Source organism: Acipenser ruthenus, chromosome 1 (assembly GCF_902713425.1).
Source record: "Acipenser ruthenus chromosome 1, fAciRut3.2 maternal haplotype, whole genome shotgun sequence".
NCBI classification, from domain to species: Eukaryota; Metazoa; Chordata; class Actinopteri; order Acipenseriformes; family Acipenseridae; genus Acipenser; species Acipenser ruthenus.
The window spans coordinates 21341680-21454813 of NC_081189.1; the positions used below are offsets into that span (position 1 = coordinate 21341680).

A 113134-nucleotide genomic window follows, 5' to 3' on the forward strand; every position below is an offset into this window, starting at 1 on the left:
ATAATAATCCTAACTTTTGACAAAAGTTAAAGACAAACACCTGCCCAGCTTCCAGGTGTCTGGCAAAATCCCTTTAATTTGTAAGGCTGCTGCTTTCCAGGCACACAGACCCCACAGTTCCACAACACATTTGAATAGGCGCCACAGAAAACATCAGGCCAAGGTAGGCTTTACAGATTCAAGTTTAACAACTTTTGAATTGCTAGCCTACAGGTGGATGCGATAGGACTTGTATTGAGCTGTACGGCGCCACTATTTCATTTGAGAGAAACACTCTGCTATACTGAATAAAAAAAAGATTTTACAAAAGAGTTGATCAAATAAAATAGCACCGCAAATGGAATTAAGCTTTTATTACTGATTGCTTGACTGTTTCCTTATTTTTTTATTTTCTAGCACGTATTAAATTAGGTAGCAAATTAAACGGATAAAACTGAAACAAACTAGCACTAAAATATACTTTGTCTGCCTACTTCTGTATAGTGTACTGTAGTAAGAAGTGTTTATGTTTTTACATTTCATGATGAAGTATTTAATCATTTAAAACACATACATCTTAGGTCTATTACTAACACATGCATGAACTGTATTTTATCCACCCGCAGCTCACTTACATACCCAAAGTCATGGTGTGCCAAGTCTTTTGGGATGAGACCAAGAAACTAACAAGAGCTGATGGTTCACATAAGGTGAACTCTGCAAAAATGTTGGGGAAAAATACACTCTTTATCCTGCTCACATACAGACCCACAATCCAGATATCTGTGCCATATGGCAATCCAATTGATTTCTTTTGGTAGAGCAAGACAGACAAACTTTACAATGTATCATCTTTCAGTAATGATACTGGTGTAAAATCAAAGGGTTATCTAATATTTTCGTTTCAAAAAAATAAATAAATACCAAAGTCTTACCAAAATACTTTCCTGTTAAACCATTTCTTGAATACTTCTAGTCATCCCTTTTTTGGCAAACGCATCACTTACCCAAGCCAAAACTATCCAAATACTGTATGGGGTTGCCAGTAGCTAGTGAAGATAGAAACTCTATACCTGTTCTGGCTTCACTTCCCCAAGTATCTGCTGACAGAGAATAAAACGGTCTTTATGCCCAACTAAATTAGGAATCTGCATTAGCTGAATCTCCAATTAAAAAAGGCACACACATTAATAGAACTATTTATAACATTGATCCGGTGTTCTCCAGTATAAATTAACTTCCTAACACACTGCAGTTTCCTATACAGTTTTAAATTAGGGACATGAGGGTACAATGACAGATGACACCATTTGGCCAGTGTTTGAGAAAAAGAACACTTTAATTTAACACCAAAAGGATCAAATAAATCAAACAAAAACAGTGAGCTTGGTACAATACAACAATTAAGGCAAGGGTGCCCATATTGAGAGAATCTCAAGTAATCATATTCATGTCGTACGAGTGGAAGTCTGAAAGCCACTGAAGATTATTTATTTATTTATTCATTTTGTATTTTATTTTTTTTTACAAAATGTAAAACTTGCAGGAAATCTGACTGACCTTTTTCAGCATAAAGAATTGTTACATTCCAAAAAACACAAATATACATAATTTATACACATGCTGGATTTTCCAGGATTTGTCTTTGTTCAGGGAGCAAAAGTATTTCTTCGTTACCATAATTTTTAGCTCTTACCATTATTTGATTTTTCTGCAGCGGTGCTGGAACTGCAGTCCCTCCAGCCACCGAAAGCAGCACACTACAAGACAAATGGAGGCACAAAATATTTTCAGACACGTATTAAAACCACAAGGTATTATATTTAATAAACTACAGAGACATGTTAACACGTATGAGTTAATCGCAGTCATAACTTCCAGTCCGTGAATTCAGAATAAAGCGAAAAAGGGAACATAAAAAATAAATGCTTCGGTACTGAAAGGGTCTGCATGACTCCATTCGTCTCGTCTAAATTTAGGACAAAGGAATCCCTTGAACCACGGTTCCTGTCTGTGATGTTCTGGATTTAGCAGTTTCTAATACCCGTGAAATAGATTTTTATTTGCCACTCTGGCATAAAAAAACTGCGTACAATAAAATATACTTTGCAGCAGCAACATTATTTTTAAGCGTCAAGTCCATACACTAGACTAATTTGTTTAAAGAGTGAACCCGATTTAAGGACACCGTGCAAAACAAAGACGAAAGGTTAATTATCTACTGTATCTTTTTTTTTTTTTATGGACGAATGCAAACAAATATATTCAAAGTAAATCAACAGACAAAGGAACTGTAACAAGCTGTGCGAAACACTTATTTTTTAAACTTTTTTTATATAGAACACTAAACAAAGTAATATGCAAACTTAAATAATTTAAGGCTACATAAAACGCCTGTATATTTTGTGTAATATATATATATATATATATATATATATATATATATATATATATATATATATATATATATATATAAATAGTTTCAGTGCCTAGGCAATGTAGTGCAAAATAAATAAATAAATAAATAAATAAATAAATAAATAAAAATCGAAATATAAAAAGCAAAGTGCACGTATTTTAAGCATAGTACATTTGTAGTCAGTTCAGTTTCCAAAAAGCTGCAGCCAAAAGGGCATACACCAAAATCCTGTTCTACTCCATTTTATTCATAACCCGTGCAGTTCCTTTTGCAAAGCATTCTGTTCATTTGAAATTATATCTAATACACACACATTCTATGTGAACTGCAGAGACTACAAAAAAACTATGCGCCTATATATTGCAAACCGTTTTCAGACTGCAGCAGAGTACCCAGACAGAAAACTAACCAAACAAACTCTTGTTGAATTTTAATGTTATACTTACACTTGCAGACAAAAAGGCTCTGCTCCCTTCCAATTGCTTGCCTCTCTACACGTGCAATACAATACGGTTGGTGTAAAAAGGAACAAGTAGAAGTCATTTAAAAAATCACTGCTCTCCTAGAAAAGGAGCCCAGCCTTGGAAAGTGCATTCCTTTCCAAGGCTGGGATTCTAATAGACTGTATGCTGTATATTCTTAACAATGAGCTAATTCTGATGCGTGTTGGCTTCATGCCAAGAACTCCTGCGGCAGAGCCAGACTGCTAACTCTGCAGTAGTCAGCAACTCAAGGTCCCTCCAATGTCTGAAGGAGCAGCCAGCCTGCACCAATCAGGACACAAGCACGCACATCAACCTCGCTTGCTAACACAGCTCTGCCCACTTTATAATCCGATTGGACAGTCCTTTACTTTACCGGTCCAATAAAGAACGGCACTGGGAGCTCCTTTCACCGTTGATTGGTCAAATCTACTGCCAGTCAATCGTTTTTATCCTGGTTATCTGAGACAGACGTGAACTCGAGCCGAAGTGGTGCAGAATTTTGAGCGCTTGCCAGTAGTTTGTCAGAGCAGTCACATTCTGTACGCGCTGTGTAGAAGGCGTTTGAGGACAAAATGTACAATACATGTATATCAACTTCGAATTTCATTGATTTGAGGCACATTTACACACTAGCACACGCAAATAGACCAGAAACAACACCCCCCCTCTTTTCTGCGGAAAATATTACAAGAATCCAAGAACAGCGCCAGCGTCATCAGTAGGAAAACTACTCAGATAATGTAATTGGCAAGCAATTTATAGATAATGTTCAATTAATTGACTCTCTCTCTCTCTCTCTCTCTCTCTCTCTCTCTCTCTCTCTCTCTCTCTCTCTCTCTCTCTCTCTCTCTCTCTCTGTCTCTCTCTATTAATTACAGTACATGACCCTTAAATTACATACCAAAAAACAATAGTATGTACCTATAACAATACATATATATATATATATATATATATATATATATAGTTATATATATATATATATATATATATATATATATATATATATATATATATATATATATATAACTATATATATATATAGTTATATATATATATATATATATATAACTATATATATTGTTAAAGGTACATAATATATTGTTTTCAGTATGTAATTTAAGGGTCATGTACTGTAATTAAGAGAATAGTGGGATGATGTGTGTACTAGATTCATGTGTGTACTAGATTCAGTTTAGACAAAGAAGGAGACGTGATACATTTTATTGGACTAATAAACAATAATTAAGCTTTCAAGACATCAGATGTCTCTTCTTCAGGTGAAAGTAGGAAATAGATTGTGTTTAATTATTGTTTAGCTAGTCCAATAAAAGGTATGACATCTTCTTCTCTTTGTCTATCATCTCTGGACTGATACAGCCACCATTTCATCCATCATAGATTCAGTTTCCAACCTTCATTTGGATTTGGATTGAAATTGCCCTTTAATGGCATTCCCAGAATTGCTCCCTTGGAATGATGTGGCAAAGCAACAGCCTGTAAAGTACTGAATACACCTTCTGTCCTTTCATTGAATGTGTTGAACCTCTTGTTTCTTTTTTAAAAAAACGTTGTTTACACTAAAGAATCTACATGGTTTGTGTAAAAATGTGCTTTAAATATATGTAATTGACTGTATAAAGTTGTATTTCTAGTAGCAGTAGCATGCCTGATTGACTGGCATTGTGGCAGCTTTCAAGGAGGAGGCAGCTATTTCTGTCCAGTCTCTACAGAAAAAAAACACGTTTATTGAGCTGGGCTAGAAACAGGTCTGTTTTATGTTGACTACATAAGACAACCAGGCAAAATGTACTGTAATAAACAAGCGCCATTATATTTTAGTGTAAAATTGAACAACATTTTAATCGCCAGTTCAGATGAAACAGATGGGTGTGTGCTGCAGGTGATTGATACTTGCTTTTAGTTTGGGTAGTTTTGTATTTAAAAATATAAGAAAATTTTGTTTAATGCTTCTTCAGTGTTATGGTATGTTTCTTCCTGGGTATCACCAAGCTCTCAATGCCATGGTTCTTCATCCATGACTTTAAACATCCCATCATATACTCGGAGAGAAAACTATAAGAGAAAGTCAAGTCTGACAGGTTTCAGCATTGTTCCCTGGTACGACTGTGGAGGGAAGGTAAAAGCACTGAATTCTTTAGTTTGTATAACACTTATTCAAAACAGCAGTTCTGAAGGTACAGAAAATAATGAGGTTTGTAATGACATCCTTGCTCCATACAAATATGTTGTTACACTTTCTCTTTAGTAGTTGTGGCACTTTCCAGCCCCTCTTATGTGGAGACAAATATTCCCCTTTTTGGCTTTTAAAGAAATCATTGTCAGTCATCCAGATTTGGGACTCTGATTGATGACATTCACTGAAGGTAAAAACAAGTTTCTGAAGCTGTACTTCCTTTGTAAGCTGCAAATGCATTTTTACATTGTTAAAATATAACTTCAGTTTCCCATTTCCATATTTTTTTCCTCCCAAATTGGTGGATATATGGTAAGGCTGTTGGGTCCTACACTAAACATGTTTGATGCTAAGCCAATTACATCTGTGTCATCTTCCAGTTAGTGTTTTAAAGGGCTATCTGAAAAATAAAACTACAAACTCTTTGCTAATTAGTTGAAATCAGAATGACTTAATTGAATTAGTTATATTTTTGATTTTTTTTTTTAAATTCCAGGGACACATTCAATATAAACATAGATTTAATAAAGACCTTACCATTTGCTGAGATGAGCACGGAGGAATTTGTTTTCTACTAAACTGTATGATTAGGTGCAGTACATGATTTAGGCATGTGGAATATTTCAGTGAAGTGCCCAGAACGTTTGTATAACGAAATTACTTAGCAAGCAGATTTTCTTACAATTTGTCTTTTACTGTCACCAAAAAAAGGTCACACATCTATGCATACCAGACTATCTTGGTTGCAAGAATGCATATGTGCTGTCTGGAAAGGTCCTTTGCTTCTGCATGAAAGGGACAGTGTGTGTCAAATACCTCACAAGCCACAGAAGCCATGCTTTAATCTTTTCGATACCATGTCTGATTGATTATATGGTACTATACAAATTCAATCAAGCTGCAAATGATTGAAATATCTACAACTGATTATTACTCAAAAGACTCCGAAACACTGCTTAAATGAATCCAAGCATTAATATTTAGCTGTACATTACCAACAAGTCTAAACTGTTGACTTTATAATTTCTTGTGCATAGTATTTGCTTAATTTCATAGACTTTTAACATATGCTGCAAACATTCAGGCCTTGTGGAATATGTACAGATTTTAAAATAAATAATAATCGTGTTGCTGATTGTGACAGGGTAGCATCAGGAATGAGACTCAGAGGCTGGAAAGCTGCAGTGACTGCACTGGTTGCACACATTTATTGACAAAACAAGCAGGAACAAACAAAACACAGGAAGAAATGAAAGGTTTAACCACAACCACTCCAGACTCACACCCCCACTGTTCAAGCTGCGCATTCACCTCTCCAGCAGGTCACCTCCAACAAACAAGCTTCTGGCTCCCTTTATATAGCATGTGGCTAGGGCTTGATTGACCATCAATTATTCAATCAAGGCCCGAGCCACATTCCACACATGTATCTGGCAGAGATGGTATTAACTCCATCCCTGCCAAAGTTAAATTCAAAATTATCAATCTTTATTTAATGAGACAACAAGCACACACTATTTACATGTGCAGGGCTTCTGATTTATGTTTTTTTTCTTCTTCTTCTCCTGCACTGGAGAGCTACTGTGGCTGCTGGTTTTCATTTCAACCAATTCCTCTGTTACTTAATTGTACCAATTATTTGGCTTAATTAATCAAGATTAACAGGTGTTCCAGATCTTTAGCCACTGATGATGTAAAGACACCTATAAAACCTGCTGGATAGGGGCTCTCCAGGACCAGAGTTGGAGACCCCTGCAATAAAGGATAAAAGTACCAATTACACATTTTGCTGTACTTAAATGTCTTGAAAATGGAATAAAGGGTTGGATTTTTTTCATGTTATTCATGTATGTATTAACCAGTCTAACTCTCTGATATAAATGACTGAACAATTATCGATTGTAGTTTTTTCAGTTGAGTCAATGTTTGCAGGTTCCACTTGTAAGAGCAGTATAGGCCTGTATTACCCCTTCTCCACTGGCACATCTGACCAGTGAGGGCTCGGTACGGTACAGGTACGGGTGGTTCTCCTTGGGCTATTTGTCAAGCCGAACGAGAACGAAACAGTGAAACTTCGGCCTCACAAGACATCTGAATCTGGCTCGGAGCCAAGCTGAGCGAGGGGCAGGGTTAAAGGTTTTCTTACGTTGCATGAGTACACTCCAGAAAGAAAAACAGCAAACATGGCGGGCAGCGAGTGTGATGAGAGAAAAGTACAGCCATGGGACGCTGAGGAAGTGCAGGCTCTAGTTTCTCTGCGGGCAGATAGAAGTGTTCATGAAGACCTGGAGTGATGCATCAGAAATGAGAAAGTTTATGCCCAAATTTCTGACGATTTCAAACAAATGGACATAAACCACAGGTATGGAACTCGCACACTCAAAAACAAAAAATTCTACCAAATTTCTCATCCTTGACCTTTACTATATTAATAAACTAGAAAAAACAACAACTATCCTTCCCCTTCAACAGAACAAATTGAACTTTAGTAAGTCGATATAATGAGTAAAATTTGTGGATTATAAAGGAATTTCTAAATATATTTACAAAATATAGAGATGATTTTTATTGATTTTGGTCTATTGATTTTTGAACAGCAACGGTGTTAATTAATAACAATAATTAATAACAACTGTCTTGTTGCGTCAGTAGCACGGCTCAGCTCTGCAGTGGAAAAACAACCCAGGTTCCCCTTACCCGCACCTTGAGGGCTCGGTACAGCCCTGGCGTGACTCGGTTGTGGAAAAGAGTCATATGTTTAGTATGTCATTGAATATCCCGTGGTGAAAAGATTCATGGATGAGAATGAAAGCCCCCCCCACACACACACACTCTCTCTGCTGCACTATAAACAGTATCTGCTACTGAATTCAGAGTTTACCAGTTCAGAGAAATGTGGCTTTATCTCATTGTAGTTCTCTGTAACTGGGTAAACAATATCTGTGAAACTAATCAGGCCAGTTTCCATGAATTAAACAATAATTAAACACAAATTACTTCATATGTTTTTCAGTTTGTCAAGGTCTTTATAACTAATGAAGTATTTGGCTTTGTTCCAATCAATTCTACCTGAAATGGGCAAAATAGTCCTTCATATGCAATTGTATACCATGCATAATCTGATACTTGTGCTGCTTTAACTGTACAATAATATAATAATCTGCTTTATTTTTTTCACAGAGTGCTAAAAAGATAAATACTGTACATACCCCTCTGCAATATTTCTCAACAGGCAGGGTTGTTGTAGTAAATATATTGCTGTGGGTACTGATGTTATTGTACGGCAGTGTAAAAGAATAGCACTATAGGCTTATAAGAAAGCAATACAAATATGAGAGCATGTTCAAATATGGTCCAATATCAAATGTAGATTGTGGACCATATTTGAACACCCTGAAATGTGTTATTGCGCATACAAAATTGCACCCCCCCCCCCCCCCCCATACCCTACCAATGTTGGTTGCTTGCCAAGTGAATCAGACAGACAGGTTCTGCAAGTTCCAAGCCGTGCTGGAATGGGGACATATTTGGACAGGTTGAAACACTTGTTGAGCTTGCCTCCTCTATTCTTGCCATCTTATAAATGTTTTTTTTTTAAGGCATTCTTATTTTGATACAAGCAGATAATTCACTGGTTGCTCATTATGGTTGTTATTCCTGACCACACGCTGTTTCTTTGCTTAATGCACCATGCTTTAACATTTTGGAGACTGAGTAATCAGGCACGGTTTAGATAACTCCAGACACAGCAATGCAATGCCAATGAGCGTCTATGTTATTATCAGTTGAATTTTTCCCAGTTTTCAGTGTTCAGGGACTGAGCAATGACCATTCATAATGTATTAACATCATTTTTGCACTGGATCAGGAATTTCTGAACATCAATATGTTACAGGATGTAAACGTTTTGTAAAAGTTTTAAAAAATCCATCTACACATACCAATCAATGTTAAAGCTGGAATTTTGTGCTTTGCCAATATGTAATATTTTAATGTTTAGGGTTAGGGTTAGAATTAGGGTTAGGGTATTATGCAGTTTCTTTTATATACTGTAAAACTATAAATACATACCAGACCAGTTTAGGGGCATGTTTGTTACATTACATCGATTACATGTGTTTAAACAGCTGCTGAAAAAAACATTTATTTAAATCAACAACACCATCAGCATTTTGAAACTCATAAGCAACAAGTCCCTTATCTTGCTGTTTAGAAAAAGGGGATCAAAAAAGCGGAGATCTGATGATATATGCCCCCTTTGTTTCTAGCTCACACGAGGCTGCTGATATAGATTATTATCTTTTTTATATAAAAAAAAATGAAATTAAATTACAAATATGCAATTATTCAATAAGGGCTATACTCAGAAAGGTGCATTCCAATGGGAGCTGAGTGAGGAAGCTGATTTAAGAACATAAGAACATAAGAACATAAGAAAGTTTACAAACGAGAGGAGGCCATTCAGCCCATCTTGCTCGTTTGGTTGTTAGTAGCTTATTGATCCCAGAATCTCATCAAGCAGCTTCTTGAAGGATCCCAGGGTGTCAGCTTCAACAACATTACTGGGGAGTTGGTTCCAGACCCTCGCAATTCTCTGTGTAAAAAAGTGCCTCCTATTTTCTGTTCTAAATGCCCCTTTATCTAATCTCCATTTGTGACCCCTGGTCCTTGTTTCTTTTTTCAGGTCAAAGTAGTCCCCTGGGTTGACATTGTCTATACCTTTTAGGATTTTGAATGTTTGAATCAGATCGCTGCGTAGTCTTCTTTGTTCAAGACTGAATAGATTCAATTCTTTTAGCCTGTCTGCATACGACATGCCTTTTAAACCAGGGATAATTCTGGTTGCTCTTCTTTGCACTCTTTCTAGAGCAGCAATATCCTTTTTGTAACGAGGTGACCAGAACTGAACACAATATTCTAGGTGAGGTCTTACTAATGCATTGTAGAGTTTTAACATTACTTCCCTTGATTTAAATTCTACACTTCTCACAATATATCCGAGCATCTTGTTAGCCTTTTTTATAGCTTCCCCACATTGTCTAGATGAAGACATTTCTGAGTCAACATAAACTCCTAGGTCTTTTTCATAGTTCCCTTCTTCAATTTCACTGTCTCCCATATGATATTTATAATGCACATTTTTATTGCCCACATACAATACTTTACACTTTTCTCTATTAAATTTCATTTGCCATGTGTCTGCCCAATTCTGAATGCTGTCTAGATCATTTTGAATGACCTTTGCTGCTTCAACAGTGTTTGCCACTCCTCCTATTTTTGTGTCATCTGCAAATTTAACAAGTTTACTTACTATACCAGAATCTAAATCATTAATGTAGATTAGGAATAGCAGAGGACCTAATACTGATCCCGGTGGTACTCCACTGGTTACCTCGCTCCATTTTGAGGTTTCTCCTCTAATCAGTACTTTCTGTTTTCTACCTGTTAACCACTCCCTAATCCATGTGCATGCATTTCCTTGAACCCCTACTGCGTTCAGTTTGAGAATTAATCTTTTATGCGGGACTTTGTCAAAAGCTTTCTGGAAATCTAAATAGACCATGTCGTATGCTTTGCAGTTATCCATTTTCAATGTTGCATCCTCAAAAAAGTCAAGTAGGTTAGTTAGACACGACCTCCCTTTCATAAAAACATGCTGGCTGTCTCCCAGGATATTGTTACCATATAGGTAATTTTCCATTTTGGGTCTTATTATAGTTTCCATAAGTTTACATATAATAGAAGTCAGGCTTATTGGTCTGTAGTTACCTGGTTCGGTTTTGTCTCCCTTTTTGTGGATCGGTATTACGTGGTTTAAAGAGATACAAACCAAAAAGTCAAATTATCACAATAAAACCGTTCTGTGCAAAATAAATCAGTGAAAGATAAAAGGCATTTTTGACCCTGTTACACGAACACAGATGGTACTTTGATTTTCAGAAAACTTTTCACAACACAGTTGGAACACAGATGATTTGTATTTTCCTTTGTGGTTTATCGGGATCGTGGGAGAAATATTTATTATTGAAAAATATCTTTAGTTCTTAAGCCAGCTAAATAATGAAATGGTCTTGTGGTTAGCCCAGGCCCCTTAAGATTCAGATGTGGTGGGTTCAGCCTGTGGTAAAGTTGACTCAGCAGAGATACAAGGCTAGTGCAGACTAGCCATCTGTTTGTGAGGTGACCAGCCCCTCCCTTACACTGTTGCAGTGAATGTACATTGCACCAAATATAAGGTGTGATATATATTGTACAGTGCAACTATGCCTCTAAGCCTACAATTAGATGATATTACATGAAGAAAGCCACAGGTTTGATCTTCATCTTATGGCTTTTATCTCAGATGTAAATCAGTTTGTTTCTGTATAGAAGTAAAAGGTGAGTGAGTCACACAACATTGTTTAAACATATTCAGTTGGAGCCCAGTCTTTAATTGTTTAGCTCTAGTCTAGTCTAGGTTTCTACTTCCAGATTTCCTTCTCTAATTATGGCAATATGTTAGTGTCTTAACAAGTCTGATTCACAGCCTTGGCCTTTTCTGACATCAGAATTTCCCCAACTTTCTGGCTGTAGGACAGTTATCCCTCCTGCCCCTCATTCATAGGCACAGACTGTATCAAACAATAAAATAATTAAAAAAAGATATGTAATATGATCAGAGTATCTGATTGCACATTCTTTAATTGGAAAAATCATGATCCATATTATTCTAAAATAAATAAGGTGGACAGTAAATGTGTTCCATTTCTACCATGTGCTGCCTGATTTCATGCAGATCAGATAGTCTTTTAAAATCTCCAACAGGAGAACATTTGTATTGATAAACCGTATTGTGTCTCCTATACCATTCTTAATGATTACCTCAATCTGACAAACATGATATTTAGCATCAGAGGATTGTTTAGTCAGTGTCAAGAATTTCCTTTATGTACTGATCGCTGAAATGGTAGCCGTTTCAGTCCAGAGATACATGACAAAGAGAAGGAGATGTGATGCCTTTTATTGGACTCAATAAACAATTATTAAATGCATCCATCTTCCCATCTTTTATCTGAATGTTTTATTGAAGCATACTGTATATTGTTCATACACATGATTTTGCATACTTTGCAGATTAAAGGACTTTCACATTTTCACTCCAGTCACTGTATTACAGTGATACCACTGGCATGTTAAAATGAATAAACTCACCGTGGTTCAATCTTACATTGCCCATATTATAGTAGCTGTCATTGTGCCCCAATTATATCATTACACATCATTTGGTATGAGTTAAAGCAGTTCAGCACAAAGAAAGGTTATACTGGACGTGTAATGCAAAGGAAACCCACTCAGGAACTGTGGACACATTCAATTGGCAAAAGAACATAAATAGCCTTTATTTAAAAGTTGATATATATTACTGCCAAACTTTTCAATCTGGCGATTATTCATCTTCAGAGATCAGCATACATTAATATTCACCCATGACCCAGTGGCTGTTTGTGAGTTCTCCAGATTTAGCATTGTTCGAGGTTGGTGAACCTCATAAAATTGTTATTTTACAGCTTGTTCCTCAACATAAGCAGATGTTAAGATGCATCATATTGGCAGCAACTGAATAAATGGAAAAGACTGGAGCCGGAATCTTTCGCTATACACATTTGAACAATGATGTAGTCTGACTATCACAGTACTGCATCTGCTTGTTCAATTTACCATTGAGTTGCCCAGTCCAGCCTCTCTGTCTGTCCAGTTACACTGTAATAACGGGTCCCTTACATTTAAATTCTTAAATCTATGAGTGCACCATTGTATTTTATTTGTCATGGAACAAAAAAAAACAGTTTTGCAAAATCCAAACCACAAATGTGGATGTTACTAAGGTAATTAAGGTAATTAAGGTAATTAAGGTAATTAAATTCAAATACAAACCCAGGTCCGGGCTCCGTCCTAATTTCCAGTTTTGCTGCATTCATATTTTAAATGCCTGTAATAGGGGGATGGGAATCGACTGTGAGAGGGTCAGAGGGATTGTGGTTGACACACCAACACAGACATCCGTGTTTATTATTCCCAGTGTGGGCTTTAATAAACAAAACATGATTAAAAAAACAACTAGAAAATACTAGTTGACCAAACAGTGGTTGAGCGCGACTCCACTAGAAAGGAGGTCCCGCTCCAGGAACAGTCTCCCTGACACTTCCTCTCTATACGATTGCGGGATCAAAGTCCCCTATGCTATTTCCATATTCTTTCCTGTACTAGCAATCTTGTTAATACATATAGTGAACCTAGTTCTAACAATCCTGGTATACACACGGTTGTGAGGCTCCTACAGCTAAACTCACCTTGCCCAGACAGTTTGTAACCCTGCTTGTAGAACAAATGAACTGGCTTTCCAGCTCCTTTTTATAGAATATATATATATATATATATATATATATATATATATATATATATATATATATATATATATATATATATATATATATGTACTGTAGATAGATAGATAGATAGATAGATAGATAGATAGATAGATAGATAGATAGAGTGAGCGAGAGTGAATTTTGGAACATGAATGATGTTTTCTCCTTTCAGAAAACAAATGTAGAATAAAAAATATATAATATTTTGTGGGATCTTAGAGCATGATATAAAATGTTACTGTACCACTGCCAGTTGTGAAGATTGAAGGTTTTATGGTTTGTAATCCTTATTTTATGGTAGCAGTTATAATCGTGGGAGTCCGGAACCAACTCCCCAGTAATGTTGTTGAAGCTGACACCCTGGGATCCTTCAAGAAGCTGCTTGATGAGATTCTGGGATCAATAAGCTACTAACAACAAAACAAGCAAGATGGGCCGAATGGCCTCCTCTCGTTTGTAAACTTTCTTATGTTCTTATGTTCTCATACTTACTAGGTATTACAATAACCTTATTTCTGTAGAGAATTAGAATTGCCAACACACAAGTCCTTACTTTATATATATAGCAGCCAGCAGACATTTTAAACCAGCCACACCTTGATAAACTTCCAAAAGCTCAGTGTCCTCGAATAACCCACAGTGTTAAGAATAAACTAAGTTGTATATATATAAAAAATATGTGTAGCCATAGAGATAAAACACTATCTTAGCATCACTACAAATAGGATATCCTTTGTCCCTTTTCTTGTTTTTAAAACCCTTTACTGTACTATATATTGAAAAATGGTGTAGAGTATTTTTGCTGATATTAAAAACTAGTATGAACTGTTTTTTTTAATTATTATTCTGCCAAAATGCTGAAGTACAGTTCTCCAGTTTAACTTGGCATGCTCTGTACTTGGCACCACCCTCCTAGCTATTCCACAGACTATTCAGAGAGGGGAATGAGTGCAATTGGCAACAGAAGGCTGGTTAGCTGCCATGAAAAAAAATTGAAATAGAAATGTCTGCATGATAATATCAGAGATGTAAAGCAAAGCGCCTTCCACACACAGTGTACAACAAAGATTTAAGGACTGGGTTATGACAATTTGTCACACAACAGTGACAATACAGACATATCGTGATAAAGGAATACCCATCACACACAGCTGCAACATCTTTTTACAGACATGAGGCGCATTTTTGGCATACATTGCAGTACTGCTAATGATAAAAATATCTGTTTTCCAGGATAAATATTGTTCATGCTCAGCCAGTCCAAATAAAGCATTTCTTATACTGGCTTTGTTTCTCTTTGGTCAGCTTTGCAACAAATCCAGAAGCTTGAAAATATTATTATTATTATTAGTTTATTTAGCAGACGCCTTTATCCAAGGCGACTTACAGAGACTAGGGTGTGTGAACTATGCATTAGCTGCAGAGTCACTTACAATTACGTCTCACCCGAAAGACGAAGCACAAGGAGGTTAAATGATTTGCTCAGGGTCACACAGTGAGTCAGTGGCTGAGGTGGGATTTGAACCTGGGATCTCCTGGTTACAAGCCCTTTTCTTTAACCACTGGACCACACAGCCTCCTAAATATGAACCATTAACCTTACTAATGACCTTTTTGTAAAATGCCCAGTGCAGAACACATCAAAGTTTTTCTGGCTTCATTGTTTTAATCACTTTTCACTTTGGAAATAATAATTTGTGCTAAAATCTAAATTTAGTTTGAGTCTCGTTTCTAGTTTTTTTTTATGATTGAAAATAAATTTTGGACTGAAAGGGTTAAGCAATGTGGTTAAGTGGTTAAAAGTAGTGGCTGCAAGCCTAGAAATAATGTGTTTGAATTCCATCTTATTGAGTGAGTTCATGTGTTATCATGGTGCCAGGTCACAAACAACCCTTAAACTAGATGGAACCCACTGTATGTGACAGGCCGTGTAAAAAGCCTGAGAATTGAATAGTTCAGTCTATAGCTCAAACCAAACATGCTACATTTAAAATGTATCCAAGATAAGCTCCTGATTCCCTGTTTATTTATCCATCTGTGGTTAAGTGGCTATGTTATTCCAGACAGGATATCATTAGTCAACTATTTGTATTAATGTTTTTCAATGCATGTTCATTATCACTGGAGGATTACATTATGAAGTATTGCTGAGAAAACGAAATTGAAAAAAAATAATGTGGGTCACACATGAGGACAAATAGGGTACTGTTTTATGGACATGTCTAAATAAGTTATTTAAAGACATACTCTTGTATAAAGTTGGTCTCTTCGTGATAAATAATTTCTAGTAATATCTTTAAGTTATGAAAGTACAAGTTGGTTGTAATCATGGTATATGACTTTGGTTGTTTTTCAAGTAATTTGAAGATGATATATTGAAGGTGCTCATGCATCTGCATGTACGAATGCTGTGACTGGCAGGGATAGTTATTACAATTCTTAAGATATCCTTAATTTAGTCATTGCCAAATATTTTTTTTATTATTTTCTCCCAATTTAGAATGGCCAATTATCTTTTAGGCTCAGCTCACCGCTACCACCCCTGCAGTGACTCGGGAGGGCGAAGACGAACACACGCTGTCCTCCGAAGCGTGTGCCGTCAGCCGACCGCTTTTCTCACGCTGCGGACTCACCATGCAGCCAACCAAGAGCTGTACAGTGTCGGAGGACAACGCAGCTCTCGGGCAGCTTACAGGCGAGCCCGCAGGTGCTTGAATTGTATTGTTGTATTAGGGCTGCCTTCTGGTGGTTCTAAACAGGCATATTCTTTTGTAAAGAAACAATGGGAACAGCAATAAAAAATAAAGAATTCCAGTAGAATAATTGTATTGGAATTTATAAGGATTTACAGCTAGCAACTGTATAAACATTTTACAGCAAAATGTAAAATAGGTCATATATATATATATATATATATATATATATATATATATATATATATATATATATATATATATATAAGTAATACATTAGTAGAATGTGGGGCAAGCCCATCTCTCTAAAGTTTTGTGAGCCACGGGCCAACCTATATTACAGGCACACAGAAAGTAACCGGAAGCAAATGAAAGCCCCCTTCAAAATAATAAACACATCTACTTTAATAATCTTAGTAAGACTGTCATCAAAAGTTAGGTAATAAAGCGATCAAGTGCACCAATTACATAATTACAAAGCTGTGATATGTAATCTGCTTAAATATGAATTATTATTTTAAACCTTATACGGCACTTCTTGTTTATCAGTGTGATACGTTGTGTAATAAACGCTGAATGAAAAAAGGCTACATGAACACAGTTGAATACAATTTAAAGTAGGAATTTTTTTATCAAAAAACAATGAATCAGTACATCGCAGACATTTAAATGAGTCAATTAAAAAACATTAATCAACTTATCAAAGTGTACTTAAAAAAAAAAGCTTTCAAAATAGTCCAAAATGTTTTGGGGTACACTACTACTAGAGTTCAAACAAGGCATAAAACAATATGTTAATAATCAATCGGACAATTGCATTGATCAATTAAAAAAGAAACCATTTTAAAAATCCTGATTTGAAAGATTTGTTTTATTTTCCTGTAAACCCTCCTTTGAAGACCTTGGTTCACATATCCGCTAGAGGGCAGTGTGGGCTGAACAACCCAAAATGGCTTTCTGAAATCATATTGAACACAATAGGACCAATTTTCCAACCTTTCTTAACCCAAATGGTAAATTACTTTGTTTAAATGAGAAGAAAGTCTTCAGTATCACAAATGCTGCATTCGTCCTTGTAACATGCAGTAGTGAATTTGACAATATTACTACCAGTACTACAGGCTATGGCCACATGTTTTGCATCACCTAATTTTAGGATTGAGACATAATTAAAAAAAAAAAAAAAAAAACTCCATGAACATATTTTAGATAAACTACAAAATGATATCGCAAATGTCTACCGGAAGACATAACAGTAGTACTTCATGTTAGATTTCGAAATGCCACATTTTAAAAACAACATAAAAAACCAACAGATTTTCGTTAAATAAAACTGTGAAATAAAACACCTGGCATGTGTGATTAGTAACTGTTACTGTATTGAACCACCACAAGTACACCTGTTCCCCAAGCAAAGACAATTGTGCATACTGAGAGTGAAACAAACTTGTACGTCCCGTTGATGGAATGCTTTGTCTCACAGTGTTAAATCTGCACGCTATCTACCAAAATGTAAGGACAGGGGGGTCATCTGTTTGTATTGTGTCTGTATTGGTGTTTGTTGTTTAAGTACTTTTTTTATTTTGTTATGCTAAGCCTTTTTTAATTTAAGTGTGAGCAACAAAAATTGTCCTCAAAGTTTGTCCAGACGTGACGTGTGTTAGTGATACGCCTTCTTAGACTGTAATTGGATGTTTGGTGCTGCATTGGACTGTCTGTCATACTGATGTCACTTCCTGTCGAGTGCCTTTCGTCTTCTATTCTACACGGAAACGGTTAGTTGCATCGTAACCTCGTGAAGAAGTAGAGCTGTATCGTGAGTATGGTCAGAATCATTCAAACATTACTTCACATCAGTGATTAGAGAAGTTGCAGTGGGACAGTTAATAAGAGGATGTAGTTTATAGAAACGCGCAGCAGCTTTGTGACGTGTGCAGGCCTGCGTTCACCTTACTCTGGAATAACTTGAATTTTAGGCCTAGCTCTGTAGCAAACTCAAGCCATACCGTATGGAATTTGTTTGGGGGCAGAAATATCACTTATGAATACAAAATATCAAGGTTTAAAGCATTAATTGCCAAAATATTTAGTCTTAATTTGTTTACTAGGTAGAAATGTTATAGCAGTATTGATGCCAGTGTTTTTCACATTCCACGTGTTGCACTGTGGGGTGAGAAAGCGTTGAAAGATGTTTGTGCAAACATTGGCAGACGGCATGTGGCTATGTTTAACGTCATCAATTATCAAATGCGCTATTTTCTCAATTTGTAGGATCTATGGAAAAAGTAACAAGTACATTAAACATTATTATTTTTTGTAATTTGCTTAATGACAACTTATGCCCACCTGCCTCCGCTTTTGTTACATGTAAAGAAACAACTACAGTAAACGGAGTTATGTACTGTTATATTACTCGCATATGTGTGCTAAAGAAAAACAATATTCTAGTATGGTTCTGTCCCAGAATTAATTTTGATTTCTCAGAAAGAGAGGTAAAATATATTAAAATGAGGAGGGATACCTTTTAATATTGTCATTGATGTTTGTGCTTAATCAGCTTTTTAAAAATGTATGTTCCAGCTGCTGGAGCAGTGAAAGGGTAAATGCTGATGAACAGCATGTTATGTGGACAACACCAAAGGAATGGTCCTGTCGGCACAGTCAGCTGAACTCTGGTCTGGAACCACAGACGTGAATGCAGAATTCCTTTTATTCAGCAAATGTGAGCATGGTTTAATATTGATCATGATTACAGTTAATAGATTTACGAAACCTCTTTTAATCAAACATTTCTTCAGGCACACAAACCTGTTTTGTCAATTCTTTTCAAGCACCGTTTTTTTTCAGATATGTGAGATTAGTATTTGAATGATTTGTTTTTATTAGGGTTTGCCTTTGTGTTGCCCATTCATTGCATTTTCCAGATGAATGAGGTGTCAAACAAGGCATACAGTGATTCTTGCACAGGCTTTCCTTCAGGAACTGAACTGTGTTTCTTGTTCCAAGTTACCTAGCAAAGACAGTGACTTTAAAATAAACATTAAACAGTTCTCTCTTTTTTTTTTAATACAAATCAAATTGTAAGTAGCAATACCATTAAAAAAAAAAAAAAAAAAGTCTCTTGATGCTAATTACATTTTGGCTATTTCCTCCCCTCTTAGGTATGGTGTTGATGCAGTGATTTGATTGAATTCAAAATGTGATTCTTGCTAGCGAGAAGGTATGTCAAATGATAGGTTGCATTTCTGGAAGGATATTCTTCTAGCTAATCCGAGCAGAACACATTGCATAATTTACATCTGTGCAATGTAACAATTTAAAACAATAACATCTTTTAACCTGTTTTTGTATCCTAACTAAAATATGGTAACTGAAATATGGTCAGTCTTAGCTAATACGTATGTTTAAAAAGTGAAATAGCAGTTATTACAGCTAGGCTCCATTCTTTTGAATTCTTGCCCTTTTGCAGTAGGGCAGTACATGCATGTTTTCATTTTATTTCCACTAACAGGACAATGCAAAGGCATTACATGAGTTTGTTGCCTGTTTGCTCCTATCAAAGACTTAGATACTCACAAATACAAAGCCCTGTAATGCTTGCCTTTGTGTTGCCCATTCATTGCATTTTCCAGATGAATGAGGTGTCAAACAAGGCATACAGTGAATCTTGCACAGGCTTTTCTCAAGGTACTCAACAGTGTACCTTGTACTAAGTTACCCAGCAAGGACAAGAATACATATGTCTTTCAGATATCAAAAGGTTCTGCTTTTTAGTTTTGCTGTGTGTTGATCGGAATTACATTTTGCAGGTACTCTTCAATGGGTAGTTCTGATGAATTGCACTACTTGTCCCTGGGATCACACATGGAGGTAAGCTACTGGTAAATGTATATCATTTAAACACTTTCACAAAGTGTGAAATGTCTACATGATGCTTTCCAGCAAAAGCCAAATTATATAAAATAAGCATGTTAAGTTCCGAAGTATTTTTGTGTGCTAGGGTTTTAAAAGAATGGCATTAAGCTTTTAAGACATTACCAGAACTGACTACATGACTGGGGCTTGAGTCTTCATTGCACTGCTTTTTAAGCCTTTTATTGTAACCTTTTAATATGAGCTTAGCCTTATGTAAGAACTTGCCTTTGTGTTGCCCGTTCATGTTTCCTTTTATGAATGGAGTGTCAAAAAAGGCAGACAGAAAGTCCTTTTGCTGTGTTTATCTTGCTTTGGGACTATACACCCTCTGCTTTATTCATGGCAGAAGAAACACACGCTGCATGGCCTAATATAACTGTATTCTGAGTACGAGTGAGTTGGATGTTTAAAACATGAGATTTTGGTATGTGGCCAGAGAGCTATTTGTTTTATGTATGTATTTATTCTAGTGCATAATCTGACATACCACTTTATTCCATCAGTAGGCAACAGTAATTGTGTCATGTGAACTTTACTTTTTTGTTTTTTTCTTCCAGGTTTGACAGTCAACTTTGTGGAGGCCTTGTAAATGATCTGATATTATGTGGATGGGCATTGATTGCTGCAGCACAACATAATTAAAGCTTTCTTCTTGCCAATAAAAAATTAAATACAAAGTAACTTGTCATTTTTTCTAACAGTATTGCTCGTTACTGCAGTCTATAGCTAAATTACTCATTTTAAATGTCCTCTTCAATCTTTGTTGTAGCTTATAAAGCAAACAGGTTGTACTGTTATTCCCAAATGTTTTTACATACAATTGTCCAAGTTTCCGTTCTATCCTGTGTCTTCCATGGTTTCTGTCCCACAGTAGCACACTGAGAGACGTTGTCTTTGGTTATTTTGTTACAACCTGCACTGGGGCAATATAAATGTGAAACATACAATGAAGTTTAAAAGTGTGGTGTATCAAGCAGCATTGGTTTTACATACTATGAGGGAGTATGAAGAGAGAAATAAGTGTAAACTGGATCACATATTTGGGAAATTATTCCTGGTTAATGTTATTGATCATTGCAAAAAGTCAAAACTAAAAATGGGAGTTCAAAAACAAAGCATACCCTTTTGTAATAGTGAAAAAAAAGAATTTCAGAGCAAATAGAAATGTAAAAAAGATCTTGATCATTTATATGTCCAGAGGTCCAAACAATGTGACAGGGTTCATTTATAGTGGAAACCACTTGAGAATTACAGAATCGTTGTGTAAGAACTGTAGACACTATGAAAGCGAGTGATCCGTGTCATTGATGTGACCAAAGGATAAAACAATATGGCACTTGTAATTGAACTTAATTTAAAATAATGATCTAGAGCTGTGTACTAACAATAGATGCTGTAAAAACATGTGGTCTGTATCATTGATATGGCTAGAGGTTACATCAGTGTGGGTTATTTTTAACTAGATAACAACAGTAATTGAACTCAATTGAGAAAATCAAATGATACAACTTTACCTGACAAAGATATTAACTCAGTGTACTGTCACTATAGAACAGAAACATAATCACATGATCTCAAGTAGGTCAATGTCATGGTCACCAACACATTATATAGCCCTGCAAATATGAGGCTGTTACAATGGCAGCTTTGAAATGAATGGCACATAAGGGTCATTTATTACTTTATTTTGTACCCGCAATTGAAATGCACCAAATATGAAAGCAGTCTATCAAACCTGTTGGTCTTTTATTATTCGAGATGCTAAAGGTTACGTACGGCAGTTGTCTTAAGTCAAACGTCAGCGTGAAATCTACCATTTGATTTTTCAGCTGAAAATTTGACATCTGAAGCAGTTTATGAGATATTAGCAGTTGAAGTCAGGAGGCAGCAGGGAGTTCCAGACTCATTCAAGCTCTCCACTGGGATGCTTATAATTCATCACAAAAAGTATGGGAACTTATAACTAGATCCTTAACACAGAAGAAAAAACACATTACAAAATGTACACATTTATTTTACGTAGTTACTAGGTACACACAACGTTTAATACTGTATAAAATGGAGGTCAAGTAGCTTGGAGGTAACGGCACATATGCAACATTAAATTGGTCCTGTTTATTCTTGTGTCCACTGTCAACAAATTAGAATAAACTTGATGGGGAAATATCCATGGAATGTTGAAGCAGCCAAAAACATATTGAAATAACTGGCTCTTATATATGTCCTCTGTATATTCCAGTTTATTACATGCAAGACTCAGATGTACATATCTGATTCAGTTTGCTGAAGTAAAGAACCAGTAAAATAAAATGATCCATAACGTAATAAATGGCAACGTCACAGCCTCTATTTACAATATGTTTAATTTAACTCCTCCCTGGGATTGTGGTAGAGATGGGATCTTGGTAATATTCACATTTTCAGGTTTCAAGCAATATCAGATGTGTTTTAAATACTCCTCAGGTAGGATGTGGGTGGAGGTCACGTTTCTGCTTTCAGCCTTGCTGTCTGAACTGTTTTCACAACCTTCGTGCTGCATTTTACATCCAGCTCAGTGCCTTCTGAAAGGTTATCTTTAGATCCATTTTTCTTCTGTAAAAAAAAAAAAAAAAAAAAAAGAAAAAACGGACTCACTCCAAACAGCAGCAGCAGTTATACAATGCAGTCCCTCTATTATACCACCAAAGGGGCTGAGTAAAATATGAGAGCTGGCCCTAATAAATCGCGATATCAAACCATTTTTATGTTGAAATGGGACTGACAGTGCGAGCTGTAATAGGGTGCTGGTCACAAAGAGAAGGTTTATAATGTGGTTAACTTTATAATGTGGTTAACATAATCCAAATACTAGTTAGCAGTCTTCTACAAGAAGCAAGTTATTATATGAGGGTAAATCCACAAAGTAATCTAAAACTTCATGATACATGTGCATTAATAAACTGCTCAAATTCACAGCTTAATTTGTGCAATGTGAGGTACTGTATAGTCGTCTATCAGGTTGCTTACTCTGCGATTGGTTGTGAGTTAGCAAGTGTTAATATCTGCTCAAAAGTTATTTACGCATTGAAGCACATGCTTGTGTATTTTTCCATTTCATAATAATCCAAACAGTTGTAAAGGTCGACACACACATTCAGAAGTAACATCTTTAGATGATTAACTGACCTGTTGGGAGGGAGGACCTCTGGGGCCCTGGGAATCAGCCGTGCGAGTAACAGGTAATGGAGGAACCAGGTCAGTCCTTGAGCTAAATGAGGTAAAGTAGTGTTGCATGTCAGCAATAGCAGCAGTGGGGTAATTCAACATGACTGATATCACTATCCAGTGTTAGGTTAACTCTCGACAGGGACTGCTTTCAGAAACACACCATAGTTATTTATTTTACTGTAACATGTCCCAAACTTTGATTCCTGACGCCTCTCACAAGTACACCTAAACAGTCAGAAGCCAAATCGATAATAATAATGGTTTCTGAAAGCAATATTTGACAGTACAAATTAGGGTTAAGACATGATAACACAGTTTATTGTGAATTGGCAATTAACATATTAAGCATATAAAAGTAATAACAAACTACTCAGAAGGCACAAAAGTATGCATTCATGTACATCAAGCAAGAAATCGATGCATATTGAACTTTGACAAGGATCTTATTTACTGTGCCCCAAGGTAAAAACTACATTCAATGTGGTTTAACTATAAAGTGAAGTGCTTGTTAGTTTACAGTTAAAGCATTTATTCCCCCTTACTTTACTTCTGAAAGCACAGATCTCTCTCCGTCAGAGCACTGGGAGCGCCTGTGCTGTCGGAAGCTCCTCGGTGAATGGGAGTGTCTGATCTTGACAGGGTCACCTTGGGTTCTAAGAGGAGAAGGGAAGGCATTAAATACATAATTCTTTTAAAAATCTAATGAATTCAGAACAACCCCCCCCCCCCCAAAGAAATGTTTTACTCACTCTACTTTCTTGTAAGGGATTTCCTTTAGCTGCTCTTCAGTTAAACCAGATGGATCTACAAGTTCTTTCCTGCAAATAACAGCAACGATGTCAATAATAATAATAATAATAATAATAATAATAATTACAATGCATAGTTTTAACCGGTCTACTTAGTCTTCCGTTTTTTTTTTTTTTTTTTTTTTTTTGCTGACCAGCAGAAATGCAACTCCTGAAATCAGAGCTAGATGGCAGCAAATATCCAATGAACACTTTCAAATAATGTTTAGGATTTCTAATGGAAAATTTGTTAGCAAATAAAATTCAGTACAGACACACTTAAGCTCCCCGCACTAGAATGCACATAATCATATCAGTATATGCTACATAAAAACATGTAATTGTGGTGTTTACTCACTTAATATGTTTCCAGAGTTCTTCCTTAGCTTGAACATCAGGGCTTCTCCTACCAGAAAAATAAATGGGAGTAGTAAATAAGCTTGGTAATATATACGTTTCTACATTTTCTTTTTGGTTTAGACCCAGGTCTGCGTTTAGGATGCAAGCAAACTGAATTTGCATTTGTGTATAACCTGAAGTCTAAAGTGCTTCTGAGAATTAGGCTAGTCAACCATTCTGTTTATTTTCTCTAGCATATTTTATAAACCTAAACTAGCAGGAAAAAAATAAATAAAAAATCAAGCAGTTTTTAGTTGCACATCTACTTTTTATAAGTGAGTAGTGTAAGTCTGTATGATCAGACTATTAAACAATCTGACTTCGAAGAGACTGAATAACATTTTATTTTATTAATAACTTAATTGACCAGTTCAAAATGCACTTTCCTGAAAAGTTGTTTTCGAATTGTGAAATGCAATTTGGAATCAATTTAAAAAGTGGAATGTGCCAAAAATATACTCTTGTGTGAAAAGAATAAGGCAAGTAACATTTTATAGTGGTGTTAAATCATCGTGTCCATGGCCATTATTTAGTGTCAATTAGTGACCTACCAATATGAAAAACAATGTGGTTTAAATATTATAGGAATTTTAATCAGCATATGCAGTATCCTCTGGCAAGGGTTTTCTATTTTAACCTGGACCTCACACTAAGTAAAACATTTTAAAGAACTAACATTCAATTTAATGACTTGGAAATATTGAAGGGGTTTTATATATCAACTAAGTGAAGCACAGATGGCTTTGCAATCTGGAGGCGTGCACAGTGGAGAAACTTTGGAGATACAGGCTGATTCATAAACACTAAACCATAGGGGGGAAAATACAGAAGATTTATTCTTAGTTTTGTTTCACCTCATTTAGGGGTTATAGCAAATACTATAGTTACAAAAATCAATGTCTTGCATTCTATTTGTTTTATATATATATATATATATATATATATATATATATATATATATATTAGAGAGAGAGAGAGAGAGAGAGAGAGAGAGAGAGAGAGAGAGAGAGAGAGAGAGAGAGAGAGAGAATCAGAGGTCACAGTGTCTATGTGCAATTATAATAATTTGTCACATACAGCTGTCCTCCCTTGTTTCTTTTTAGTCATGTGAAATGTTTTTAGCTAACACATTATCCACTTCATATTAAAATTGTCTGGGAAAATGTGTGCTAACCTGAAATAAATATTCTGTGCACATCTGTAATCACAATCCTCTTTTGTTAAACCTATTTCAGGAGTTAGTGAAAAGCAGGGTACAGCCATCACTGTCAGCTTGAAAAGCCCTTCCAATTTCATTCCATTAATTGGTCCTAAGAACTCCAGTTAACAGCAGGCCCACATTAAAAACTATTATTTTAAACGCACAGCTGAGCTATATTGTGAGGGGAGCCAAAACATTTAAGTGCAGATTTCACAACTTTGTTTTCATGGCAGTGAAGTAGAAACACACATTAAGGTAATTCCAGTGAACCAAAAAGGTAAGAAGATAAAGACAAGACCTTTTTTATATATATATATAAATGTACTACACATGAGACCAAGTGCTTGCTTGGTACTAATTGTACTTTGGAGCTACAGCTGTGTTTACTTGAGGCAGGTGTATTATATAAAACATGTACACTTTGCTAGGGATATTACTGCAGTTAAGTAGTTTGTATGAAACAAAATATGGCTCCATGGAAAAGCACTTACGATCGTGACCGGTGTCTGGAACGCCTGTAGTTGGGGTCATTCTGGGACCTCTCCTTCTGCTGTCGCAACACAGCTTCCCACTGAGGCGCTGAGTCCACCATTTCATTTTCCTGGCGTGACCTAAATGGCAACAAACTGTTACCATGTATTACACCTTGCTAAAGCGTTAATGCATCCATGGTGATGTCCAAATCTTATCTAGACTGTTTTTTAAAAAAAATCATTTTCACACAAATACTGAGTATTAACAATGGCACTATATAAAAAAAATATATAACAGAAAAATAAAAAAACCTTGACATGCAACACTGATGGAGTCTCTAGTTTATGTAAAACATGTACATTTATAACCACCAAACACCTTCCTCACTTTGTTGTAGGTCTCCTGGGGATACCGAGCCTGTTGTGGCCAGGAAAAGTATTTCTTGCTGGTCAAACAAAAGTGAAGTGTCATTTGATTGTTTAACTCATGATATATATATATTTTTTTAGAAACTACTACTGCTGCAAAGTGTGAAGCAAAGTAACAGAATAGTTAATCTGCTAATACTATATTTCACTCTTAGAACCATCTGACAAAAATAGGCATCCCCTTAGAAATAGCATCTGTTAGAATTGTCTGGCAGCCAAAAGCTACATGCGTGATTCATGATGCATTGTGGTCAATAACTGGCTGATTACGCTGTCAAAAATCCTCAGCGCTTTCCCAGGCTTCACTCAATCTCTTCTATACTGATGCACAAAAGAAACGCAACACTCAGGTCTAATGGATTTAAACAACTATTTTAAACAGAAAATGCGAACAAAAATACAGATTAAAGAATCAAGTTTTCAGTATGAAACGTGACACACTGTCAAAATGAAAACATTACAAAGTTAGTATTGGGTATACCCTCCCTGAGCATTTTTTAAACTTAGTAGTCGGCAATTGATTTGACCCAATTTCTCACAATTTGATATATCCAATTATATTTTTAAACTCAGCTCACCGCTACCACCCCTGCGCTGATTCGGGACGGCGAAGACGAACACAAGCTGTCCTCTGAAGCGTGTGTTGTCAGCCGACCGCTTTTTTTCACTCTGCAGGCCTGCCATGCAGCCAACCCAGAGATACAGCGTCGGAGGACAACGCAGCTCTGGGCAACTTACAGGCAAGCCCGCAGGCGCCCGGCCAGCCTACAGGGGTCGCTGGTGCGTGGTGAGCCGAGGACACCCTGGCCGACCTAAGCCCTCCCCCCCACCGGACGACGCTTGGCCAATTGTGCGCCGCCCCCTGGGAACTCCCATCCACGGTCGGCAGTGGAATAGCCTGGACTCGAACCAGCGACCTCCAGGCTATAGGGCGCATCCTGCACGCCACACGCAGCGCCTTTACCGGATGCACCACTCGGGAGCCCTTCATTTTGGCAATTTTAACTCAACTCAAATACCAAACACTGAACACCTGGTGTTTTTATGAAATCACATGACTTGAGCTCAGTATTTTGTTATCCCATGGAACAATACTACTCAAACAATCAACAAACCTATCTGCTCACTATTTAAAATGTAAATAACATTATGTATGTGCCCAATGAGCTATTGATGTAAAACATAGACTGTTGTGTTTTCATTGTGTGTCAGTATATATTGAGAAATTATTCATTTTTGTACATTTTATAGATATAATACCACAATATTATGGCTTTTTCTGGTTTCGCACTTGATATCACATAAAAAGATTTTAAAAAAAAACAACTAATCTTTTATACACTTGTGACGGGGTACTCCCCGCCTGTGTTATGTTTTGTATTATTATTATTTAAAATGCAGGGCAGATGAAAAGCTGTCGGCCATCACTGTTATTGTTTGTATTTTAATACCTCGTGAGAATGCGTGACTGTCGGCTAGTAATTATTGAATTAGCTGATGGTCACGCATCTTAGTAAACCCGTGTAAAATGTGACCGAGGGGTTAACAAGATAATTGATAGCAAGTTAAGGTGATCCCTCGGTCACCACTATAAGAACCTGCAGCTTTGGCTGCAACGGGTTTAGTGTTTGTGAGTGGAGAACAGGAGTAGAGAGAGGAGGTAAACAGAAATATCTATAAAGTAAACAATTGCTACACGTGCTAGTTTAAACTAGCACGATACTTGTTTGTTTCGTGTTCTGTTTGTTTGTTTTGGCCTGTGTGCCTTTTGTTTTGTAAAGTCTTTGTTTTGTTAAATCTTTTTGTTTAATAAAAGCTGAGCGCCATTGTGTTCCAGTTTTGCCCCGCAATTGCCTGTGTGCAGTGCATTCATTTCCTGGACTGACGTCACCAGCAAATCCATCCTGTTCACAACAATGTTATCTAGAAATAACCAAGACACCCTTGGCTTGGTTCCAAGCTCAATAAAATGGGATGTAGGTAGCAGATTCATCCTACCTATTTCTTTTTTTTCGATGATCCCTGTTGGAATTTTCTGACTCACTCCCGCTGCTGGTGTTTCCACGGGAACGTGACCTAATGACAAACAGAGGCTTAATGAATCAATTCATTAAGAATCAATTCTTCTTAAAACTCAATTGTACTAGTGGGTTAGTCTAACACCAGAGATTCTATGGTAAAACTTATAAGAAACTAGAGACAATGGTTTTGGTTAGTGCTGCCTTCAATACTTCACTTAGTTTTTTATGTTTTACCTTAACACCATAAATGCATTGATGAGTGAATCGGGTATAGTTGTCAGTTTCAGTTTCTCAGTGAAATGTCCCTGCAATGCAACTTGACCTATCAATGGTTTCCCATTGTTTCTCTAAACAGGCTTGTAACACTCTGCTATGACTAATGGTTTTATGTGTTCCACCACAAACTGTAGTGTTTCCTTGGCTATACACTAGACCAATAAAATAGAAGGCAACGTCATTTGTAGCTGGTGCTTTGAAATATTATACTTGTAAAAGTATGTATCAATTAAGCAGATTTCCTTTAAAGTAAAATCTGTTTTTGATGAGGCCTCAAACACTTTGTTCAACACGACAGATAATACAGTACAATGTGTGCTGCTTGGTATAATGCTGTGTTTCTATATGCCTATCTTCCTATGAAACAAAAGCGAATTCCTTAAAGGACATGCATGCACAATAGCATCCCCCCAGAGCACTAATGATATGTACTCTACCAGCATTGTCTGCTTACTTTAGTACTGCCCTGGGCTGAGTTATTTGACCTAGGTCTTGACTATACAGATGTATTATCTCCAGGTCAATCAATCAGTTTGAAGCCAGTGGAGATCTGACAGCAAAAATGCTTGGCAGCTGACACACCCGAAAGGGTGTGCAAATCACAGAATTGGGCATTGCTATGGTTCAGTAATCATTTGATTAACTTCTCGTTTTGGATTAGCAATTCTTTCATGGGGTAAATGGGACACCTCTGTTACAGCTGCACTATTCTACACAACGGACACTGAGAAGCATTGATGACAAGGGCCAAAATGTTTAATTTTCTCTACCACTCTCCCAGGATGCAAGCGCTTACTAACCAATCACAGGGATGTTTCCCTGGGATGTAGACTCCAGACCAGAAAAATCTATATTCTTTTGTCCTATAGCCTGCTATGAAGGCTCATACAAGTGAACATCCATTGCAAAAATATTCTTACTACTAAAATAAAAATAGAAACATGTTTCATGACAATGAAATTATTTGTTTTATTCTTTTTTCTGTTTTTGTGTTTGCTTTGAATGCTGATGCAGCATCCATTGCTGTTTGAAGCACCAATTTGGCACATCTATCATAATCTTTTTTTTTTTTTTTCTACAGCTGTGACAAACATAATAGTGCAAATGAGATTTATATGGGCTCATGTTTTCATAAATCTTGCATGTGATTTTCAAGTTCTTATAATGTGCTGCTTCAGCCTTTTTAAATTCACAGGGGATACTGCATTTCACCCATATAAATACATACTAGAACACTGGAAATGAACAAACACACCTTCTTCTGTGTTTTAAATCTGTATCATCGTTATTATTTTGGCCTTTCCTGTGAAAAGTAAAATAAGAAAAATATGAGTTTATTTTAGTACATGTGAGATTATTGGTGTTTGTTTATTAGTACACCACAAAGACACAACATTGAATTTAATTTTCTATGGTAGATAGAAAACTGACTCTTATGAAAAGCATTTGCAGTCCAGATACATTCAAATGTAAAACAGATATAGTATACTTCAAACTGTGATTTTAATGATTTTAAATTAGTGAATAAGTGCAGTGAAGCTAAAGTACATCTACCATGTGTTTAATCTGTAGTTTATATTCTTCAGCTTTCTGTCACTTTGTTGAAACTGCAATTTTAAAATAAAAAATATGTATAATACAATGAATGCAGCGGCACTAAAGTACAGTATAATGTAAGGATGTTATACCATTGGTATAAAACTACTGCTTTTGCTAATGCTCTTTAAGACAATTTCTCTGCACATTACTTGTGGTAAATTGCTTCAGTTTAGTGTAACTGGAAATGTGCTACACGCATTTGGAGTTGCTGTATATCCAATAACACTTTGCACATTAGGTTCTGATTCTTTCCTTTGGGTAAATGACCCGACACAAGCTCCTGCAGGCGCACTAGGTAAGTTCAACAACTAGATTACTGTGATGATCCAAAGCATTGCTGCTCCTCAAAGGGGATCTATGTAAGACAATGATTTACAAATAATGTACAATGGTAAAGTACGTTTTTAATATTGGAGCAGACAGTAACCTTGTACCAGCGAGCAATGCTGTTTCTTTAGCATTAAGGTAAAGGGCTAGTCCCTAAGCTTTTAAATCCAATTTTACAATCTTCTTCTTCTTCTTCTTCTTCTTCTTCTTCTTCTTCTTCTTCTTCTTATTATTATTTATTTCTTAGCAAGCACCCTTATCCAGGGCGACTTACAATTGTTACAAGATATCATATTATTTTTACATACAATTGCCCATTTATTCAGTTGGGTTTTTACTGGAGCAATCTAGGTAAATTACCTTGCTCAAGGGTACAGCAGCAGTGTCCCCCACCTGGGATTGAACCAACGACCCTCCGGTCAAAAGTCCAGAGCCCTAACCACTACTCCACACTGCTGCCCAACCTTCAACTGCCTTATCATTGTGCAGTTGAACATTTCAATTTTAAGACTCATCACTGGTACAAATCAGCACTCTTCCATGTGGTGGCGTGCTGCTTTTGTTTCTCAAATGCTGTCTGGTGGACAGGTAGTCCCTTTTCATAGAACACTTAGTCCAGCACAGAGAGCATTACAGAAAGCAAGAAAAACTAACTATGATAAAAGGGATAGGACATTTAACAATAACAAGATAATTGTTCTGTTATTCAGTCACTCATGTTCCCTCCAGGCTATCAGATAACATGAGTCATGCAGTCATCATGTGACCTAAACAGTATCTTGCCCTTCACATAGAGCTAAAATAACCTTTAAGAGAATGAAGGATGACATTGTAATCATAATGACTTGTGCAGTTCTGAATTTATTGACTAATGTATTACCTACACTTTAACAGCCAATGTTATTACACATGAGGCTTGAGTGCTCCACTAGAGGGAGTGATGATACTGCGACAGCAATGCTTGAACAAAGAAATCCCATTACCTTTTGTCGTCTGAGAATCAGGACAGTGCAAACCTGAATGTAAAGATTCTCAGGTAACATTCTCTCAGTGATTATTATGTATTAGCCAATTTTGAATGCGAAACTACGTCATATAACTAGCCTTTTTTACAAGATACAAAAAAATATAACAATGGATGGTTACTAAAGGAATAATGCATTAGTATAAGAAAGGTAGACAGACAAAAGTAGAAAGTTAAAGAAGTCACACAACATATTTCTTCCAGTTTAAGGGAATGCATTGTTGTCTTTATCCACAAAGCATTTTTATGAGCTAGTTTTAGTTTATTTGTGGATTATTCAGTAGACTAAATGTATCAGGGGTAAGTGTTTAAAGACATTTAATTGGCAACTATTCCTAACATGTATTTGTGGTATTAAAGTCATTATAAACGTACTCCACAGAACAGCCAACAATGTGTCAGTTTGGGCCATTAACATAATACATCTGTAAACTGTTTATAAAAATGCCACAACAATGTTCTTAATTCTTGGTGCTTAATTCCACAATACACTGATCCTAGTAAACAGCCCATGAGTACAGTGCATACAGGACTAAATGCCACGAGTAAAACAGGGAGTGTATTGTTACCTGCGTCTCACGGGCTGCACAGCTTCATTCTCACTTCCACCGGAAGGGGTCCGTCTTCGCGGGTTTGGAAATTTTGGTGATTTGTTTCGCTCATTTGGAGAATTATATAAACCACTTAAAAAGGCAAAATAAATATCTTATTTATACATATAATTCAGATAATCCCTTCACTTCAGAACACTACAATGGAATGCTGAGGTATTGTTTAGTTTGTTTCTTTTTCTGCTTTTCTGTGTGCTCCATCATCACAGTTGGTACAATTCTGAAGCCCTCTCCTATCCTGATGCTGTTTTCTCTGCCAAAAAACATCAATATACTGTATATTTATAACCGCACTGAAGTAAATGGATTTTGTGGTGTTAACCATATAAATCAAAATACCTAACAACACACCACACTCTTTAGGTCAAGGAAGATTATCATATTAAAGTACTGTTGGGTGTTAGAAGGCTCTCGGTACTGATTTACAAAAAACTGTTTAATCTCATTGATGTTAATCAATAGCGAAAGGGTGGCTATCCATAAAAGTCAGCTATGGTTAAAATGTAAAGCTGATAAATCTGTAATCTGGTACTAATGTATATAAAACATGTATCAGGAATTGTAAAATTGTGCGTGATTTTCATCAAACAGATAGGTAAAAATGTATTGAGGTCATTTTTGAGGAAAAACTGACACGGTATTATTACAGAATCAAAAGGTGTTCAGATTTTCTTTGTTAAAAGTTTTGTAACATGAACATATTTATTATCCATAACCAAAAATGTCATAAACTGAACTTTGGCATAAAGACCTTGATCATTGTGGCCCAATGAGACAATGGTTTGTTAACTGTATAACTTTGCTGTGAGAACGAGGATGGAGATAAACAGCCTATAATGAATGCACAATCATTCTTGTTTAATGAAGTTGCGGCTCGTTGTTTATTTATCACTTTCATTTCACTTGGTTCAGGCTGGTCCTCCACCATCTGGGGCTTTGGAATCCCCCAGGGAATCCAGCTAACCAGTATTCCAGTCCAATCTCAGACCTTACCCACTTCTTTCAGCTTGTCTGCCACTTTAATTCACTTACGATTACTGTTTCTGTTATTTTTTCTTGTGTTGTTTTTTACAGCTGACCCGCGGTGTGTGTTCCCCTACAGTCGGAGTGACAGATAGACACAGAGGTCTCTAGCAGCTGAGGTCTGGAAGTGTTTGTCACTTACATTCTCGTTTCAGCACATGTGCCTGCAGAGCTCACACAGCTTTAATGTTCGCTACATTTGCCTCTGTTAAATTTTTAATCGCTAGGTCACGTTTGAAAACGCAATGCAGTGTTTAAAGAAATGGTAATATGGTGCTGTCAAGTGTCGCTGTGCTGCTTACCCACAGTCACACAATTTTGTATTTTATTTAATGTGTTTTATACGAATAGGAAATAATCTTGCTGTGTAAAAATGATTTAGCAAGCAAGCAAGCCACTGAACATTAAAATAAAAACTGGATACAAATATATTGCCTTACACACAGCTTATATAACTAAACTGTTGAGACCAAAAACAATATATGTGCATTTTTAGCCGTTAAACCATGAATAGCTAAAACATCTAATTTCTGACTAAAATATAGTGTATATCTGCTGCTACTACACCAACAGAAAGGTAAACATTATGCATATACAGTACAGCGCTCCCTCTTTGTAATGCTGCAGTCGGGAGCCATAGGTAAGAGGCAGGGCAATCTATGTCCCGCCTTAATACAAGTGTCAGTATAATAGCATTATGGGCCAAATGGAGTCATGACCATACTGCCTCATAACACGGTATAAAGGGTCTCCTTTTAACAAGGGATAACAAGAGTACGTGTATCAAGTCTAACTTGTGTGAATGAAGGTATGTTCTGAGAATATATTGCGGTTGCTTGTGATTATTATATAATTACATGGCTGTTCCTTATTGATCCAAGGTCTGAGGTAAAACAGCAAGAAAAGATGTTAGAACAGAGACACAATCATGTCTTGGCCTATGCTTTTGAAACTGCAAGTGGTACAAGTTGACATATGTACAGGTGCTATATCTGTGTAATCTCACCTCTGTGGCCCGTTCTCATCCCAGGGCGCACTGGTTTTCCCACGCTGTGTTTCTGGACTGCTGTCTGGTTTTTTTATTTTTGAACTTGAAAAATAATAATAAATATTTTATTTCTATGGGATTTAAGAGCAATCGTGGTGAATGTAAACACTAAAATTCAATCAGAGGGCAGATCAGTGGCAATTCTATTCAATTGGTTATAGCTAACACAATTACTGATATCACTCTTACCTTACACTTCCATTTGCTATGTTGGTCTCAAATGTGCAGTATTAAAAGAAAAACAGGGAACATGTATTTTCATTCTCTGTTTGCAAGCCTTACTTTGAGGTAGGCTCGCACTACCATGGTCATTTCACCTGGAGAGGTAAACTGTCCCTTACCATTTCATGCCTTCTGTCATTATCCAATCAACTGCTCCCCCATTGACTGACATGCTTTGCCACCAGTACTATATTTGCCCCAAAGACACTACAGAGGGGAAATAACCTATGAAATTAAACTGTATCAGACTACCTGAAAGTAAGACATGAAAACTAACAACTTTCTTTAAACTGATGTAGTAGCAGATCATGTTTTAAAATGTAAATACCTGTTTGCAATAGCATGTGTTTCCATCAAAGCAGAACATGGTGTGAGAATACAGAATTCTAGCAAATGGAAATGTCTGACTGGTACAACCTTTAACCACTTTAACACTGACTGTCTGTCACAGATTGTAACTTAGTAGAAGTGTGTACTGCCTCCAAAGCAACATATCAGTGTAGACTTATTTTGTCTACCTTTTTACTGGAGAAGGGGCAATAATCTTAGTAGTTGTTTCACTTTCTCCGTTCTCAGTCTTTGTGTCAGTTCGATTCCCATTGCTGGGTCCTGAAACAAAATGAATGCAAAGCATTTATCTTCTCATGCACAGCTTTCTATAGGTCACATTTACAATGTAACCCTATACATTTTGCTTGATCCTCAGCTGTGTACAAGGATCACCAAAGCACCAAAGTCTAGACAGCATCAAAAAATGTTCTATTCACACTTTACAATTAGCATTTTATTTTTCTGTGCTGCCTCCAAAATTCTCGGTCAACTGGAATTCTTTTGTGATGCAAATAATGACAGGTTTACCACGCCTAGCATCAATTAATTTAGCATCTAAACCAGAGTGCTATACAGCCTTGAACACAGCAGTTTACAAACAGGAATAATGCATCAGTGCAGGTCTTTTCTCTGCACCTGCATGTACAGAATTTCACCTGTCTTTGAAATATTGTATTCCTATTGTTGTCTCCTTCCAATAATGATTTACATTGATATATATATATATATATATATATATATATATATAAAATAAAGACCTGGAACAACAAATGTAATCGTTGTATCTAATTGTATCTCAAAACTTTGTCAAGTTGAGTCTTAATGGAGCCAAGATCCTGTCTCAACTTTAAATTATTATTGTGTGATTTTTGATTTCCATTCAGTAATAGAAATATGGGGTTGGTGATATTATATCTTGGTTATAACAGGTTTGTATGTAAGAAATAATGGTTTTGTGAAACATTTCGGACCAACCTTCTCTTATTCACAGATTTAATTTCCAAGCTGAAGCTGACATCGTGTAGTGACGACAACAATTAAAATCAACCACACCAAATATATATATATATATATATACATATATAAAAACATTAAGTGCAGCCAACAATTACATAAAAAGCACTATTTTACAGAGAATATTTTCTATGCTCTTTTCATGATAGATAAAACAAGGCATTGCATATTTACCAGTGGTATAGTTTTGGCTACACATTACTACTTGTAAACTACACACTAAAAGGGCTTACTCTTACTGGCTCACCTGCTTGTTGAGACTGAGCTGTCCTTTTCGGGTATGTTTTGCTGCGAGTTCTTTGTACTTGTAAGTCTGGCCGTGGCAGCTCAATAGACTGATGTCTGCTCATTTGCACAGCTGTCTTCCCACTAAACAGTATGAAAAAGAGGCAATTGTACATACTAGGAGTCTGTGTGTGGTGAATCCACCCATAGGGCTCAGGCAGGTGATGTACCAAAGATCGGAATGAGCTTGTCAGGTTAATGTCTATTTGATTACACAGTAATAATAATCAATACATTGATATGAAATGACTTGTGAGAATACAGAATAAATATTTGACAACAGTCATGTGGATATTTTTCTACTCAAAGATGAATGCACAAAGGGAGCGCTTATATTTTATGATAGTAATAACATCTTCTAAAATCCAAATACAAGCAAGTCAAATTCTTATTCTCGGTGGAAACGTTTTAAACCCCTTTTATCCGGGCTACACCTGCAGGTGTACTGCAGTTGGTGTTTCAGTTTAGTTATTAACATATTTCTTTTGTTAGTTTGATTAATTCCCCATTGATTGTTTTATTAAGAGATGCAGTCAGAACCAGTACAAATACAGCCATATCAGCCATATCCTGAGTGTTGTTATATTTCTGCTGGTACAGGGAAGATCTTTTATCAGCTGTATTTTTTGCACTTTGCTCTTTTGCAATGTTTACCCTGGGGAACTGGAAAGGTGACCTGAAAAAGTCACTAGTCAGGGAATCTCACAGGTACCTGTCAGGCAAAGATCAAATGAGATGAAAACAACACACTGGAATCAAATTCAAACAGATTTGTAATAACAGCAAACAGGTTTGCTTACCTAAATGAATACCAATACATTAGTAGAGTTCACCCTTTAATGAATACGGATCAGCAGAACCACTTTTGGGGACTGGCAACTGCTGAAGCACCCAGTTTTTGGAAACATGTTTAAGCAGGTTTCAAAAGTTGCTGAAAACAATAAAACTTGAACGTGTAGAATTAATTGCCTCAAAGTTATATAACAGGAGCTTGGCAGAGCATGGTCTTTTATAATACAATTATTTAAACAAGTCCTTTACTCCTTGGTGGTCTGTCTTGGAATGAATGAATTGGACACAAGTAATATATTGCACATAGCCGAGACTGTGGTTGTTTAGACTTATGTCATACCAAAACAAACACTTGCAATATTAAATCCCTGCATCATCCGATTTCTTATTCAGGGTTCATCAAAGTCACTGCAGGTTAAGTCTGAGATTTGGCAAATCTTCAAGCTTTTTTTCTGTTGTACCTAATAAAACGTATTAAAGTACTATTACTATTGCACCCAACGTACCTTAGTATGTACTTAGTATCATACTGTACTGGAGTTTCAGTAAACATGAATGAACCCTATTGGTAAAGCTCACAAAATCAAAATCATATCCACCCTAGTTTACTCTAAAATAAATGGCCTCTTATACAGTAGTTTAGGGTTGTACATTGCTAGATGAAAATTGTTTGGTATGCAGGTGGATTCTCTAATTATTATTAGTCACGCCAGTCCCAGTGCAATGATCCAAAAATCAGTGTGCCTCTATGCCCAAACCATAAGTAGGTCAGTCCTACTCAACCGGAAAAAGGATTCTTGAAAATGCCAGAAGAAGCTGCCGTAAAGTAAAAAATGGAACAATATACAGGGTGATTAGAAATTAAGTTTACCATGTCAACGAACGTGAAAGACTCTTGCAGCCCTACAGCACTGTGGCTTATGCCAGTGATCATGCAGCTAGCAATACATCTGACAAGATTTTATATTACATATGGTTCATGTTAAAATGTCCCTCAACGCACATATCATTGATGTGGGAAACTTGCTTTCTAATCACCCTGTATATATATTCTGTTTATAATGTTAAACATCCCTCGTGTACACAATCACAAAGTGGGGGTCTTTGTATGGGCACTGCTCTTTGTGGTGCCCAAACTCCAGACACGCCCCACATATTAAGGCCCCTTCATCTTCCTGCCTTCTCTGCTCCTGCTCCAACTCCTCTGCCTCTAGGGGGCGCTATTTCACATCTGACACCATATGTAGCACCAAACAAAGGCTTTCTTCCCCTTTTATACAGGTGGTCATTCTCCAATCAGCATTAAATTACCTAATTGGAGAATGGCCACACCTGTGATTGTTGGCAGGGCTCCCAGTCACAGTGTGTTAATACTGTTTGTATCTCAATGTAAGTTTCTAAGGTAATGCCAGACTGTGATCTTACCAGGATGAGAAACATTAATGCTGAAGGCCTTAGTCAATTCAATAACTGGAGAAAAACATTGACTGGTGTGTTAATAGCGTTACAATGTCACTTTCTGTAATTTTTCCCTTCAACTCTTAAGCAAATGAAAGGACATTTTAACAAACATCAAGGAACACAAAATAAGAGAACGTGGAAAACCCATGCTGACATCTCACAATGATACCATGAAGTTGACAGACATACTTTGCAGGGGCCCACCTTAGCTCTTTGATACATACAGTTTGCATTCTTTTATCAAAGTTGTTTCTATGACAACCATAAGTGTAAGCCAGCCACATCTTATGAATGATAACAGGTTTCCTATCAGTTATCAATAATAAATGAGCAAGAAAGTATGAAATTGTATTTTTGCATTGCTACGTTATGATAACACTCAGAATTAGGAGAATTTCAAGGCATTAAACACTGCATTCCACACATATATGCACTAACTTGTGTAAACTGTTATTTTAAGAACAAGTTTAATTAAAAAGTGAAGTGAAATGAATTCCCAGTACCTGTATCGATGTTTCGATCCAAGGGAACCAAACTTTGTTAACTTTCTTGGCAAGGAGTTGGAATCATTTTCTGGCATTCTTAAAAAAAAAATAAAACAACATCAAAAACAATGAGGAGGTGTATGATCAAATATTTCTATCATTTGTCAAAACACGACTATTGTTATCTAAGTACAGTGCCTTTCCTTTGTTCTAACACAATTCTAAAGGGCCTAAGGCAATCTGTCATCCTCAATAAAATACATGCATCAAAGGTTCTGAATGCTGCAAGGGATTTTTTTTTTTTTTTTCAAAACTGAGGAAAGCTAACCCATTATTTAGGTTTGGCTTTGAGCTCCGTTGTTTCTTTGCTCTTAATAATTTAGCTCTGTTCTGTACAGAGCTTTGTGGTGACTGGTTTATTAAAGACATTTGGCAGGTACAGTATTAGCCATTGTTATAATGGTACTGTGGAGGTAACATTTTTTTATATTTTGGCAAACTAATTGTAACACAAAGGCATGTACCTGTACACACTGGTAATATATTGCAGTACCATGGTACCCTTCTGTACCAGAGTTCTGCTGTATCAGGGCCACTGTGCACTGCTCAGTATTTCTTCCAAATGTTTGTGTTACCATGGCTAGTCATCTAGTGGCGTGCTATATTCTCTGTTAAAGTTTCTCCAGGGTTGTGCATTCCTATTATAATGGTACCTCAATGGGATTTTTGTTTATGCATCTTTAATGTAACTATGCACAGTAGCTTGTGAAAATGGCATGTGATTTTTGCAGGGTTATGCAATTGTGGCACAGCTTGAACTTATTAAGCCATGGTTGCAGCTGTTCCTCATGAATACATGGTTAGAATATTAGTATGCTTATGTGCAAAAAAAAAAAAAAAAATCCATAATTTAACAAAATAAACATCAGAAATTACACTTTATTCTCGTGAGCATTTTCAGTGCCAGTGGCATTAAAATAACAGCTGGGATTAATTAAGTACTGTATGTTGTGAGATTCTGTTTTGCTTACCTAAAGAATGTGTGGTATTCTACACAGCATTTCCAGAGGTGTTTACAAGCCATTTTATTTGGTGCTTCAAAAAAGAAAGATGTCTCATTGCACTGAAAAACACAAGCGTGGCATTTAAAAAGAGTTTGAGAAGTATGGTCTGGTTTCCACAGATTGTAAGCCATTGTCAAGGGCTAACATTTCTTCAAAAAATGTTATAACAACCCTACCATATTCAGTGCTATGCCAAAGCTAGAAGCATTTTAATATTTCTGAAAGCATACTATTATTTTAAACTGTACCCTTCTAAAACAGAGTATGTACAGTGAAAATGCTTGGGAGTACTGTGGTTATTCCTGGACTGAGGACTGCAGAATGTGTTGCTTATAGCCACCCTCATGAATCAAATAAGCACAGCATTCCATGTGTCAGTCATTCTGCCATTGAAAATGCAACATTAATCACTAAAAATGGAAAAGTCATTCCATGCTACATCTTTCAACACCTGTAGAATATTGGAAAGCATTATATTGTGCACTGTGTATAATCATCAAATATAAATGCATTTTTATTCCAGTTAAAATGTCTAATAGTTTACAATGATTTTGTTTAAATGTATTATATGAGAATATATATATATATATATATATATATATATATATATATATATATATATATATATATATATATATATATATATTGTAATTATTTTCACTGTTCTTGTATCATTGAAAATATACTATGCATAAAGTGGTTTGGATCAAATTTAGATCAAGGGCAGCCACACAATTTAAGTCACAAATAAACATCCCGTTCAGACTTTCATATGAACTGTAAGGTAAAAACAAGTTAGCCATAAGCTTTTAAACCAAATGTCGCTAAATGTCTCCTGTTTAAAAGGTTATCTTTTCGCATATTTGTGACATGTACTTCAGAAAGTCATATTTTTGTAGCTTCATTCTGTGCTACTGTGAAAGCATTCTTGTGCAGCATCATCTACAGTAAATAACAGCTAAGGTGACATGGGATATATTCCTAGACTGCAGTGGATTTCTGCACGTTAATAAGCAATGAATATTTTCCTGAGAACATCCGGTTGATTCAAAAGGCTTAAATCATCGGTTAAAAAAATAAATAAATAAATCTTCAATACTCTGTCCTCATCTAGCACGGCACATCAAAAATCACTGTAGCAAACTTAAGTCTTGGATTTGATATTAATTGCCTGCTTCGTAAATTAAATGACATGCCTTACTAAGCACTATTTATCTACAGACCCCTGAATCAGTCATTTCAATGTGGCACTTGTTCAATATTTCACATCCCTGTCTGAAGATAAAGCTATAGCTGCATACTCTTTTTTAATGAAAAATGTATTGGTTCAATGATCTGGAATACTTAAATATTCACTATTCATTTTTGAATATGTACTGCGAAATTAAAAAAAAATACACCGTCAAGGATGCACCAGAGAAGGCATTACTCTTTTCCACAACAATCTGACATAGTTTTAGAAATATTTAAGGGTCTATTGAATTAATATGAATAACGGAGTAGTTATTGTCCCACAAAGTCAGTTTTTTTGGATCACTGAAGGTGAACTGCCATGTTGATGATTTCTAAGTGGTATACATCTTTAAACATTCATCCAGTCTATTGTCTTTGTGCTGTTCTGTGGAATATGAGTTTGCCTTTTATTTCATTATTGTCTTTGGTGTAGTGTCTGGAATCTACAGTATCAGACTATGCAATTAGCTCTGGATGTTTTTATTTTTAAACTAGAAGCACAGAATTGCTTCAGTCAATATACAGACTGTTCAGCAGTATTGTTTTTTTTTGGGAGGTTCACAGCTCCCTGAAGACACAGCAGTCCTTGATGTCCCAGAAGGTGCAGTTATAACCTATCACCCCCTTCACCAAAAACACTGCTGAGTCTCTACATCTGCTCATCTGGTTAATTTACACAAATCCAAATTCGACTACACTAGCGCATATAACTGAAATAAATGCAGAATGCTACAACTAAAAAAACAGCTCCAGTCCTGAAGATCAGGAATTGTGTTTGGACTACAGACTAAGATGGCACACTATAATGTTATTATGAGATAGATGCTGTCCCTTTAGCCTGCTGTAAATGTATTATAGCCAACATTGTAAATGATAGTCAATTATGTCTTTTTTTTAATGGGATTACATTTAAGTACGACCGGACGGATTGATTAAGGTAAACATATGGAAATGATTTCATGTCTGTGGTATAGATATCTTGTTTGTTTTTATCTCCCTCTGACTGAGTTAATGTAGCCCTTTAAAGCACAGTTTCAGGTCAGGTCAGAGTCATCAGGAAAATTAAGAAAACTCAATAGAATGAAAGACTCTTGCAGCCTACAGCACTATGGCTTATGCCAGTGATCATGCAGCTAGCAATACATCTGACAAGATTTGATATTACATATGGTTCATGTTAAAATGTCCATGAAATGACTGTGTGTATGTGTGGTAGAAGCATACTCTCTTCAGTGTCCACCAGATCAATAGGTTATTAAACACAAACAGGATATTTCGCAGAAAAAAAAGCTTGGTTCAGCCTTGCTTATCATACACCCCAACATGAATTGTGACAATCTGCAGTCCTCCCAGTTCTGTGCAAAACTGGATTCAACAAGTTGTGAGCACAACATTGTAGCTATGGTAGCACAGACGAGAGAAGAATGGGGCGGGGGGTTGGGGGTAGGTAAATATATAAGAATGCTTGCTGTCCCCAATCTTTAGGTTTCATAGTTGCATGCAGGTACGTCAGCAAAAAGGTTACTTACTATAGTTTTTACTAACCTATTCTTGAGCTTGCTGCTAAAGAACTGTAACATACAACAAGAGAACTGTAATTTTTGTGAAGAGGTAGCATAATCTAAATCGGCTAAGGAAAGGATTTAAATTACCGCATTCGCTTGAGTAAAAGGTCGACCTTGTGAGGGCGAGATTCGGGTATAATTTTTTTTTTTAATTTTGTCATTTGTTATTGAAACAGCTGGTAAGTTTAGTGAAACAGAAAACAAAAATTAACTAATTTTGATGCTTATTACAATACAGCACTTTTTTATTTTAATGTATTTCAATGGAATGTGGGGGGTGGTGTGGTCTGGCTGTAATTCATTGAAACTGAGTCTGTGTTTTACGTGACAGCTCCTGGATGTAAACAAACCTGGGAGTTTTTTTTTTTTTTATATATAGACAATGTTACGGAAACATTTTTGCCAAATCTTGAGATGTTTGCGTTTTGATTTGAGAGAAATTAAAAGCATTTGCTCTGGCAATGAGGGCAACAAGGATTTGTCCACAACAATGTCAGTGGAGGTGCGCTGTTTCCACAGAAGCGCTCTGCTGCAGGGTCACGGTGTAACAATCAGCCCTTAGCCTATAGTCAACTATACACGTTCCCAGAAATTAGAACTAGATACTGTGCCAAATATAAGAATATCTAAAATATTTAAGCACAGAAGGATTGATTGACAGCGAAAAAAAACAAATAACTTGCACTATTTGCTTAACACAGGAAAAAACTATTTGCACTCCAATGAAATCAAGCTTGCAAAAAAACAAACAAAACAAAAAACAAACAAACGTAGCACTTGCACTTGCACTTTAATGCAACAACCACAACAAACAATTAATTCGAATGAATATTAACTGGAAAGCGTACATTTAAACTTCATCCCCCATGAATTAATTGACCGTAAGGTTGCAATGTTCCGCTTGTTTAAAGCAATCGCCAAGTACAACAAAAACAAAAAAATACAAGACGTGGGCTACAAGCTCAGTAGAAAAAAATATGCGTATTTAAAAAATAATATCCAAGTTAGCCGTCCAGCAAGAAAAAATGATTAAACTGTAGCAATGAAATCTTCTGAGTTTTAGTGTCCAAATTAAATCTTCATGCTTCATTAGTTTGTAATCCACAAGGGAAAGATAGGCACAGCAATGCAGGTGCACAGCGGCAGTGCAGTGAACCAAAAAAGCATGTTCTGTGAAACAGAACGAGTCTGTTCTCACTGAACTAAGTTAACCTGATCTTAACCACTTTCTTTCTTTTCAAGCGTCAATACAAACTATTGATAAAGAAAAATAACAAACAAGCAGCAGTGAGCAAGCCTCTGAATACATGCCTGCACAGGGCTCCCCTGAGTCCAAAAACCTGTGCTACACATCCTCCCCCTTAAGTGTGCAGCACTGATTGGCCGTTACATGGCCACCTCCCCCCAAAACACAACCACCCACCCTCAAGTCCATAGAGTCCCATCTTCTTCCAATCCTTCGGGTGGGCTTGAGAATGGGTTGGTCCCTCCGGCGCTTCAGGGCAGAGACAGCGACACGGTGACGAGGGACCCAAACAGGGTGACAGGGGCGACAGGTGTGCAGGCCGGTGAGCTGGCGGGAGCAGCAACAGGAAGAGGCTCGAGGCTTGTTCCTGGTGCAATGAACTGAGCCGCCAGGGAGAGCACAGCAACAGGCATGGGGAGCCCAAGCGACATCTGTCCACTGCGACGCGACGTCTGTGGCTTCAGGGGAAGTGAAGCAGGGGGCCAGACGAAGGACTGTGCCTGATGGTGCTCTGGCCTGGTCTCTAGGTCCAGTGGCTGGCGGTCTGGGCACTCTGGCAGGGGTTCAGGGACCGCACTGACCTGCGCCGGACACGCTCTCTGGGGTGGTGGTCAGGGCTGAGATGGAGGCACCTTCATCACCTCCTCCCCCTTTTCTGGTGCTTCTTCCTCCGAGGCTGCAGACATGTGTGTGTGTGTGTTTGTGTGTGTGTGTGTGTGTGTGTGTAGAATCTTGGTGTATTTCAGGAGACTGGAGCTGGGGCTCCTCGCTTGTATCATCCCACTAAAATACCTGTCAGTCACCCTTTAATTACCTGTCAGTCACCCTATTTAAACTGTCCTAATTCTTGTCTTGCTTTGTCTTAAAACAAAAAACTTTGTTTTCAATCTGTTCAAAAGCACTACTCACCCGAGGCAGCTTTCGTTTTCATCTGACTCAGATGAAGATTTTTTCTCTCCTTCTGGCTGTCTTCCTTCAACAAATAATCCACCGAAAAAAAGTTTTCACCACAAATCAAAAATCTCCCTCCTCAGCTTAAATCCACAGCCTTACTTGAGATCGCTCAATTCAGACATCTGGCTCCCTCAGCTCAACCTTTCTCTCTACCCATTCCTCCGCTCAGTTAACTGGTTTTCAACAAAATTTATACATTTGCAATCTTCTGTCTTCAGCTCATTTCTAAAGCTAGTCTTCCTCCCCAATTGTATTCTCCCTTTCATTCCATATAGGTACAGCAACATCAGCAGACAAAGTTAAAATCAACCAGTCCTTAATTAAAATAATGTGGCGTTGGTCTTCCTCTGCAGTGGAATCATACATTTGCTCTTCTCTTCTTGATATTATTTCCGCTCAACAAAGTATTGCTAGCATGCCTGGAGTGGGGGCCACGTCTCTGCCAGGACCACCAGAGGTTTCCTCCCACAAAAAAACGGGGGGGGGGGGGGGGGGGGGGTCCTCTCCGCCAAGTGGTTAGATTAGTTTTAATAATAATAATAAAAAAAAATTGAATGAATCACTAGCTCACTTCCCAACCTTAGAGGCCGACAACGTCGTCTCGCCCTCCGAGAGGAAGGTTCCCACTGGTCAGAGGGGACCCCCAGCCAAAAAGAATTTCCCATTCTCCTGCTTAAATTTATTCATTTGCACCCAATCTCCCCCTTCGGAGAGCAATGCTTGCTCCCAACTTTCGAGCTAGTCATTGACTCAACTTATCGAAGGTGGCTCTTGCAGCTGTGTGGACCCCTGGCCCTCTTTATGTGTTTATTTCTTTATTCTCTTTTCCAGCGCTTTTGTTCTCCCTGCACCGAGTGTGACCTCTCTCAATTAGACGTCTCAGTAAGCCAGGGAGACCTTAGTTTGTCCTCCATCATACCTTAGTTTCACCTTGGGGGAAGTTCCTCGCTTCCCGGCCTTGGAGGTCGATCAGTTCGGCTTCACCTCAGCAAGGGCGGTTCTCCAAGTAGTCAAGGGGAGACCCCTATTCTGTTGCTAAAGTCACAAGCACTTTATCTAGTAGTCCCTTTACGGAGGCCTGGCTCCTGCCTTGTGAAATATATATTAAAATTGCGTTGTTTACAAATATGTTCAAATCATCTACCTCTTAACAACTGATCAATCATTTCTCAGCTTTCAGACCTAGTTCAGTACAAACTAGGAAGCATCGGCAAACACCATAACCATATACTGTAGTGTTTAGTAAACATTTTTTAACCAAATAGTGTGTGCAATGCTTTCTTCACACAGACTATTGTGGGATTTTTGTTTATCTTACTCCCACAGTAATTCATTTGATATCAAACTACATCAGCGGATAGGATTAGTTCATTTGTGAGTAAGGTGCACTTGCTGATTTTTCTCTTCTTTGAATGTGTACAACCCAAATTCTCCCTGGCTATCACATCAAAGTCTATTTTGAAGTCGCTATTGGATAAGTGCAAGCTGTACAAGGCTTGTGCTGGTTTATATGGAACCACAAGCCATATAACTGAATCACATCATAACCATATATGGGTTTGCTGATTACAGGCTAATGTGTACTGTTCTCATATAATAGGTAACAATACCCTACAAAATGTTTTTGGAACTGTCTAATTTCCAAAGGTGTCTCTGGAGACAGCAACAGCTCAAGTTTACACAAAATCAAGGTGTTAATAACCTGGATAAGAGGTTCAGAAGAAGCTGAAGAGTGAAGGAGTGCATTGTTTTATTGTTTCTTGTTTTCTTTTATTAAAATATTATTTTTAGCACAGCAATTATCAGAAACACAAGTGGTTTCAACAAGAATTGTTCGCATGACATATAAAAATACAAATCTCCACTCTGTTTTTCTTTAAGTGCTCCCTTACTCTTTGAAAATAAAAATACTACATTTCAATTGTAGCATAGCTCATTTTCCTCATAGTTGCTGAATGGATTTCCATGTAGTCTATAGTATTTAGGATGTAAGAGACAACACTATCAAACATAGATAATTTCACACTATTTAGAACATTATTCATTCAGGAATTTACATTCCAACATGTTTTGAAGAAAAATATAAATCTTACATCTTTTCCCAGCACCCGGAGTTCAAACTGCGTTTCCTTGAAATGAACCTTTGTAATTCTTGGCCTGAAATAAAAAAAAAAAATACAATTCATATGAAAAATAAAATCAAGCCAAAAGGTATTTGAATAGTACTGCAAATAAATACACTCACCAGAAATACTTTCCGACTTGATTTTTATTCTTGTACACAACAACTCCGATGGGCGTTAACCCTAAAAAATATTCTGACTGGTTTTCTCCCTGGAATGTAAACATTAATCAATGAAAGTCTTTATTTAGCAGGTACTTTTAGATGATATATATTTACTTAAAACTTTCAACTCAACATCAGTGTTTTAATTACTGTCCAGAATTCTCTACAGGTAAACAAAACCATCAATTCTGAATGACGGAAACTGCTACTCATGTAACTAGCCTAATTGCTAGGATTCTTCAGTCATGTATAGACACATTCCTTTTTGCATTTATTGACATTTTCCTGTATGGTTTTGCTATTAACTTCAAATAATATTTCCACAATGGAATGCCTTACAAATACAGGGTGGAGGTCCACTCCATACATATCCAGTGTTTTAGCGACTCCTAAATAATGAGCCTCAGCCTCTGCAGGAACTTGACCTCTGGGGGAAAAAAAAAAAGGTTTTAATCTATTTGCAGTTCACTGGCTTTTCAAAACTGTTAATTTTTAACTCTACAAGGAATAAACCCACGCACAGACATACAGCGGGTCCCCATAATCTTGGACTGCATTCATGTGTAGGTGTCTATCAGTTTATCAGATCATACCCAGATGCAATCTGAAAGATGTATAGGAGACTGGGAGTCTATGATAAAAGTTTGGAGAAAAGCAATTATCGTGCTCACTTTGTAGAGTGTGATCGATTGACCGACAGATATACTCAGACCTCAAGGGTGCTCATTGCAAACGAGGAGTACCAACTGTTACTATGCTATCATTAACATCATGCACATTGTATAGAGAACCTATAAACCTATTACTGAGGTGAATGCATAAATCAAAGTTCTTTAACAGATAAAGATATTATAACAATAAAAACACAAAGCAGTAAAAATTAAAGGAAACTGCGGTTTATTTATTTGTATACAGTCAAACCAGATTACTTATAAAGGACTATCTAGTGACCACTCAAAAGAATCCCTGTTAAACACATTTGCCATGTTAAGCTAGCTATTAAGAACACCTGTCGACAAAGACCACTTTCAGATTGTCCAATGAGTGGTCCAAAGGTGGTTCGACTTTGTCAGTACAAAAAATATTACGTGTGGATGCCTCATATTTGCCTTTTTTGATTTTAAACAAAAACCTAGAATTAGATTCCAAAGTGCCGGAGTCAGTGAAAAAGCTCTGATAATGGCATTAGACACTCAGTAATAATGCAAATGTTGATAGGAGGCATACAAATATATCACTGCAGACCTGATCCCTTTATTTGACTGGAAATTGCTACCATATAAAAAAAAAACAAAAAAAAAACTGCAAAGTCTAACAATAATAAAGAGTCCTGCGTGACCATCTCATTCATTGTTCCAGCATCCATTCCAGTAAAGGAAGTCAACTCAACTGGTTGTTATATAATTATATGGGTATCACATTTGTTTGGGATAGCTACGCTTTATTATTTTCAAGCTAATCTTCTTAATCCCAAGCTCTTGGCATTTCATTTTATAATATATAAGCAAAATAACTATGAGTATCTAAGCAATTATTTGTTAACACAAAGAAATCCTTAACCAAGCTTGAACAAATGTTTACACAAACCACAAGTATGCATTTGCTTTGGTTATTATTACACACAGCATATTCAACGGCTTGAAAAAAAATGCCAATTAATTAATTTGGGACTGCTATTAGCTTTCTTGATATTTTATATACTTATTTAGGTTTATTTTACGCATTGTTGTGGTTTGTAACAAGGATAATCTGCTGTGAACACAATCCATCATTTCCGTCTATTATAAGCTGTCACCCTGCATATTACATTTCAGAAAACTCCACTGAAAAATCTTCCAGTGCCAAGTGTGTAAACCCTAAACAGCTTTCGGAAGTCATTTGTCTTCAGCTATGTGGAAAGTAATTCCTTATATCTAAAATGTACATAGAAAGTAACAGTTTTCGAGCATTTTTAGAACTAATATAAAACAATAAACGGCAAAGAAGTTATTTATGTCAATACCCAGGAACTTGGGGGATTGAGTCAAACAAAATTAACCTTTTAATCAGTTCTTGACATCAGCTCTAGATTGGATGGCTAAGTACAAAGTGGAAAATGTCACCTTAACATGAGAAATGGCACGCCTGCTTCTAACATCATCAGAAATTGGCAAGGCTAAAGCGGCCCCTGAGAAAACTAGTGCAGCTTCCACAAGGGCTCTGTTCATCTCTGCTGAATCTCAGGTTGCGTACCAAGCACTACAGAATTCTGAGATCTGAGTTCAAGAAACCTGAGCGCAAGGAAAGTAACAAGTAATAATCACATTACCCTCTTAAAAGTTTATTTTGGTAAAAGCATTGCAAAGTGTACTAAACTATTCTAATTTATCAGCAAGCGCGGTACAAGCATGATCAAACTGTAAGAGTACCTTGCAAAATCACAGCTGTGTTCTTCTACTTGAGAGTGGATTATGTGAAACAAAAACTGGGGGGGGGGGGGGGGACTTCATTTAAGGCAAATAGCCCAATTTAATGAAAATGCCATATGCATTTGTCAAAGTCAAATGTCAATTAAGAGTTAAAGGAAAATATATAAAGAGAGTATAATTATAGAAAGTGAGATCAAAGAATCACTAAGTTTGATATATCAACAAACTGGGACTGCTGTCCTTCAGATGAGACACAAATAAGGCCCACTCTTGTCAAACAGCCCAGGTCCATATACATTTGCTATATAAACTGACTGCAAAAACTATTTTATTCTATTTTAAAAATAAGATGCATACTTAGTGTAAGCCTACACTGCTTGAAAGATGTGGGAACCACAGGTTCAATATGGGGTAACTAAACAACTCCCTTAAAAAAAACCCTATTCTGTAAGTAGGCCACCTTTCTGCTTTATAGAGGTATACAGCCCCCGGCTAGAAGATGTTCCTGCAAAGTGGCCTGCATAGACTGTTCTACAAAATAGACAAGTGAAGGTTTTTGCAAAGTTGAAAATACACGTTAGCAGTCAATGATTTGGCTGTACAGCTTTTTAAGAATAATTAACCAGCACAACCTACTTTTGCTTTTTCGATTTTCAACACAGTATAAATCGCTGTTATTGTTTTTGTTTTTGTTTTTGCAGTTTGCCGGCTGATGCATCATACCTGGTTACTCCAGAGTGGTCTGTTATAACATAATGAGCATTCTGTATCCACAAATACGAAAGTGATTATTGATAATTTGAGACAATGGAGAAACCACAAACAAACAGGGCCATGCAGAATCCCTCACTGTCTCGGAATTTCGGTTAATCACTTGGCTAGAGTGTATGCGGTAATACCAGCACAACAGAGGCCATTCATACCAGTCTTGTCACCCTGCCACTAATCTATTTTTTCAAAATACTTTTTTTTTAACATGCCAAACAGGTGAGAAGGGTGAGCACAGGTCACCATTGTATTTCTTTGACAGGGTCTTTCAATAGTATAAAATGAACAGCTTGAATTACACTTGGATCCTGGTTTTAGCTTAAGGGTTCAAAGGCTGCTATATTATTATGAACATGTCTAGTATCCTTTGGTACTGGAATCACATTACTCCCAGTAATAGTTGAAAAAAAAAGATGAATTCAGTTTCTGTCGTTTTAAAGACCATATTAACAAGTCCAATGAAAACCTTTAGAAAAGGTATCTTATCTGTAAAGGGGTGTCCTTAAAATGTGGCACTGTTCCTGTTGATACAGCTCGTTTTTACCTGACTTCTTGTCCATAATGAGTGACCTTTCAGAAGTTATAATGCTGCAGACGTCTTTGTCCCTTACTAGTCACTTCTTTATTTATCTACATAATTTGGTAACCGTGACAAAACCTATTGAGCATCATAACCCATTGTACATAATAACTAACTTGCATTAACCTATCAGCAGTCTTCTGGAAAGTTTCCCATTTAAAAAAAGTATCTATACAAAAATGCATGTATATGCTAAGCTATAGTGATCTGGCAATTGAAGACTATAAACAAAAGCAACTTTCATAATTGATTATATATTTATTTTAGCTTTATTACAAAATACAGCTAAAGATTAAAATGCTTTGCCCTAGGGCTCTTCTGTAGATCTGGCAGTTGAAGACTATAAGCAAAAGCCACTTTCATAACAACTGATTATATAAACAATTTAGCTTTATTACAAAATACATCTAAAGATTAAAAAGCACAGATGTTTGACTGGATTCACATGGCATCTTAAATATCCAATACTTTTACTTCGATTACAAATGTGGTTGAGATTAAAAGCCAGTTAAGACCTTTACATGTCAAATATGCCTTACGTTACAGTTTTGTGAATCCGTTCAATTGCTTCCTCAAGCTCCTCTTTCTGATCTGGGACAAAGCGATATTCTGACACATAGCCTGCTGTGTGTTTATAGGGATCATAATCTCCAAGTTCAGCTGGTAAGAAGGATAAAGAAAAAACACATTAACATTATTGTCATTTCCCATGTGGTCAAACAGCAGGCTAAACTACACACACCATAAATTATATGGGTGTTTATTTAGATGGCAGTCCACGAGTTTGTTTCAACCCATTCTTCTAATGACACCAACTAAGCTGTTGTAATCACAACCACATAAAACTGGGCTGGATTAATGCAGATCGGAGTCTAATATCACAAGCTGAGCTGAGTAAATGATTTGTGTTTGAAGTCTGCTTCTGAATTTGTATCTCAGGCATCCATACATGATAGTGTCATATGGGTGCTCAGCTTAGATAGTGGAACCCTTTCTTGTTCTCCTGTCATGTAAACATATCACCCAATCACTAGGTATTTTACAACTAAAGGTATGCAGTATGCAAACTCTTACATATCTTTCACATAAGATTAGCATTTAATTCATAATGGACTGCATGATAAATCACAAGCAAACTAGCAGAGCAACTTCATCTTTCACAGGGTTTAATGTTATAATATAATATACACCTACACTGGATGACATAAGCACCCAGTTGTGCCGCGATATTGAAAGGGCAGGGCAGACGGCCTTGAAGGACATCTTGTTTGACTTGCAGGAGAAACTGATACCTAGGAGAGAAAAAAAAATTCAATAATGGCAGATGGTTTGAATTTTTTTTAAATACACAATGCTGCTAAAAAAAAGAATCATACGCCACAGAGCAATATAACATTAGTATCCTGCTGGCTTCATACTTACCTTGAATATTTGATACAGTAACATTAATATATAAACACTAACAAGCCTAAAGAGACTGTGGAAACAACTATACAGATTACTTTTAAAACACCAAAAGATTTTATTAAAATTAAATGAAAATGGTTGAATATAATATTGTATTAATACTTCACCTTGTTATTTCTTCTTTAAGCTTACAGGGGTCATCTGCATAAAATTTTACACCAAAGTACAGAGTATAGGGTGGTCCTGCTAAGAAAGCATAAAACATCTTGTTGACGCACACGTGACAACAATTACTGCTTCTACTGAGTAAATACTTGTACTGTACAATCCTTCTTGTTATTCAAATAATACATACTGGTAAATATATGTACCTAATAGTGCTGCAGCACATGTGATATTGCCATTTTTTTTTTTTTACAAAAATGGTAATTGCTTGAAAATTACTTGAAAGTACAGTTATTATTATTTTTCTGTCCCTCAGAATGATGGCAAACATCATGAAAATGGAAATGTAAAAAAACTATTACAATTACATTTGAAGCTACTTTAATATCATGCCTGAAATGAAGGGTGTATTATTATATTAATACACTGTATATGTTGTATACCTAAGTTATTAAAACCACAATTTGTAAGTTCTGCATAACCCACCAAGAATAAAGAGTTACAGACTAATGTTCAGAACAAACTTACTGTTTATTAACTCTTTGTGCTCAGCAAGGGTCTTTGCAGGGTCCAGCCAATACTGTACAAAAAGAAAAAACAATAAAAAAACAGCAACCTTTAAAAACGACAGTATTTATATTTGATAATATTTTGGAAAACAGTGCCTTTTAAATCAGAGGGATTGCTTGCATACTGCAGATCAAAATTAAAAAGGCGTCATCAAATAATATGCTAATGTCAGACACAAGGTGCTGGAGATAAATGTTATGACATGTTAACATAAGCATAACAACCAAGTGAATCAATCTAATGGCTGTGGAATGGGGCTCATAAAGGACTTGCAGCAGCAATTAGAAAGCAGCAATGTTGAGCAGGTTACCACAAGTTCCAGGAGTTTAGTATTTGGATTCGGGTCCACCTAACAACCCAAAATTCAAGATTCCTGCCTCGGTTGCTGTTAGCACTAAACTCTGAAACCCCAGTAGTAAAAGATTTGTAGAGCCTGATTTATGTTTGCTTTGAATGGGATATATTCTGAAAATATGTCTTAAAACAACATGTGCAGATTCAAGCCAACTGTGTGTCTTTGGTTACTTCCAGATAGCAATTTGTAGAACTTTTTTTTTATCATTCTGTATTCAGATAAAGCATTAAAAGTCCACAGAAGGTATACAAACTCAAAAGATATGGCTCTGTCAAGCATGGACCAACACGGAAACGTGTTTTTATAGCACTAGCAATTTTATTTTTTATTTTTTGATAAAATGGTGCACATTTTCTCTGGATTAAAAGCCCATTCGCAATCGCAAGCCCCTCGCAAATAAAAAATTGGATTTCATAAAACTTTTGCAGAGCTGCGACATCGCCGATTTTCACCAGAAACCTGTGACAGCCAGACAGCAGCCGCAAGTAGCAATTTTCATGGCGCATCCTGTTTTAGGACATACCATGGCGCTCATACTACTAGCTCGCTGTGGACCAAACTCAAGTGACAAAAATAGTGACAAGCGCCTCCTTCTCACTTCTAGATAAAAACTACCTAAAAGAAACTAGCTAGATCCCCAAATCAAGGAAATAAAAAGCACTTTCCTCAGTTTGACTCGACTACAGTTTATCACAGCAATAAAGCTTTGTTGCAGCAACCTTCTGCATGTTATTACCTGCCCCACAAGTTTAAATAATGAGGCTAAACACAGCTTGATTATCAGACATGCCCCCTAATAAAGACTAATACAAGTGTCAAGATAGCGAGTGTGCTTTGCTGGGTACATGAAACCCTTTTCAGCAAGAAAAGTAAACACAGATATATCTACTGCACAGCTGAAGAAGGGCTTTCCTTACGTATGTATGTATAGAACTTCATGATTTAAACTTCTAGAAAACTTGCCGAATAGAACGGATGTTCTATTCACCCTGGACCCCTGCCTCTCTTATTCCCAGCACATCTCCACTCTGGCACGCACTTGCCGATTCTTCCTGAGCAACATCCGAAGAATCCGACCCTTCCTCACCAACTATGCTACCCAGCTCCTGGTCCAGGCCCTGGTACTCTCCCGCCTAGACTACTGCAACTCCCTCCTGGCTGGCCTCCCTGCGTCCGCCACCCGTCCGCTCAAGCTCATCCAGAACTCTGCTGCCCGCCTAGTGTTCTCTCTGCCTCGCTTCGCCCACGCTACTCCACTACTCTGCTCGCTCCACTGGCTCCCGATCACCGCTCGCATCCAGTTCAAGACTCTTGTACTAGCCTACAGATGCCTTGACCAGTCTGCACCCAGCTACCTCCAGACCCTCATCTCTCCCTACACCCCCACTCGACCTCTCCGCTCCGCCTGCACTAGAAGACTAGCTCTACCACCGCTACGCTCCCCTGCCTCCAAAGCCCGCTCCTTCTCCACCCTTGCTCCGCAGTGGTGGAATGACCTTCCTACAGATGTCAGGACTGCCCAGTCCCTGACCACATTCCGGCGCCTCCTTAAGACTCACCTCTTCAAAGAGCACCTGTAGAACTCCTCTGTTTGTATCCTGGGACACTATCACCCTTCATGTAAATGTGCTTTATTTTGCTCTTATCAGCCCCTATTTTACTGCATTTAATCCTGTACTTCAGAATACTGTAATCTGCCAAGTTTTTAACCTGTAGTACTTTGTATTTAATCACATCCTGATGTAGCTATCACTATTTAATCATATCCTGATGTAACTATCACTATTACCTGCTGTATTATTGAATTGTGGTTTGTCAAACTTGTACTTTACTTGAACAAAAGTTATTGTATTTCTTGCTCTTATTGTATTACTTGTATTGTAACGCTTGAAATGTTTTTGCTTACGATTGTAAGTCGCCCTGGATAAGGGCGTCTGCTAAGAAATAAATAATAATAATAATAATAATGTGTGTTGACCAGCCATTTCAATAATTGTATTATTTTTTTTTCTTTAACAAAAAAAGCTTTCCTTTGCAGCCCTGCCACTGTATATCTACCTAATCGGTCACTGTGCCTTAAAATTGATTACCGAGTTATTGATTTCACTCATCGCAGATCGCAGAAGAGTGATCGCAAGCGACGGCACTTACAAAGTGCTTTATGAAACGCACACAGCGACCACCTCTGTTTTGTCACAACCTGTGTGGCAGATTTATTAGGAACACCACTGTGTAGGGACAGTCCCCCTCATGCTGAATAGGTGTGTTTCTAATAAACCCAGTAGAAGAGAAGTACACACAGTACACTTTATGTTGTTAGTGCTGCTAGCAAGGAAATGTCCAGCTTGCTGATTAAGCAGCAGCATGCACCAGCGAGGTCTGGGAATCCGACTGCTTTATAAAATTAGAATCCTGGCTGGAAAGCAGGTATCTGTTGGCAAGGTTGAAATTATTTTTAACAGAACATCTACTAGCTGTAAAGAAGAAATCCTACAATCCAGACATATATGGGATAGAATCTTGAACCAAAATGTCATCTTGTTGTCAGAATGATCACCCGTGAGCAGCACAGGAACCAAGTGATCACCAAGCTTATAAAATAGGACAGCATGGCAAGAAACCTCTCGTGTTCTTAATTCAAATTCTTTCAGGCACATTAGGGCACATTAAATAAAACTAATGTATTCATCTTGACACCACTGTATTAAATAATTAACTAAAATGGTTCCCCGAAGGATCAGTAAGAAATAATTAAAAAAAAACTCTAAGAAATGTATGCTGAACTGGTAATACAGTATAGGCTTTAATGCCAGCTCTCTTTGACAGTTGATTGGTCCCAGTGGTGCCAATCACAAGTACAAATATACTTACCGCTAGCTATTAAAGAATAATTATATATACAGTATATATATATATATATATATATATATATATATATATATATATATATATATATATATATATATATATATATATATTTGTCTAGTGTTTTGCTCCTGCCTAAAATTTGCAACACGTGTTCTGAAAGCAAATGCAAAACTGAAACTGTTAAGTTACAAATATATCAATACACAACACAGTTGCAAGTATTAGCACTTAAATTCAATTTGTAACTAAAAGTACTGGTTATTAGGCAAAGCATTGCTAGAATTAGCAGTTTCCGTCATTTTACATCAATGTACGTCTTACAAATAAAACACTAGAGCCAGGTGTTTTTAATACAGCTATATACTCGCCTTTCTAATACAGCTATTTCTTTTTTATGTTTACTGGTGTGACTCAATGTCAAACAGAGAAGGGTGGAGTGGACTATTTTCTTCAAATAGTTCTCTAAAGCCCTATAATTATATAGCAACAAAGAAGTAAATCTTGTAAAACTTTCTGTCACAGACATCCTTTACATCAGTCCTGAGGAAGCAGGATTAACATGGAGAGTAGTAATATTTATAAATGTAAGACTACCGTGAGAATACTTTCATTTACTATTACTATCTGTGAGGCTTGTTTGCCTCTAGGGGGGCCTGCTTGCAGAACTCTTTCTATTTAGTAAACATAAAAACTAATTTTTTGTACAATTTCTTCTTTTTTTTCTGAGGAAGACAGGTATCACATTTTTTTTAATTCCAGATTTCACCTTCAGGGAGAATATGAAAGTTGACAAGAAAGACCTTCTACATTTCACTTAATGACTTGCACTGACAAAGGGTTGACTTAAAAACGCTTTTTTTGCAGGAATGTTTTGTAGCTTGCAAAACTGAAACAAGACAAAGGCTGACACGACCATGTCAAGGTGGCCTGGTGCAGGAGGCATGTCTTTAACATCTGATTACCTGCAGGGAAATAATCATGTTACTGTATTAGCAGGAGTTGTCATGGAGCTACACTGGCCATGTAGAAAAAACAGGGTCAATATGATACAGCGCTGTTTCAGTGTGACAAGAGAGGAATGGTCAAAAGCAGCAATTCAGGTTTTTTTTATGTATATTTTTTTTGTCATTTCAATTAGAAACCTTTTTTTTTAGATATTTTATTTATAAAAAATGATATACTGTGCTTCCCCTTTATAAGGCGGCCCTTTATACTGCGGAACAGGTTATAAGTCGGTACGGTCATGGCTCCCATTTACCCCGTAATGCCATTACACTGACACTAGTATTTTTGTTATAAGGCTGAACACAAACTGCACAGTCTCTTAACTATGGCTCCCGACTACAGCGTTATAAAGGGGGAGCACTGTACTCATTTATTATTATTTATTTCTTAGCAGACACCCTTACCCAGGGCGACTTACAGTCGTAAACAAAAACAAAATCATTGCGTATGTGCATGACACACATTGACCGTTTCTCCTTCGCCCCCTTTCTAGATGGCCAACTTCCACCTTTCCCTGGAATGAATTGTCAGACCATTCAGTCCGGGGCACACTGTTCCCTTTACACAGCGTCCTCACAGATCGGGAGGGAGATTTATAACCAAGATTCATTCTTTCTCTGTCACTCAGATATACTAAATATACAATTGTACAGATATAGTAGCCTGATATAATACTGGAGCCTTATGAATATAAAACTTATCTTCTTAAAAATATATAGTCCGGGACTGAATTAGCATGCATTTGAGATGGTAAACTGTCTTTTGAAGCACAAATATTAACATGCACAAGTGTAAAAAGGCTTTGATAAATCTCAAGTGAAAATGAGGCCCTCTATTATGCCACAGAGGCTAGTCGAATACTTGAAAAAAACTCCTCAAGTGCCTTGTTTTTAAATGGAAGGCTTTAGCATTCAGTGCTACAGTACCTATTGCATAAAGATGAAGTTCTGCAGCAGATCCAAACATTGATCACTATACTTGTTTATAATAAAAGAAAGCCTTACTGGATCAAATGGAATGCACAAAACTCATCAAAACTGGCTAAAGAAAGAAAAGGCTAATCAAAACCATTACGTTTTTTTTTAACCCCTACTAAATATAGAAAACAAGATTAAGAGAAAATTCTGCATGACAAATAATAAAAAAAGTGAAGTCGATTTTTAAACCACATCATATTTGTACTAATTAAATTACTCAGGCGTGTGTAATTCAGTGAATACTAATATTATGCTAATATCATTTAACTGGGTCTGACTTGACAAACAGAGAATACACTTCAGTTAAACAATTTGCAGGCTGTGTAACATATTGATGGGATATGGTATAAATGATTGCATTCTCACAATATTATGGTACAGATTGCTTGACAAAAAGGGTTCATGTGTCAAGCTTTTAATAAAGTCAAATAAATAGATGCGCTTATCTAATCAAAGTGTCATATGTGCAGAGATTCAGAGACTCACCAACCATGCAGCTGTCATATTGCACATTATATTACATTAACTAAAGACTGCCATGCAGAAATGAAACCCTGCCCCAGCGATAATTGACATCATCGAGAATATATAATTTAATCCATTACTTGTCCCGTTTCTCCAACTTTTCCTCACCTGTAGGTGAAAAATCGTACTCTTAAAAAGTGTATCTGGAGTAGTTTCAGTAGTACAGGAGATTGCACAAAATGACCAAAGTTCTCTGGTTATATTATATTAAATCAAGAGGTTGTTATTGTAGCGTACCACAGGGTACCACCTACAGTATAATGTTTACAGTCATGGATATGGTCAGTGTGGCTGTAGCAAGTTGATAATTGGGAGGGCCCTCTGTTTTATATCCTATCATTGGGTTGTTTGCCTATCCCTTAAAGGCTGAGCATGGGTGATTTTTAGAGGTGTGGTGTGTGTGATTGGGATGGGATCACATACGTCACCAGAGATTTAGATGGGCAGGTTTTAACAAATACTGTAGGATGGAGATCAGGTGACATTAGAGGTGCACATATATCGATGACTGTTGCGCCCATTCGGGCCCGCTAATAATTAAGGAGAGCAAGCTGTTCAACCACCTGTTTAGGCTAAAAATAAACAATAATGTGTGTCTCACCCTGTCTAAAACCAGTCTGTGTGTGTTTTCTTAAAAACCTCCAGAACCCAACAGACACATCTTTTGACTGTCAAAGATCACTTACTTCACTACCTAGAGCCAAGCCAAATATAGCCTGACAAACAATGTTCATCAAGAAGCAGCCCTCAATCTCTCTCACCCAGGCTGTCTGACATAATATAGACTTATTAGACGGATGTACAGATTTAGATCAATATCTGTATCTTAGAGGTTAGCAAGGCAAGAAAGCAAGGAACTATTTTTTAAAAAAATACAATATGAACTCTAGTCTTTCTGATTTATTATGCTGCTTGTTTTGCTTTTTTAATAATACAAAAATGTTCCAGTTCACGATTGAATGACTTGTTGTTCAATCTGACTGGTGGGACTAAAAACTGAAATGAGAATGGGAAAAAAACCCAGAATGAAATATAAAGTTATATTTTAAATAAATACAGTGAGAGTTAAACATATCTCTGCTGACTTGGGTTGGCAGAGCTGTTCCTTTAGCTCTACAGCAGATTTCTCATTCTCTGCGTGCCCTGTGACCCAACCCAGTCCCCACTTGCAGTTCTTTATCTCTCAGTAATGTGTATTAAATTGCCCCCCTTTGTCTAGGATGACCTCCTGCTGCTTGGCTCTTTGCTGAGAGTGGGATATTGAACAGCAAAAGGGTCTCTAACCCACAATAGGGAGCCAACCATTTTCAGATCATATTAAAGTTAAGCTATGTTTAGAGTTTTAAAAACAATGCACTTCTGCTGAATGGGTAGTCTAGACTAATGGTAGTGTTTATCATGTACTCCCCGTTTTGTAAGTCTGTATATTGTTTTCCATAAAAGGCTGTTTCAAAACATCTGACTACATACACTGTGTAAAAAATAATAATCGCTGTTGAGCATGTACCCCTAATATAATCTGGGTTATGAGAAATAAATGTGGAGCCGTATACTTTTGCGATGAAATCATTATCAAAATAAAAAAAAAACCAAAAAAAACAATGTGGCTCAAACTGTTGAGCCTGTGTCACTTAAAGTTAAATGGTTCACAATTTAATTGCGTGCAGACTGTGATCAGGATCACATGCAAAGGGTAGAGAAGGTCAAGTGGTGCTTGAGTCAATATAACACGTGTCATTTGAAGGTTTTGTTTGGCAAATGAGTTTGCAGATCAAACAGATAACTAATTATACATCAGCTGTTGCTCACACCAAAACCTCTGCAAACTGAACTAGGTGCATAATTTTACTCTGATAATTTGCAGATTTTGTAATGTTTGTTTGATGAATTTAAGGCAGGTGAAGAATTAAGGTCTTCCCTAGCCTTGAGTCTACAATGTAAAATGAGTTTAGTAATCATATAAAATGGACTTGAGTATTGTACAATACACAGGGGGCTGAAGTAGTGCTGGGACAAACATGGAGTTTGCATGTGTGGATACTCTTTCAAAATGTAAACGAATATTGAAGTATTAACATTTGTAATTACCATAGTTGGAAAACAAAAGTATAATTAATAATATATTACAGTAAAAGAAAATCTCTGAGGGGACTAATAAACCTCATTTAGACAGGCATGAAACACTTTTCGATACAGAAGAATGTATGTTATTTATTTCACATGTCACTGATGCTTCGGCTTCCTTTGTATGACATCTGTTTTATACAGTCATTTATAAATTGTGTTATATGTACAAATACATTTTAAGCAATGTTTATTTAAATATCTAAATATTTGTAGTCTAGGCTGAAGTGTATCTTCAGAACAGGTTTGAAATTGAACTACGGAGTAAATATTTTGATCAATCTGGCCCAAGCTGCTTAAATGTGTGTTTTACAATCTCCCATCTGTGGGCCACAAACTTGCACTGGAAGGACTACCCTTTAACGAGGATCACTGCATTTTTCTAAGGCTGTAACCTTTGAGGAATAATCACACGTGTATGGCGTGCCTAACTATTATTATAAAAGGCTTGTTAAAAAAAAAAACACACTTGAAACAGAAAGCTAGCGATAAATCCATTTTAATTAAATGTATTGTAGAGTCCATGAGCGTAACCTTAATTGAGTTCCTTGCTGGGCATTAAGAGCCAGATGTATTAGGAACTATGTGCACAGGTTGATTAGGACCCAGAGGTTTACCTTTGCAAGACTAATTGAGTAGCAGAGCAACTCTGAAAAATTGACTTACCTGCTTATCACCTGTACACACATTAGCTTTAATTGGTTGGGATCTTATCTTTTGTTTTGGGTTGTCTTGGGTATGATATTGGATGGCAATGCTTGTGTAACACATTTTAACTTTAAGAAAAGAGAACAAGAAGTATTATTTGCACATCTATGTTGTAATGTTACAGTGATGTCCTGGAACAATGGATTTCCACGGCAGTCACAGGGGTAATATCCACCAGTAATGTTGAAGCTGCCAACTGTTAAGAAATCCTGTGCTTTCACAGCTCTGCACTCTGTCTGACCTTTGAGTTTTCCTGGAGGCGAAGGTAATAAGTCTTCTCCCAACACTTTAGTGTCACACCTTGCACAGCGCATCTAAATGCTGTGCAATCTTGCTTAGCGAATTCTGAGTCAGGCTTATGGAAGTCATTCAATTGCTTCTGCTGTTTAACAAAAGCTAGGTGTTATTCAGACCCCATTAAAGTGCAAGTATATAATGAAAACCTAAAGCAATGTACACATTTTAATTGCCTACATTTAAATATGAATGAGAAAGCAATTGTGCATCTATCCATTTTCATTCACCTACCGTCTGATGACTCCTGTCACAAAAACGCAGTCCAAAGTAATCTGTCTCCACCAGGTTTACATGACTGAATACGTAGTCCAGGACAACCGACCCCTTCGTTGACTTCTGTGGGAAAGAATTTAAAGAGTTCCTTTAAAACATACCACGGCTTTGTTTGCTGTGTGTGGTGCCAATAAACAGCACACTCAGCTTTGTTGAGAAAGGGATTCAGATCTATTAGACTTGCTGTGTCCTCTCTGGATTCACATTGTATCTCTCCATTCTAAAATGTACAGAATATATCCATAAACATGTTGCTTTGTCAGCACAATGTACAGTATGCCAATGGTAAACCTCTTGCTGGACATTTATTATGTGTCCAAAATGACTTTTCTTCAACTATTTTCAATATTTCATCCATGAAAGGGTTAAATGGTTGAAATACCTAAGAATGGAAATGTGTCTTGTGATGTGCACTCCTGTCCCCAATAAACTTGGGAAATGCTACCTTGACTCATTTCCATTCATCCTCAAATATCCAACTGACAAAAAAAGCATAATTAAATGTAACCTTTGTCCAGATGACAAACTCACATGCCCTCCAAGTCTCAAAATGGTATCTGTATAAAGGGGGCTGTCTGTCTCAATGGATTCTGAGGGCAACTGAAGCCTTTTAACTCTACAACTCCAGGTTGTCTGCAGTCCAGGTTTAAAGTGACTGAAAAATATCAGTCCAGATTACTGGGGATATGCGTGAAGCAGGTTCTAGTGATCTTACCACAGTTCCATGTGGACTGCACGAAAACATCATAAAACTGTACTAAATGGTATTTGTTGGCTGTCATTCAAAGAATTCAAGGATTAGATGGGCTCAGGGACTGAATTGATTGTATCGTTTGTGGGTGGTCCTGACAGCGCAGGTCTGAGACACATTGTCAGGGTAAAGTGGGGAAACTACACATATTCAGTACCCATAATTATTTTACTGCTGGCTGCACCTCTTTGTTGCAGATGGATCTATGAAGTCAGGACCCCATAAACAGGCAGTCAATGTGCCTCGTATTATTTTGTAAGTTTTCTTTTCTAAGACCCCATTCACACTTGTAATTTAAGGAGGCCCAGGGCCGCCTTTTCTCATATGTGAACGCTCCAAAAAAGCAGGGCCGGCCTAGATTTAGGCCAGTGTTTCGATGTGGCCCAGGGCCTGCAATCCAGTACTAGGGCCAGTCTTTACATATATATGAACGCAAAGCAGACTTAGGGTCGCCTTTTCGTATCACAATAGTAATAATAGTTTGTTTTGTATAAAATGATTCCAGGTGTAAACGGTTATTGAATAATGAATTATTATCTAATGTCATGTCTTTCCTTAGGAGAAAGCAGTAGTATTAGGTGGTCAGTCGGGACCTTGTCTTGTGAATGTCAGTCATTGTATGTATTATTATTATTTGTTTATTTAGCAGACACCTTTATCCAAGGCAACTTACAGAGACTAGGGTGTGTGAACTATATATCAGCTGCACAGTCACTTACAATTACGTCTCACCCGAAAGACGGAGCACAAGGAGGTTAAGTGACTTGCTCAGGGTCACACAATGAGTCAGTGGCTGAGGTGGGATTTGAACCGGGGACCTCCTTGTTACAAGCCCTTTTCTTTAACCACTGGACCACACAGCCTGTTAGTCATTTGCAATCGGAGTGAAGTATCCATTATGAAAATAAATATTTATACCAGAGAACACCAGCAAGTTGCTGTTTCCTGCGTTCTAAATACCTCAGTGTTCTTGAGAGAATAATGTGATTGTGGGTGGGGGTAAGCTTGGACCGTCACCCTGTTACACACCATAGCATTAAGTGAAAATAATCCATAATATATCAGGTTATATATATATATATATATATATATATATATATATATATATATATATATATCATACAATTGCTACTGTGCTGCATTGAAAAAAAAAATTATATATATTTTATACTTTATATATATATATATATATAAGAAACATCTGCTACAAATCAAGTACCGGCATTACTGTATATCTCGGTAGCTCTTCCATTCTGAGTGCAGGCTATCGTTCCATTTAAAAAAAAAAGCAATTGGCCACATTTTATGCGCAAAGGTGCCTTAAACTGCAAATGTGAACAGGGTTGCAGACCTAAACATGCGGTGGCCCTGAGGCGGCCCACGGCCAGCACAGTAGTGTGAACGGGGTCTAAGTCAACCTTCTCTAGGAATTTAACCCATGACCTAATCTAAAGGCACTCATGCTTATCCTTATCCTACTATTTAATCTGTTTCAGAAAGCTACCCATCAATAAACAAAAAAAAGCATCATACACAGTGAGCAGCAGACCCTAAAGTGGACATCCCACACCTCACAGAAATGATCTGGCATTTGAAAAAAAAGGTCACACTTTTTTGGTATGCCTATAGTTAAAAGGCTCTTTTCATTCAAATTGTACTGTGTGGCACTATGGAAATAGAGCACTTGAAAAGCTAAAATGTTATTCAAGTTTTATTTTTTTATTCTGAGAGCAAGAGCCAAATGACACTCACTTCTAGTTGTGCTTGAAAAAACAATAACACAATGAGCTGGTATTTCCTATTGTGCAAACCTTGTAAGAAAGCCATAAAAAAATACAACCTCACTGAGCACTACCACAGGTCACTGGCTGCAGGTCATGCAGCTGTCAGTAGGAATAACAAGAATTCATGGAAAAATGACGGGCTTCATGGGATCGGAAAGTTGTCTGGGTACTGTATGCTGATCATCATACGTAGATTGCTTTGATTTCCAAATGCCCCATTTAGAACGCGCTGATCCAAGTCATTTTCTGCAGCTTTGAAGTAGTTTCAGTCAACCATGAACATTTGATATTCTTAACGTGGTAAAAAAAACTGAAAACTGAAAAGTGTTGATAAGACTGTTATTAATTACTTTGAGGTGTTCTTGAAAAACAGGTGTCACATAATGTGGTACTTTCATTAAAGAGATTGAAAAGGAGGGGATATATATACACATACACATACTGTATATATGTATATATATATATATATATATATATATATATATACACTACCGGTCAAAAGTTTTAGAACACCCCCATTTTTCCAGTTTTTATTGAAATTTAAGCAGTTCAAGTCCAGTGAATAACCTGAAATGGTACAAAGGTAAGCGGTAAACTGCCAGAGGTTAAAAAAAAAAGTTTAGGTTACCAAAAACTGAAAAATAATGTACATTTCAGAGTTATACAAAAAGGCCTTTTTCAGGGAACAAGTAATGGGTTAACAGCTTACAGCTGTTCTGCAGCAATGGAATTAAATTAAGCTTTGAAAGTTGATGCTAACAATTCCTACAGGTGTCCCAACTTTTGTTGATTACTTACAAACCCTCTGTCTGTATAAAAGCAGTGTTGGAACAGACTGTGTTACTACACCCTCTTAAGCATTATTTGGACAGTATTGTACTGCAGGAAGTAGTATATTGCTCTCATAATGGCGAGAAAAAGGCAATTAACAAAGGAAGACAGACAGACCATTATAACCCTTAAAAGTGTAGGTCTTTCCTTTAGAGAAATTGCAAAGAAAGCCAAGGTGTCAGTGAGTACAGTTTCCTACACCATCAAAAGGCACTTGGAAACTGGAGGAAACTCTGACAGGAAGAGGTCTGGCAGACCCAAAGCCACAACAGAATCGGAAGACAAGTTTCTGAGAGTCAACAGCTTGCGTGATAGGCGGCTCACAGGACAACAGCTTCAAGCACAGCTTAACACTGGTCGAAGTAAGCAAGTCTCAGTTTCAACTGTGAAGAGAAGACTTCGAGCTGCAGGTTTGACAGGTCGAGTTGCAGTAAGAAAGCCATTGCTAAGATGGCAAAATAAGAAAAAGAGGCTTGCCTGGGCCATGAAGCACCGCCAGTGGATTACTGAAGACTGGAAGAAGGTCTTATGGACCGATGAATCAAAATTTGAAATCTTCGGTTTATCACGCAGGGTTTTTGTACGCCGTCGAGTAGGCGAAAGGATGGTTCCTCGGTGTGTGACACCAACTGTCAAACATGGAGGAGGAAGTGTGATGGTCTGGGGCTCTTTTGCTGGATCCAGAGTCGGCGACTTGCACAGAGTGAGTGGCACCCTGAACCAAAACTGCTACCACAGCATTTTGCAGCGCCATGCAATACCCTCTGGTATACGCCTAGTTGGTCAGGGGTTCATCCTACAGCAAGATAATGACCCAAAACATACCTCCAGGCTATGTCAGAACTACCTTAGAAGAAAAGAACAAGACGGTAGGCTTCAAATCATGGAATGGCCAACACAGTCTCCAGACTTAAACTCCATCGAGCTTGTTTGGGATGAACTGGACAGAAGGGTGAAAGCAAAGCAACCTACAAGTGCAACACATTTGTGGGAACTTCTGCAACAGTGTTGGGAAGAACTTTCCGAACAATATTTGATTTCCATTGTAGAAAGAATGCCACGAGTGTGTTCGGCTGTTATATCTGCAAAAGGTGGCTACTTTGATGAGTCAAAAATTTAGATTAAATTTTGTTAAACAAAACGATTCCATGATTTCTTTTTTATCTCCAATTGTTTATTTGTTCTATGCTTTAATTTCAGAGTACATTGAGACATTAAACTGCGTAAATTTCAATAAAAACTGGAAAAATGGAGGTGTTCTAAAACTTTTGACCGGTAGTGTATATATATATATATATATATATATACACACACACACACACATACATACATACACACACATACATACACACACACAGTGGTTTGCAGAAGTATTCACCGCCTATCAATAATGTCACATTTTGTTGAATTACAAGTAATTTTTTCAAACTAACTTTTTTTATTCAAAGCTAGTGGTTAAATTGAATAATGTTATATGAGGAGGAGGTTAAATGTCAGCAAAACCTGCAAAGAAAATGTACAAAATGAAATTTACTGGTTGCATAAGTATTCAGCCCCTTAAGTCAGTACTTGGTAGAAGCACCTTTTGTAGTAATTACTGCTATGAGTCTTTTTGGACAGGTCTCGACTAGCTTTGCACAGTAGGATGGTGAAATTTTTGCCCATTCTTTATGGGAAAATTGCTCCAGTTCTTTTTTTTTTAATTTTAGTAGTTGCCAATTATTTTTTTGTTGTTTTCTCCCCTATTTAATAGTGTCCAATTATTTTTGTTTAGCTCAGCTCACCGCTACCACCCCCGTGCTGACTCGGGAGCGGCGAAGACGACCACATGCTGTCCTCCGAAGCGTGTGCCGTCAGCCGACCGCTTTTCTTCACACTGCAGACTCACCATGCAGCCACCCAAAGATACAGCGTCGGAGGACAACGCAGTCCGGGGCAGCTTACAGGCAAGCCCACAGGTGCCCGGCCAGACTACAGGGGTCGCTGGTGCGCAGTGAGCCGAGGACACCCTGGCCGACCTAACCCTCCCTCCCCCCGGGAGGTGCTCGGCCAACTGTGTGCCGCCCCCTGGGAGCTCCCATCCTCGGTCGGCAAAGGAATAGCCTAGACTCAAACCAATGATGCCCAGACTATAGGGCGCATCCTGCACACTACACGAGTGCTTTTACTGGATGCGCCACTAGGGAGCCTCTGCTCCAGTTCTGATAAGTTTGCTGGGGATCGTCGATGGACTACAATATTCAAGTCTCGCCATAAACTTTTCGACTGGATTCAAGTCAGGACTTTGACTGGGCCACTCAAGAACATGAATTCTCTTCTTGTTCAACCACTCCAGTGTGGCTTTGGCTTTGTGCTTCGGGTTCTGCTGAAATGTGAATTTCCTCCCCAGTTTCAGAGTCTTGGCTGACTCAAACAGGTTTTCCTCAAGCATTCGCCTGTACTTTGCACCATCCATTCTCCCCTCTATCCTGACAAGCTTCCCAGTCCCTGTTGAAGAGAAACATCCCCATAACATGATGCTGCCACCACCATGCTTGACAGTTGGGATGGTGTTGACTGGGTGATGTGCAGTGTTGGTCTTGTGCCAGACGTAACGCTTGGAATTTAGACCGAAAAGTTCAATTTTTGTCTTGTCTGACCACAAAACCTTTTTCCACATGTCTGCAGTATCATCTACATGCTTTTTCGCAAACTCCATACGTGCTTTAAGATGAGGCTTTTTGAGTAATGGCTTCTTTCTTGCCACTCGTCCATACAGGCCAGCTTTGTGTAGGGACCGGCTTATTGTTGATGTGTGAACATTGACTCCCATCTCAGACACAGAACTTTGCAGATCTCTCAAGGTCATTGTTGGCTTCAGAGTGACATCCCAAACCAGTTTCCTGCTTGCCCGGCTGCTCAGTTTGGGAGGGCGACCTGATCTGCGTAGTGTCCAGGTGGTATGATGCATCTTCCACTTCTTAATGATGGACTTCACTGTGCTGAGGGATAATCAGCGCCTTTGAAATGTTCTTGTACCCTTCTCCTGCTCTGTGCCTCTCTACCACTTTATCCCTGACTTGTTTCGAAAGCTCCTTGGTCTTCATGGTTGCTTTGTTGGAGCACTATGTGAGTTGCAGCTTCAAAGTCTTTATATACCTGAGGGAAATTATCTACAAGTTAAACCACTCTGAGTACACACAGGCTGCAACCATTTCACAAATGTTATGACCTTTCAAACAAATCATTTGCACCTGAGCTGATTTAAGGCTGCAGTAGCAAAGGGATTGAATACTTATGCAACTGAGATTAATCTGTTTTTCTCTGTAAATCTTACTTATTTATATTTTATATGCATTTTTTAACTTTTTAACTAAAGTCTAATTTGAAAGCATCATGGAGTATGCTCAGGTGCCAACAAAATGTGAAAACTTTGCAGGGGGGTGAATACTTCTGCAAACCACTGCGTGTGTAATATATATATATATATATATATATATATATATATATATATATATATATATATATATATATATATATATATATATTGTAAGACAACAGGGAGGGGTGTTAAAATCCTCCCTGTGTAGGATATGTGCGCAGTCACCTTTTTTGTTAGTTTGCTTTATTGTTTATAAACACAGCGGTAACCTAACTCACCCGCAGGACGGCTAAGCTGTTTACCTGCCAAACAACAAAATGCACTCTTCTTTGCACTTACATATTCACGACTGCTTGGAAGCAGAGCACCCCTCCTGCCTCCTTCTCCTCAGCAGCCTTGAACAAACTGTCTGTTCTCTTTTTATACCCTGCACCTGGCTCTAATTTAATAATAAGCACCAGGTGCAGGGGATGATTAATAATAAAACAATTAACAAATCAAAATTAAACAATAAAGCAAAACAATCAAACAATAAAGCAAACTAACAAAAAAGGTGCCTGCGCTCATATCCTACACAGGGAGGATTTTAACCCCCCTCCCTGCTGTCTTACAATATATATATATATATATATATATATATATATATATATATATATATATATATATACACTACCGGTCAAAAGTTTTAGAACACCCCCATTTTTCCAGTTTTTATTGAAATTTAAGCAGTTCAAGTCCAGTGAATAACCTGAAATGGTACAAAGGTAAGCGGTAAACTGCCAGAGGTTAAAAAAAAAAAGTTTAGGTTACCAAAAACTGAAAAATAATGTACATTTCAGAGTTATACAAAAAGGACTTTTTCAGGGAACAAGTAATGGGTTAACAGCTTACAGCTGTTCTGCAGCAATGGAATTAAATTAAGCTTTGAAAGTTGATGCTAACAATTCCTACAGGTGTCCCAACTTTTGTTGATTACTTACAAACCCTCTGTCTGTATAAAAGCAGTGTTGGAACAGACTGTGTTACTACACCCTCTTAAGCATTATTTGGACAGTATTGTACTGCAGGAAGTAGTATATTGCTCTCATAATGGCGAGAAAAAGGCAATTAACAAAGGAAGACAGACAGACCATTATAACCCTTAAAAGTGTAGGTCTTTCCTTTAGAGAAATTGCAAAGAAAGCCAAGGTGTCAGTGAGTACAGTTTCCTACACCATCAAAAGGCACTTGGAAACTGGAGGAAACTCTGACAGGAAGAGGTCTGGCAGACCCAAAGCCACAACAGAATCGGAAGACAAGTTTCTGAGAGTCAACAGCTTGCGTGATAGGCGGCTCACAGGACAACAGCTTCAAGCACAGCTTAACACTGGTCGAAGTAAGCAAGTCTCAGTTTCAACTGTGAAGAGAAGACTTCGAGCTGCAGGTTTGACAGGTCGAGTGGCAGTAAGAAAGCCATTGCTAAGATGGCAAAATAAGAAAAAGAGGCTTGCCTGGGCCATGAAGCACCGCCTGTGGACTACTGAAGACTGGAAGAAGGTCTTATGGACCGATGAATCAAAATTTGAAATCTTCGGTTCATCACGCAGGGTTTTTGTACGCCGTCGAGTAGGCGAAAGGATGGTTCCTCGGTGTGTGACACCAACTGTCAAACATGGAGGAGGAAGCGTGATGGTCTAGGGCTCTTTTGCTGGATCCAGAGTCGGCGACTTGCACAGAGTGAGTGGCACCCTGAACCAAAACTGCTACCACAGCATTTTGCAGCACCATGCAATACCCTCTGGTATACGCCTAGTTGGTCAGGGGTTCATCCTACAGCAAGATAATGACCCAAAACATACCTCCAGGCTATGTCAGAACTACCTTAGAAGAAAAGAACAAGACGGTAGGCTTCAAATCATGGAATGGCCAGCACAGTCTCCAGACATAAACCCCATCGAGCTGGTTTGGGATGAACTGGACAGAAGGGTGAAAGCAAAGCAACCTACAAGTGCAACACATTTGTGGGAACTTCTGCAACAGTGTTGGGAAGAACTTTCCAAACAATATTTGATTTCCATTGTAGAAAGAATGCCACAAGTGTGTTCGGCTGTTATATCTGCAAAAGGTGGCTACTTTGTTAAACAAAATGATTCCATGATTTATTTTTTATCTCCAATTGTTTATTTGTTCTATGCTTTAATTTCAGAGTACATTGAGACATTAAACTGCGTAAATTTCAATAAAAACTGGAAAAATGGAGGTGTTCTAAAACTTTTGACCGGTAGTGTATATATATATATATATACACTAAGATGTTTGACTGGTGTATGAATAATATGTCTTTAGCTTAATAAGCTTTTAAATTGAGAAACTAAATGAGTTTTGAAAATGTTGTGGTAGAAATCCAGTATAATGTCCTCAACTGCCATCAGATTGAAATGGCATTCATTCACTGCTGTCTTTGGCTGGTACATAACTGTTTACTGTTGTCAGACTCTGTGAATATGCATAATCTTTCTGTTGAGCACCCTTTTATCAACCATTTTCTCTCATCTAGTTCTCTGTTCTTTTGTCTTTCCTGGGGTCCCTGTGCATAGATTCCAGTGTTCTGATTAATGTGGGTTTTAGTGAGACTTTCAGTAAAACCTAGGGTTACCATATGAATCCAGATTAACCGGACGCTTTGAGACAGACTGGGATTTCAAAATTCCCCCTAAATTGAAAGTAATTCACATATAAATGAGCTCCACCTTTGCTGAGATTAATCTTGCTGTGGTGGAATTGCTTGGGTGCAGCAAACAAGTCACACTGATCAGCTGCTTCTGATTAGATCTTAATGAACGAATAGCTAATCTATCGATAGAGCGACAAGATGATGATGTGATTGTATTTGTAGTATAATGTCCTCAATACTTTTTTTTTTACCAACTATAAGTAAAATCAAGGAATGGTATTGGAAGATTTACCATGTTTCTGAATACTGTATACTGGAAAATAATTTAGTATATGGGGTATTTTATGCAAAACTCAGCTAAGCAAAGCCAAGCATACATTTTAGGCTTAGTTGATTTTAAATTATAAAATTGAAAACAATTGTTAAAAACTTCTTTCACATAATAGTGAACCCTGTTTTTTAAACTCAGACCCTCAACAGTTAAGTAATCTCTGGAAAGTGGTAGGGGTTGCTGAGCAACACTAGAAACACCCACTGATCGATCACAAATAAGTGAATCGGATTACATTTGTCTTTGGGTGTTTAGTGTTCTCTTAAAGAATGAACAATGTAATATCAATACTAGCTATAGTATTTTACCAAGGCATAACATCTGTTGGTTTTTTATATCTGTTATTATTGTTAATAACTACTCAAAGCTTTAATTATCTTTTTATGAATATGAAGTTCGATATTTATGAAACTTACATAGACTGTTGTTAAAGAGGTCAACAACAGCTAGAACAGTTTTCAGAAGATCAAACCATTTTTATTCAGAAGAACAGACTTTAACCGTTTTTTTTTTTTTTTTTTAAATAACCCTTGAATAAAAGCTCTGCGAATAGGACCCATAGGACACCAAACTTAAAGGGAAAAATATCAGTAGAGCGAAACCTGGTTGTGATTCCCATTATTCTTTAAAAAAATACCTAAGTATCTTCCCCCTTCTGGAAAGGCTTTCAAAAGTAGCACAATAGAGGAAGACTGGTTCTTATTAATTCTTGCCTCCCAGACTTATTGACATGTTTTGGCATTCCAAGTGCATTGCCCATTAAAAGAGAGAGAGAAGCATACATTTTGAAATCCTTAGAGAAAAGTACTGTTGCAGCACAAACAAACAAACCATCTATCTGCACAGTGATTAGAATGTGTGACATTTAACCACAGGCAATCTCATCAGTGATGTGACATTGAATGCCACATGGAGAATTATACTTTGTCACTGGATGGAAAAAAAGAAGTACTGCAGCTACAATTGGTGTTATTAAGGTTAGGCCATAAAACACAGGCCTCCCAGCCTTGCCACACTTAACAGCTTTATGTGTGTATGTGATTAAAAAGAATATCACACTGAAATATAAATGTGTGAGATCAACCTTGAGGTCCTGCAGGCACTGCAAAGGAGTCTGTGAGGTCTAGAAAGACATTGCTAGACATTGCTAGTCTGTTTCAATGCATAGACAAACTGTACAGAAATATTAGAATCATTTGTAATCCACATTAATTGGCTCATCAGGACCCATTGTTTAGGACAGAAAACGGGAATGGAGAACAAAAGCGTGTGGTTTATGAGGCTGGAGGTTATAACAATATAAGCAGTAAAAACTGATTATTTTTACTACACAATGCTGGCAATGGAATTTGACTGAGAGAATCATAGAATGCAGCAGTGTACCAAACAGAAGAAACCTACAAACACCACATGATCTCAGAACGATCTAGGTAAAGGTACTGTAGCACATTTATTGCTTTGTCAGCAATTCCTTCTACATGATAAAATCATAAAATACATTTGCATGAAGCAAATGGGCCCTATTCACAAAACAGTACAGAAAATATGAAAATATGATGTCACCATCTGAAACGGTTTCTGAAATATGAAAAATTGAAGGTGGAATTCCCCAAATATCCCCAACAAGGATCCTTAATAACGAGAACCCCTGTAAGTTTAGAAAGTTAGCACCACCAGTTATGTATCCCATCAGGTTTGCATTGCGACTCAGTCAAGTTTGTTGGCTGGCAGAAATCATTCTCTCAAATTTAATAAGCATATATGAAAGCTACATCAACAAAGTCTTTTCTTTAGTTAAAGACTAAACATGTTGGTACACTGTGCTACAGAAATCATAGATTCTACTGGGAATATAATTGAACCTGTAACCAATAACGCTTCTTTATTTTTAGTGATTCAGTGGCAAAGAAAAGATTAAATGGAATGCTGTTTGAAAGTAGAATGATGTACTTTAGAATTGTGTCGGCCTGTATTTATAGAATTCAGCGGAGGTGGGTCTACAACAGCAATGGAAAAGTTAACATTTGACTCTGACTGCTCTATAGTACTCTATAGCAATTCTGCTCTATAGTAATTCTATTGCCTTCTGCAGAAGCAGCTTGCATTGGTGGCGTACTGTCCTCAAGGCCATAAGATGTTCATCTGATAACACTGTGTGGGTTCCTTTCTGCTGCAGGCTCAGTCTTTTGGAAAATACATAAAACCAAAGTCTTGGATACACATGAGACATCTTTATTGCTTCAGTGAAGAAGATATCCTATTCAAATGTTAAATTACGATTTTAAATGTGTTTTTCTTTTTTTGGTATAGGAATATTGTTACAATAAATGCATTGGTAAGCCATTCAATGTCTTGACTTGCATTAAGTTTGCTAAGGGCTTGTTTTCTAACAAGGCTGATATTCAATTTACATTTTTTTTATTTTATTTTTTTTTTTTTATTTTGAGTGTCCAATTATTTGACACCTGATTTTCTCCCTAATTTAGAATGGCCAATTATGTTTTCTCACTGCAGCAATTCCCCCAAAACCTTACTGGCCAGGTGCCTAGTGAGCTCAGGAGGATGCCCACTGAACGTTTCGTTCTCCAGAGCTCACTAGGCACCTGGCCAGTAAGGTTCGCTGCAGCACGATGAGGAGAAACAGTCCCTGCTGGTTTTGCCTCCCTAAGCCGTGGGAGTGCCAGAGCCAATGCACGATGTGAACCTGCACTGCACTAACTATTTGACTCCCCCTGCACACCATGCAGCTGTACTTTTACCAGGTAAGCAACTATTTAGGACCCCTATTTACATTACATTTTTGAAGAGGTTTAATGAGGCGTGTACAACTTGGATAAAATGTCACTTAAAATGAAGTACAGAGAGGTATAACAATGCATTTGTTTTATATGCAACTAATCAGGTTTGTCTTTTCTAGTTCTCTCGCCTTCACTTTAAGTACTTGATTTGAGGTTTGAAGGTGTCATTATACAGCAGCATGTGTGCGGGGGATTGGGGGTGTCAAAAAATGTAAAGTATGTTTAGTGGTAATGTTTCCATATTTTGAAATGCTTCCCTATTGAATCTTATTATTATGCAATCCTAAAAAGGATTTACTGTTTATGCCACTCCTCATTAGAAAGTGTTCCTTCCATCTCGTTTCTATAATTGCATTCCAAACAGTTTTGTAAAGACTTGCACAACGTGGGAGCTGTTACCACAAACGTACAGAAACTTGGCTGAAAAAACAAAATGAATGACGTGTAACCCTTTTCAAAGAACATACTGTAATGGAAAAATTTAATACATTTAATTTGCTACCAAGCAATCAAAAGTGCTTCCATTATTATTTTATTTCATAACTATTTTATTAATGTTATTTTTATTAGGCTTTTGATGCCATAATCTTTCCCATAACCTCCTACAGCTGGTACTGTTATCAATAACCAGAGCTTTCACCTGTGTTGGGAGAGCCTGGGAATTGAACACATACTGTACAGTATATGATACAGCCACAACTCCTTGGGCACCACTTAGGGGTCGAATGTCCTTCACACCAAAGGTGCCCCCCGCCCCTGTAACCCATTCCTCAAAATGTTTACTGTTGACTTTATTGTTGCTTTGAGGTGAGATCCAAGGAACATCTGCCAGGTGGGTGAAGGGACCAAAACTGCTGAGACTCATAAGTTGTATGCCAAGGTACCACCTTGTTGGCTACAGGCACTAATGAAAAAGCTACGTAACCTGCTTATCAAGCCTAAAAAACAGTGACAGTAATGTTACCCGGTTTGTATTACTAAGAAGCTAATTTCTATTGATGTTAAACCTATCAAATTAACTGCTGAATAATGTTACGTTAACATATTGAATTACATACTGCTTTGTAGTTTTCCACATGGTTAACAAAAACCAGACAAAAATTGAAAAATGTGACATTTTCAAAATCTAACATATATATGTACTACTACTATAGCTTCCGGTAGACTTTTGGGATATAATTTTGTAGTTTCTTTGATACATGATGTTAAATAAAATATCTAAAGTTATGTTCATATAGTTTTTCTTTTTTAAATTATGTCTCAATCCTAAAATTCTAGGTCATGCAAAAGTTTTGTCCATAGCTGTACACTGATGCAAGAGGGTCACTTTTGTACCAAGCCAACTATGGTGCCTTTATCAGGCAAGCATATTCTGTTTGATGTTTCAGCATCCCCGGCAGTTCCCACTCTCAATAGGAGATCCTTCTTCATCTCTAGGATAGATAATTGCTGTGACAGCACAGTCCCCTGATCAGCAGGCAATACAGGACGGTCATTATCTTCATTTTAACTCCCTTCATTGGCTGTCACCCACACCCAGGGGTTAATTTGTGCCAGATCGCACCAGATGTCAAATCCGGTACCTTTTGTTGTCTGACAGGCAAGAATTATGCAGTTTGCAAATGATGAACAGTATGAACTATATACACACACACACAAACCAGATTCGGCAGATTCAACGCCCTAATTTTCACCATTAATTTCCGGTTTTTAATAACAAATGCGCGAATAATGCTTGAGGGGAAATACCGCGGCTCATGTGAATAGATGAGGTTCAGATGATACAGACTCCGTAGTCTGATTGATTATGCTTTCCCGTTACACTACAATCCATATTTTTGATTTTTTTTTTTTAGACACTGCAAGAGCTTCTAACTCAGGCATTTTTTTGTATTGAGCATTTTAATGCTATAGCACTACTTTGGATGCTATGTTAATGTGTTATTTCGTGTTGTGTTTTCACACTGGACACTCCAATTTCTTACTTACAGAGATTATGTGAAGCCATTTATTTTAGTGGAATGAAAATTTCACGTGTTTTTTAAATGTAGTGACTTTTATTCTAGCATTTTTTACCTACAAATGTGGTTTTTCAACTTAATGTTTGTTTTGTGAAAATATTTGAAATGACAAAACAAATCGACATCAACTTTGAATTGTATTTCACCAGTCAATAAATCCGTTGACTGCACTTGTTGATTCTTTAGCGTGACTGTGTGCTGCGCTCTACCTTTGTATTTTAAGCATGCCTAATTGTTAACGTAATCTATCTACCTAATGTTAATAATGGTTGTAATTTCACCCCTGCGCCCGAGTCAACGCCCCCCTCCCACCTCCCCCACACTTTATATATGTTATGGACCGATGCCAAAATCGCAAAATGCCAGGGCAGTTCACGAAGTGCCCAGCTGCGGTGGGCAGATGCCGAATTAGCATCAAATTTTATGTAAATGTCGGCATTCCAAGAAATATTTAACAGATACAGTATACTAATAATAGAGAGTGAGTTCCCTCTGGCAAAAGCGCACTGCGTAAATAAAATGCAGCAATGTTTTATTGTATTCTTATTGCAGAGTTGCTTTGTTTGAATGAGAGATCATAAAACAGGCAAAGATACGGAAGCTCAGTTATGTAAAAAGGAGTTAATATCTACCACATCATGCTTTTAAACTTTAATTTCCATGAAGCTGCGTCCTGGTCAAAATTCACTGATGACATCTTTCATTCATTAGTGCAGCACTTCCTCTCTATTCCAGTTGTATTCCCAAAATACGATTAATATTGCTATGATAAATGAGTTGTTTGGCACTGCGTTCTTCCTGAGTTTCAGGTAACTATATTTAACTGGATGGCTTTTACATGTTTAAACTGGGATTATTAGTCTCTTGCTGATATTGAATGATCTCTCATTCAAGGGAACTCTACACAGAGATCTATATTGCATTACTGCAATAAGAATACAATAAAATATTGTTGCATTTTATTCTGGTAACTGCAAGATTTCGACATCGGTCCATAACGTGTATGTATATATACTGTGTGTCTATATATATATATATATATATACTGTGTGTCTATATATATATATATATATATATATATATATATATATACAGTGCCTTGCAAAAGTATTCAGACCCCTGACCAATTCTCTCATATTACTGAATTACAAATGGTACATTGAAATTTCGTTCTGTTTGATATTTTATTACACTGAAACTCAAAATCAATTATTGTAAGGTGACATTGGTTTTATGTTGGGAAATATTTTTAAGAAAAATAAAAAACTGAAATATCTTGCTTGCATAAGTAGTCAACCCCTGTGCTGTGGAAGCTCCCTGTTTACACCGATGAAAGAAATTGCCCTAACGAGGACATAATTACCTTACCATTGGCCTCCACCTGTGAACCATTAAAGTTGCTGTCACATTTTCTGGATAAAAACCCCACTGTTGGAGGATCATTGGTCAGGCTGTGAATCCTAAGGAAAATGAAGACCAAAGAGCATTCTGCAGAAGTTAGAGATAAAGTAATACAAATGCATAGATTAGGGAAAGGGTACAAAATAATATCCAAGTGTTTGGATATCCCAGTGAGCACAGTTGGATCAATAATCAGGAAGTAGAAGCTGCATCACACCACCCAGGCACTGCCAAGAAAAGGCCGTCCCTCAAAACTCAGCGCTCTAACAAGGAGGAGACTTGTGAGAGAAGCCACAGAGAGGCCAACAATCACTTTGAAGGAGCTACAGAGTTCAGTGGCTGGGAGTGGAGTAATGGTGCACCAGTCAACCATATCAAGAGCTCTACATAACACTGGCCTGTATGAGAGGGTGGCAAGAAAGAAGCCGTTACTCAAAAAGTACCATCTGAAAACACGGCTGGAGTTTGCCAGAAAGCATGAGAGTGACCCAGCTGCGATGTGGGAAAAGGTTTTGTGGTCAGATGAGACCAAGATAGAGCTTTTTGGCCAAAACTCAAAGCGCTATGTGTGGCGCAAAACCTAACACTACGCATGTCTCAAGACACACCATCCCTACAGTGAAGTATGGTGGTGGCAGCATCATGCTGTGGGGATGCTTCTCATCAGCAGGGACTGGGCATCTTGTTAAAATTGAAGGAAGAATGGATGGAGCAAAATACAGGGAAATACTGCAAGAGAACCTGCTTCAGTCCGCTAAAAAACTGAAGCTTGGGAGGAAATTCACCTTTCAGCAGGACAATGATCCCAAGCACAAGGCCAAAGCAACATTGGAGTGGCTCAAAAACAAAAAGGTGAATGTCCTACAGCGGCCCAGTCAAAGTCCTGATCTCAATCCCATTGAGAATCTGTGGCACTATTTGAAAATTGCGGTCCACAAGCATCGTCCAACCAACCTGAACAACCTGGAGCAAATCTGCCAAGAAGAATGGGCCAAAATCATTCCGACAGTGTGTGCAAAGCTGGTACATACTTACCCCAAAAGACTTAAAGCTGTTATTGCAGTGAAAGGTGGCTCTACCAAAAAGTAATGTCTGGGGGTTGTGCCATTGAAATTTCGTTCTGTTTGATATTTTATTTTAAAACACCGGAACTCAAAATCAATTATTGTAAGGTGACATTGGTTTTATGTTGGGAAATATTTTTAAGAAAAATAAAAAACTGAAATATCTTGCTTGCATAAGTATTCATCTATGACAGGGTATGACATCTATGAGTAAGAAAATTACCCAAACAATGAAAGGCTAAAAAAAATAGCTCTTTTTACTCCTGTTCAATACATTAGGCAGCCTGCCACTAGTATTGTGCAAGCCTGAAAATTATGTTAAAACATGGCTAGGCAAAGGTGGGCATGCAGCTACCTATAGTACAACAACACTATTGCACGAAACCAAGAAACAGATGAGAACTTGAAGCATATATGGAAGCTACTTCAAATCAAGGTTAGTAAATTACACTGTGTAAAATACTGTCCCTCTTCCTTAATTATAGGATCTGGTACCTTTTTCATTCCAAATGAACCCCTGCCCATTTCCATCCCCATGGAAAGTGATTCCCATCCACCTGCACAAATCCAGATAGAACAGGGATTTTAACAAATTGTGACCTGCAAGTGCACTTCATATGATGACAACCATCATGCTTGCTTTTAAATTATTTGTAAGAATTGTTTTTAAATGTACCACGCAGTGCAGTTGTACACTCTTACAGCGTTCGTATTCTTATTCTTGTTTCCCAAGTTACCTTGTATAATTTCCTTATAATCTAATGTAAATAATACAATCTTCAGTTTCTGTTAACGATCAAAGAAGAGCACTGTGTTCTTTCAAAAAAGTGGTCCCTACCTGAGCAGTCCTGTGTGCTCATCTTTATTAGCCTATTCTCTCTGGGGTTTGAAGGACTATAAATAGCTTGACCTTGGTACAATTTATGACATCATCCAGAGCATTCTTACTATCTTTTACTCATAAAGGACAACAAATCATCTATTATTATTATTATTATTATTATTATTATTATTATTATTATTATTATTATTATTATTATTATTATATATTCCTCTTAATTACAAAAATGATCTGTAGATGGGAATATTGAATTGACTAGAATTTTTTTCTTGACAGGCTGTATAATAAAGATATAGCGTAATTTAAGATGCTTTGTCGAACAATAGTTTTTCAATGCAATTGAATGCATTTGCATTATAATTGTAACCCTGATTTACAGAGTTGTTACTGAATAACTGCAATTCAATGCACTATACCCCAGTTAACGTAATTGTGACACTGCTGTAGATATCTTTCTAACATATTTATCATATTTAACTGATGCAGTATTCATGACCGACAATGTATAGTTGTCTAAAAACATACCAAACCCTGACTGATTCCACCTACAAAAATCCCCACAAATGCATCTTCAGTGCAGAATACAAAACAACAAGGAGACTCCATGTAATGTACAGTAAATCATTCAAGGGTTAACTTGAGTTCAATTGTGTGACCACTTAAACCTTTTATTTAGAAGAGCCACTATCTCCAGAAATAAGCGGCTTAAAGAATCAAAATGTTTTCAAAATTAGTCTTTGCAGATTTGTTTATTAAATCTCTTTTATGACTATTGCTTCCAAGAAGCATCTAGCCATCAATATTTAAAACAAATATTGCCCTATGCACTGAAAAATATAGTCCAACATATTTTGAAATGTATCAAAAAGTCACTTAAAATATATTATGAAATACACTCATCTTCACCATGGCAGTTATTTGATTGAATGAACTACCGGAACAATATTTTACAACATAATGTGAAATCTGTTCATTCAAATTGTCTATCGTGTATTGCATTATCATTTTATTTCCAATATCATACATGAAGTATACTGAAAATACAATGGGAATCATAAATATTAAAACACAGTGATATAGTCTACACCATGTAATAAAGTATAGTTCAGGTTATTTATTGCAGTGAATGTCTCTCACATATTACATATTAAAATGGGAGATTTTTTTTCTATGGTGTAAAGATTGAAAGTGTAGAAAAAAGGACAATATACTGTAGAAACAAAGTAAAATAAAAACATGTTCATACTGTCTCATTTTAGGGATCTTATTTTAAATATGCCTTATTTTGGGCAAGTTACACCAGATTAACTAATATACAATTCAATGTGACAGCACCTCTCTATTCCCTCAGGCTTGGCATAAATTACAGGGATAATGTTAAAATTGCAGCTTTGTGATATCAGGCAAGGTGGATGCAACCCAGCATTAAGAGGTACTCAAGCTACAGCCACAGCTATTAAATGACTGAAAGGAAGCCAACAATAAAGGTGTGCCCAATCGCCAAACTGGCTTTTGTTTTTAAATCTTTGCTTCAATACTAATCCACCCCCCTCACACCTGTGAGTACAGAAAAAAAGAAAGCCCCCAAAACAAGTACAACAGACTCCTGTATTATTCAGAAATCTGGCAAGTGGGTCAAACCTGTATCATTTCTCATGAAGAAATGTTTACCAGGAGTGTAAATTCAGTGTATATGCCTATGTTCCTCCTTAGAAGTAAGCTAACTGTCTTTCAAAGAATGTTATATCTATGATATATTGAAACAACTGCGAAACCAGAGGTAGGATCGGCCTATTTTACCAGGTTCAAAGGCATTGTCCTATACTGTTCTTTCTGATGCCTGAGTCATGAACTTGTTACATCATGTTCCAATATACTCCAATAAAGAAGTGTGAAATCAAAGTGCAAAATAAATAACTGTGGGAAACTGGTTCCAGTCATGCAATAACTATCATACTATTATATAATATCCAGCTGGTAACTGGATTCAGAATCATTAAAACAATACAACTATTAAACATAATCAACACTGAGTTCAAGTAAGAACAATTGCATTGTTCCTGAATTCATGGCAGTAATTCAGATTCTAAAATGAATCCTACAGAGTTTAACCAAGCATTAAATACAGTACCCAGTTACCGTACTGCATCGAATAAAAACTTTCCACCCCTTTCCCTGAAAAAAGTTTTTATGTCTTAATCTCACAATACAGTTCATCTCCTATAAAATTAGCTCTTATGTGTACTAAACAATTACAGATAGGTACAGAATGCCATTTTAACTGTACATTCTGAATTTGGAGCATCATGTGTTCAACACATTAAGTATTTATTTCTCAATTCAGCTGCAGCAGAATCAAATGTATCATCTGGCTTTTACCTGAGGCAATTAATGACCTTTTTGCTGACCTTTTGGGTCCTGGGCAATAATCAGACAGTCTAATTCTCATTTGTAACAGAAATAAAACTTAAATGACATACAGCAATCATCCTCATGGGAAATCTGAGTAGGGCCTGACTACAAAGTCAACGGGGGCCCAAGGGCAATACAATAATCAACCCTATTCACAAACATTTAAATTTACAGCTTTTCCCACTTTCTTATTACAAAAGTAATTGAACCTGACTCAAATCATGAATTACTTTAGCTGTCAGAAATGATTCACATTTGTCTGCAGGTTTACAGGTTGCTGCTAGCAAACCTTTTTTTTTTTAAACTAGACATAAAGTAGCAGCAAGTACAGGCCTACAGTTTACCTGGAGACAGCAGGGCGCCGCAACTTGGGCTCCCAGGGGGGTGATTGTGGCATGTGGGCCTTATTATGAGGCCTGCTGGTTTATGTGATATGCTGTCACAAAGATGGGCTTGAGTGGCGTGTGAGATGATGTCACGGACCAGGAAGAAGTGCAAAAACAAAAGGTACAGGACTGCCATAGCAGTACTTTTACTAAATACCAAAAAAACACTGTTATAAAACAAAAAAGAAAAGGGCACATGGGCCAAAACAAAATAGACAAACACGGTACAAAACGGTATTATCAAGAATATATTACTAGAGCAATTGATTTATATCGGTTTATTCAGACTCACGTCTTTCATCTAATAATAATAATAATAATAATAATAATAATAATAATAAGGACAGGCGGCTTCGTCCGTCCACATATAAATACACAACCCAATAATAATAATAATCAGTTATTCAATTGAATCTTAGCAGTCTGCACGTGAACTAATTGTGCAGTCCCCGTGCCCCCATACAAACACTCACTATTTTTTTACTATAAATGTAGTCATCGCCAATGATTTTTACCCCGGTTTTCTCCCCAATTTGGAATGCCCAATTATTATTTTTATCCCGGTTCACTGCTGCAACTCCCGTGCTGACTCGGGAAATGGTGGCAGACACACGTGTCCTTTGAAATGTGTCCTACCAAGCCGTCTTTTTTCGTGCTGCAGGTCTACAGCGAAGCCACCAGACCCATAGTGCCGGAGGACAACACATACAGACGTGCTCAAATTTGTTGGTACCCCTCCATAAAAAATGAAGAATGCACAATTTTCTCTGAAATAACTTTAAACTGACAAAAGTAATTGGCATCCACCATTGTTTATTCCATATTTAATAGAAATCAGACTTTGCTTTTAATTTTTTATTCAACATAATATTGTAAATAATAAAACAAATGAAAATGGCATGGACAAAAATGATGGGACCGCTAACCTAATATTTTGTTGCACAACCTTTAGAGGCAATCACTGCAATCAAACGTTTTCTGTAGCTCTCAATGAGACTTCTGCACCTGTTAACGGGTAGTTTGGCTCACTCTTCCTGAGCAAACTGCTCCAGCTGTCTCAAGTTTGATGGGTGCCTTCTCCAGACTGCAAGTTTCAGCTCTTTCCATAGATGTTCGATAGGATTCAGATCAGGACTCATAGAAGGCCACTTCAGAATAGTCCAATGTTTTGTTCTTATCCATTCTTGGGTGCTTTTAGCTGTGTGTTTTGGGTCATTATCCTGTTGGAGGACCCATGACCTGCGACTGAGACAGAGCTTTCTGACACTGGGCAGTACGTTTCGCTTCAGAAAGCCTTGATAGTCTTGAGATTTCATTGTGCCCTACACAGATTCAAGGCACCCTGTGCCAGGCGCAGCAAAGCAGCCCCAAAACATAACCGAGCCTCCTCCATGTTTCACTGTAGGTATGGTGTTCTTTTCTTTGAAAGCTTCATTTTTTCATCTGTGAACATAGAGCTGATGTGACTTGCCAAAAAGCTCCAGTTTTGACTCATCTGTCCAAAGGACATTCTCCCAGAAGGATTGTGGCTTGTCAATATGCATTTTAGCAAATTCCAGTCTGGCTTTTTTATGTTTTTCTTTCATAAGTGGAGTCCTCCTGGGTCTTCTTCCATGGAGCCCACTTTCGCTCAAAAAGCGACGGATGGTGTGATCAGAAACTGACGTACCTTCACCTTGGAGTTCAGCTTGTATCTCTTTGGCAGTTATCCTTGGTTCTTTATCTACCATTCGCACTATCCTTCTGTTCAATCTGGGGTCGATTTTACTCTTGCGGCCGCGCCCAGGGAGGTTGGCTACAGTTCCATGGACCTTAAACTTCTTAATAATATTTGCAACTGTTGTCACAGGAACATCAAGCTGCTTGGAGATGGTCTTGTAGCCTTTACCTTTACCATGCTTGTCTATTATTTTCTTTCTGATCTCCTCAGACAACTCTCTCCTTTGCTTTCTCTGGTCCATGTTCAGTGTGGTGCACACAATGATACCAAACAGCACAGTGACTACTTTTCTCCATTTAAATAGGCTGAATGACTGATTACAAGATTGGAGACATGTGTGATACTAATTAAAGAAACTAATTAGTTTGAAATATCACTATAATCCAATTATTTATTATCTTTTCTAAGGGGTACCAACAAATGTGTCCAGGCCATTTTAGAATATCTTTGTAGAATAAGCAATAATTCATCTCTTTTCACAGCTTCTTTGCTTTATTCTATGACATACCAAAGGCATGCAAGTATACATGATAAAATAGCTTTTAATTTCATCACTTTTCAGGAGGAATGAAGCATTATTTCAATGAGCTGTAAGGGTACCAACAAATTTGAGCACGTCTGTATCTGAGTGGCTTCTACAGCAGACCCACAGGCGCCCTATAGGCCACAGTGCCTTTACTGGATGCGCCACTCGGGAGCCCCACAAATACCCACTTTAATCTGCATGTGATTGTGCAATCCCTGTGCCTAAATACAAATATACATTTTACGTCACCTGTTCTACATAACCCACACTCCATGCACTACTACAATAACATATAACAGACAAAATAAAAAAAATAAAAAAATATGCCCAGGGGTGGGGTACCCTGCACACCAGGCTAATTATTAGAATAAATATGTCTGTAAAAATTTTTATTTCAAAACAAAACAGATAAACAAATGGTCTCAGCATCACATCCTAAGCGGAGTCATTACAATGCTCTGGCTAGTATTATACACATTATACAAAGGGAGCTCTTTCAGAAACAAAAGTACAAACTTCCAGGTAAGCCTGACTGAGCCCTATTCATATAGTTGTGGAAGGGTAAGTCTGAGGGCTGCTATTAATAAGGATTTCATTTTTTTCTCTTGTTACTGACATGCATTTATGGTGATACCTCATTCTTGCAGGGTGATTTATAATCACACTGGCTGAATGTTTGATTACATTTATGAGTTTCTGTGGGTGCAGGCATATCGGTATGCATTGTGTGTCTGCCAGAATTAGGATGCTTGCTTTCCAAAAACAATATACCAACAGTACAAACTAAAAAAAAAAACAGTTTTTATATATTGTAGAAGTGGTATTCAAAGCTGTGCCCATAGGCCAATCTTTGCCAGTAAGACCACAGCCTTGTGCCTACTACGGCAGCTAACCTAATTTGTAATACTGCAGTACAGATGTATATGTAGTGGAACTAAAGTCTTGTTTGTCCTGCTTCTAAAACAAAAATAAAGACAAAAAACAGTCCCATAAAAAAGCTACCTGGCTCACATTCATTGATTTATGAAATTCATTTTTTTTTTAAATTCACTCTCCAAAGCTTAGTTAAAGCTGATTTCTTGCACCCACATGAGTTGCAATTAAACTGACTCCCACCGCCCCTTGATGCTGACATAGAAGCTTCATCACTGGCACTGGCTGATGGTTGTAATTACATCAAGTTTCCTTCAACTGTACACCAGAAGAAAAATAGTTTTATATCTAGGCTTTCCAGCTGCGATCAGGGATATTGATTGTATTCATACTGCAGCGTGGGTTCCATCTGGAGGCAACAACACTGCCCACTCAATACTGATCTAGCCTATAGTATGTTAATTTATGAGCCAAGCCAACTACATCTAAAAGTAGTCATATTGTGCACCATCAACTACAGACTAACCACACACTAATTTTGTAAGAATCAACTACCAAAACTTTAATACTGGATATTTTATAAACAATACCTTTTACTTAACCTTTTTTTATATTATTATTAAAAGACCTATATGGCCGAGGTAAGTGACTGATTGTGATGTCACTATTTTGAATTTACTTTGCAGTTGAATTGACTTCAGAGATGTATCTCAGATACGATTTTTCAAAAGGAGGTGACGTCAACTGTACTGATATTAAGAATAAACTACAGTAAAACCTCAATGTAATATGGTTGATGAATGGACTTCCTTTGTGATCGCGGCATACAGCGGGTGAAACATTCTGATGGTTGAAAAATCCTTATCAATCTATAATAAGCATTACATGTGCACCTGGTTTCCTTGATGGTGCTGATAGTTAGATGCCTAAAGCTTACAATAAAAAACAAATCTTTTTTAAACGCTTCTAATGAAGTGCAATTTTCAACTTTCATCCTGTAGGCTAAATCATACTTCGGCTGTAGGAGGGATAACCCTCTAATTTAAAATATATTTACAGTCTCCACAGTTTGAACATCAAACTGGGTCTCTTTTCAGGTTTTAATACAGATATAGCTGAAGGCTTTCTGACCACAAGAAGTCATCAATTAATAATACAGGGATGTGGAATGGCAAGTCTGACAACTACTCAAATACAAAGACAATTATATTACACCAGGTATATTAAGCCAGTCTGAGCAATCTTTGGTTAAATCCCTTGTATGAAGCGCATTTCTTGTATACCACAATCCTCTTGTCTAAAGCACAGTTCTTTATTACTAACCTAGCAAAAACACTACACTTTGCATGCTTTGAAATACTTTAATTTGAACAAAAATGGCATAATCTAACAGTCATTCACTCAGTCATTTTGTCATTGGATTTGAATGACTGCAAGATGCCAAATTAGATCCGGTAAAAATTGTTATTCACTATGTAATATTGAATAGGAAATAGGTAACTAAGAAACTGAGAATCAATTTGCAAATAGGAATTTATATTTTATTGAAAACCATCCTAATGCAGTAGCATTTACTTTCTAACTCGACTATACATTCTTAAATGCTTTAAAGGTGAGCCACTGCAGAAAACAAAGCTGGACATGTCTAGAGTAAAATCCGTTCAGTATAAGAACAAGTCTTGCATTGCTAAATAATAATGGAATTGTAGTGTCTACCTACAGGGATCATTCAAGGTGGATAAGACTTTAAAGCAGGTATGTAGTGTGGCAGGGCAGGGGCCCTGCAAGTGTAAATATATGCATTTTGTGGCAGGGACAGGGTTAAAGCCTCCCTGCCAGCCTAAGTGTTTAATTTGTGTTCATCATTTAATTATTAATTGGTAATTGTTTTATTGTTTTGGCAGTTGGCCTCATTATTATTAAATTAGAGCCAGCTGTCTATACCTGTGTCTCTGGGGCATATAAACCCCAGAGTTAGTTCATTCTGGGCTGATGAAAACAGGCTAAGGGAGAAACAGCCCTGTCCAGCGAGGCTGAAGGAGAAACAGCTGAACAAAAAAAAAAAAAAATAATAATATGAAGGTACTGTGTGTTTTTATATCTTATGCCAGGTAAACAGCTTAGCTGTCCTGCACATTAGTCAGGGAACCTGCATAAATGTATAGTAAGTGCTCGGAAGAGCTAGGTGTTTTTTTTTTTGATTATTTTGTTGTTTAAAAATAAGTGTGCAAATAAGGCGCGGAAAAATCAAGTTTCAGTTTCTGGGTCACGTTTATAGGGGCATGAACCCGAAATAAGGCCATCTTGGTCACGGTAGATAACAACATTGTAAACAAGCTTAATCTTACACTCAGCAGGAAGATCAAACATTTTAAGTGCCTTAAACTGGTTATGTAGTCAATATAGAATGCCAAAATACACATGGCATTATGGAACACGTTGTTGACAAAGAGTTCCACATGGGGCGGTCTGATTTACAAAACTGCTTGCTAATTTTTAAAAACAAAACAAACATTTGCTTACATTTTAAACCTTTCCACCTGCCTAGGAGACCCTTTCACACATGTCTAAAGCCTTAAGCTAAAGTATTTTGTTAAATGTTGCTCATGCATTAGCTAGATAGTATCGGAATAAATTCCCAAATGCTAATTCACTCTCTGCCAAACCACTCTGGTTCACTTTTGCACCTCCTGTGTCAGTCTTTTGCTGATTTACATAATCTGGCAGTAAGAAATGATCCTGATACAGAATGTGTTCAAGGAGAATGCGTATTGTTACAGCAGAGTGGAAATCCTAAATCTGACCGTGGCAGGGCAGACGTCCTACTGCTATAAATGGTGTGTGTGGGGAATGTAAGGCTGGCAGGGATGGGGTTAAATCTGTCCCTGTCAGCAATCACAGGTGTGGCCATTCATCAATTAGATAATTTATGCAAATTGGGGAGTGGCCACATGTATAAAAGGAACCAGAAAGTCATTGTTTGGAGGAGTTTGTGCTGTAATTTTTGTAGTGTTGCAACTTGGTATTGCAGGCTAATGTCCAGCAGACAAGCATGTTCTTTTGTTTGAACCTTTATTTTGGCTGTTTTGTTTGTTCATTTTGTTTTAATAAAGTGTGCAACAGTGCTTTAAAACTGAAGTTTTCTGGGTCTATTTCTAGCCAGTAGTCAGTCTGGGCTGAGACGCTACCCTGTCACACTGACTAACAATTTTTGGTTGTCAAAAGGTCTGTCGGACCAGAATGTGTGTGTTTTTTTTTTTTTTTTTTTTTTTTTATAATGTGTAATAAAGTTCCACAAATCAGCGTTACAAGGGTAAACACCATTTTATCTTTATCCTTCAGTATGTCTTAGATTCCCTGGAATCAGACTCCCCCCCCCCCTCCATTCTCAATGTCACCAGTGCTTCATTTTGAAAAGACAGCAGAGACTGGAACTGCTTTCCTGGGATGGCAGTGCTTTTCATTCTTTGTTCTACAGCTCTCCAGCTTCAGTGCTGCTTCTCTAAGTAGCTTGCAGCTTCCTTGTAGACTCTCATTCTATCCCCTATTGACCACAGCCTTTGTGGAAAAAATAGAATAAAAAAATGTAGAACTTCAGAACCTGATACTAGCAGTTTAAAGACCTACAGTACCACCACAGGCTGCTAAATGTTCAGGGATTTTCTTCTTTGGTGTTTGACTTATTTAAAAAAGGGGATCTTGGAAATTAACTACCAATTTCTAAAAGGTAGGTTAAATTCTAAGCTTTATAGTGACCCCCTTTATTAAGCCCTTTTTAGATGTCTGGTGATGTTAGTTGTATAGTTTATTGGTGATTAATCCACCCAGGAGGTAATGGAAGTGTATGCTTCAATGTTAGGGTACAGACAGAAATTACGAGTCTAATCAAAAAGAAAAATATATTTGAAAGACCGTGAAACGCTTGCAGTATGACCTTTGTTTGAGACACTGATAAAATTAAATTAATTGTGCACTTACCATGCTCAATCCTGGAAGAGGAGCAGAATTCTGATAATGCAGTAGTAACACTCAATGCCGCCAATGTATTTTCGGTCCTTAAAACTCCATTGCCATTAGTGCCAGAAACATGGTTCGGTGCTTTTACTGGTTTTTCCCCCCCTGACATTCTTTGTGGATTATCAGAAGACAGATTTTTGCTCTTTTTGAAGGCTTCCACCAAATGTATCTGCTTCTGTTTGCTCATTACACCACTAAATAAAGGAGATTACATGCGAGTCCACATTATGAAGCTGAAATTCTGCAAACCAATAGTATGCACAGTGCGTAACGTGCATACGGCTGCAGGCACCAATGTTTCCATTTAACCCAATTAAAACCATGTGGCTGTGCAAAGGTGGCCATCTCGGTTACAGGCTGTTCCCCCCCTACTCCTGAGACAAGATGGCTGCCAGACACAAAACACACATTCTAATGTGCAGGGCCTCTGCCCTGTCACAATGGCTACTGACCAAGAATGATTTGACGACAATCTAAAAGATCCTAAACATCCAGACAGAGTGGGTGATGGCCATGGAAAAGCTTGGAAGACAAGAATATAGAAACATATCTTACTTAGTCAAACAAAGATTATTATTGTGTTATTTGTTTAATCATTCTTATTATGTGTATCATGTTTAAATGGTAATACTAAACAATACTTTTGAGATGACAATATAAAGAAAATAATTAATTGTTATCATCTACAATAAATACACCCAATGTTTAATTTTTAAACTATTAGTGTTATTATATACTGTTATTTTAATGGCTTCAGAGTTGGTATGGCATCAGTGGATTTGAAGAAAAAAAAACCTCCTAGTTTTTCAAATCTGGTAACCTAATTAAATGGAGAGTGTGAGAAACTAAAGCTCTGATATAAATTTAGTCAAACACCAAAATTCAAGCCGAACAACTGGAAAAACTCACAAAAATAGTGAAATATATTGTCTTTTCTCAAATTGCCTAGAGTAGGAGAACAGTGCAGTGTTACGTAACAGAATATTGCACTATTCTCCTACTGCACGTCATTCAACACATGTATTAATTAAATTAGAGAAGTGCTCCCCCGTTCCCCCTGCTTTCTTCCACAGCAATATATAAGAATCTAAACCATGCTGTTAAAAAATTGAGCAATACTTCAACAGCTGCCATCTTTCAAGATACCTTGCAGGATATTGTAAACATCTGGTTCACAGACCATATAAACAAGCCGAGTGCACTTGCAAACTGTGAACACAAACTAACTCAGTCCGAAAAAAAAAATATTTGAAAAGGACCAAAAAAACGAACTTTATAGCTTGCATCCATACAAACTCTGTCCCTTTGCTTGCTGATACGTGTGAACAGCAAGCACATTGATACATTGTTTCAAACCAACCAGACGAGTCTGTTTGAAACGGACCCAGTGCGAATACAGCCAATTCAATTGTACTATATTAGAATGGAATCAAACTTTAAATAGTTTTTCAAATCAACCTTAAATAGACTCAGTTTGTTCTATTGAGTTTTGTTGTAAATTATAATATTAATCTGTATATTGAAGGTTCAAAATTAATAATTACAAATGAAACCATTATTTTGGTCCCCATAAATTGGCAGTGCCTTGTAGCTTACAAAAATGTTCACCTCTGGATAGGGGATGCATTAAATTAGTGATACCACATTAACTAAAGTGAAAACGAAAAGTTACAAAAACTTAGTTCTGTGTCAAAACATGCCGTTTCCTAAGGATCTTACATGTCAAAATATATTATATTCTGTAACCCGATCTATATCCAAGTGCAAGACAGACTATAACATTTTTCATATGTAATATACTGTATATATATTTTGCCTGTTTAATCATACTTGGCGCCAAATAAAAAAAATGTAAAAATCTGCACATCAGAGAGAAGTTCCTCTCTCTGGACGCATTCTAATAATTTATATTAACTACATCATAATTATTTCTCTTTTAAACACGTTTGTCTTGACCCCAAACATAAATGAAACATTAAAAACAAAATTTCATCCATAGTTTCTATTCAATACTCCAGAATCCCTAGTTTGCTTTTATCACGGAGTTAATATTCAATACACATATCCCGCACCACATCCACAGCATGGAGACCAGAATCCCATTACAATTCGCAATAGTTACTTGACAAAAGACATGACAAGAGGATCCCAAGACACCATGAAACTCCCAGCTTACAAAAGAGTCTTGGGGGGAAAAAAAAGAATATACAGCCCTTCATAGGGGTAGTAACCGAGGTTTTAAAAACCATTGTGTTACTTTTTTCTTACTTTTCATTTGCACAATGTATTATCAGTGGTCCCCTTTTTCTTCAGAAGAGTTTTTTTTCTTTTCTTGTTCTTTACACTTCCATTTGTAATGTGCAGATATCTTGGGGAACATAAATGAAAAGTTCCTGCTGCTTTCTGGTACTTACTGACTTTATTTGTTCAAACTGCAATAGTCTAGTGGAAATCTGACTTATCTACATCAAAGATACCAGACCGCAGTTTGTATTGGGGGGGGGGGGGGATAAAAATGTATACCTTTATCTCTTATGATTTTAAGAGTGTTGCATCAAAGACAGAGCAGGCCATGTGTTAGCTGCTTTAGAAGTATAGTTAATAATGACAGGTTCTGATGGGGACATGATTTATAATACTCAAATGTCAACACAAAAGTGAATATAATAGAAAATAGTGTGCTTGTTTACTAATAATTCCTAAAAGATGCAGAAAACAATAGTTCTAGGAATGTATAATATAGGATGTGCATTCACACATAGTCTAGGATCTAAAGAGTGTCTGAAAATGATCAGTTGTCCATCATCAAGGGATTGCTACAAAACAAGATAATGATGATAAATGATTGGCGATGTAGGCGTACTGTAATTTAAAAAATCTCTTCCTGAGTGTACAGCTCTGGCCAAAAGTTTTGTATCACCTCGAATTCTAGGATTGAGACACAAGTAAAAAAAACTATCTGAACGTAATTTAGAATTTTTATTTAACATCATATAATCAAAGAAACTACAAAATGATATTGCAAAGCCATAACAGCAGTACAGTATTTCTTGTTAGATTTCGAAATGTCACATTTGTCTACTTTTTGTCAGTTTTTCCGTTACGTATATGGAAAACTACAAAGCGGTATGTAATTCAATATTGTTAGTTAACGTAACATTATTCAGCAAGTTTCATTTGACTATGTAGCAAAATGCGTTAATTCTATAGGCTGACGCAAAACTTTTGGCCATAGCTGTATGTCATGTTGCATATTATTTCCTTATACCTTTTCCACTCAATCAATAGAACCTTGCTTCTCTGGCTCAGTTCAATCTGGTGCAGTGTTGTGACAGGATTTGATAATGCACTGAAGACTGTTTTGACAACTGCCATGCATTGACAGTGAATCAATTAAATCATGTAGAAACATATGCAGTTTGCCTCACTCATACACGAGAGAAATGTGAGACTTATGAAATCACTATAAAACATAAAATAGCAGATAAAAGTGATTCAGAAACAGTAAAGATAATGGACACTTTCACTACTCTGACCATTAAACTTCCCATTAAACCATCCCCCTTTAGGGCAGCTCTGTATATACTGTACTGTATTGCCAACCACAGCCTTTGGATCTTGTTTATGTGTGAACGGGATTACTTTCTACAGAGGAAAGGGCAGTTTTCCCTCCAGGAAGAATAATAATGAAAGGGAAATTAGCACAAGATGTCCTCATTGTTTTACACACATCTGCTTTCTGATCAGGTCATAGGCAAGTCCAAGAAAGAGGCTGCAGAGGAACAATGCAAAATGTGTGCGTGCATAATGGATTTGATTATAGCAAGTTGTTAATGGCATATTAAAACCGATAATTGGCTTGGAAGAAAACAAAGCACGGGTGGTGATTATGAGAAGCAGACAATACAGTATTACTTAGGTTAGTGTTTTAAATGCATTATTTACCTACAGTAAATGATTTATAATTCCCAATTTCTAGTTAAGCTTTTTCTAACATAACCAGTGTTTAAATCAAATGCCAATTCTATTTTATTTGCATACTGTACGTTTTTGGCTAGCAGGAACATAGTTATCCTAAGCATAGTTTACTCATGAATTAAGAAGAGGACATAATAAATCTAATGATGACTTATCACATGGAAAATGTAGTATGAAGTTATTCCCCGTACTATAAAATATTGGACAGATGCAGAAACATACCAGTTGTAGCTTACATACTGGCATGGTGTGTGGTCATACCTGATAACCAGTGAAGCCCCATCAACGTCATGTCAAAATGTAAATTTCAAAATGACTGGAAAACAAAACACTGCAGTGACAGAAAATTATTTTTAATCTTTATATTTTGGGGGATTTTCAGCTTAAACGTTACAAAATTCCACTGGAGAATACTTGGGAATTATACAATTTACAAGGAAGCCATTATTATACCAGAACTCACAGACAAGTACAAAAATAGGTTTTGCCAAATTTACTGATCCTTTATAGAAAAAGGGTTTCAATGTATGCAATGCTTGAAAAACTCCCTAGCAACAGACAACTTGCATTCCTTCAACTCCACTAATCCCTTTAACTGCAGTTTCAGTTAGTTGTTTTCTAACTTTTGCACTGACACAATTAACATGCTTACCTATCCCCAATTTACGCAATCGTTCCGTTCCGGAAAGCCTTGCGTAACCCGAATTTTACGCAAGTCGGAAACGTATATATCAATATATATCGGATACGTATATCAAACTTCTTTCGCTTACGAACTGGTCCTGCACTCTTGCTATGACTTGGTCGCTTTCCAGTCATGATTTGAATGAAATAATAGGGTGAAATAACAGAAATACAGTATCACTGAAATAACATGATGCCGCGAGTATCGGATCTGAAACAATAAGAACACGAGACTGAGAGGCTGTGAGAGCACAAAGCCTTCCCTTGTAGGAGATGCTACTGCTTTATTCCTCCGCACACCGCACTACTTTGCATTTCCGTACGCTAAGCAATATTTTCTGCAACTCGAAAATTTTATTTATGCCTTAAGGAACTTTTTGCGTAAATCGGGTCTTGCATAACCCGGGGAGCGTCTGTAATAGGGCATTGAGACCCCATAATCTAGTCACGAAAAAACCCACAGGAGTAACGTGAATAATAACACATATAAAACCATTGAAATTAAGGGTAATATGATTAAACGACACCTGGGGTAAGGCGTAAACATCACAAACAGTTAACATACAAATAAACACATTTACAAAAATGTAAAGCATAATAATATAATTATATGGAAGCCATTGCATTAATAAAGCATCTTATCAAAGAATGTGAAAAATAATTGATTGTGACTGTGAGCGAAAAAGAACTGAACTGTTAGTTCTGGAATCTCTGATGTGGTGCACGAACAAAGCCAGTGACTAAATCAATTAATAATGCTACAGCACATCAACACTAAAGCCAGTGTTCTGCCAGTGTTAGCCCACAGCATTACTCTAAGTCCTGGGTACATAACCAAATACAGTAGTACCCATGACCTTTATCCTTCCTCAAACATTCCATTCTTACAGCCTATTTACACTTTGGGAAGAAATACCTTGCTGTCAGTCTGCTAAGGGCAACTTTGGGTCACTGACATAAAGGTGCAATAGCTCACCTCTGCTTGCACATTACATGGTTCAGTACTGTAAATAAAACAAAGCTTGGCTAGGAAGGGTTTTGGTTACTGCAAAGTGTATAGAGATTTGCTTCAGAAGGAACAGTTTGGGGTTTTTTTTCAAACTGTTATACTGTATGTCTGCCCAGGTACAATTTAAAGGTTTACATACATATGTGACTATTACATTACCTAATTTCTAGTTGTCTATCAGGCAGGTAAATATTTTTTTATATTAACACTATTATAATTGTAGTTATAATACATTCAGGGCCCTATTTTTAAGCAAGTGCAAAAATGAAGACACATTTTGTGAGAGGGATAAAATATTTGAAATGGTATTAAACTCAATGCTCTTTTTGTAAAAGAATGCCTTACAAATGACAGCCCTTTTCCTGCTGAGGAAGATCTCCTCCTGAATACATTTACAAAGTGTTCTAGAATGTGAAGGTTTTATGGTGTTGCAAGGGGAAATCCTGAAAGATGTGCTCATTTCCTTTATATTGAAAGAGTGATTAATGTGCAAGAGATATAAAATACGTAATGCTTGGAAAAGCAAACGTTGGAATAAGTATTCACAATACTCAATATTCCTAATATTGCTGAATAAGGAATTATCAGTGCATAGTATCTGATGAATGTTGCTGAACCCTTTAATACACTTCAATAAACACCAATGTTCTGTTGTGATATGGACACATTTAAAAAGGGTTAAGATCTTAAAGAGTTCAGAAAGAAATAGCTGCTGCATCTCACAATGCGACAGAGCTGCTCTCAGGTTGAACCTCTGATTTTCACTTCAGTTGGCCATGTGCCTAAAGCAACCCCTTCTCTTTAAACACAGGACCTATACACTTGCAGTCTCCATGAAGGAAAACAATTAACAACTTATAGGTTTGTCTAATTTGACAAAGCAAACAAAGTTAAAAAAAATCAAGCAAACAAGTCTCAAAACAATTTAAAGATCAAACTTGGGGTTACCTTGTTTACTGCCAAATGTTCATCCACATTAATGACCAAACAACTTGGAAAAAGTGAATGTCTCAAAGTTTCATGTGTTTTAAATGAAAGGATTGTGTGTTAACATTTTTTTTTTTTTTTTTTTTTTTTTTGTTAAAGCAGGGTAGGACTCATTCTGTTAGCATTTAGTTCACGTACTGTACATAACAGAAACAAATATAATCTTGAATGCCATCACACCTGGAAAATATATAATTAATCACAGTAAAAATAATGAAACAGAAGTCTTTAATGATTATTTCTCCAGGCAAATAGAAAATCCCACATCAAAGTATTGAACATGCATTAAATCGCACGTAAATTTGCAATGAACATTCCTTAATGGTATCATTTCACCCACAAACACTTAATGCTTCAGAACATCCCCATTTAATTTACATTAATGGATTATTTCTAATCACTCTTAATTTTTAAAAACCAGTATTTAGTATTGATTGTTAACCCTTATTTGAAGGCTCAATTGAATGGCACAGTATTTGCCCTTGTGTGCTGGCCAGTGATACTCGCATCTAACAAAGGTTTGACCTGCTTATAAACTTTTCTTTGGCGAGTTAAAGGTGACCTTTTGAGTGAGACAGACAAATAGATTTTCATTATACCATGAAAATGTGAAAAAAATAAGATAAAAATGGTGACAGGAAAACAGATGTAGCCTTTGCTGAAACTGTTTTTATTATCATAAATTATTTCTGAAATTCGAGTAAAGAAGTGTGAGCAATTATGGGGACTGCAGGAAAAATATACAAACACTTTAGGGGTGAGAAATGTCCCACTATTGTTTGTCAGCTGCATGTTTGTGTTATTTTGTCAACATGTTTGTGTTATTTTGTCAACATGAGGGTTTTATAATCTGAAAATCCCACAGTTTTAGAGAACCTTCAAAGGAACCACTGTCCCTATTTCTAGTTCACAGAAGTTTAAAATAGTGCATCTCTCAGTAATAGTGTCAACAATGTTGCTATTTTGTTGTGGCAAATTCTAGATACAACATTGAAAAGAATTCATTGAACCAGATTTCACAAAGGCCATTGGAGAGAATGCTGTAAATATTGACTAAGCCAGAGGTCTTCCTAATTATATCAATGAGCCAAACCAGTTCCAGCCCACTCCTTGTATTTATTTTGTAAAATGCACAGGTGTCATTTAGGGATCAGACTAGGAAGTTTTCCTGCTAGCCAAATATTTAGCTATGGTACTTTCCACCTACTCTCCATTGTGTTTTGCATAAATTGTAGGAGTTAATAATAAATGTAGTTACTCTAGGGACATAAAATAAATGTAACCATTGTGCTTAATGTAAAGAAATAGGAGTGTTAACAATCTAAAATGTTCAAGCTTATGATTGAGTTACTAAATCCTTTATCAATATGTACATTTTCAATTGGGGACATGTGAATAATTTATGTTGCCTGGCCAGAAATCTACCCACCAAAATGCAGTTTGTTTAGTGATGTTGGCTTTTAATTATTAGCTAATTAAAGTGAACCCCTTTTGCATAAACTGCAGAATGATCTTAATCTCTGTTATGATGGGGGTTTAGTTTTGTAAAGCTACCTCTATGTTCTTACCCTTTCTAATATAATTTTGACTGTTGTGGGATTCATAAAACCTTCATATAGGCTCCATAACATCTGTATAACTGTGCATTATCCTTCGTAATCTCTTTGAAAATCAACATATCATGAATATCAGTATTCAAAAGATGTCTTCATAACATATGCTACCAAACAATGTACTGTTATTGAAGTGCAGCCATCAACAATCAATGCAATTACTGAGATCTATTAAATAATATACTGTTGTAGCATTATAGTAAAAACTGTTATAACTCATTTGACAAAACTGTTATGAATTATGTATATATGTAGTTATACAGTGTTATGCTGCCTTTACAAAGGGGTTACCACCAACATAAACATGGCAGTGTACATAAATAACAACATGTGTTTGAAATATGTTGCACACAATGTATATTAATTTATCAAACATTTGGTTTACAGTGCATCATTGGTTTGATTAATGGCTATTTGCCAAGCACTGTGAAAATAAGAAATGCAGATCAATATATTAATATATCAATATATATGGAACGCCAGAAAAACTGGAACAAGGTAAGGGGCACTGAAAATTCAGGGTGTGGGGCTCAGCAGCATCAAGTGTCCCTAGGGATTCATTTTATTGAAGTTCTGTGTTTGAAAGGGAGCTTCTTTCTATAAATTTGCTTGCATAATCACATAGCAACAAAAAATGTTTCTCCATTCACCTGACGAAAATGCAGCCTAAACAAAGCGAAGAGACAAGCTACTGTAACAGTTAATCATTAAAGTTTTAGATACTGCACTTCTCTTTAAATATGCAATCTTTAGTTGTTTTTGTGCATTTTCATTTGCAAGTGAACTGTGACATTAGGGCCTTATCCAGCACGATATTCTGCAATTTTGAATACTGACTTTGGATACTGTTTTAATTCTGGAAACTGTTGTTGTTGTTGTTGTTGTTTTTTTAATCTTTTGCTAAATTGCATTACCTTTTGCGTTGTACACGTTAGATTTTGCTGTTGGGTCGTTAACAGGGAATTTTACATACTGCTACAATTTGTACCGGATTTTAAAGTATGTACCGTACTACAGTCCACGTGTCATCTCTTTTGGCAAGTGATATTTGCAGAATCATATTGTTCTGAATTGAAATACTACTTCTGTTGAAAATATTCTTCTTCTTCTTCTTCTTCTTCTTATTTATTAGCAGACGCCCTTAGCCAGGGCGACTTACAATTGTTACAAGATATCACATTATTTACATTATTCACATTATACAGATATCACATTATTATTATTTTTTTTTATACAATTACCCATTTATACAGTTGGGTTTTTACTGGAGCAATCTAGGTAAAGTACCTTGCTCAAGGGTACAGCAGCAGTGTCCCCCACCTGGGATTGAACCCACGACCCTCCGGTCAAGAGCTCAGAGCCCTAACCACTACTCCAGTGCTATAGGACTGTACTAACAAAACCAATACAGTACATCAAAATGGAAGCTTACTTATTTTAAAACACAGTCCTTTCAAATATGTATTTTGGATATTGTATCTTTTTTGTGTTCCCTGAAAAACGCACAAGGGTTGGAACGGCCAAAATGAAATAATCAGATATGCGTCACACACGTTTAACCATCACCTGAAGTCAAAATTTTATAGGGTTGGATATGTGAGAGCCGACTGTATATATGAAAATTGAATTGGAAGCTAATTATTCTTTCAGCATTACCTTTTCAGGTCTAGCAGTTACTGCATCTACAGGAGAGATATTTCAGAAGTCTCAATATAATAGCTATTGGCCATCTGTTAATGTGTTTCATTCACAACATCACAACTCTGTAAAAGTCTAAGCTTACCTGCTCTGTTGGTTGTTGTGCCAACACAAGGTGGAGGAGAAAAACAAACAAACTGTCAATTAAATAAAATATTCAGGCTTTAATTTATTGTATTTTTATCTGGCCTAAACAGAACTGATGCCTGCACAACTCCACAAGGTACAGACTGGTCCATCTGTTCCTGTTATCATTAACAATTAAAATGGAATGGGCCACCTGATCTTTCCAACAGCCTTTTGTGCAGAGAAAAGAACTGCAGGAGGTTAATGTCACAGGGAAACATGCTTGTTTCAGCAATGCAGCAGCAGACAGTAGACAGAGGGGAGAGGTCACTACTGTTTGCAGGAAAGGGTCACAACGACTTTTGGCGAACAGAGGAGAAAGAAGCTTTTATGTTACCTGGTGCAGGACCTGAAGCCTAAGACACATATAATAGTTAATGCCTGGCATGTAGTTATTCAACAAAGATTAAGAACACCTTCCCAGTGGCTCAGTGCATTGCCGTTGTGTGCTGTTATGAGCCTCTGCATCCAGGCGTGGCTAGCTGGCACCGTCATATACCCCTTGCATGTTCAATCACCAGTAATTTTAAATACATTATTGAAGACTGGTTAACTATAATAGTCACAGTTACTTTCAATGTAAAAAATATTCTTAACCTTGTCACACTAAATAGAATGCTACCCCTCAGACACGGACAATGTCACTGTAAAAATTGCAATTTTACATTTAACTATTAAAGTCACATGACATTAAAATATTTATATTACCTAAGAGAAAAAAAAACCCCTATAGATTTAGATATAGATTTTGGACGGGATTTTATAAATTGAGGATGGTTGAGGGTTGTTAATCAGCAACAGCACAGTCAAATATATAATCAATGATATTGTTACTGTACACTTACTGTGATCATTGTTTTCTGAAAGAGACAGCAGAAAAAAATCAGGGACTGCAAACCTCCATAAAGAAGGAAACATTATTAAAGAGGGCCCACTTAGTAGGATACATATCGTTACAACTTTCATTTTAACAGGTCTGTATGTTTATGTTGAGAGCTCTCACTATTTGTACAGAAAGACTATAAAAAAACAAGGGGCACTGAAAAGGTTAAACAATGTAACAGAGTGAGGTCTCATTTGGTTCAATCAATAACTATGGGCTTGCCATGCTCAGGTCACTACCAGTAAAAAGGAACCCTCAATTTCTCAATTTCTTTTTTTACAAATTAACCAAATTTTCCATAAGGAACAATGTGTACTCTGTTAAGCATGCTTTCTTTTAAATACACATTACAAGACTGACCAGACCTTGACATCACAGAATAACATTGTGATGACAAACAGGTAATTATTCTTGTGCGAGACAACAAGAAGTTACTGTTTACATTGTTTGATTTGTTAACATACAAAGTCACCTGAATGTCAAGGAAACCACAACAGAAAGCAGACAGTTAATGCAGAATTGCACATAATTCTCTGTCGTTGAAACAGCACATCAATTCAATGTGTTTTTTTTTATTTCTCTCTACAATCCTGATACCAGCAACATTTAATGTAATCCATTCATACATTCATTCTCTGTCTTCAGAAACAAAATAGCTGACAAATCACTTGCAAGTGTCAGTAAGGTTCTGGTGATATTTTATCATCATCAGGCAGCAGCTAGCAGGCTTAAATATATATAATCAGTGTATCCGGCAAATATGTCCTGATCTAATTGTCCCCTATGTTGAAAATCCAAAAAGAAGCTCATATTGAAAGTAAATGCCTGTCAGAGGCTGGATTCCAAGTTAACTCTTTGCTTTCTACAAAGCACAACAGAATATTGTGGTTAAGATTTCATTGTTTCAACCATTGTATTACAAGAATTACTATCTACCATTGCTATAGAGAACACCATGGAAACCCTACTTGTTTGTTTTTTTAAAAGCAGAAATTGCAATGTGGTTGAGATTAACTAAATCATGCAATCGTAACCACACACACACACAAAAAAAATGATGGTCATCTACAGTAAGCTATTTTTAATTGAATTCTCATCAAACTTAAATAATGAGATCTTTATATAGAGGGTATTCACTCTGAATCACTTTTAAAAGCAACTGTGATAAAACCTTCACAATGGCCACAAGACAGCCTTAGTACTGTAGATAGAGTAGTTGTTATGCTGCCCATCACTCAAGTTATATAACATTGTTGGTATTGCAACAGTACTACACGGAAGTGCAGCACTACTGGAAAAATTAAATGAATCAGTGCGCCCTCGCGACGTGTCAGATAATACCTCCTGTGTCTGCCTACCTCAGTGAACCACCCACACCCCTGCCACAAGTACACTGTCAATTTCTTAACAAAAAAAAATGTTGATGAAGGGAATACCATGAAGTGGCTGAGTTACACAGCCGTTTGTGATGTCTCAGTTTTGAATGAACTTTTCAGTTGAATGGTCTTTCGAGAGGTGCCTTGGGTATGATTTTTGAAAGCAGGTGAGGTCAATGAATAGGTTTCTCTGTGATGTGTTGTGGAATACAGAAGGCTCAACGTGCGCTATGATTGGCTGAAAGATCCAGAGCACACTATCATAACCAATACATCACACATCCCTCAAGACAGACTGCTCTTTGGACACTTCCCTAGAAACCCTTTCTGTTGGTAACTGTTTTGCGTTGGTTACTGCTAGCAGCATCTTTCCTTGTCTGCTTATTTTGTTCCTGTGCTGTTGAGCGTCCTTTCAGCATCCAGCTTCTCTGGGGAATGCTGTAGGCAGATTCATAATTGTGTACTCTACTGTGTCTCTAGGACTACACTAAAGGTTGTATTAAGGCAACTTGGAAGCTGTTATCACCACCCTAGGGGAATTTGTAGGGGCATTTTGAATTTTCCTGTTACCATGATCACTTCTAAGCGGCTGCCTGAATGTGTGTTGATTTAAGTAAAAAAAAAAAATGTCTGACTGGTGCAGTTGACATACTATAGTGTAATAATCTAAAGAGTATTTGAAGAGTAGTGCACAGTTCAATAGCTCCAGGAACTGTCTCACCAATTATTCAGCTAGTTCGACCTTCCACAAGGAAGGATATATTTCCAGTGAAAACCAGTAAAGTTGGTAAAAAAAAATGGTCACTTGTGTGTGGTATTTTAGTGTGGTCCTGAATAGGTCTTGCTAACAACAGAGTTCTGTATATAAAAAAAAAGATATATATTTATTAAAAAGTGTTATTGGCTTCCATACAGCTAAGGTTGAATATCAACATCCTCAATTAAAGAACACTGACAGGAAAAACTAAATGTTGTCATTTTTGTTTTCTTTACCCAAATAACTTCTGCTTTACATAGATTATTATTATTTATTTATTTATTTATTTATTTAGCAGACGCCTTTATCCAAGGCGAATTACAGAGACTAGGGTGTGTGAACTATGCATCAGCTGCAGAGTCACTTACAACTACGTCTCACCCGAAAGACAGAGCACAAGGAGGTTAAGTGACTTGATCAGGGTCACACAATGAGTCAGTGGCTGAGGTGGGATTTAAACCGGGGAGCTCCTAGTTACAAGCCCCTTTTCTTTAACCACTGGACCACTCAGCCTCCTATAACCACATTATCCCCACCATAGAATATCAGTCAACATCTGCACCAAGTCGATCAGCTCAGCATGTGAAAATAAAAAGTAGATGTATTTCTTATATTTGCAGATCTGCATTCAAACCATATATGTGTGATGCATGGTTAAGAGCTAATCTTATTAAAACAGTTACCAGTAATACATTTTTGTCTCTGTGTCGTAGTGTTTTCACTAAATTAATTTGGCACACATCAGGGAAGATAGTGTCACTGTATTCACAATTCCCTGCAGAGTCTTGAATAGCTGGGCTCATCTGCAAAGCACTCTTTATACATTACAGACCAATTTCAGATATATGATAGTCATTTTAAAAGAAGATCAATTTATATAGAGGTGAAAAGGTGAATTTTTGTTTTAACTGTGTACATACAGAATGCTGTACCAATTCTATATTTCTTGTCTACAATAACAAAAAAATCCACACATAGCAATAATGCTCACAGCCCAGTACTGGCTACACCTAATACATATTTTTAACATATTCTTTTATAAAAAGTGTTATCAGAAATCTGCTATTTACTGACTTGTGTTCAACACATATTTTTAATACAATACTGTGCTGCAATTGATAACTGATACATAGGACTACATACAATAGTTTTCTTATCTATAAGCCCTCCAGTAGTGTTTAAACAGAGGCCCGACTGGTAAATTGAACCAGAAATGTGTTCACACTGGAATGTTTAATTAAGCAGTTGGTGCCACTATAATCAATCAAAGATATACAATCAATCACTGCTTTTTCGGTTAAGCAGTTTAAAAAGAGCTGCTAAATGACATGATCGAATTACTCTCTCTGTAGTTTTGCCAAATTTGGTTCCATAGGACTGTTTATGTTATATTTTAATATTCTGACTAGAAGCATGAAAAGACCTATAATCTTTCACCAGTAATAAACTATCATCAAAGAACACACTTCTTGAATAAATTACAAGTCTTTGCTGTTTTTGTTAAGCTCTCCAGGGTTCATGGAAATCGCTATACTTGTTTTTACACTGTATTACATTGTGCTGTATTGTCGACATCATTAGTTTTATAGTTTTATATTTTTTCACAAGTTCACAATGCTATTTACTGAAACAAAATGCTGTGTACTTACAAAGAACCATGGTTCATGTACAGTTGTTCAATAACTAGACACAAAACAATTACACTGCTTGTATTTAGATTTTGCTCTAAGGGGCTTATGATGCAATAATTTAGGTGTATTTAAAAAAAGCAATTGCTGTACAAAGGATAATTTAATGCAAATTGCCTGACCTCACATCTGATGATCAAACTATATCTGTCTCCTTCTGCTAGATTTACAGCCAGTGTTGATATAAAATGGCCAGATTGCACTTTTATAGCAGCAGTGCGCATGAAATTGCATTGCTAAAACATTACAACGATCAAAAGATAATCTGACAGCAATGTTTAAGATTAATAGGCACATTACATATTACACTATATAATATATCTGTAGCCAGTGGTGCTGAATGGTAGCAGCTTGAGGACCAGAATCCCTAATTAATGTGAAAAACTAAATAACAAACAACTATCAGAGCTGAGAGCACCACAGGACCTCTCAAGAATGTATACTGGGGCTTTATCAAACAACAACCATAGACTCTGTACAAGCATCATTCAATAATGCATTCAAAAACATGTTATAGAAATGTAACAAAATATTGTAAATAAATACATTAGCAAATAATAAAATTGATGTAAAAGTGAATATGAAACACGCATATATACGTTTCTGATATGTTATTTTGCAACATTAAATTAGGGCACTTGTTCAGATCTTTAATAAGTGATAACGTTACCCCATAAACGCTATTTCGTAATATGGTTCATGACACATTAATGTTCTAGGGGTTTCGTGAGGGTGTAACAGTAAACAGCAAGCTAAATCAAAAAGGATGAGCTTTTATTCAGCAATGTAAAATAGGAAATCCCGATAGAGCCCGTCAGGAAAAGACCCTTCGACTGAACTGACAGGTGCCTGAACTAGGATGTCAGTATATTCTTACCTTTATCCCCTGCTGTTGGGTGGTTAATGTCAACTTGGTTTCATCCAAAAGTAGAACTTCACAGTAAAACTCCTCTTGAGCAGCACAGAAACAACCCATCCCGGCTTAGTTCCGGGGTTTAAAGATCCAAACGAGTAGAAGCAGCACCTTACAGAAATATAAATATTTCCGATCCAGTGAATCACGGAAGGTTGCGTAACAGATGTGCTTTAATCGATATAATGTGTTTTAAAAAATACTAATAAAAAAAATAAAAAAATTAAGCAATTAAATAAGAAATAATTCAATATCCCCCTCTTCGTGTGTATCTCACTCTCTAAATTCTTCGACCAAATCTGTAAAATACACGATAAACAAACTTTTAACACACAATTTTTATATTACCCTGTAAATGTAATACAGTATGTTGAACACATAAAGTAATATTACGAAATTAAGCTAATACTAGTTTCAAATCTATGATATTTAGAGGTACATATCAGGAAACCACATAATGTAGGTGCACGTAAATTCTGTGGTGCATAAAAAAACACAGAACTAATTTAGCTTTTATTTTTTTTCATTCGTTTTATAAACATGCAGCTATATTAAACCTACGTGAACAAAGTGCATGCTGCTTACAACAATGCAGTATTAACAACTATTACTTTGTCTTACCTTGTCGTTCTGAAATCCCAAAGGTCTTTGTTTTGGCTGTGCGGTGAATGTGTTTTTTCACCCTTTATTTTTGTAGGAGGGTATTGAAAAACAAACCAAGTTTGCTTTGACTTTAGCTTCAAATGTAAAAAATAGAACGTCATTACAAAAGAAAATGCATTCTTGTTCCCCTTGGGTTTTCCTTTTTTTTTTTTTTATAGGGGTTAAGCTCACATCAAGACCGTGACTGCGGTCTCCTGGTGTGGTCTGGGGCTATTATTACTTCTTACATCTGTGATGAGTTTCTCAGAAACAGTGTGATGTCCTCAAGTCATATAAGCACATGTGTTCTCGTTCTAATTTATCCCCGAGGTTCGGTATTCGAACTGTTTTCTTGACATTTTTCTTTATGTAGTCTTTCAGGCGTGTGTGTATATTTTGATCCACGATTCTTTCTCCCAGTGTAAGTGTTTGTTTCGGTCCAGGTGATACAGTTTCCTTGTCCTTTTGGAAGTATGAACATGTAACAGTGCTCCCGTATTTCTGCCAATCTGCTGCTCTGTAGCTGTGTCCGTCTCCCTGGTGACGGCCCCCCCCCCCCCCCCCCCCCCCCCCCCGTGACTCCGCCTTCAATGGACTATCCACCTAAGGCGAGGCAAACGGGGACGATACGCTTCTGCCATCTGTCGGGGAGAAGAAAAAGAAGAAATGAAATCACCTTTTTTTTTTTTTTTTTTTTTTTTTTAACGCCTGTCCAGGATGTCCAATGGCTTTGAGACAGGTATCGCTGCAGGCGGTACGCGCCCCATCTCATGCATCTAGTCTCATGGATCCCAGCTCATGCAGTTGCGCGCACACACTAACTCCAGTCCCTACAAAGACGCAATGGGATAGGCGTAACATTGTAAAAACGAAACTTACAAACCGTGCTGTTGTATCTAAAGTAGACAAGAGGAGCGTGAGACAAGCAGGGTAATTTTAATTCAGTCCCATGTGTTGAATAATGCACATGAGTATTAATACAATAGTTTTGAACGACCTAAAATGCCAAATTTGAAAAACGAATTCAGGTCTCCCGTTTCCACCAGGAGACTCCCGTTTGTCGTTTAAAAAAAGCTATAAAAAAAAAAATCTCTCAGTCAAGGGACCTTGACAGATATGCAGTGCATATATAGCAGTGTGGAGTAGTGGTTAGAGCTTTGCACTCTTGACCAGAGGGTTGTGGGTTCAATCCTGGTGGAGGCCACTGCTGCTGTACCCTTGAGCAATTTACCTAGTAAGAACCCACCTGTAGAAATGGGTAATTGTATGTAAAAATAATGTGATATCTTGTAACAATTGTAAGTCGCCCTGGATAAGGGCGTCTACTAAAAAATAAATTTTATATATATATATATATATATAAATATATATATAGTAACACTGAACGTGCTGTGGGAGGTTAGTTCAGAGGCGGTGACAGTGAAACAATGATACAGACAACGTTTGAGGTTGAAAGGGACTTAAAAGTACAGTTTATTGCTCTTTTATGAACCCCTAAAAACTCCCCCAAAAAAAAAAAAAATCGAATAGCGGCGCTATTTGCCCTAATATAGCCCAACCGGGCTCGGTCATTGGTCAACTAAGGTTTCTCCTAATTAGCATGCTAGCCCCCCAATCCCCAACTAAATATACTCCCACCCAATCCCAGCTGTACACAGTCGGCACCCACGCACCAATCATACCTTACTAATATACTACACAGTACAAGGCATCTAACTATGTGGTTATCCCTCGCTCCCTCTCCCGCCCCCACTTGTCCGAATCAGTCTTTGATAGCCGCCCCACCGCTACATTCTATATATATAGGGCAGCAGTGTGGAGTAGTGGTTAGGGCTCTGGACTCTTGACCGGAGGGTTGGGGGTTCAATCCCAGGATGGGGGACACTGCTGCTGTACCCTTGAGCAAGGTACTTTACCTAGATTGCTCTAGTAAAAACCCAACTGTATAAATGGGTAATTGTATAAAAAATATATAAATAAATAATGTGATATCTGTATAATGTGAAATAATGTGATGTCTTGTAACAATTGTAAGTCGCCCTGGATAAGGGCGTCTGCTAAGAAGTAAATAATAAATAATAATAATATAAATAAATATATATATATATATATATATATATATATATATATATATATATATATCTATATCTATCTCAATTATGTGAGGCATAGAAAATCTGTACAACCAAAAATATAAATGAGTAACAATAACATAAATGTGTTTTTAAAAATGCATAACAGCAGACAGTATTTGTACTTTCCATTGGAAACTATGTTGTTCTCTGATTTATTGACTTTCATAGATTTCTTAAATTACTTAATTCGCCAAATTTGTACCTGCCGTTTGCTAAGACGAACGAGTTTAATAACCTTTACAAGAGCTGTAGTCGATGTTTTTAACCAGCAATATTTATAACAACACATTGGTAAATGACAGTTTTGCAGATAGAGGGTGTAAGGTGTGGGGAGGGGGATGGACGTAGAAAGCTAACACGAGGCTCAGGATGAGGGATGGGAGATGGTAGAAAAGCAACCATTACAAAAAAAGTCTAGATCTTGGTATTGTGTCTTTTTAACTTATTATTCCTGTTATTCTTATTATTTGGTTTATTTTCTGCTCAGATATAAGCTGAAGATTCACTTTGCTAAACAGTACATCAGAAGTTACCTAAAGTAATTCAGACTTTAATTATTAATTGTATTTTTTTGGTTTCTTATTTATATTGTTTTGGTTATACAGTTGCGCATACAACTACACTTTCTTTTCATATATTTAATATGTATGTGTATATGTCATTTGACTCATCTTTGGTTGCTATTTATAAAGTCTGTTTTATTTTTTCTTCTATAGATTAGTATGGCCTTTCAGGGACAGTGGCCTTTTAATATGGAGGTAACCCATTTTAATGTATGTGTTTATGTGTGTACCGTATGTATTATGTTGACAGTCACTATAGCTGCTATAAATGATCTGAAGAAAACAAGGCTCAGACTTCAAGACTCAGGGGTGGGCAATCCTGGTCCTGGAGGGCTGATGTCCCTCCTGGTTTTTGTTCCAACTGTGCCCTAAATTACTTAATTGGACCAATAATTAGCCCACTGAAGTAATTTAGGGTACATTTGGAACAAAAGCCATGAGGGACACCAGCCCTCAAGGACCAGGACTGCCCACACCTGCAGGACATTATCTGACCACCTCCATTAGCAGCATAAAGAGAGGGTTCAGCAGAAGTCTTTGTGTGTAAAAATTAATTAAACAGATGTCAAAAGTGAAGTGTTTTAGGAATGAAGATTGATTAAAAAAAAAAAAAAAGCTAAGGGGAATAGAAAATAAAGAATATGCAATCTGTAAGTGTCAGCTACCTTGCATGGCAAGCTCTCATTTTCACTGCATAAAGTGTCTGGCAAGGACAGGTCCAGGTTCAGGGATCTGCCTTCCGCGCATTTCATCTCCACTTCAGGGTACGAAAGAAACATCTTTGCAAAAACAAGAGTCATTAACTATTTAGGTATTCCACTGAAACAGCAATTCCTCCACCAATATGTGCACTCTTCGTCCGGTTATTGTCTGGGATATTCCACCGCAAACTCTGGCACAGCTAACTAATACAAGACTGAATATATTTCAATCTCCATTGACTTCAAATGTTCATCCAACTCTTTCTCCTGTGATCAATCGAGCCTAAGTTAGAGATTTGATTACAGGTACTTTTAGGATTTTAGATGTCTTACGCAGCGGACTCCCACACCAAGGCAAACACGAAAGTAGTTATCTCATATTAGAGTGTCCGAAAACGGTATCTCTGCAGGCTGTGTCTTCAGATCAAAGTTCAGAGACCTGTTTGTGTATCAAGAGCCTTGGATTTCATGTCGGGAGCCCTGTTTGAGTGTCATGCTCATGCTTTTGTAACTTTCTCATTACTCCTGTGATTGGATAGTTTGTTCATTTTGGGCGGTCCCAGAGTCCACTTGGAGTGTTTCCCATTGGTTGTTCTGGTTCCTAGACGGCCCCTTGTTCTCAATTGGTCGGCTATTTTGCCCCCTGTTGGCTGGATTTATGAGCTGGATTGTTTTCTGTCCTAGGTGTCAAAGCACCCAAAACTGTCTGGCTTGCAGCGGCAAAAGATCCATTCAGCGATGGTGGATATAAACCACTTGTCCAGTATTTAGTTTACGACTCTTTTTAAAAGCATTCCTTGTCAGTGGGGGAGTTTGTGACCAGAAACCAAGTAGACACAGAGAATGGCTTAGGACCCCCCTCTGTATATTTCAATTATGTTAATTTCATACACAGAATGATATTATGACCCACTCCTTTAACACAGTTTGGTATCAGCAGGAGACCAATCTGCACTCCAACATTTATAAATGACTCATGGTACAAAAAATAGGAGGCCAGGGCCTCATCAGCTACATGGAAGGAGTTATAGCTTTGCCATTTTCAGATTTTCATCCAGAGCTGCTGTGCCCTCTGTTTAGATCCCATCGTCCATGATAAACTGCAAACCCTGTGTCAGAAACATCATAAATAATAGTATTGTCATATAGAAGGTCTTCCTGCATTAAACCTGTGCTTTTAAAAGATTCAATACTTTTGAAAATAGATTATATATTTATAATATCATATAATACATATATACACATATATTTTATAAACATATGCTTTTATATATTGCATTATTTGTATTCATTTATTCATTACAAATATATGTTCTAACCATATCAGCAATTGTTACATTTATAGAACCGAGGATAACAAATTAATTAGTTTAAGTGTCTCAGAAAAAATAAATAAAAATGGTCTTTCATGGCTATTTGAGTGGAGTTCTCTTTTCTATAGGCGTTCTGCAATGGTGTTGTGCAATTGTGAATGGAATCATCTTTCCTAGTCCTTTATACAGCTCTGCATTGTTTGGATATACTGATACAATTCCATACAGAGCCTTGGGATAGTCTAGTTACACATACTGATGTGTTAACAATGCCATGTCTTCAACATATTAACCCTTTAGAACAAGAATAAAGACTGGCTGACATCGACTCTTGAGCAACAGTGTTTGTCTGGTAGATAAGAGCTACAAATAAAAGCTAATGTAAGTCTGTAGCTGCAAGTCATGCTACACCAAGGTGTGAATCATATCTAAAGTCTCCAGGCATGTCCAGGAATGCTCAAGAATATAAAGCTGACAAAGAAAAAAGGCATCAACCACATTTGATATTTTTCCCTGTTTCTCAGTAATATTTATTTTTGCATAACATTTTCTAAAAACTCAACTGGGATGCTATTTTATTTGTAACTATATTTATTTATGTAACATATTTATCAATGGATTTGGTGAAAGAAGCGACCAGAACCAATCCTGCTGTAGTTATTGTAACAGTTGTACTGTAGTCGGATTTACATTATCACCATATGAAACTCTTAATAAGAAATATTAAGAAATACATAGTGTTCTTTTTTATTTGGTCTATTCAGCCATGCAAACCTGCCATCTACTGGCACCTGCAAGCACTACCATTGGTAAATTAAACTTTTTCTGTACAGTTAAAGCAAAACAAAACAAAAAAAACACATCGGTTTTAGAAAATAACATCTTAGCTACCTTAGCGTGGGGTGATAAAAAAAAAGGTTAAGATCAGAAACTTTATACACAAATGTAATAGCATAATATTTATCACATGATGGCGCTATTAATCACACATTAGTCGAACATCATAGCATGTTATCCAAAGCAGGCAGGGGTAGATGAATTGGGACATTTTGAAATGTATGAATTATAAAATGATGAAATACTGAGGAAACACTGTATTGGCCACCCTTTCACTCTAGATTAATCCTGTTGGTGTTTGCTCCCAAGGTGATTATTGACTTTACCGTCACTAAATTAAAAAAAATAATAAATAAAAAAAAAAAAACACAGAGAAAAGAGACATGTGCTAGAGCGTGTTTACTAACAAGGTCGTGTTTTCAGAAATGCAGTTGTTTAGATTATTGAAATGGACCGCGTTGTTCTATGTGACCGTTTCGAATTTTGAAAATTAACTTTCCAATAATGTATTGTTGTTGTGTGAAATATCAGGTTAATAGCTGTGTGAATATGACCAAATATAGACTGGCTTCTAAGCTTAACAAGTTGCTTAGATCCTTGTGATATGTTTTAGGTTACAGAATACTTGTTTCGTGTTCAGATTTGCCAAGTGCTGTCGACCCAGATCAATAGCACAGTTTATTAACTCAAGACACCAAAGGAGTGATTTTCAAAAGGAATTAAATTGTTTAAAAAAATGGGCCACATTGTAACAGATTATTGACATCTCATCCATGAAACAAATTGACAAAAATTATTTAGTCTTCATAAAGATCATTTTTAATCTGGTACATTATCGGTACTATATAGAAATAATAACCAAAAACAAATGCATATTTACATTTAACATGTTTTTTTGCCTCTAATAAATAAACAAATAAATTACTATTGTACTGTTTACCCCTTGAGGGCCATTCTGCATCAGGTTTTGA

The 113134-nt window shown here is 37.0% G+C and overlaps 1 protein-coding gene, 2 long non-coding RNA genes and 3 other non-coding genes across 16 annotated transcripts in view; 4 read left to right on the top strand and 2 right to left on the bottom strand.

Annotated features, from left to right (window-relative positions):
• LOC131735255 (uncharacterized) overlaps positions 1 to 3171 on the bottom strand; it is an 18462-nt gene extending 15291 nt beyond the window's left edge. The window contains exons 1-2 of the long non-coding RNA XR_009327445.1: positions 2845 to 3171; positions 1676 to 1739 (exon numbers count right to left, since the gene is read on the bottom strand). This is a non-coding gene — a long non-coding RNA (uncharacterized LOC131735255). The remainder of the gene's footprint in view (positions 1 to 1675; positions 1740 to 2844) is intronic.
• Positions 3172 to 17851: 14680 nt separating this feature from the next.
• LOC117973251 (uncharacterized) lies at positions 17852 to 20773 on the top strand. 4 transcript variants are annotated; one of them, XR_009327868.1, is made up of 5 exons: positions 17852 to 17956; positions 18762 to 18903; positions 19343 to 19401; positions 19991 to 20051; positions 20654 to 20773. It is a non-coding gene; the product is annotated as an uncharacterized LOC117973251 (long non-coding RNA). The 4 variants fall into 4 exon arrangements; XR_009327851.1 differs by having other exon boundaries at positions 17910 to 17997; XR_009327847.1 differs by having other exon boundaries at positions 17911 to 18006.
• On the top strand, positions 19072 to 19206 carry LOC117973566 (small nucleolar RNA SNORA13). The gene has a single exon (XR_004664051.1). It is a non-coding gene; the product is annotated as a small nucleolar RNA SNORA13 (small nucleolar RNA).
• LOC117409702 (small nucleolar RNA SNORA13) lies at positions 19780 to 19920 on the top strand. Its single transcript, XR_004545551.1, has one exon. It is a non-coding gene; the product is annotated as a small nucleolar RNA SNORA13 (small nucleolar RNA).
• Positions 20319 to 20453, top strand: LOC117973567 (small nucleolar RNA SNORA13). Its single transcript, XR_004664052.2, has one exon. It is a non-coding gene; the product is annotated as a small nucleolar RNA SNORA13 (small nucleolar RNA).
• A 368-nt stretch (positions 20774 to 21141) lies between the features above and the next one.
• Positions 21142 to 107156, bottom strand: LOC117973211 (band 4.1-like protein 4A). Of its 8 annotated transcripts, none has more exons than XM_059021600.1 (24): positions 106594 to 107146; positions 105937 to 106271; positions 62449 to 62553; positions 53317 to 53368; positions 52791 to 52866; positions 52411 to 52508; positions 51756 to 51876; positions 47800 to 47887; positions 47419 to 47507; positions 47267 to 47330; positions 40143 to 40234; positions 39130 to 39207; positions 36336 to 36457; positions 35263 to 35353; positions 34481 to 34564; positions 32410 to 32523; positions 30146 to 30193; positions 28592 to 28669; positions 26183 to 26317; positions 24450 to 24497; positions 24053 to 24121; positions 23846 to 23956; positions 23262 to 23343; positions 21142 to 22688 (listed from the first exon to the last, which is right to left on the bottom strand). In XM_059021600.1, the coding sequence occupies exons 2-24, from the start codon at positions 106033 to 106035 to the stop codon at positions 22578 to 22580; spliced, it is 2055 nt and encodes a 684-aa protein (XP_058877583.1). In that variant the 5' UTR covers positions 106036 to 106271; positions 106594 to 107146; the 3' UTR covers positions 21142 to 22577. The 8 variants fall into 8 exon arrangements, with proteins under 8 accessions (XP_058877583.1, XP_058877692.1, XP_058877567.1 ...); XM_059021584.1 differs by having other exon boundaries at positions 21143 to 22688; positions 52791 to 52869; positions 105937 to 106083; positions 106594 to 107145; XM_059021549.1 differs by having other exon boundaries at positions 21143 to 22688; positions 52791 to 52869; positions 106594 to 107145.
• Between the last annotated feature and the right edge of the window lie 5978 nt (positions 107157 to 113134).

Bases quoted from the DNA above. Each gene is read 5' to 3' on its own strand.
- LOC117973211 (XM_059021584.1), bottom strand. From the start codon at position 106,035: ATGGGTTGTTTCTGTGCTGCTCAAGAGGAGTTTTACTGTGAAGTTCTA. The intron at 51,877-52,410 runs GTAGGTGTATAT...CCTTCTTACCAG, and splicing joins GGGTGCTTATGTCATCCAGT to CTGAACTTGGAGATTATGAT. The intron at 47,508-47,799 runs GTAAGGCATTCC...TTTACATTCCAG, and splicing joins TGGACCTCCACCCTGTATTT to GGAGAAAACCAGTCAGAATA.